The 144179-nt window shown below is 38.3% G+C and overlaps 1 protein-coding gene across 4 annotated transcripts; it reads right to left on the bottom strand.

Moving 5' to 3' along the window:
- Nucleotides 1-33694: 33694 nt before the first annotated feature.
- CPNE8 (copine 8) lies at nucleotides 33695-108742 on the bottom strand. Of its 4 annotated transcripts, none has more exons than XM_088141627.1 (21): nucleotides 108457-108742; nucleotides 90343-90383; nucleotides 87771-87817; nucleotides 83775-83878; nucleotides 80451-80490; nucleotides 79438-79514; nucleotides 78327-78395; nucleotides 76119-76182; nucleotides 74317-74420; nucleotides 73678-73782; nucleotides 70135-70176; nucleotides 69009-69084; nucleotides 63867-63920; nucleotides 62476-62537; nucleotides 60454-60500; nucleotides 58271-58452; nucleotides 47741-47868; nucleotides 42467-42569; nucleotides 40082-40139; nucleotides 36578-36651; nucleotides 33695-36055 (listed from the first exon to the last, which is right to left on the bottom strand). In XM_088141627.1, exons 1-21 carry the CDS (start codon nucleotides 108588-108590, stop codon nucleotides 35867-35869), a joined length of 1800 nt encoding a protein of 599 aa, XP_087997753.1. In that variant the 5' UTR covers nucleotides 108591-108742; the 3' UTR covers nucleotides 33695-35866. The 4 variants fall into 4 exon arrangements, with proteins under 4 accessions (XP_087997753.1, XP_087997754.1, XP_087997755.1 ...); XM_088141628.1 differs by having other exon boundaries at nucleotides 33696-36055; nucleotides 78327-78392; XM_088141629.1 differs by lacking the exon at nucleotides 78327-78395 and having other exon boundaries at nucleotides 33700-36055.
- Between the last annotated feature and the right edge of the window lie 35437 nt (nucleotides 108743-144179).

Raw genomic sequence — 144179 nt, 5'->3', positions numbered from 1 at the left:
TCCTTTTGCCTTCAATCTTTCCCAGCATCAGGGTCTTTTCCAAAGAGTCCTCTCTTTGCATTAGGTGACCAAAGTATCTGAGCTTGAGCTTAATTATCAATCCTTCCAATGAGCAATCAGGGTTGATTTCCTTTAAGATTGAGTGGTTTGACCTCCTAGCAGTCCAGGGGACTCTTAAGAGTCTTCTCCAGCACTACAGTTCAAAGGCATCAATTCTTCGGTGCTCAGCCTTCTTTATGGTCCAGCTCTCACAGCCATACATTACTACTGGAAAAACCATAGCTTTGACTATGCGGATCTTTGTCGGCAAGGTGATGTCTCTGCTTTTTAATATGCTATCTAGGTTTGCCATAGCTTTCCTCCCAAGGACCAAGCGTCTTTTAATTTCATGGCTGCAGTCTCCATCTGCGGTGATCTTGGAGCCCAAATAAATGAAGTCTGTTACTGGTTCCATTTCTACCCCTTCTATTTGCCAGGAATTGATGAGTCCAGATGCCATGATCTTAGTTTTTTTAATGTTGAGTTTCAAGCCAGCTTTCGCACTCTCCTCTTTCACCCTCATCAAAAGGTTCTTTAGTTCTTCTTCACTTTCTGCCATTAGGGTGGTATTGTCTGCATATCTGAGGTTATTGATGATTCTCCTTACAATCTTAATTCCGGCTTGTGATTCTTCCAGCCTGGCATTTCTCATGATGTACTCTGCATATAGATTAAATAAGCAGGGTGACAGTATACAACCTTGTTGTACTCCTTTCCCTATTTTGAACCAATCGGTTGTTCCGTGACCAGTTCTAACTGTTGCTTCTTGGCCCACATACAGATTTCTCAGGAGACAGGTAAGGTGGTCTGGTACTCCCATCTCTTTAAGAATTTGCCAGAGTTTGTTGTGATCCACACAATCAAAGGCTTTTGCATAGTCAATGAAGCAGAAGTAGATGTTTTTCTGGAACTCTCGTGCTTTCTCCATGATCCAGCGAATGTTGGCGATTTGATCTCTAGTTCCTCTGCCTCTTCGAAACCCAGCTTGTACATCCGGTAGTTCTCGGTTCACGTACTGCTGAAGCCTAGCTTGTAGGATTTTGAGCATAACCTTGCTAGCATGTGAAATGAGTGCAATTGTGTGATAGTTTGAGCATTCTTTGGCATTGCCCTTCTTTGGAATTGGAACATAAACTGACCTTTTCCAATCCTGTGGCCACTGTTGCGTTTTCCAAACTTGCTGGCATATTGAGTGCCGCACTTTAACAGCATCGTCTTTTAGTATTTTAAGTAACTCAGCTGGAATACTGTCATCGACACTAGCTTTGTTGTTAGCAATGCTTCCTAAGGCCCACTTGACTTCACTCTCTAGGATGTCTGGCTCAAGGTCAGTGACCACACCAGCATGGACATCAGGGATATTAAGATCTTTCTTGTATAGTTCTTCTGTGTATTCTTGCCACCTCTTCTTAATCTCTTCTGCTTCTGTTAGGTCCCTGCCTTTTTTGTCCTTTATCATGCCCATCTTTGCACTAAACATTCCTTTGATATCTCCAATTTTCTTGAAGAGATCTCTAGTCTTCCCCATTCTATTGTTTTCCTCGATTTCTTTGCATTGTTCATTTAAGAAGGCCTTCTTATCTCTCCTTGCTATTCTCTGGAAATCTGCATTCAGTTGCTTATATCTTTCCCTTTCACCCTTGCTTTTCACATTCCTTCTTTCCACAGCTATTTGTAAAGCCTCATCAGACAGCCATTTTGCTTTCTTGCATTTCTTTTTCTTTGGGATGGTTTTAGTTGCTGCCTCCTGTACAATGTTACAGACGTCCGTCCATAGTTCTCCAGGTGCTCTGTCTACCAAATCTAATCCTCTAAATCTATTCATCACCTTCACTGTGTACTCACATGGAATATGATCTAAGTCATACCTGAGTGGTCTAGTGGTTTTCCCTACATTCTTCAATTTAAGCCTAAATTTTGCAGTAAGAAGCTCATGATCTGAGCCACAGTCAGCTCCTGGTCTTGTTTTTGCTGTCTGTATAGAGCTTCTCCATCTTTGGCTGCAAAGTATGTAATCAATCTGGTTTTGGTATTGACCATCGGGTGACGTCCATGTGTAGAGTTGTCTCTTGTGTTGTTGGAAAAGAGTGTTTGCTATGACTAGCTTGTTCTCTTGACAGAACTCTATTAGCCTTTGCCCTGCTTCATTTTGTACTCCAAGGCCAAACTTGCCTGGTATTCCGATTACTCCTTGACTTCCTACTTTAGCATTCCAATCCCCTATGATGAAAAGGACATCTTTTTTTGGTGCTAGTTCTAGAAGGTGTTGTAGGTCTTCATAGAACCGGTCAACTTCAGCTTCTTCAGCATCAGTGGTTGGGGCATAGACTTGGATTACTGTGATGTTGAATGGTTTGCCTTGGATACGCACTGAGATCATTCTGTCGTTTTTGAGGTTGTACCCCATTACTGCCTTTCCCACTCTCTTATTGACTATGAGTGCAACTCCATTTCTTCTAAGGGTTTCTTGGCCACAGTAGTAGATATAATGGTCACCTGAATTAAATTCACCCATTCCCGTCCATTTCAATTCGCTGATTCCCAAGATGTCGACGTTCAATCTTGTCATCTCATGTTTGACCACATCCAGCTTGCCTTGGTTCATAGATCTTACATTCCAGGTACCTATACAATATTGTTCTTTACAGCATCGGACCTTCTTTTCGCTTCCAGATAACATCCACAGCTGAACGTCCTTTCGGCTTTGGCCCAGCCGCTTCACTCTTTCTGGAGCTACTTGGAATTGCCCTCCGCTCTTCCCCAGTAGCATATTGGACACCTTCCGACCTGAGGGGCTCATCTTCCGGCGTCATATCTTTTAGCCTTTTAACATTGTCCATGGGGTTTTCTTGGCAAGGATACTGGAGTGGGTTGCCATTTCCTTCTCCAGTGGACCACATTTTGTCAGAACTCTCTGTCATGACCTGTCCGTCTTGGGTGGCCCTGCACGGTATAGCTCATGGCTTCACTGAGTTACGCAAGCCCCTTCACCATGACAAGGCAGTGATCCATGAAGGGGTTCCTGACCCTTAGCTCATTGTAATAGTAAGTTTCCTTCCCCTAGTGAGGTAATTCCACACCCTGGGTGGAGACCTTGATAAGATAAGGAAGTAATGAGGGGTTGTTATGTAACAGGTGGTTCTTGTGACTGCCGGTGTTTCGACTGACAGAAAGTTTGTAATTTTGTTACTTTTAGCAGTAAATAAAAGACTTTGCTGTTCGAGGCGCAAGGCTCTTGCTCCTTTAGAGGCAGGAGTCCTTTTTGCTGAAGTACTTCAATAAAAAGTTTTCTTTCGCTCCAACCTGTGTGTTCATTGGGCTCACCCATCGGGAATAATGCCACCTTTTGGCCAACAGTTTCAGTGACTGCTGGGTGATGCTCTGAAGTTGTTATAAATGATAAGCAGGGCTCTGATAACAAACAAAATAACTTATCACTGGGCATATATTTATTTATTATATTCATATCTTGCTGCAACCCAGTTAAGGATTTTCAGTGGTTCACAGATATAGACATATGCTACTAAAAAATCCATGGTAAAAAATTGAAAATAAAATAGAAATACAACTAGAAAAATAACAATAAACAGGGTTGGTCCCCAAACATGCTATGAAAGAGCTCTGTTTTAAGCTGTTTGCAGAAGGCAGTTAGGGAGGGAGTCAATCAAATTTCAACTGGGAGACTGTTTCACACCAAGAAGCAGCACCTCCTGGCCTCAGCCTCCCTTACTTCCCCAAAGTGGTGGACCATAAGCTGCTTCTCTTTGGAAGATCATATAGGTTGGACCAATTCTAGCTGGAAAACTGCCAGCCCTTTGAGGTGGGCCCACAAGAAACACTAGAACTCTACTTGACTACAATAACAGAATCTTGAAAGCCTAGTAGCATTTCCCCTGCCCTCCCACTTATACCAAAGATAATCAAGGCGGGGCAATCTTTAGTTTCTTTCTCACACTTGTTTTCCTGTCATGTTTTTTCGTCATTTTTTAAATTTATTTTTTTATTAAGGAGAAGGAAAAAAAACACATAGAAAGTGCTTTAACAAAAAAGTGAAAGAAATGCAACAAAGGAAAAAAACATGTTAATATATCATTATAACAGTAAACAATTACAATTCTATATATACTTATCTAATGCAAATATTATTTAAGTATGTATTTGCTTCTAATACATTTATATGGCTATCATTTTTTAACCTACTGTATTTTGTATAAATGAGAGTCCCTTATTTCATTATACTTGTCCATACAAGTCTATGTCTATAGGCAATCTTCACATAAGTGGCAAGTGCAATCAGGTCTTCAATCCATTGACTAAATGGAGTCATACATTTATTTTCCAATGCTGCAATATGAGTCTTTTGGCCATAGTAAGGGCACGGAAAATCCATTTACATTGTCCAGTTGTCAAGTTCCATGTCCTAGGTATATAGTCCAAAAGAATATTATCCTCTGAAAATGTTAGCTTTTGTTGCACAATCATATTTATATAGCCAGTACTTTCTCCCAAAACTTGGTAACATAGGACATTGTAAAAATATGCTTTAAAGAGGCATTGTTCTTATTATATCTCCAACAAAATGCTGTTTTTGACAGTCCTTTTCTATACAAATGTAATGGAGTCCAATAAATTCTAAATATTATTTTTTGTTGTAATTTGAGGTTTATTGACCCACTTGCTATAGAAGTTAAAACACTCTCTCATTGTCTAGGCAATGTAGGAACCTCTAATTCTTTATTCCAGTCATTTCTTAACATCTGCATATCAAATTGATTTACTGATAACAAATATCTATAAAAACCAATAGTAGATGTTTTAGTGTTAAAGGATTTAACAAGTTGTTCTAATATCTCAGGTGTCTCAGAAGCTGAAAATGCTGCTGGTCCAAACAATGTTGTTAACTAATGTTGTAACTGTAAATATTGCCATTGGATTACATCTGATAGATGATATTTAACATAGAATATGTTAAAAATTCATCTTATCATCTATCAGTTGGTCCAAAGTCATTTTTGCTTCCATCCAATTTTGCCATATCACCATCTCTTCACCAATTGTTAAATTTGGGTTTCCCTATAAAGTCAGTTCGGCATGGGAAAAAAGGTTAAATCATTTTTTAAATTAGACATTCCATTCCATAGCTTTCTAACTGACGAAATTGTTTCCAGAGATATTAAAGTTTTAGTTTATTTAGATCCTAATGCTGTCCATCCAACCAAAGGTGCTATATATGTATATTCCAAAGTTGCCAGAATCAGAAAATTAACACTAATTGTTGGTTTCCAGTATTTAATACTTGACAATAGGTAAGCATGATGATATAGCTCCAGATTCAAAAAACAGAATCCTCCCTCATTAATTGGTAATTGTATTTTCTGTAAAGATATTCTTAGAATTGAAGAACTCCATAGAAATTTTCTAAACAAGGAATTTATTTTCTGAAAATATTTTCCAGATATAAAAACTGGAATCCCTCTCAGAATATAAATTAATCTGGGAATAATATTCATTTTGAGAGCATTTATCTTTCCCCAAAAGGTAAGGTTTAATGACTCCCATCTATCAATATCTGAAGAAACCTCTCTCTATATTTTATTTATTTTACATGTTACTTTGGAATACACAGACCTACATATTTAAAGGATTTGGTACAAATACGGAATTGATATTAAATTAATGGGTAATCAAATTTTCGCCTATTGGCATCAATTCTGATTTGGACCAGTTAAGAGAGTATCCTGCTATTTTACTAAAGGCATCTATCTTTTGCATCAATACTAGTAGTATATGAAGTTTAAAAATAAACAAAAGAATATTGTCTGCAAATAAAAGTAATTTGTGTTCAACTGAGTTATGTACTACTCTGTAGATCTCTCTATGTTGTCTAATAGCACAAGCCAAGGGTTCCATATAGATATTAAAAAGCAAGGGTGAAAGTGGACATCCTTGTCTAGTTCCTCTAAATCAGTGTTTCTCAACCTCAGCAACTTGTGGAATCATGCTGGCTGGGGAATTCTGGGAATTGAAGTCCACATGTCTTAAAGTTGCTAAGGTTGAGAAACACTGCTCTAAATAGTGGAAAAGTAGGAGAAAACATACCATTAGCCTTTACTTTAGATATGGGCGACTCATATAATATCTTAATCCATTTTATAAATTCCAAAGGAAATCTAAATCTATTTAGTACAGCAAAGATACACTGTTTATGTATTTTATCAAAGGCTTTTTCAGCATCTAATGATAAAATTACAAATTAATCTTTATTCAAGTCTATTAGATCTACAACTAACCCAATGTTGTCTGCTGCTTGTCTAGTTTTTATAAACTTTTCCGGTCATGTTTTACCAACCATCACCACATAACTTCTCCAAGGTCATCTCTGTACAAGATCATAGTCCTGAAGGTAACCTGGTGCCATGCCATAGAGGGATTTATATCTTAAAACCAGCATTTAGAATTGCACCCGGAAGCTGACTGCAAGCTGGTGAAGGCACATATGCACATAAGCTGCCTTTTCTGAGGAATTAACCACATTTCTAACATGCTGTGTATAAAATAGGGTTTTAAACTGCATTTGGCAGTTGCTGCATCAGGGAGTGCCAATGCAAACTAAAGCAGGCCGTGAATGCAAAGCCTTCCTGAACATGGACCTCTGCAATTACCAGTAGTTGCTCTTGAACTGCAATTGGAAACCCAGATCTACATTTTGAGGGGAGCAAGGTATTTGTTTGGAAAGGAAGCGCCAAGTCATGTTCAGCAAAATTACTATAACAAAAGAGGAATAGGTGAAATAATAGGTAGGAGAAAAACATTGGAATACACACTCATTCATTAAGAACAAACTCCAACTTCCTTTCTGATCTCCTTGCTTTTTGAGCTCCCTCCTTTTCTCCCTGCTCCAGTCTTTAAGCATGAAGTCTGCATTTTGCACACATGCATTATAGGTATTAGTAGGTTATGATGTTTAAAGTGCAACTTTCCCCATCTGGGCATTCTGGATTTTAATTCCCAGACTCCCCTACCCAGTATTGCAATTGTTGAGAATTCTGGGAGTATATAATTCATTGTATTAATTAACAGAAGAAGAAACATACATGCTACAGTATTAAACATATAATACAACCTGAATTTCAACCTTGACAGTGAAAAAAAGTCTGGAAAAGCGAACAAGTCCCCCAAATGATTGAACATATTGTTTGACAGTCTTCTTCCTTGCCAACAAGGTGTATTTGACAACAACACATATCAACAATCCATTGTTGCACACCAGCTGTTGATTTCTCCTTCTCATATTATATAATAATTCTTTTGACCGGCCCACAACTCTTGGTATCTTGACAAATTCCAAATATGGAATAAGAAGAATATGGGCATCTTTTACACACAGTCCTTAATCCAGAGTAGAAATCCACACATCTGGAGGGACCCAGGTTAGGGAAGACTGTTCTAATGGATAGTCTCATTCTGAAACCTTTCAGAAGTATGTTAGCTTAATTTTCTTGAATGTAAATGATCAGATCTCAGTACTTTGCCAGTTGGATTGTGGCCAATAATGCCCTGAGGGTGTGACTTTAGAGCAAATAACTAGGCCCTATTAGCAGAATATCAGGTGGGCTTCCAAATGAACATGAAGTGGTATCTCACCAATTTTGCAGCCAGAGAGAAATGCACAGTTCCAGCTCTGGAGGTGGTCAGCCCTAGCAATTTGATCATTATGCCTCAGCTAGGGACATCTGCAAGGAGAAGTCAAAATCTGTAGAACAGGGGCAGTGCTATGATCAAACTGTTCCTTTTGTACGTGCATGATGCCTGTTCAAAAGAAGTAGGGCTTTGATCATGATGCTGTACCCATCATCTTGCAGACTTTGAACAACCTCCCCCCCCCCCGGGATTTCTCTACCTCCATCTGCAAATGACCCCTGAGTGCATCTCTGTGCCAAGAAAGCGGAACACTGCTCAATTCAGCAAATCCTAGGAATTCGGCACAATCAGTACAATCCAAATACTAACATATGCTATATGGAAGAAACATGGATGCAGCCAAAAAGCGGGGGGAGGGGGGAGTGTGAGTTATTTCCAAGTTTTGCATTATGTATGATGACAAATTCAAGTTTGAATGCATTTTCCTAATTACATTAGGAGTTGGCAGTTATTCAGCTGAGAGATGCTTTGCTGGATTGGAAGGAAGGAGATGAGATGCTTCATCAAATATTCTCCCTTGTAAAAACCAGGAGCTTTGTGGGTAGGAGGAGGTAATGGGTCAGAAAAAATACGGTGTTTGCTAAGTGTTCAGATGGAGACTGAAGACCCTGAGGCTAGAATCAACCACCAGATGGGTGACATGTTAGAAATTTTCCTAGGCAGATTTGTCCTCCCATCCCTTGGAGTTTTTTGTGTCCAGTCTGGAGAGAGATGGGACCCTGAGTGCTCTCTTCAGCCAGTTGGTCTCATTATGTCAGATGCAGGGCAAGGAATGCTTCCGGCCCAGGGCAGGGCAAAGCCAGGAAGATCCCTGCTCTTTGTAGCTGGGGCCACCTTCTCCCACATAACTAAATCATTCCTCCTCTGGCTGTTACCCCTCAAGCCTGTCTAAAATCAAGACAAGAAGTACATCCAGGAGTCCTAGCTCTAACTTTATAGTAAGGTTACCTTTACAGAATCTTGCAAGTCTGAAAATACCCCTCCCATCCCTCAATTTACTCTTCCAAAAACTAGGGAGGGTCCCTTCTGAGATGCTTTCACCACCCCTCCTCTTCTGGAATCAGATTTTGTTTATGAGACCGTTGTCTAGGCTGCGGCTCTTCCTCCTGTCTCCCAAGGTCATCCCCACAGACCATCACACTTCAACTCCTGAGTCTCTTCTAATAAATCCATACTGGTTGGGTGCCCATATGATGCTGAGCCAGAGAGAGTGGTAGTCAGTAGCCCCAGATTCCCCCCACCCCTCACTCGAGAAGGACTTCCCTCTGACTAGACGACTAGTGAAAAACACTGGTACATTTTCATGCCCTTTTAAGGTAGAAGATACATACAATGTAAAGTATATAAGCCCTAAGAAAATGTTATCATAGTTTTAAAAGACCACTAAACTGTCCCCCCCCCCCAGATCTGAAAAACCTGAGCCCTTCATACATGAAGCCCCTGGCCTTGCCCACTGGGCCTACTGTAAACGTTAAGCATGGCCCTTGATCACCAAAAGTCACCCAAACCAAACCATCTTCATGCCTTAGTGTAGCACAGTGTTTCTCAACCTTGGCTACTTTAAAATGTCTGGACTTCAGCTCCCAGAAGTCCCCAGCCAGCATGGCTGGTTGGGGAATTCTGGGACTTGAAGTCCAGGCATCTTAAAGTAGCCAAGGCTGAGAAACACTAGTGTAACCTGTTACATTCATCATTTCTAGTGTGTAGCTCTTTCTCACCAAGTTTTTGCAGGGCCTTTATCATCTCCACCTTAGCCTGGTATTCTTTCAATACCAGTCTTCTTCCACCAGTGCTGTCTCAACTGAGCCCTCCCTGAGACAGAAGGGAGCAGATGCCATTAGCAAATACAACCTCTTTCCACCCTAGATCCTGTCCTCGCATCAAGGCCGCAAGGTTACAAATGTCTGTCTCTGAATTCCTGCTTGGTGGCTCAATTTCTGTATATTTTGCCATATTTTCCCCATGAAGCATGAAGCTCAAAGCAAGGAAGTTGTTGTTGTTATGATTATTACTATGATTAGAGAGGGCCAGTGAGTTTGCTAATGTTAAGAAAGAAGGTTATGTGATTTAGTTGTGTACTTCCCTCCCCAGACTCAAAAGGGGACAGCTTCTAATACCACTAATGTTCAAGGGAGGGGGGGAAATCCTTTGCTTTTATTATGGCTATCAGGATAATAGTTACACTGCAGGATTAGATCTTCTTTCATCTAGTTCAGTGCCAATTATTAAAGGATCAGATTAGACAGAGTAGAACCTTTTATTGTTATTGTATTTTTAAAAATGTATTTATTGTCACTTGCACAAGTGATCAGTAAGATTGCTCAGTAAGCAATTAACTTAATAGTCTATCTTTTCTTTGCATTTCGGCAGTGATTTTCCTTTTCATGGTGTCCAGGGCTGGGGGCTCAATTGCCCACAGAAACAATTTCTCCTTAAGAATGGCTCCTGAGCCATTCACATCACGATCAAAGAGCTGGCAGATCCCAGTTGAGCTTCATCAACATCCTTTAGAAGCCTCAGCCTCAAGATAGAGACGTTTATTTATTTATTAATCCGGAACAGTGAAGTAGCAAGAATGTGGTGGCTCTCAGAAAACTGCTTTCAATACCTGCCCAATCTTAAAAGACAGAATACTTTGCCCCTTTTTAAAAATAGTAATTGACCCAAAAGAAGCCTATATTACCGGATGTTTCTGATATTTTGTTTATTATTTGTGGCTTTCCCTTCTCTCCCCTCTGCTTGCTTTATGTTTCATACAGCAGTCCTCACTTAACGAAGGGAGTTGGGACCAGCAACTCCATCGGTAAGTGACATGATCATAAAGCGCGATGTCATGCGACCGTGCTGACTTACAATGGCAGTTCTGGCAGTTTCTGTTGCTGTTGTTAAGTGAATCCTGCGTAGTTGTTAAGCACGATGTCATATGACCATAACTTGTGACTTCCTGCCAGCTTCCCCGCTGAGTTTGCTTGTTGGAAGCCAGCAGTGAAAGTCACAAATGGTGATCATGAGAGCACAGGATGCTGTGATGTCGTAATTGTGAGGTGGTTGCCAAGTGCCCAAATCACGATCACATGATTGCAGGGATGCTGTGATGGCCACAGCTATGAGGACCAGCCATAAGTCTCCTTGTTCAGCACTGTCGTGACTTTGAACGGTCATTGAACAAGTGGTCATTAAGCAAGGACTAACGGTATTTAAAAAGAAAAAAAGCCTGCACAGAAGCAACCATTCCTTAGGTAGCTTAACAGGATAAACCCAGATGGATCTATTTAGTGTGAGCTTCAAGAAAGAAATAATAGAGTGCCCCCTTCATCTCAATCTGGTTATTTTATATATGAAAACAAATGAGTTGGCAAAGAAGTGTTTCCACCCATTTGTTTTCCTGTTGCTATTCCATTTTTAAAGGCCATTTTTGAAGCTATGATTTTGAAGCTCTCGCTGCTTTTTAATACCCTTTATTGTACTTAAGAACTTACTGTAGTGATCCTAAAAGCTACTTACCCACTTATCTGATATCGGTAGACTTATTATAAAGAAATTGCTTCTGTAGTACTTCTCATTACCGGCCACCCATGTTTATCTCCTTGCAATCCAAACGGTTGTATCTGGACTTGTATTTGTGTAGACGGCACATGAAAATATAAGTGCAAGGTACATTTAAAAAGAATGGAGCTTCAACTGCATGATTGGACACTATCCTGGTTTTTCAGACACCTCTGTCCACCCCACCCCACCCCCGCCCTATGGGCAACCCTGATGTTTCATTTTGGGGGAAAGGACACCTGATATTTGTTTGCTGTTGAGGTAATCCATGGAGTATGGCTGAATTCTCTTTCTCCCAACAGCTTTTGAAAGAGGAAAAAAAAAGATGTTCTCAAGGATTTTTCATCTGAGAATGTTGTGATTAAATTTGAATAGCCAGAAGACCTCAGGACACCTTGAACACAATCTTTACAGGAATTCAGAAAAGCGCTGGATTGTGCAATCTCAAAATGATAGGTGTTTCACCCCCACTCCTCAACCCCAGTCTTGATGCCACTTAATCTGAGGCTGGAATAAAGTTCATCTTGTCTTTGGTAATGTTGCAGCTCTGTGGAACTTCTGGGTGATTTGTTCACCTGTTAGTGAGAGGTCTTACTCATCTTGTCTTTTGGAAATTGACCTTCAGCCACATGCTATTATTTAACAAGCCTTTTAAGGAGAAAGGTGGTTTGACAGTTTTGTAGTTCCCCGCATAGCAATCTAATTTGTTAGTTTGCATGCAATCAGACTCATACATGCAACCTAAGCTAAGAACTTAGCTATGTATGTGTGGGTGCTAGCAACTAATTTTCTTCCCTTTGTTTGTGGAGGGGGTGAGTGAGGAGCCTTTAAGCATGCACAAACACACACACACACACACACACACACAGAGGCTGCTCAAACTGGTGCCTTCACTCCCATAATTCATAGCAAGCTCAGCTAGCCAAGAATTAGAGGGTGCCAGGTCGGAGGAGGCTGGAGAATGGGAAGAGGCCTTTTGAAAGAAACACTGGTTGCAAGATTATTTTTAATCATGCTACGCAACTGAATTTTAGTTGTATCATGCCTGTGGGTGGCATTTTCATGTAAATCTTGAGCAGCAGCCGTACAATTAACTTGTGTGATTCCGCTGGTATAAGAGAGAGGCTAATAGCTGCATTATTAGCTACTTGAAGAGCTGAAGGGAGAGAAGGGGGGAAAACCCCCCCCTGAAGCTGCACTGAAGTGCACAAGTAGAGAGGAAAACGTTCTTTGCTGTGGAATTGTAAAGATCCCCTTTTTCACAGGAAAAACACATGTGTTTTTTTGACCGAAGCAAGAAGACAGCTTTATAAGGCTGTTGTGTTCCCCCCATGATGTTTATCCAAATATCTAATCCAAATGGAACCTCATTTCCATTTATAATGCATTGAGTGCTGTTACTGAAAGAAACACCTTTGTTTTACACAACAGACACAACTGTCAGATGAATTGAAAAGGAAAACAGTATCATGGATCTGGACCGAATCATGATGTGGGCCACAACCATATGATCAAACCCCCCTGCCCTTTCTTGTGTGTTGCATGCAAAAAAGGGCGATGCTTCGATCACATGGTTGTGGCTACCATCTTGACTTCTTTGACACTCCCCCCACCCTGTAGACACCCATCTGCTTATATCATTGATGGGCTTAGCAGGTCCTTCCTTCCAGTAAATCGATATGTTGTTACATTTTGCTCTTTGGAAGGGTGTGTGTGAGAAGTTCTAGTGGAAAAGTATTACTCACACAAAATCTATCCCATCTGGAGATATGGGCAAAGATCTTCCACAGCACCTTTTACTCTTATTAAAAGAAACCAAACAAGAAGAAAAGAGGAGGCATCAGGGAATGAACTACCACCTTCCACGTAGAAAGCATGTCATCAACCACTAAGCTGTCCTCTTCCCTTTTTGTTGGAAATCCCTCCTCCCTGAGCTTGATGTCATTTCTTCCCCATGAGAATGATGATTAGGAAACAAGTTACGTTACTTAAGATGCAAATATTGGGAGGGGGGATCTAGGTTGACATCCATACAGCTCCATTAGCCAAGATTAGGGTTTGGGCAAGACTAGGTTCTTGTTTTCATATATCCTTCCTCTTTTTCCATTCTCCATTACAAATTGCCTGTACAGAGGCATGGAGATGCCTTGTGGGAAATATTCAGAAACCATTACAGAAACAAAAAGGGCAGAAGCATTCCTTGAACCCTGGGAAAGGAGATAGTATTAGGAAGAGACTCAGGCTGGCTCCTCCCTGACTCCCTGGAGTGTAAGAGGATGGGGAGGAAAAATACAGTCAGGCTTGCAAGATTCTGTTAGTATAGCCTTGTCTCAGTAAAGCTTAGTTGACTAGAACTAGACTAGTTGTGGAGTCAGTTTCCTGGTCTGGACACCCTCAAAGAAGTGATATTGTTTTTGAAAGCAAGAAAAGGTAAAGATGTCCCCTGATTAAGTTCAACTAGTAATTTACCCATGAAGTAAGTGTCATGTCTTAGCTGAACTACAAAAATACTTTGTTGTGTCCTCCTTAAAGATGTTGCTGTCATTTCCCAGTCTAGCCAGCTGCCCTGCAATTCCTAGATGGCCTGCCATCCAGTTAGTAACCAAGGCCAAGCTTTCTTAGCTTTTAAGATCAGCCAAGATTGGGGAGGTGCTGATACCTGTTGACCCTTGAAACTCCATTTTGGTTCACATCATAGTGAATGATTAGAGCAGTGTTTCTCAACCCTGACAACTTTAAGATGGACGGACTTCAACTCCCAGAATTCTGGAAGTTGAAGTCCACCCATCTTAAAGTTGCTAAAGTTGAGAAATTCTGGATTAGAGAATGAAAACAGTCTCAATCTCAAATCCCCATTCAGACATGAAGCTCTCTGAGTGATTTTGGGTCAGTCACTGTACTGTTTAGCCTAACATTGCCCCATGGGTATCTGCAGGGGTCAAAAAAGTCAAGATGGCAGCCACAACCATACAATAAAAGCCCCACCCCTTTTTATGTAAGGGGCTTCCATCACATGGTTGTGGCTGCCATCTTGACCTTTTTGACCCCCTCCCTGTGGACACCCCTGCCTTGCTCACAGGGCTGTTGTGGGGATAAAATTGGGGAAAGGAGGACCCTCTGCCCAAATCAATGTTTCCCATTCTGCCCTCCTCCAAGAAATACACTGATTTATGGGATTATGAGCTGACATCTGTAGGGAACACCAACAGGCTTGTTAATCTGAGGGAGTTTCAAGTTGCTAAAATAACATTTAGATGGAAGCGTGAATGGAGAAAAGTCACTGTCATGTTCTCATTAGGAGCAGCTGGATAGTAGCTACTTCACAGCCTCTTCCATTTCTATTTCTTTTTTTGGCTTCTGGTGACAAGAAGCTGCACTAGCTTCTTTTCTTTCTCAGTCAGAAGCTATTGACACTTTCTGTTGCCTCTGCTGTCTTGTTCAGCCTGCAGAGGTGCAGCCATTCAGGGTCTTCTTCTCCCATAAAAGGAGAGCATTCTGGCTCAACAGCTGCATTGAAGCAGGTCAGACAATTTATGAATTCAGCCTAGACCTGTCTCCATGAACAGATGTTCTGATCAGAATCAGAGTAGGGCCTCTCACATTAAAATATGTACATTATCCCATTCTGGTTTAGCACTGGGATCGACAAACTTGGGTTGAAAACTAAATCTCAACAGTTTTTCATGGTTTAAGAAACCTAGCTTAACATTGGCTATGAATGCAACTATCGATTTAGGGTCCCTGCCCTATATTGCACCAATGCTGGCCATGCATCCTATACTGAGAACAGTGCTTGGTTTGAAGAATTATTTGGACCAAGTTAAAGTTACAGACCTCTAAAAGGAGAGAGTGGGAGGACCTTATATAGTAATTGCCATCAAGTATATCTAGGTAATAAACCAGTCACAGTCTTCTCCACCTTGATGAAATGTACTGAAGTCCTATTTATAGGCATCCTAACTTCTCTCTCTCTCTCTCTCTCACCTATCATCTCTCTCTAGTCTATCTATCTAAACATGTACCAATTTTGTTTTTTAAAAAAAGACAGAGAACGAGAAAGAGACCTGTATTCTCTTTTGGGAAGCTCCACCTCCATTTTCTTGATGATAGGCAAGTGGTTTCAGCTAGTGGCACCACTTTAAGCACTGATATCATGTTAGGTCATACAGTGGGGGCAAAAAAGTATTTAGTCAGCCACCAATTGTGCAAGTTCTCCCACTTAAAAAGATGAGAGAGGCCTGTAATTTTCAACATAGGTATACCTCAACTATGAGAGACAAAATGGGGGGAAAAATCCAGAAAATCACATTGTCTGATTTTTAAAGAATTTATTTGCAAATCATGGTGGAAAATAAGTATTTGGTCACCTACAAACAAGCAAGATGTCTGGCTCTCACAGACCTGTAACTACTTCTTTAAGAGGCTCCTCTGTCCTCCACTTGTTATCTGTAGTAATGGCACCTGTTTGACCTTGTTATCAGTATAAAAGACACCTGTCCACAACCTCAAACAGTCACACTCCAAACTCCACTATGGCCAAGACCAAAGAGCTGTCGAAGGACACCAGAAACAAAATTGTAGACCTGCACCAGGCTGGGAAGGCTGAATCTGTAATAGGCAAGCAGCTTGGTGTGAAGAAATCAACTGTGGGAGCAATAATTAGAAAATGGAAGACATACAAGACCACTGATAATCTCCCTCGATCTGGGGCTCCATGCAAGATCTCACCCCGTGGGGTCAAAATGATCACAAGAACGGTGAACAAAAATCCCAGAACCACACGGGGGGGGACCTAGTGAATGACCTGCAGAGAGCTGGGACCAAAGTAACAAAGGCTACCATCAGTAACACACTATGCTGCCAGGGACTCAAATCCTGCAGTGCCAGATGTGTCCCCCGCTTAAGCCAGTACATGTCCGGGCCCTTCTGAAGTTTGCTAGAGAGCATTTGGATGATCCAGAAGAGGATTGGGAGAATGTCATATGGTCAGATGAAACCAAAGTAGAATGTTTTGGTCTAAACTCAACTCGTCGTGTTTGGAGGAGAGAGAATGCTGAGTTGCATCCAAAGAACACCATACCTACTGTGAAGCATGGGGATGGAAACATCATGCTTTGGGGCTGTTTTTCTGCAAAGGGACCAGGATGACTGATCTGTGTAAAGGAAAGAATGAATGGGGCCATGTATCGTGAGATTTTGAGTGAACACCTCCTTCCATCAGCAAGGGCATTGAAGATGAAACGTGGCTGGGTCTTTCAGCATGACAATGATCCCAAACACACCACCCGGGCAATGAAGGAGTGGCTTCGTAAGAAGCATTTCAAGGTCCTGGAGTGGCCTAGCCAGTCTCCAGATCTCAACCCCATGGAAAACCTTTGGAGGGAGTTGAAAGTCTGTGTTGCCCAGCGACAGCCCCAAAACATCACTGCTCTAGAGGAGATCTGCATGGAGGAATGGGCCAAAATACCAGCAACAGTGTGTGAAAACCTTGTGAAGACTTACAGAAAACGTTTGACCTCTGTCATTGCCAACAAAGGATATATAACAAAGTATTGAGATGAACTTTTGATATTGACCAAATACTTATTTTCCACCATGATTTGCAAATAAATTCTTTAAAAATCAGACAATGTGATTTTCTGGATTTTTTTCCCATTTTGTCTCTCATAGTTGAGGTATACCTATGATGAAAATTACAGGCCTCTCTCATCTTTTTAAGTGGGAGAACTTGCACAATTGGTGGCTGACTAAATACTTTTTTGCCCCACTGTAATTGCCCTTCAGATTGTATTGAGCAACTGTATCCACTACTGTCAACCAGGATGACAGTAGCTCAGGATGACTGACCTTGTAGTCTTAATGCATCCAACACTGTGGAGTCTGGTGGAGAGCTCAGAGGACACCGATTAGATCTGCTAGAAAATAATATCACACAACTGTGCAGAAAAGAAAAATACTTTCTTAACTGTGGTTGCTGCCTAACCAAATATAGCGATGACGTGGACAGCTCTTCAGCAGCTAACAGTCCTAGTAGAAAAAGTTCTTAATGGGATAAAATATACCTTCTGAGGTCCTGCAACCAGTCTCTGAGATCCTGGCTAACACAACAATGAAAAGAAGAATCAGATCAGGTTGCATAGTTTTCTCTGGCAAGAGCAAAATGATGGGATATATCTTTGCTGAACTTGATTTATTACCCAGACTGTATTTTTCATCCAGGAGAGGGGGACTGAGATACTGATTTGTAATTTTGCAACCTCTGGGGTGCAGTCTCATAATGCAGACATAAAGGGACAGTGTAACAATCTGCCACTCACAACTCCCAACTTCAGTAACTCTCCTTGCAACCAGTAATGGTTCAAAAAAAAGTTCATTTATTGAGAACAAGTGTACAGTTCCAAGGGATTGCTAAGACTGAGCCCGCACGTGCCAAAAGTTGCTTTTACCTTTTTTCCCTTTCCTCCCTGCACCCCCCTAACCTCCCAGTCTTCTCACACCTGCTCATTGGTACGACCTTGAGCATTCCTCAGTCTTTGATAACAGCCCATCTGTGTCTAAAGGTCATTTATTCCATCCATCTTTCCAGATCCTTCCAGCACCCCCCCGCACCATGTCTCTTAATGGCAGAACTGAAGCAAGCAAGCAAGCTGGCAAATAATGTGGTTAATTGATTGAGATGATTCTGACAGACAGCCTTTGAAAATCAGTTAAGACAGAATGCTCATTTTCTCTGCCTTCCCCATAGGCCTAATTAACTTCTAGGTCCAGTTAAAAGCATCAGCTCTGACAGTTAAGGCCTTCATGCTGGGATTCCATAACACCAAGATTATGGGTCATCCTCTGAAATTTCAAACAGCTTGATTCTTCCACTTAGAAAATCTTGCCAGCTCTCAAGGAACCTTTCTGGTCCAGTAAAAAATAAGTTGTTTCAGAACACACTGAAAGTATGTCCACTGAAGGAAATCCAATAATAGGATAATCATACAGGGTGGGATCACAAGTCTTTCGGACTCAATGCCCAGGAGAAAAAAATTAGGTCTTCAGGGTCTTACAAAATGCAGGTCATTCTCTAAACTTTAATCTGCTTTAATAAAGACATAAAGGAACAACAGTAATCATTCCTTTGTCTTTCTGGTTGTCTTAACTTTCTAGACATCATGGAAACTCATGAACCAGGATACCAAAGGACTTGCCTCTAGGATGGATGTTGATGATGCTATTAAAGAAATGCTTAATGAGCAACATTTCACAATTTGGCAAACATAGAGACCATCTGCCTTGAGAATTTTCCTGCTGTCTATGAAAGGAAGTAAATCTCTTGCAGTGGTTGATGTACTTCAGGAGCAACCTTGGCATTTGATCAAACTGGATTATTTAGATTACAGGAAGAAAGAATCTTTTTGTTGTTAAATTGTTTTTCTAAATAGCAGCAAGAACCCTGTTTCTACTGCAGAATTTTCTTCTACTCTTTCTCAGTTCTGATTCTGGTTAGTTTGGGGAATCTCTCCTCTCCCTTCTAGAGGCTCCACAACCACAGCTGCCAACACCAACATCAACACCATGAGGAGGCAGGAGTGAGCCCAAAGTCAGTCAACTACAGTAAGGGTTCAGTTCAGTGATCACCTGAGACTCTCTTCCATTAGAGTTATAAAAAGATGGTCTCTCTGAAGCCGTCTACAGTATGATCAAGGCATTATAACTTGTATGGTAGCAAACTTCACCCTCTCTAGAGGAGTTGTAGTCTTAAAAGGCGCCATCTTATTTTGCTGTCTTAGTTTCTGCTAAGCTGTGGAGATGGAGATTTTGAGTTCATCAGTGAATGATGGTTGAGCAGATTCTGAATAGTGGATTGACTATTGTGCTCTCAGGGATATCTAATCAGAGTCTTTTGTGGGGTGCAGAACATTCTAAATGCTAGGCGTTGTGACACTTAGGAGGTGGAGAGCCTTGAATCACTTGGATTCTCTCACCTGAAACTTAGAGGTCTTTAAACAGGGGAGCTGAGATGGAATCAGAGGTGTAGTGTGGCTCTAAATCAGTGCTTCTTAACCTTGGCAACTTTAAGATATGTGGACTTCAACTCAGAATTACCCAGTCAGCCATGCTATAACAATGCCATCTTACAATGCTGAAAAGACACAAATTGAGTTATAAGAGTTCTTAGGCCTCAATCAATGTTTTGGAGTCTCTGTGAAAAATAAATATTTTATCAGCCATTTTCCAACCCTGTGCTACAAAAACTAATCTTTTAAAGAAAACTATAATTTTATGTTAACTGACAGCAACTTTCCTTTGTTCTCTGAAAACAGTTAGGATGATACTCCCCAATCCCAATTATGTGTCACTTCAAAAAGGTTTAGAAAAGAAAAAGCTAGGGCCACATCACCCCTGGATGACATCTATGTGTCCCACATATAATAATTTAGTAGCATTCCTTCATGAGGATCATAAAATCTTAGATTTGCTGGTTGAGATCCTACGAGGGTTGAAAGCTCACAAAGCATGGCCATTCTCACAGGTTCTCACCACCCTGGGAATTTTTTAAAGATGGAGGGAAGAGGTAGCCCAACATTTGAAAAGATCTCCTCTGCTCTTCTCTCTTTTTGCATATCACATCTTTTGACCCGGAGTCCATTTTGTTACAGTACTGCTAATAAACCCTATGCTAGCTAATAAACAAAAGATATGACAACATTGTGATTTGTCACTTACAAATCACAAGGTAATGATGTTGATAAGCAATAATGAAATTAATAATCAATAGAAAAAGACATGCATTAAAAGACAGCTCAAAAGAACTCGAGGCCAAATCCCGCTGCCAAGCCACCAGTCTCCTAGCTTTTTTCCTCTCAAAAACTGGAAAAGTTCAACCTGCAAACTCAAGTTCAAGAGGAATCTTTTGCTTGCTTCTGTCACTTAGTGGCCTGAACTTTGGCCTTCCATTTGAATTAGCCACTTTTTTATCCATTATCATTAGCTATTCTTTGAACCTGACTGCAAATATAATTGAGCCATGATATTTATATGTCTGGAGTACATTAGATTTCCCTCCTCTTGTCTAGGCAGCTGACCTTTTCTTCATAGAAACAACTTCATTTCCATCATGTTAGCCTCTGTGTCATTATGATGGTTTACAATAGGAAACTAGGTAGAAGAAGTAAATAAATAAGTGGCAAAGGTTGCCAAAAAGTTCAAGGAGCATTTTTCAAAAATTAACATTTTTGAGTTGAGCTCAGTTTCTGGGAATTTGATAGAAAGGTCTATGTATTTTTCTTGGCAAGAATATAAAGGTTGTTTGCTACTATAACCTGGGATTTCCAGGAGGATTCTCATCCTAGTATTAACAAGGCCCATCCTTGATTAGCTTCTCAGCCCAGGAAAGATCAACCTGGTGCTACTCAATTCAAATCAGCTCCAGCCATCTTCTGTGAACTAGAGTACAAAAGCAAAACTTTCCTACCCTCAGGTGATGTTTCATAGTTTCAGTTGCTGAAGGAAGAAGGAACATGGAGATCCTTCATAGAGAATTATTACTAGAAGAAAATACTTAATTGTTGGCCATGACCTATTTGGCCAGCCTATTTATTTTAAATCAGTGGCTGAGGAGGCAATTGTATTTGATCTGTCCCATTCTGAAATTGCTCAGATTGTAGTTAATTGAGGTGGTGGTGGTGGTGGGTTTTTTTGCTCATCACTTTTTGACAAAAGAGGAAAACAGTAAGGATTCTGATTCTGTTGTCTTAAATTAACCTAAATTAGATTAACATGCCTATTCCAATGAGGAGAGAGACAGTTTAGTTAGTGGTTAAGGCATGAGGCTAGAAACCAGGAGACCCCGAGTTCTAGTCCCACCTGGACTACAAAGCCAGCTGTGTGACCTTGGGCCAGTCCCTCTCTCTCAGCCCTAGGAAGAAGGAGGCAATGGCAAATCACTTCTGAAATCTTGCCAAGAAAACTGCAGCGACTTGTCCAAGCAGTCGCCAGGAGTCAAGGCTCATATACATTCCAATAAGGAGAGCCAAAGGCTGGAAGAGAATTTCCCATTGGCACGAGTGCAGTGGAGTGTGGAAGATCTATGGCCCTCCAGATTATGCCATTCTTCCTTCTCACAATACTTCCCAACATTAGGAATGGTAAGGGGTGCTTGAAAGGCCAGAGGCTCTGACTCCCCATTAGTACTACAAACACCTTGGGGAAAAGCTATAAATCAGAGGAAGGGCAACTACTTTTCATGGCTTTATTCCTGTAGGACATGGCAACAGTTCCAGAGGCATTATACTGGTCTCAAACTAGCCAGCATCCCTTAAATGATGCTGCCCTCGGTAACATATTACACTTTTTTCTCAACAGCTCAGTGGGGCTGAGAGTATGACTGACCCTAGTGAGCTTCTATAGCTGACAGTAAACTTAAAAGCTGGGTCTCCCTGGTGTCAGTCCAATACCTTAGCTACTAGTCCACTGTTTGCCTGTGGATTGGAGGACGTTGTGCTTTCTTTACATTGAGATCTTTGAAATTTGACTATGCCCACATCTCACTCCTGGTCAAGATTGTCATAACCACCAGGTCACACATATAGTGCTTCTATAACAACTTAGGTTTCTGATTATCCTAAATGGTGCCACAAGCTTCTCCCATTCATATTAAGCACATGTGATTCAATCTTTCATTAATTCAGCAAAAGTTATTAAGTGGATGGCAAAATCCCCAAAGAAGCAGATCACGGGGACAGGGATAGCCTAGATATTTGGCTGCCTGAGGCAGAACACTAAGATCCTGCTCCCTGAAGCCAGCTGGAGTCTAGAGGCAGAAAAAAAAAAATCACATATACCTAGAGTAACAATAATGGTAAGAAGCATTTGCAACCAAACATTTGTTACCCCTTCCTAATGCCCAGAATTGACTGGCTGAGGCAATTGCCTTACTCCACCTAATGGTAGGGCCAGTCACATTGGGGGTCTCCTTGTTGTGAATTCCCAGATTTGTCCTCTTGGCCACTGTCGGAAACAGACTTTTGAATGAAATGGACCTTTGGTCAAATTGCGCATGCAAGACACTCTGCAAATTAAAAGTTCTGGGTGAGTCTTGAGCAGCAGCTACAGCTAAAGAAAGGAGTTAAACATGGGAGCAAACATCTCAGGGCATTCTCCTGCAGGTAGACTGTTCTGTGTTATTGGCATGTTAGTTATCCAGGCTGGCTTATTGATGAGCAAAACAGCAAGAAACCAAGTCATCTTGATTTGCTGATGGGGTTTTCTGAAGAGTGGTAGAGCTAAAACTGGACCAAACTGCAGGCTTCCATCTCACCTAGTTGTTCTCTTCTGTACCAGATGGAAATAATGGAGAAAATACCAAAAATAATGCTTTCCACTATGGATTTCAATAGCAGCTTGTTCATTGTCCTGCTGTGGCTGCCTTGAAGTACTGTCAACTGCACTAAGGAATAAATTTTTAAAAAAGAGTGAGAGGTGTTTATGTGTGCGTGTGAAAGAAGGATAGAGGGAGGGAGTTATTATTTTTCCTGTATTTCTTAGAACAGATTGTCCATAGGATGAATAGGTTGTTTACATAATGATTCGAGCACTGTGGGGGGGAAATTAGAATGCTAAGACCGAAAGAAAAGAAAGAAACATACCCCAGTGCCATTGTTTGGCACTCACAGCCCACACAGACAGTCCGTGACATGCAGCCCTGCTAGATTTCTTTTCAGAGGAATGACTAAAGGCCTCCAAGGCTGACCCAACCTCCAGAGCAGCAGGGGGTGCCCGGATCACAGTGATGGAAGCAGCAACCGTGTCACTGTAATAAGAGTGCAGTGCAGCAAAAGAAGTGGCAAGACAGAACATTTCCTTTTCGGTCTTCAATGAGAGATTGTGGAGGAGAAGGTTCATATGGTATGACTCACCTTGCTTGATCTATTTCCTCTTCCTTCTCTTTAAAACCCACTTCAGTGATGGCAAAGAAACCCACAAAACCAGCTTTTCCAGAGTATGGGTCAATTCTTCTGGTACTACATTCTTGATTCTTTAGCATCAGGCATTTGGGACTTCTGCCACTCCATGGAATTGTCCCCTCCCATCTCTAAGCATGGCAGGTAGCCTAGTCCGAATTTCAACCATGAACAAGTCCCAATCTGGTCACATTGGATGTTTGGTTTTGAATAAATACATTGTCAATTTATTTGCTGATTTATTTCACAGTTTTCATAGCCCACCCAAATGAAAAGACTCTGGGCAGGTTGCAACGCATAAAAAAAATTTAAAACATTAACCACAAATCAACCCATCCCCAAGTTGGAGGCCAGTAACATTAAACTAGGATTGAAGGCTTGGTGAAATTGAACTCTCTCCAATGATCTTCTAAAGGCCACGAGGGAGAAATGTACTTATTATCTGATGTCTTCAAATGCCAAGGGAAAACAGGAAAAAGGAGCCTTCTCAAATGTCAGCACTGGAGACTTAAACCTGAACCTCCTCAAAGTTCAACTCCTTAACCACTGTGGTATATTGGCTAACCAACTATAAGCAATGAATTTTGGCTTATGCTGATGGCCAGCCATCCTTCTTAGTAGAATAGCCTTTTATTTTTATGTGATATTCTTCAGAGGTATTAGATTACATTTCCCAGAATTCCCAGATGAAAGTTTAGCATCAACATACCAAAACACAGGGAAGCAGAAAAAGATTAATCTCAGAAGATCCTTGCTGGATCCAACAGCATAATTTTGCAACATTTTGCTTCTCACCGGGGTTATCTGGAAGCTTCCGGTAAAAGAAGTATGGAGCATGTAATGGTCTTCATGGCTAATCACCATCAGATGACTTCTGAACTATGAAGGTATCTTATCTTGTTAAAAAAAAATCCAAACTTTTGTGGTAGCAATTCCCATAAGTGATGCTTGCCCTGTGCTAAGAAGGCAGTGAAATGCTATGAAGGACATATCAAGAGAAGCAGCATGGCTGGCTGGGGAAGTATGGGAGTTGAAGTCCACAGGTCTTAAAATTGCCAAGGTTGAAAAACGCTGATCTAGAGAAGTTGTTGATTTCAGACCTCAACTAGAGTGGGCAGCCTGACTCTCTAAGGTTGTTTGAAGATCCTAAGCTCCCTCTAAGCACATTTGCACCAAATCGGTAGTGTTTGCTGCCAGTTTGAGATGGAAAATATGTGAACCCTGTAGCTTAAATCCTACAATGGACTTAGCATAGTTGAGAAACAAAATTTCTCTCCCAAAGCACAGGAAAAAAGAGCCCCCCCCCCAGTGTGAGAAACAGCCATGCTCACTTTGCATCATCACCTACTCATCTTTCCTCCTTCCCAAATGTTAAATGGAACATCTGGCTTCCCAAAAACTACCTTTCCTTGATTTCAACTATTGGCATTTGTCCTTGGAGCCAAGAACCATTATGTGGTTGACAGCATGCCTCTACATGGCAGGCCAGTATTAAGCATGCACTCTTAGAGGACTCATCTTGATTCAAGATATGTGAATTATTATCTGTCTATTTCAGGTGAGAATATCCATTCAGGTTGCCCAGAGCTGTGTGCATAACTCACAATTTACCATTCCTATTTATTGTGACACAACTGTCACAACAGAAGTTTTATATCTTTGGGAAGTTTTCTCTCTGGAAAACACTCAGGCCTGCTATAAAAGCCAATTTTGCTCAAGCATTCATGGAGTTGGGGAAGGGAGGTAGCTGAACCTTTCTTTTGTGATTAACATTGAAGGAATATGCCAATGGTTTTTTAATATTAATCCATGTCCTGTAAGCCATCAAGCTCTTCTCTCAAATAAATTAATTGCCATTGTCAGTGACAGACTTTCTATTTTTATGTTTTTAGGATTCTGAAGAGGTTTCTTATCTTGTTCTTAAAATAACCCTTAAAAAAAGAAAGGAGAGGCGGCTTTATTATTTTTCTATCAGACTGGAAAAGTGACTCAGCTCTCTGAACTCCTGAAAATTGTGTCTAGCTGGGGAATTTCTTCTCATCAGCTAGTGTCATCTGCCATGACATTAAGCCCAGCAAATTGCTGCCAGAGATGGGAGTGTGCCTTACACTTGTTACCTGGTGTAGAGTTTCCTCGGAAATCTAAGACAGTTTTCCTTGAATTCCATTTTCCTTTGCACAAGCAAAAATATTTGGGGAAATATATATGCATTGCCTTTCAATAATGTGTTGCCTATAATTCTGGTATACTTCATAAATCTTGGATTAAGACCATGGGCGAATCTAAATTAAGCAAATTTAAAAATAATGCATTATTTAATAATTCTCTGAAATTAGCAGGATCACTGTTTCTCATGGAATAGACAGGCATAAATATCAGATTAGGGGTCCCCAATATTTTAGATTGGTAGTTAAATCTGGACCACTTTGTGGGTATGCACTCTCACAAGATGGATGCCACAGTTTCAAAACACCCATTTGCCAGGAAGCAAATTTCCTCTAGCTTTCCAGTGTGCTCCCTCCCACCCAATAACTCGGAGCAGGAAATCTATTGGATACTAACGTAGGTATCTATGAATACACTGATATCCATCAGCACAACTTTGGAGATCCCAGTGTTACAGTGTTTGCAATACTTTACCCTATTTGGATTGTGTGATATCATTTTAACTGGTTTTCCACATCACTGAATCAGTTTAAGTTTTCTACTTTTGTCAAAGTAATTTTCCTTTTATAAACTGAATGACCAAACTTGAAGGCTGCACGGTTACCTATACATTTTCAAAGTGAAGAATTTCTGTCCATCTATCCATATTTTGACACTCCCAAACCTGTTTTATGCCCTTTGGGCAGGACTCCAGGGCTGTGTGAAGATAGGTGCTTTGTGTTGCACTGTTGCTTTTCTATTTTTTGTTCCTTCTGGAATTGCAATATAGATTCCATGCACACTACAAAAGGCACAGCTAGTAGCATACTCTCACTACAAAAGTGGTAAATTCCTGTGGATGCTGCTGGGTAGCATTTAGAAGTAGTGGTGGCTCCTCCCTTTCACACAGCTCCTCCAGCACAACTTTTCAGTTTTCCTCCTCTCCTCTCTCCCCTTCCCCTCTCCTTCTTTCTTGTTCCTATTTGTATACCCTGTGTGCCTGGAACAATGAAAAGACAGGATCCTAATAGTTAAACAAATAACTAAATCTGGCAACTATGTTCTATTAAAAAACAATCATTTTCCCTAAGAGGTAACTGATGTCCTCCAGATATTTTCAATGACAAGAATTTGTGGAATTCCTGTTGGCTCTGAAATAGCATCTGTGTGCATGTATCTTTATGTGTACACTTCCAAATTATGCTTTCCCCAAACCTACACAAGATACATTCATATTTCCAAAGTCTGTGCATGAAGAAGAATGGCCAGGAAGGAAGAGGAGACAAGAACTTGAATGACTTCTTTCTACAGCTCTTCCCAGCCTGGAAGACAGAACGTGGACTTCCTGAGAGGTAGCAAACTGGACTGATGAAGCACACTTAGAGTTCCTCCACAAATTGTAAGCTAAAGGCTATAACATGAAGACATGTCCTTAAACAACAGCTAGTGAAGCAACTTCCTACCATAATGGCAGGAAGTTGCTTCACTAGCTGTTATTTAAGGACACGTCTTCAAATTATAGCCTTTATCTTATTCCCGCACCTTAGCTGAGGCCACCTCACTTCCTCTTTTTCTGAACTGACATTGAAGTGTTGCCTTCCATCTTCTCCCAACACAAGCCTTGATATATTCATGATTTGTGGTGCTTTAATGTGACCATCCTAATGGATACTTTCAGCTGCTGCTGGCATGATCCTCCCCTCTATTCACTGGTGACATCCCTCTGTAGCCAGCAGGAGCTATTAAGCACTGGGCATCTGATGCAACATACCAGTCAAGCATTATACAATCTATCATCTATCAATATCTACAGTACTGTGCAAAAGTTTTAGGCAGGCGTGAAACAATGCTGTAAAGTAAGAATGGTTTCAAAAATATATATTGTAACTGTTTATGTTTATCAATTTACAAAATGCAGAGTGAGCAAACAGAAGAAAAACCCAAATCAAATCAATATTTGGTGTGACCACCCTTTGCCTTCAAAACAGCATCTATTCTTCTAGGTACACTTGCACACAATTTTTGAAGGAACTCGGCAGGTAGGTTGTTCCAAACATCTTGGAGAACCACAGATCTCCTGTGGATGTAGGCTGCCTCAAAGCCTTCTGTCTCTTCATGTAATCCCAGACAGACTTGATGATGTTGAGATCAGGGCTCTGTGGGGGCCAAACCATCACTTCCAGGACTCCTTGTTCTTCTTCACGCTGAAGATAGTTCTTAACAACATTGGCTGTATGTTTGGGTCATTGTCCTGCCACAGAATAAATTTGGGGCCAATCACACGCCTCCCTGATGGTATGGCATGATGGATAAATATCTGCCTGTATTTCTCAGCATTGAAGACACCATTGATCCTGACCAAATCTGCAACTCTATTTGCAGAAATGCAGCCCCAAACTTGCAAGGAACCTCCACCATGCTTCACTGTTGCCTGTAGACACTCATTCTTGTACCGCTCTCCAGCCCTTCGGTAAACAAACTGCCTCCTGCTACAGCCAAATATTTCAAATTTGGACTCATCAGTCCAGAGCACCTGCTGCCATTTTTCTGCACCCCAGTTCCTATGTTTTCATGCATAGTTGAGTCACTTAGCCTTGTTTCCATGTCAGAGGTATGGCTTTTTGGCCGCAATTCTTCCATGAAGACCACTTCTGGCCACACTTCTAATCATGAAGACAGTAGATGGGTGTACCTAGGTCCCACTGGTTTCCGCCAGTTCTGTGCTGATGGCACTGCTGGACATCTTCCGATGTTGAAGGGAAGTAAGCATGATGTGTCTTTCATTCACTGCATTGTTACCTTGGCTGACCACCGCATTTACAGTCCTCAATATTGCCCATTTCTTTGTGCTTCTTCAAAAGAGCTTGAACAACACATCTTGAAACCCCAGTTTGCTTTGAAATTTTTGCCTGGGAGAGACCTTGCTGATGCAGTAGAACTACCTTGTGTCTTGTTGCTATGCATAGTCTTGCCATGGTGTATCACCTACAACATGAAACTGTCTTCCACAACCTCACCTTAGTAGCAGAGTTTGGCTGTTCCTCATTCAGTTTTAAGCCTCCTACACAGCTGTTTCTGTTTCAGTTAATGACTGTGTTTCAACCTACATATGAAATTGATGATCATTAGCACCTGCGTGGTATAATTGGTTAATCATACACCTGACTCTAATCCTACAAGATCCCTGACTTTGTGCAAGTGTACAAAGTGTGCAAGTGTAAGAATTGACACTGGTTTGAAGCCAAAGGGTAGTCACACCAAATATTGATTTGATTTAGATTTTTCTTCTGTTCACTCACTTTGCATTTTGTAAATTGATAAACATAAACAATTACAATATATATTTTTGAAAGCATTCTTAATTTACAGCATTTTTCACACCTGCCTAAAACTTTTGCACAGTACTGTATATCTATATATCTATCTGTAGATAAATGATTTGGAGGCAGCTTGTATAGTGGAGCAGTGCTGACTGAAAGAGGAGAGTCCACCCATTACAGCCTGTCAACAGCTCTCCCAAAGCTATTTATAGATAGTGAAAGTGAGCAAGTAAGAGATCAACAGAGACAGATTAGTGATACAACAAGAGAGCCAAACAAGCCAGAGCAATGGAATGAGAGGGATGGAGCATGAAACAGTATAAGCAAGAGACAGCAATGATGTTGGCAATGGAATGAGTGATAGAGAGGGCAATGCAGTGGACAATGGAGAAAGAGGAAAAACAAGGAATAAAGACAAGCAAGTAAGAGTACAAGAGAAAGACGAGTAAGCAAGAAAGACTGAGTGTGATAGGTGAGTGATCATCCATGGAATATCTGTGGGATGGGGGCAGGATTACTGGTAAAGAAATAGTGGAAAGCCTTGTGGATCCACTGATCAAAACTTGTCTTCTCCCCAGCCCTACTATATTCATTTAGCTTTCACTGGCATCATCATCCTTCCAGCACTCCCTTACATTATCTAAGGTGGTTTAGTTACATATCTAAAATGCTGGTGTTTCCTGTCAAGGAAGTTATAACACAATAGCCGTGCTCAATTCAGAGAACTTAATAGGAATCCAGAAACTGCCAAGAAAATCAGCCATTAAAAGTCCATTTCAAAAGGTGTATCTGAGCCTTCTTAAAAGCCGACAAAGTGGTTAGGAACATCATTCAGTAGTGAGTGTACTCTAAGAATTGGGGCAGTTAAGAGAGGGCTCTGTCCAGAAACAAACCCGGACATTTGTAGGTAAACTTCTTAAATCACTTAGACACATTCGCTCAAGCTGCTTATGGAAATGAAATAGGGATTGAAAAGGATCCCACGACCACTCAATTCACTTACCTGGATGAGATTAAAGAACCATGAAAGTCCTTAAGAGAAATTAGACCAAATCAAGAGTCTTGATGCAAATCTGCTTCTCTTCCCAAAACGTGGGCATCAGAAACATTGAAAGCTATCATTGTGTTATTTCATACTGAAATGTGTGGAATGATGTAAAAAGCTATAGTTATCACATTCTCCAGCTCTTCTAAAAGGGAGCCATTTTCTTTGCTTCCATGTTCTGTGCACCAAGTGTCCCATGTGTTCCAATTATAATGCTCCCAAAGATTCTGAGTGGCTGACTTCTTATTGTTTCCAGTGGCAATGTCCCATTGCTACTTTATCTCAGTAGCCCTTGATACAATCTCAAATCTCTTGAGCATCAAGCAGAATCTAAGCCACTTAGCTTGCAAACCTTTGCAGGTTTACTTCAAATTAAGTCCTACTGTGTTCAATGGAATATACAGTGGGGCAAAAAAGTATTTAGTCAGCCACCAATTGTGCAAGTTCTCCCACTTAAAAAGATGAGAGAGGCCTGTAATTTTCATCATAGGTATACCTCAACTATGAGAGACAAAATGGGGGGAAAAATCCAGAAAATTTAAAAACTGTCTGATTTTTAAAGAATTTATTTGCAAATCATGGTGGAAAATAAGTATTTGGTCATCTACAAACAAGCAAGATGTCTGGCTCTCACAGACCTGTAACTACTTCTTTAAGAGGCTCCTCTGTCCTCCACTCGTTATCTGTAGTAATGGCACCTGTTTGACCTTGTTATCAGTATAAAAGACACCTGTCCACAACCTCAAACAGTCACACTCCAAACTCCACTATGGCCAAGACCAAAGAGCTGTCGAAGGACACCAGAAACAAAATTGTAGACCTGCACCAGGCTGGGAAGGCTGAATCTGTAATAGGCAAGCAGCTTGGTGTGAAGAAATCAACTGTGGGAGCAATAATTAGAAAATGGAAGACATACAAGACCACTGATAATCTCCCTCGATCTGGGGCTCCATGCAAGATCTCACCCCGTGGGGTCAAAATGATCACAAGAATGGTGAGCAAAAATCCCAGAACCACACGGGGGACCTAGTGAATGACCTGCAGAGAGCTGGGACCAAAGTAACAAAGGCTACCATCAGTAACACACTATGCTGCTAGGGACTCAAATCCTGCAGTGCCAGACGTGTCCCCCTGCTTAAGCCAGTACATGTCCGGGCCCGTCTGAAGTTTGCTAGAGAGCATTTGGATGATCCAGAAGAGGATTGGGAGAATGTCATATGGTCAGATGAAACCAAAGTAGAATGTTTTGGTCTAAACTCAACTCGTCGTGTTTGGAGGAGAGAGTGTCAGAACCTGCATCACCCAACTGTTGTTGTTTTTCATTGTATTGCATTTGTTGGGAGTTGGATGGATTTGTTTCTGCCACTTGTACTTTGGGGGGGGTGGCTGTTAATGGTTGTAATGGGAGTTGGGAAGCAGCTTAACCATATATGGGCAATTTAGACTGGCTTGATTGCCGGCAAGGCAGCTGGGGCCCAAAGAGCCCAGAAGAAGCTCAGGGAGGAAGGAGAGAGGTCAATAACAGGTGAAGAGGAGTCACGATGCCAGGCAATAAGGGGAGGGGGGATAAATAGAGGGAGGTTTACCCAAGGTGTTAGTTTTAGCAATGTTCTGTTTACAAGCTACATGTTTTTTTTTTTCTTTATCTGCACTCAGTTGTTACCGACTCTGCAGTGACTGCTTTTTTTGTACGAGTCCTTTGCAGCTTTCAAGGCAAAGTGTTTCGGAACTGACCCAAGCCTGGTTGTGTGAGAATGCTTCAGAACTGAGAGTTGAACATCGTGGACTTGACAGAGAGAATGCTGAGTTGCATCCAAAGAACACCATACCTACTGTGAAGCATGGGGGTGGAAACATCATGCTTTGGGGCTGTTTTTCTGCAAAGGGACCAGGACGACTGATCCGTGTAAAGGAAAGAATGAATGGGGCCATGTATCGTGAGATTTTGAGTGAACACCTCCTTCCATCAGCAAGGGCATTGAAGATGAAACGTGGCTGGGTCTTTCAGCATGACAATGATCCCAAACACACTGCCTGGGCAACGAAGGAGTGGCTTCGTAAGAAGCATTTCAAGGTCCTGGAGTGGCCTAGCCAGTCTCCGGATCTCAACCCCATGGAAAACCTTTGGAGGGAGTTGAAAGTCCGTGTTGCCCAGCGACAGCCCCAAAACATCACTGCTCTAGAGGAGATCTGCATGGAGGAATGGGCCAAAATACCAGCAACAGTGTGTGAAAACCTTGTGAAGACTTACAGAAAACGTTTGACCTCTGTCATTGCCAACAAAGGATATATAACAAAGTATTGAGATGAACTTTTGATATTGACCAAATACTTATTTTCCACCATGATTTGCAAATAAATTCTTTAAAAATCAGACAATGTGATTTTCTGGATTTTTTTTCCCATTTTGTCTCTCATAGTTGAGGTATACCTATGATGAAAATTACAGGCCTCTCTCATCTTTTTAAGTGGGAGAACTTGCACAATTGGTGGCTGACTAAATACTTTTTTGCCCCACTGTATTTCTGTGCCTTCAAGCTGCAAAAAATGAAATGAAAAATGAAGCAAGTACGCAGCCTCTGAACCTTGTTTAGCACTTAAATGCTTTTTTTCATCCTGCCTTCTTATATTTGGAATTTTCTGCCTAGAGAAATCACACTACTGTGGACTTTTCCCTCATTTTGTATAAAAAGATTGCAGAACAAATTGCAGAACAAAATATCAAGGCAATTAGTTCTCTCCTATGTAGGTCCTATGTAAGAAGTATTCAGATGAAAAATTAAGAGGCAATCAATCAATCAATCAATCAGGAAAGCCAGGTTGGCAATCAATCAATAAATGCCTCATTTCTTCAGCCAAAGTCAGTTATTAGCCCTTGGTGCACGTGAATAAAGAGATGGTGCAGCACTCATAGAGTCAAAGCAAATGGGGCTGTTTGCATTTGAACATTCCTGGTCAAATGCTGCAACACCCTTAACATCCTGTTTAACGACTGAGATCATTTCATCCTTAACACACATTATTATGATGCATATGGAGACTTCAGTGCCTTGATAAAATCTATTGTTTACAATCTAGACAGAGATGTGCAGCCCCATGGGCTGTATAATCCAAGGCAGGGTAATTCAAATATTGCTGTGCCTAAACAGATCTCCAATGCACTGGTTTAATTCTCTCAAATAGAATGTCATACAAGCCTGAACTTGAGCCCCTGAAGTTAACCTGTTATCCCACCTACATTTGCCAGACTCTAAAGCACCCCCAAACTGCCAAGCCCACATTTTGGCAGTGTCTTTTTTGGGTTCCCAAAAGGTGCAAATAAATGCTTATATGAAACTTAACACATTTGTTTACACTTTTGACCTTCAAATCTGAATAAAAGCCCTTAAAAGTTTCAACTGTCTGTCCTCCCCATCCTGGGATGGTATTGCATCTTCAGATTATAGCATCCCCTTGCAGCCCTGAGAAGCCCTTTAAAAAGTTGCCCAAGCTTGGTTCATAATCATCTTGATCTCTTAAACTTACAGTACATGGCTAAGTCTTCTTTAATCATTGCTAACTCTCATAAGGATGATTGCTCATAGAACCAACCAAGGATTTAGTTGTTTAGTACTCCTGCCTACACTTTGGATTGTCATCCCTTTCATTTCAAATTCTATGGTAGGATTTTCTGTTTGGGATCAGACACACTCACCACCAGGAGTCTTTTAAATAAAGACAATTAAAGAGCATTTCATTCACCAGTTATATCTCTTATAATCAACTGATCAGAGAAGGCATCTTATGACAAATCTAAAATTTGACCAAGAAGTGATATAAATTAACAACATTTTAAATCAGTGTTTTTCAAACTTGGCAACTTTAAGATATGTGGACTTCAACTCCCAGAACCCCCCAGCCAGCATACTATACTGCATACAGTATACAGATGATACAGATAATGCATACTGGCTGGGGAATTCTGGGAGTTGGAAGTCCGCACATCTTATAGTTGCCAACTTTGAAAAACACTATTTTAGATTAATTGAACTTAAGTCACATGGAATTATATGCATCTTAAAACAAGAAAGCCTTAGTTATCAGGTCAACTTATGAAATAATCAACTATTCAAAATGTAAGGAATATCTGAATCAGATATTTTGCAGATTTCAGCTTATATTAAAATAAAGCTCATCAGAGAAAAAATTCTAATGCCCACATTCAGAAATTGCCTTTTTTATTTCAGTAGTAACACAACTGTAAAACAGAAAAACTTGGAATCGAAAGACACTCTTGGGAAATTTCCGAAGAATGAGTAATAAGGAAATGTTACTGCATTAGCTGCTAGTGTAAATAAGAGAAATGTTTAGTACTTAGTGTTTGGCAACTTTCTGCTTTTTTTTTTAGAACAGGGTTTTTACTGTCTGGTTTATTCAAGGAAGTTATATGGTGTTTCAGAATTCTGAATATTTTACAATTCCTGTCTAAATAAAATCAAATTGTCTTTATGTTGGCAATTTCAATATTTGAAGAAGTTATTATTTATGATATTTAGCTATTCTGAATAATTTGATTAATACTCATATTATTCAGAGAAGCACTTTCCAATATGATATTTTAATGACCTTTAATATATTTTTAAATGGAAAATTCTCTATTACATAGGATTAAATGCTGTTGATGCTATATGTATTTGCTTTTCCAGAAGAAATCCCTTTCATGCTTTAAAAATGCACCTTAATTTAATATTATTCAGTATAACATATATAATAGTAAAGAAAGTACCAAACAGGTTATGTGCCAAAAAAGAGCGCTACACATTACAAGGCAATTACAATTTTGACAGAAAACAGGTCATTTGAAGGCAATTCACAATCATTTCCAGGATATCTGTGAGATTTAAGGCCATTTGTTCTACTTTAAAATTTTGACACAAATACTCAGAAAAATGTGAATTTCTTGTAAAAACTGTACATGCAAAAACATTGGATAATTGGGATAAGAACAGGCATATCATAAAATATTTGTGTAGTTCTATACACAAAGTTGTGCACAAAGCAATACAGTTGTGCAGTTTTAATCAAGTTAAATAAGATTCACCACTTATGTGCCCTCCATGGTAATGTGACTGTGTCTCAGCCAACTCAAATGAGCCAGTCCCCTTTTGAACAGACAATCTAGACAAACCGCACAGCAACTGGCTATATATATATCTATATATATCTATATATATAACAGCTGTCAATCATAGTAAGATATTCACTTGTAGAAAGCAATATAATGCCAAAGGTGTACTATTATTCAATGCAAGATACTTTACAGATTTCACACCTTACATGAGCTAAACACAGGGCTCCAAAGTTATTAGAAGTGCATGATACTGTTGTTATCATTTATTATGCCAGCATAATCAATCTTAAAAAATGTAAACACAAGTTCTTTCAGGACTGAAGTATCTTGCAAAAATACATATTCTTACATTATTCACATCTTGGAAGCTTATTCTCGAATATATCAGGTTGATACTTTACTGAGCATCTGAGTGAGGTGTTTCCATTATTGAGACCTATGAATGTATTTGTCCCCACTTTCTATTCTTAGCTTGCATTTGTCTGGACAATCATTCAAAGAGATATTGCTTCTCTTGTGGATTTTTACTATTGCAAGATAGAAGACAATACACTATTCCAAATGTTTAAGAATAAGTATAAAAAATTAGTTACATTTCAAAAGTAGTAACATGTAAACTGTGATACAGAGGAATTGCATTCACATTATATATACATATTAAGTCAGAAAGACAAGGACTTTTGAATAGAACCCGTGGTCTTGTGCTTTCTCCAAAAACCCCACATAATATAATAATTATAATAATAATCGGCTTTTCTGTTAGAAGCAGAGTAACACTCAGAAACAAAGTTCACCATTTTGCTTCTTGTAAATAAAAAGCTGTTCAGTTGCGCATGCAACCAGATTGAACATTTTGGTGTATGAAGTTAATCTCTCCCCCACCCCAAAGCCCACTAGAAGATTCTACTTACTGCATACAAAGAGCTCACTGGCTCTTAAAGTGCATCACTGAACTGGAACTCTTTCTTGGCAGCACTGTATGATTTTGAAAAGCCTTCAGTATTTGAAGTGCTCATATCTGAGTCTGCACCACGTGAATAGGTGGTGTGTAGGGAGGTGGTGCAGGAGATGGCTTGATTCCTCTGACCCTCATATAGGAAAGGAACTGGTCTGGGATCTCAGCTAAGACATCTCTTGCAAGTCGGGCCATACTTAGTATGTGGTTTCCAGTTCTGTCAATGTAATCCCGAAATGGTACAAACTGAAATGAAACAGGGAGAAAAGGTTTAGCATTGCTATTGTGGTATCACATAGAATGAAATCAAAAGCAGGAAATAAAACACTTTTAGACAAATGCAGGAAAAAGGCAGCACGAAAAGAAACCCAAAAAATCAAAACCTCAGTCATAATATATTTAAACGACAATTTTTCTAAATTACTCCTCACCAAAGATCTGATCAAATACACACACAAAAACACCACCAGCAGCAAAATAATGTGGGCCACAGATTTCAAGTTTTATCATAAAATAACCTGGGCTTGTTTCTCCACTTATCATGCCCCTGATTATGGAGCCCAATAAAGTTCTTTGTGGATGTGTAGAGATGTGTTGTGGTTGGTGGTGCTGGGAGTTTCTGTGTTGGTTTCTATTTTTTTTTTTTTACTGCTTTTATTGTTTTTACTGTCCGTTGTGAGACACCCAGGGTGATGTTGCGTAAGATGGGCAGCTATAGAAATCTTTTAAATCAATCAATCAGTCAATCAATCAATATTTTTGTCTCACCTGTACTATATCCCTTTCTGCGTAAACTCCTCTTGATGAAACCCTTACTTCATCACCATCCAGTTCTTCCATGGCTTAAAAGATAAAACACGCCCATTACTTTGCTGTCTGAAATTAATGCGGCCAAACTGATATGAAAAGTGTGGTTTTCTTTTATAATAATCTATATAATACAGCTTAGACATAAGTCACAGTATTTGATGAAACTATCAGTAAGCAGTTGATTGTGAACTACTGAAAAACACTATCTTTCCTGCACAATTACAAGGTTAAAGAACAAGACATAATAACAAGAAATGATATTCTCATTTTACATACTGGTTTTATTCACATTCTGCTTAACCCAATTTGTTTAATCATGATTTACTATATAAACCACAACTGGCTGGGTTCATATTTATTTTATTTTATTTAATAGACTTGTCCACAATGGGGGACTCTGGGCGGCTTACAACAAACTAAAATCAGAAATACATAATTAAAAGTTATAAAAACCAAACTTACAAAGATAAAAAGGCTAAAAAATCCAAGAGGCTGGTAGAGGCCACACCAGGCTGCTAAGGGGCCAGCCAACCCCATTTCTGATATCCTCCCTCCCCGCCCCAGGCCAGATGGCAGAGCCAGGTCTTCAAATCCCTCCGAAAGGCCTGGAGTGAGGGGGCCTGTCTCACCTCCAGGGGCAAGATGTTCCAAAGGGCGGGGGCTACAGCAGAGAAGGCCCGCCTTCTGGACCCCACTAATCGAAGTTCTTTTACCGCGGGGATCCGGAACATGCCCTCTCTGTGAGATCGGGTGGGACGGGTTGAAATCGTGGGGGCGAGGCGGTCCTTCAGGTAACCTGACCCCATGCGATGTAGGGCTTTAAAAGTGATAACCAACACCTTGAATTGGACCCGGAAGCAAACTGGCACCCAATGCAGCTCACGGAGCAAAGGTGTTATATGGGTCCTTCTTCGGGCCCCAAAAATTGCTCACGCGGCCGCATTCTGGACCAGCTGAAGCTTCTGGATACTCTTCAAGGGTAGCCCCACGTAGAGCGCATTGCAGTAGTCTATCTGGGAGACAACAAGGGCATGAGTGACTGTTCGCAGGGCATCCCAATCCAGGAAAGGGCGTAACTGGTGCACAACCCGAAGCTGTGCAAAAGCCCTCCTGGCCACGGCTGCCACCTGCTCTTTGAGCAGGAGCCATGAGTCCAGGAGGACCTCCAAATTACGCACTGGGTCTGTCTGGGGCAGTGCCACCCCATCCAAGACCAACAATGACAACGTCCCGGATACAGAGGAGCCATTAACCCACAGCCACTCCCTCTTGCCAGGGTTCAGCTGGAGCCTGTTGTTCCCCATCCAGACCCTCACAGCCTCCAGGCACCGCGAGAGGGCGGTCACGGCATCACTTACCTCACCAGGGATGGAGATATATAATTGAGTATCTTCAGCATACTGATGATACCTCATCCCATGATGACAGATGATCTCACCCAGCGGTTTCATATAGATGTTGAAAAGGAGTGGAGAGAGAACTGAACCCTGCGGCACCCTACAAAGGAGGGGCTGAGGATGGAACCTCTCGCTCCCTATCACCACCGATTGGGATCGGCCCTGGAGAAAGGAGGTGAACCAGCACAAAACTGTGCAGCCCACCCCCATATCCCTGAGCCATCCCAATAGGATACCATGGTCGACGGTATCAAACGCTGCTGAGAGATCAAGGAGAGCAAGGATGGTCGCACTACCACCATCCCGCTCCTGCCAGAGATCATCCATAAGTGCGACCAATGCCGTTTCCATTCCATAGCCGGGCCTGAAACCTGACTGATAAGGGTCCAGATAATCCGTTTCCTCCAGGACCCTTTGGAGCTGCGAAGCCACCACTTTCTCAACCACCTTCCCCAAAAAGGGGAGGTGGGAGACTGGACGAAAGTTGTCCAGTACAGTAGGATCCAGGGAGGGCTTCTTGAGGAGAGGGTGCACCAACGCCTTTATAAAGGGCGCTGGAAACACTCCCTCCTGCAAGGATCCATTAACCATCGCCTGGATCCAACCACATGTCACCTCCTGAGCTGCTTTCACCAGCCAGGAGGGGCATGGGTCCAGATGACAAGTGGTGGCCCTCAAGTCCGGAGGATCCTGTCCACTTCCTCAGGAACGACAGGATCAAATCGTTCCCAGATAACTAGGCAAGAATGATCCCCTGGTATCTCCCCAGACCCTGCACCACACTCGGAGTCCAACTTGGAATGAATCCAAGCGATTTTATCCTGCAGGTGCTCTGCAAATTCCTCCATGCGGCCCTGCAAATGAACCACCACATCACCCTTACCAAGGAGGGACCTGGTGATCCCAAACAGGACCGCCGGGCGGCACTCTGCAGACGCAATAAGGGCAGAGAAGTATTGACGCTTCGCTGCCCTTATTGCCACGATGTAGGCCTTAATAGCGGCTCTAACATGTGTTCGGTCGGATTCAGTCCGTGTCTTCCTCCAGCGGCGCTCTAGACGTCTCTTAACCCTCTTCAGCACCCTCAACTCCTCCGTAAACCACGGAGAGTGTCGGGGCCGACGTGGCAAGAGAGGCTACAAAGGCGCGATCCTGTCCAAGGCCCCGGCCACTTCTCTATTCCAGGCAGCAGCCAGGGCCTCTGCTGGACCATGCAGCAGGTCCATGGGAATATCCCCCAGCTCCCTCTGAAACCCTGACGGGTCCATCAGGCGCTGGGGGCGGACCAATTGCATGTAGAATGCTAATCCATAAACCCTGGTAACCATGGTGCATGGGAATCATGACGTATTGCTAATCTAATACTAATTAGCCACATTTAAAGCTTAGGGCAAATTTGAGAACTAAGACACTGGATGTTCTGGTTGAAATATTCTTGCTCAGTTTTTTTGCAGAAAAAGGTGGGAGGAGAGACAAAATGTAAAGAATAAAGATTATTAATAGCTTAGCAGTAGCATGAATAAGAAACAAGTGTATTACTGATGTTTAATATCAACATATGGAGATAAATAAAGTATCAATTAGATCAACATAGTTTTCAGACCTATTAATAGGAATACTACAATTGTTTAGTCATTTTTTAAAAAGCAAATGGATTAATTTGTATTTTTATTCTAATATACAGTACATAATGTAGAATAGTTAGGATTTGCTTTCTTCTGATCTTCACACTGCTGTTTTTGGCTCAAAAACCATGGGCATGTCAAGAAAACACTTATACAATCTTATGCATGTCAGGGAAGAAAAGGTCAATTTTTTATTTCAGAAAAATGTTATCATTTGAAAAAGGTAACTCTTTAGAAACCTTCATAAAGAGCTATGTACTAGCTAAATATCAGAGGGCATTTTCAAAAGTGTCATGCACTGCTTTATTATTCTATTACACTGCATTTTATTAGATGAAAGATACAACAAACTATTAAATAAAAAAATACAGAATTGCTCCCACTGATTTGTGTAAGACCTCCCTTTACATAATAGGAGCTACATTAACTGAGGTACTCACCGTCAAATTCTGCTGGTCCAACGCCCACTATTATTACTGACATTGGAAGCTTTGCAGCCTTCAAAAGAAGAAAAACACATGAAAACAGTTACATTTCAGATATTACACGAAAAATATTTAAAATTTTTATCCCTGAATATTAAAAAGTCATACTTTACTGAAATAGCTAAAATAAGATATCTGTTTTATTTTCAACAATCATTGTTTAATTTTAAATCAATTAGCCAACATGGAAGGTATTTTTAAGTGTTCATCAGAAAATGAAATAATAGTTTTAGACATAAAGGAAAACTAAATTGATTATTTCAAGCTACCGAGGAAAATTAGTTAATTTCAGGCCTTCTGTTACTTTTTTCCATTATGTGCTTGCTTTAACTTCTTTCTACTGAGATTCCTTTAATGTCTTCTGTGTCTTGAAATACATAAGGTTACAACTACTGGTGATTTGAATATCGAAATACGTCTCTGGCAATAAGCTACAATTTATATTTTAGTGAGGTCTAACCACTGTGATTTCAGTTGATATGTTTTTAATACTTCCTAAACAATTAACCTCTCCTCTTATTCCTTTGATTCTAGATTGTCTGGCTCTCTGACCTTAGGTAACAATATCATCCCTGATTAGGTATACTTGTGAAGCCCAGGAATGGGTCCAGGGTAATTTCTTTTTCTACTATGCATATCACCCATTATCTGCTTTCCTTTTTCAACTGCATGTGTAGTTTAAAGTACTTTATAAAAATTGGTAATGGAAGGAATGAGCTTTCTTTCATAAACAGATGACTGGGGTTCCCACCTCCCCTTTCAGCCTCCATTTGCTAAGAGTACACAAGAGATGGCCTGTTGGTGGGCAAGGTCTTTCTCTCATCTACAATAACATCTGACAGAATGAAATAAGCAGTGTATGCCTGCATGCCTTTATGAGTGCATGTGCATGGAGCTGCTGCCTAGGAAGCAGCTTGTTCACGTCACAGCAGGAGCCTCCTAATGAGAATGCTAGAAAGCTGTAGGCTCACCCTTCTATCACTGCTTCTTATCACCAAAGGTAACGTTTTCTGGTAAGTTCAAAGAAACAAAAAGGTGGATGACACTGGGGAAAGCAATGCCTTGAAAATGTGCAATGCTTAATAGAAACTGGCAACTCCTTCATGATGGAAATAAAGGTGAGGGGATATTCTTTTACTACCTTCTAGTTTGACTAGATTAGCTAAAATGTCAGCAATCTGTGGCAAGTAGCCCCAAGCTGGAAAAAAATGATCAACCTAATGAAATTCAGAATAATTCTCTTCTTTTGGTCTTCTGGAAAAAATATAAGAACTCATATATTCCAAAGGCCATTTAGTTCTTGAAACATAGTAAAATGTAGTTGCTACTATGACATTTATGAGTTTTCTGTTGTCTCAGAGTATTCAAATATGAACGTTGGCCTCTGATATTTTAAAGATTCAGTCTACAACATTTAATAACTGTATCTTACAAATTCATTAATTTAAGTTTCAATATGTGGAAGAGAGTCTCACAGCGGTCTGTGAGAGCACTTCTTCCCTTTTTCTTTTCTTTTCCTCAGGGACTTGGAGGCAGCCAAACTGGCTAAACCATGCCTGCGCTCCAGCTCAAAGCATAGGAAAGGTTGGGTTGATGTGCACTGGAGCCAGGGAATGTGGAGCTGAGCAAACCAAACGATGCCCAGAACAAAGCCAGCATCCAGAGGGTGAGCTGGAGGCATGAGGAGGTGGGAGCTTTTTCCGAGGGCCTGCAGTCAAGAGGGGCAGGAGCAACTGTGAAGCCAAGCAGTCACACCAACTACGTGTACAGCAGCCAGCTACTGCTGGTAGCAAACTTCCTCTCCCAGTCGGGAACTGAGAGACGCCAAAGTCCTAGCAGCGGCTCAGGCCAGAGGCAAAGGATAACAGGCCAAAAGGCCCAGAAAACGCCAGCCAGCCAAGCCACCAAGCCTGGGGTGACTAAAGAGGGACTAGATATAAGGCCAAGGAGGGAAGAAAGTATCTCCACACTGCACAGCTGGGAGAGAGGCTAAAAACAGGGCTACTTAAGCCCTAATAAATAACACAGGCGTAGGCAATTCAAGCCTGCCTGTAAAAGAGGGAAGAGGAGAAAAAGAACTTTATGGAAATTCACTGAAACGATAAATACAGCAGAGTAATGCACTCAAAGAATTAGAAACACAGTAAATAAGATTTAGAAATTGACATACAGAGACATAAGATTTAGAAAACAGGAGGATATCCTCCATTTTGTTTAAAAAGAAATGGTTATTTTTATACCATAAATTCTTCCCTGCCACAAAGGGAGACAAAATTTTGCTTCTTGTCTGTGGTCTGTACCATTTCCGCAAAAAAGATCCTGTCTCAAAACATAACTTACGTTCACTATGGATTCCTTTGTCTGAGCCATATCAGAAATGACTCCATCTGTAATAATGAGAAGAACAAAATACTGGGACCCATCTTTTATTGAGGCAGCATATCTAAAAAACAAAAAAGAACCCCTCACATTTTAATATTAAAAAAACTATTTAGAATGCTTTTAAATCTTAATCTAATTAATACTGAAAAAAAACTAGAAACACCCAACGTTTTTAAAAGCAAAAATCAGGTGGTTCTTTGAACATTCATCTGTACATTTGCACAACTAGGAGTCTGTGCCTTCATAAATCATTATTTGGATTTTGCCAGCTTCTTCTTTTCAGGTGAACAGTATAACCTGTCCTACTTTCACAGTTGTCTTCTCCTTAATTCCTTGAACAGATAGAAATAAAACAACTGCCAACCCTCCTTACCTTACCTGTATGGGCATGGAAAGTGGGATACAGTATATGAATGCAAAGCAACCTGTTCTTCATTATCATCTGTGCACATGACACAAATAAGTAAGTACCCCAAGCAATATTTATACCTAGAAGGGCAGACACTCACTGAAGCATCAAGAAAAGAGCCACCCTGCCAAAGCTAGCATCCATATGTGCAGAAATGTCTGGCTTGCAGTGCTGTATAAAGATTGAAATCTGATAACAGACAGCTGATCTGCAAATATTTGATAGTGGTGCTCCTTTGAAGAAAACAGCAGATGTTTTAACAGCATGGGTGGAACGCACACCATCTACTTGCGGTGTGGGAGGCAGTTAAAAGCCCAGCAAGATCATAGGCCAAATAGATGGTGTCAGTAATTCAGGATATATATTGCAGCAATATATTGAGATGACATTGGGGAGCTCTGCTTCAGCACTCCCAATAAACAATAGATGGAATATAAATGGGAATGGAAATAAAACATGTAGACATCCATTTCTGGATGAGGTGAAAGAATTTCCACCTCTGGCAGGAAAGTGACATCAGGACTAAGAACATCCTTGTCTTTGTGAAAAAAATATATGGTTGATCTACTTAGAAAGTGGCCTAGCTGGCTAGCCACCAGGGCAGATGTGACCATTTCACAGAGAGAAGCTTGTGGTCCAAACCAAAAGCTTGAAATATTTCTGGGTTAAGCCATTGGAATAGATAAACAATACATGGGCTTTTAGGAAAGAATTCATTAATACCCTCAGAAACTTCTTAATCAATAGATGAGAAAAGCCATAAAAATTGTACTTGTATATTATTCATAGAAGGCTGCAAGGGCAGTTAGATAAATTTTTAAAGACAAAATATTTAACCCATTAAAGCGAAGAGAGAACAAGAATTAGAAAACAGACTGCTAAAATGGATAATAAATAATACATAATAGTTATAATAGATCCATTTATCACTGATGTCCAAAAAGAAAAAAAATATTCTGGTTCACTACCCATGGTGGGCTTTTTGGCCAATTCCAATATAGTTCAAATATCCAATCTTATACTTGGGAGGGAGAGACCCTCTGTGCTGGGAGACAGAGGGGGTAAATGTAAAGGTATCTTAACAGATTGTTTGTACTGGAGGAAGTTCAGATTTGAAGAGAGGCTTTGCTATAACCTCTAGGACATATCAAGAATAGGGAGTAGAGCCAGTAATTGGGGTGATCAGTATGATGGACATGCCATCTCTGGATGCCCTCTTCCTTGTTCAAACATTGTAGTGCATCACTGCTTGTACAACCTGGTCTGTGAGGAGCCCCTCAGATATGCTGAGAGCTTTTTGAAGTTTATACATGAATTGTGGCGGCATCCAAATGGGCAATAGTGTGGGAAGGACAAGAAGTCAATCTTCTATATAGAAAAAGATACTTCTGTTAGAATTTTATACTGACAGACCTGATAGTAACCATTTGCCTAATATACCATTACTAAAAGCTTTGGACCACTAGAAATTAACTTTACACTAAATGAAGATATACATAGATAGAAGGCTAATTGCATGAAGTGGACAGCACAGTACAGGTAGTCCTCACCTAATAACAATTTGTTTAGTGACCGTTTGAACTTACGACAACACTAAAAAGAGTGACTTATAGCCAGTGCCTGAAGTTATGACCGTTGCAGCACCCCTGCAGTCATGTGATCTGGGCACTTGGATGCTACGACGGTTGTAGCATCCTGGGGTCATGTGATCACCATTTGGACCTTCCCAGCCAGCTTCCGGCAAGCAAAGTCAATGGGGAACTGTGTGATTCACTTAATAACTGGGTAATTTGCTTAACAACCATGTGATTCACTTAATGACTGGTTTGCTTAATGACAGCCACAAAAAAGGTGGTAAAATTGGGTCTGGTCACATGATGATTTGCTTAACTGCATTGCTTAGCGACCTAAATTCCGGTGCCAATTGTGGTTGTTAAGCAAGGACTACCTGTAGAAACAGTTCCTTAAACACTTATGTCTAAGGCAAATGGGAGCTCTTTAGTCCTATTATGAACATCTTTACATAGGCCCAATGAATGAAACCAAGAATGTTAGGTTATCCCTCTCTGCCAGAATTTTAGGTGTGCAATCAACAAGATACTTGGCAAATAAAGCTAGCCTCAAAGCCTTATTTTGAAAGTCAGTGGCTAATACCTGGGTGTCAGGTAAGTATGCCAGAAATGCAGTCAATTTGGGCTTAACTTTGGAAAAGGCATAGGAAATGTTGGTCCAAAAATCAAATGTTTGCACTATTGGTTGTAAAAAATGAAGTCCCTTCATACTAAGTCTGTCAGAATCAAATTTTTAATCATCTCAAAGCTAAAACGGAGGTTATGATTTGTGATCTTCAATGTTGGGATGAAGGGATCTGTTTCCTAAGTTAATGGATAAATTGAGGACATGGTGTTGATGATCACTGGGCTGGTGTTTTACTGGTACTTGATTACTCTGCATTTTTAAAGACTTGTTCCAAAGTACTGTCAGAAGGAGAGATAAATGATTACTATTTGGTTTTCTAAAGGTTGGCCATAGGTTCAATAATCATCACTTTGCCCTTCCATCAAAAAGGCATATGCAGGAGGGACCCAATTTACAGCCTCACTTTATATATTACCAAAAAGTATACTTAAGAAAAATTTGCAAAGGCTTGGAGGACATTCTGGCAGATGCAGCTGCCACAGCAGAAAGGAACTGAGAAGATGATAGCAAGAGCCCCTTGGTCATATGCAGAGGGAGGAGAGTCTATATTTGTTATGTGTGTGTGCGCGTTTAGGTAGAAAATAACTATTGTCTGCTTATTCACTATGACATCTTAAGATGCTCTAATGGGTATTTATCAAATTCATCTTGAGCTGACAATTATATAAGTATTTATATAGTTAGAGCACTAATTATTACAGGATAAACTGATTTGTAGCATGGCATCAGAAGATAGCTCTAAGTTGGAAAGACTGCAAGGACAATATAGAAAGATTAAACATGTTTGATTATACTATGGAATATTTAAAAAATAGATTGACTCATTCTTCTTGAGTTAGTATAATTTGTCAATTACATTTATCGAGAGCTGCTTCTAATAGTACATACAGTATGTGAGAACTAAGACGTAAGAAATAAGAGAGCCAGCAATTCTCAAGCCAGAGTTGGCAGTTATGTAACACTCAACAATGGCTCACGGTCAAGGCCACCAAGTGCTATGCAGAGAGTCTGTTAATTTGTGGGAAGTGTGGGAAGAAAAAGCTATGGGTCTGAACCACTGTGGCTTTATGAGTTGCTTATATCCCACACTGGCAGTGAGCAATCAACTGCTGCATTTGGCTTCATTCTTGTTTCTTAATTGAATTGAACTGTGTCTGAGAGACTTCTGCTAGAGTCTTAGCCTAGGAACCAAGCTTAACTCTGTAAAGACAGGAGATCTGTGATTTACATTGATAATAGCATATAATATGATGGATGGAGAGCAAATCATCATCATCATCATCATCTGCAAATATTTATTACACATCTTTGCCAAGATGTGGTACAAAATAAAATTTCCACAACACAATAATTACAAATCAATCCAATAAAATTAGCTCAGAACTCAGAAAACAAATATTATCATTAAAACAGCCAATACAACATCAATACATTTGAAACAATGCCCTAGGATAGGAGTGAGTGTATACATATCCATCATAGTTAAAAGCTGGTGGGTCATGTATTATTTTGTTAGCTATCACATGTTGTTTTGATTTTGATTTTTCCATCCAATCTTGTATTCAGCTCTTCAGAAAATCCACACATCTGTATAATGGTTTGATTTCCACCCTAAGATTACATTATGGTTAAACTTCAGTATGAAAACTTGGAAGTATTTCTCAGAATTCCCAATGGGCAAAATTTGATTCCTAAGAATGGAGAAAACAGGTCTCACATTCCTGAAAATAAACTTCAGTTTGGGGATGACTATCAGTGCTTAGAGGGTAAAAATACTATTTTTTTTTTCAAATATGAACTCTTGCTTCATTCAGTTTGTACTGTGAAAATAAGCTAATAGTGGTTGAAATGCTAGCAAATGATTCTATGGATCCACAAAACAGTTCATGTATGAATCATTCTGTGCACAGCACTGCTCTAGATGTTTTGAACAGAAGTGTTTTGTTTCTATGTTTGGAGGTAAAAACAGCAAAAAACCAAGAACATTGGCATTGGCAGCTAAGGGGAGGGAGCAGAGGGAAAACACTTGGATGATTGAAGGGATAGACGGCTGATAGAATGTGAGAGAAGAAAAGGGAGAGCATACCCCTTTACTGGTCACCCATAAAACCACTCTGTAATCCCTGATTTTTGTTTAGGCCAAAATCCAGAATAACTAAAAATTCCAAGATTTTATTTCTGTTTAACCACAGCTGATTTGGAAGGCAGAATGTCTGATGTGTTTATTTTGTGTTAAAAAAAACCAGACCCCCCAAAAACACAGTTTCTGCTTCATGTGCAATTAGTTCCTGGCAGAAACATTCATGAACAGGAAAATAAGAGGAGGAAGGAGTATTATGTATGTTCACTGCTTTGAGTTATTTATAAAAATAATAAAGGCAGGATAAAAAAAATCTAAAAAACAACAACAACCCTAAAAACACAAATGGATCTTCACATTAAAAGAGTCAAGAGGGATAAACAAAGTCTAAAGAAAGTGCAGTATGTAATAATGGCAGAATATTTATTCTGAACGCAAAAAAAAAAATGATGTAGTTCTTTCCACATCAAAGAAGACTACATTAAAAAAACCTTGAATATTATTATATAAGGTTTCAGTACTGTATATTAAACATAATCATTACCTTGCTACATGATTAATAACTGGAGCAAAGTTTGTTGGTCCATAAAGCTGTACAGATTTTAAACTCATATAATATGCTTCCATTACGCCATCAATTCCACTGCAATAAGGATTTTGTGGGTTTCCATTCTATAAGTTAAAACCAGGATAACATATTAATGACTGAGAATGTTACTTATGAAATGGTATTATGACTGACAAAGGCTACACCAAAGCATTGCATGGCATGTCTAGGACCTCCCTTCAGAAAGTGGGCAAACTGTATTTTAAGAAAGGCTTTAGGAATTTTAAGAGATGAAGTGGGTGTCTTAATCAACCACAAGGCTTAAGTCACTCATTTTTGCTCAAAATCTCCAAATCGGGATAAGGTGAGGTGAGGCCACAAGATTCTGGAATCTATAATAGGAACGCTGACAGGCCACATGTGCCTCCTTGATCATATATCCTGGCCTTTTTCTTTTAAAACTCTAGAAGTTTTGAATGGGTGAGCACTTAGTTATCCCAACACCATGACTATTGCCACAGGAAATCTGTAAAATTTCTTCTTTTCTACTCATCTTGCCATAAAAAATGTGAAATAAATTTTCAACAATTCTTCCTTATTGTGAGAAATCTTATGTAGAATCACATGCAATGTCTTAAAATGTCATGAAATCGTTTGGATAAGATGGTCTATAGAAGTGAAGCCAAAAGCAAATGAGAAGGTTGAGCTAATTCACCAAGAAAGAATCTATTTCGTTTTTGTTAGTTTGGTACTTTTTCTCACCCATGACAGAAAAAAAATTGTTTCCACCCTAAACTGGGAATCTACTGGACCAAACTGAGGATTTATCTATGCCAACATTTTTCTTTTCAACAGTTACTAGTGAGATACTTCTCAGAAACCCATAAATAAGAAAAAGAAAGCTACTCTTCCTGAAGGTTGCTTAGATGTTTGGCAGGTATATATTCCACCTGACTTACCAATCTGAAGGCCTATGGTCAACCTAAAAGTTCATTCCCACCCCCAATTTTGTTAAGATAACCTGCAATTACAAGCCTGGCAATCATGTTTTCCCTATCTCACCAAAGTGTTTATTTTAGTAATTTGTGATGTATTTCATTTCGCTGTGATGTGGGAAAAGTAAGAAAAACATAATTCAGCATCTTCTTCTATTAAAGGGACCAAATAATTTTGTCTCTGGAAGGAACTACTATTTTAAGTTAGGATGGATGTTTGCTTTTAAGTTATGATAATGATAATGGTACTGGTGAACCAGAAATATGCATTTAGCAACCAAAGTAGATGTTGAATTCCAAAAGTTAAAAACTGAATTTCTACCAGACGTTCAGTGTAATAATTTAATATATTTTGGGGGGGGGGCAACATGGCCACAGAATGACAGTATTTTTAGTGAGCTCTTAACTCTATTTTAGTTATTCTTTTATTTAGTTTTATATATATAAATACTTAGTGGTTTTATTTAATATAAATTAGTAATTTTAATTCCCTGTATAAGCATTAGTAATTTTAGAACTTTAGAATTATGATTAGTTGGTATTTTAGAGTCTGGAACCCAGCACTTTTGGACACTTGCCAATGATGCAAGGCAGCAATGGCTACAAGACAGGAACAAAAAAGAGAGACTTCTGGCAAGCACCATGGCAAACTGACATCCCTAAATAGAGGGACAACTTTATGGCTGAAAACAGTGTCCAAATGCTAGATCCAGACCACCAAAATCTCTCCAGAAAAAGGAGAGATGTCAAGATTATCCATACGTACTCTGGACAGCTGTTTTTTGTGAGCAGACGGTATGAAGTGACATTTTTGTGGTCAGCTTGCGATTGGCTGGGAGTTGCGGGATTCCATTGAGCTTACAGCCATTAATGTAGCCTATATGGACTCTAGGTTCAACTGAGGCTCACCTCTTAATCACTTTGGATTTATTTTTTTTTACTGCTTCTTAAAGATTAAGAACCTTCAGAACTGCACGTTTTATTGAATTCACTGGATGAGTTTTCTTTAATCCTTTAAGAAAGAAATTCTAACAATGAGTTTAAAGATTTGTAAAAAAAAATTTTTTTTTTGAATAATACACAAAAGGATGATTAGGGTTGGTTTTAGAAAGTTTTAAATGGATTCAAGGCTCAGATTGATTTAAGACTTTGAAGTTAATTAAAAGAATCCTTCCTGTGGGAAATTGTCTATGTTTATATTTGGAGACAACTGATGAGATGACTTTGAAGGTTAGACACTAGAGGGCACTAGAAGGAAATAAATGCATCAATGGCTTCTTTAAGAGAGATCTATGATGAATGGGCTCAGGAATTGATTATAAAGTTATCTGCTATTACAGAAAAATTAGAAGGTGTTACTGAAGAGGAACAAGTTCATTGAATAAAATTGAAATCAATTTGAATGTGGATTTAAAAATGATGCCCTGTAAGAAAGAGATGGAAATAATAGATTTACTAATGAAACTGGCTGATGATTTAATAATTAAAAAAGACACACAAATCTTTCGGAAGAGTGATGTGAATAACTTCTCTACATTGGATTTACAAAAAGAACTTGTTGAAGGTGTCAAAGATTTCATGAGAAGGGACAGTGATAATATGGATAGTGACATGGATGACTTTTTCATACTGGAATTACAAAAGGGGCTTGTTAAAGAAGCCAACGATTCTGAGAGAAGAGACAAAGAGAGTATGAGAAAGCAGATGTTAGGACTTCGTTTGAGAGAACTAAAGATTGCTGGGAGAAAGAAAAAGAATACAAAATTGGTTTATTTGATCAAGGTTCAAATAAAGTGGTTGCTATTTTTGGTAATGTTTAATGGATTTTTACTGATCAGGACTGGATGATGATGTTTTAAAGATTTTATTTGAAGAGAGGAAATGGGGGGGGGATATGTTTAAATAGAAAAGAAGATATAAATATAAAAGGAAGGATTCAAATTGGGTTTAGTAGATATAGTTTGTAATAGTTATGTTGTTATTTCTGATAACCCTTAATGGACTTTTGCTGATTAAGATGGAGAGATGAGGTTTTAAAGATTGGTTTATAGAGAATGGGGTGAGATACAGGATGAAGTGATGGTTGTTTTTATTTTAAGAGATAGTGATAAATTGTTAATGTTGATTATACTTGCAGGGGATAAAGGGGGGTTCCTTTTTCTTTTTTCTTTTTCTGTACTTTTTCATTTTTTTCATTTTCTATTTTTTCTATATTTTTATATTATGTAGATTGTATTAGTTTTATCTGTATAATATAATCTTCAATAAAATTATTGCAAAAAAAGAGACAGGAACGAAAAAGAATTCAAAGGGAAAGATCAAAGAGAAGAACAAGCCTGAGACATGGCAAAGAGAAAATTCCAAACATTCTGAACACTCTAAGGCTGTGGCAATCTCCAGACAGCTAAAACTGAATGATATATTCTAGCATAAGGACACAGCGTATAAGTCCTCTTCTTCTTCTTTTTCCCTTGCAATCTCCGCTAATAAATCCTATGACCTATGTGATTGGGAAGTAGATGATTTCCCTTCCTCTGATGATGAGGCTTTTGTAGGAGATAGAGGGGAGGACACTTTTAAAACCACAAGTAATTTCAACGTAGATCTGGACTTGGTTGCTAAGAATTGCCTTTTAACTGATAAAACAGTTATTGCAATTTTCGATCAGCTACTAGATGCTAATCAGAAGACAGATGAACTTAAGGCTAAAATGGAAAAGCATATAACTAAACCTGTTATGGAGTCAGCCACCAACTCAGTTTCTCCAAAACTTACTCAAAATCCATCTGATGCACAAGACCCCACATGTATGGAAAATATCATGGATGAACTACTCTTGCAGCAGCACAGATTCTGCTCCAGATTGCAATTAATCTTCTTAATGAGGACAGGTGGCACAACAGACAAGCAGTATTATACTCCCTCTCACAACTTCTCCACAACTTCTTCATGATAGAGTATATTCCAGCAAGCTTACAGAAATCTCTTGGCTTCCCAGATGGCATGGACTCGAAAAAATAATATTGACTTTTAAGCATTTTGCACTCCCTTCAATGGTTTTTAAACTTAAACATTTTCTAAGGAGATTTCAAATCACGCCATTCATATGTGTCTTTCACAATAGCAGTGTATGGCCTCTGCTAAATTCTGGGAGGAGAGCCAACCCTGTGAGGGAGGATGGCATAACCCCCAAAGTTCATAATCTCAACCAGCAATTACATATACAGCAGAGTGCTCCACCAACTCCAAGGTTAGGAGCAGATAAGCACAGGAGGCACAACACCCTTGATTTAATTAAAGGGAAGATACAGACATCAGTCGACCCTATGGAGGATGAGAAAAAACTAGCTCAGTTATTTGACATTCTTTCTACAGAAAAACAACAATTATACACAAACTTGAGGCAGTTAAATCAATGCTTCAGTCAGTGACTGCTGCAACTAAGTCCCTCAACACTTTATTGCCCTCCAGCTGTCCTCCTATGCAATCCTTCTATAACCTCCCAGATGATCAGCCCACAGGTGATAATCCCTTAGAAACTGGACTCTAAAGAACAAACTAGTCAAACTACAGCTCCATCCTCATTGGCTCCCCCTTGCATGGATCCTGATTTTATTCATCCAATGGCTGCTCCATCTACAACTTGCTATTCCTCCTTGTAAGTGAATTCTTTATGTAGAATTTCTGAACATGGTCAATCCTTTGACTCTGACCCCCCCAATCTGGCCTTATTTGCTCTGCCCATGAAACATCTCCTGTAGAACTACCCCACACTCAGGACACCATCCACCCTAACTGGCAACAGGAAGTCTACTCTCTATCTTCTCCCCCAATCTCCAATTTGTTCAACCCAAGTGTTGCTCCTCCTGAACAATTATGCAGAGAGAGCACCCTGAGAGAACCAGCAAATTGACAACTACATTCTGCTAACAATATCTCCATCCTCTCTTGGAACATAGCTGGAGGGTCCCCAAAGCAAGGAAACCCTGATTTTCTTGGATTTCTGTCCCAATTTGATATACTTTTTTTGCAGGAGACATGGATGTTGGGGAATTTTCAATCCCCAATTACTTTTCTCAGCTGGCCCTTATGCTGCCTAGCCTCAGAGGTGGCAGACCCAAGGGGAGGCTTAATCTATTTATAGCTTCCAACTTACATGTTCAAATTGTAAAACCACTACCTCAGTTTGAGAATGTTGCATCAGCTATGTTAGTCTTTGACCAATTTTCCTTACTGTATATTAATATCTATCTTCCTCCTCAGCAGTTCCATTCACAGGTCACCCAACCTAGAACCAGGTTGATTCTTTTCTCATTCTTTGCCTGAATAAATTCCCCAGTGCATATATCCTAATAAGTGGGGATTTCCTGGTTGTAATGATGAAGCTCTCTATGCATGTTTCAATGCTTGTCCTCCCATACAAATAATTGAACCGCCATTTATGCCCAGATCCTTCAAAGATTCAAAATATAACCTATGTGGCTTTAGGTTGCTACATCTCATAAATAGACTTAACCTACAAATGTTAAATGGCCCTGTCCAAAATTATTTCCCTGGGCAATATACATTTTGGTCAGCTCACAACTTATCCACCATAGATTATTTAATAATTTCTAGAGACCTGGCCCCTTACCTTAAGCACTTTGGCATAGTCCCTAAGTCTGAAAGCATACCTTCCCCTAACTTTCACTTGCAAATTTAGACAAGGCCCAATTAGGAACCAAGTTAAGGGCCATTTATAATGCCTGATGGGAAGCAGCTCTTACAGGGTCAGATGGAATGGCTCCCTTGAAGATAGGATAGCCCAGTAGTTTCACTCAGAGGAAGTGCATACCCTCTGTAACTTTGGGGCACACTCAGACTCAACTGTCCCACAAGAAAGCAGAATACTTAATGTATATCATGATCTCATAGCTAATATCTAACCTTTTATAACAAAGGTGAATACCAACCGATTAGGAGGGGATGCCATTCTAAGAGTTGGTTTGACAAATCTTACATCGCTGCCAGAGCAGCATTATTGGAATCCTATGCTACCTCACTGAAGGCCAATTCACAGATTCCACCCAAATTTTAAAGGAGCAAGAAAGACAATATAAGGCTCTGCTCAGAAAGGAAAAACCCCAAGATCAGAAGAAGAAACGGTCACAGCTAATCAAAGCTAATCGAAGCTACAAAATCCTTCCCTATTCTGGCATACTGCAACAAATTGTTCCCACAATGGCATTACATAATTGCATTGTAACATCCCCTCAAGTACATGGATACATCACTTCCAAGCCCTTTATTGTGATCCACATGCTGACACCTATGTGATAGATGTACCTTTATCCTTACTATTGCAGTGGCCCCAGTCACATGCAAGGAAGTTAAAAATCTCATTAACCAGCTTAATTGTGGTATAGCCCCTGGGAGCGACTGTATCCCCCCTGAGCTAATTAAATCCAATTCAAATCGGTGGGATCCTGTATTGGCCTCTTTCTTTTCATACATTAACCACACAGCTAAGATTCCAGAGGAATGGGGGGAAGCTATAATTATTCCCTTATATAAAAGTTTGATAGGAATGACCCAGCTAATTATAGGCCAATTAGTTTATTGAACATCATTAGCAAACTATATGTTAGGTACCTAATCACCAAACTCCAAACCTGGATTATAGATGAGGGAATAATCAACCTTGAGCAAGCAGGGTTTCAACCAAGATGATCCACTATAGACCACTGCCTGGTGCTTCAACATCTGGCAGACAAATATACAAACCACTCTGACTTGAATCTATATGAATCTTCATTGATTACAAGGCAGCATTTGATAGTATCTAATGGACATTTTGCTCTGGGACATTTTGAGCAGATCCTCTATTGGCAAAAAACTCTTGCTCCTAATTTATAAGTTATACATTAAAACTGGCATTAGAGTAAGATGTAGCTGGGGAGGGGGACGGTTCTGACTTTATCCAGAATGTTAAGGGAATGAAACAAGGATGTGTTTTAGCACGATTGCTTTTCAACATATATATCAACTCTGATTAAAACCCTTCAGAGAGTTGATATCCATGCACCTAAATTATCTGATAGACTTCTCCCAATTCTACTCTATGCTGACGATGCAGTTCTTCTCCCCTTATCTTCTGTAGGCATGAAGCAGGCACTAAGAACCCTGGCATCCCACTGTAATAAGGAACAATTAGGTATCAACTATGACAAATGTAAAGTTTTAGTTTTTTCCAACAAAAGATAAAGGCACAAGTGGACAATTGATTCCCATGAATTAGAGCAAGTCAAATGTTTTGAATACTTGGGCATGGTATTTTAGGCCTCTAGGAAATTAACAGCCCAGATAAATTATGCCACTTTTACTGCCGAAAAGAGTTCACTAGCAATAACTAAATTTTATAGGCGACAGGGAGCAAATTACATTCCAGCAGCAAACTGTTTATGGCTAAAACAGTTGCCCGACTATTATATGGGATGCAACTTGACCCATATACAAACCTAAGGGCTTATGAAACCATTCAATTGAATTTCTTTAGGACTTTGTTCAGTACCTCAAAATGTACCCCTAATGTAGTGTTGAGGCTTGAAGCTAATGTGCCAAGGTACTGTGCCAAGTATTAAGGCCCAGGCCTGGACCAGGATTCAAAATCATGTTTGACCCTACAGGCCTGTTGCCTCTGCTGTTGTCAGACAGCACCGATCTCATTGGCATTGCACCTGTATAGAACAACTTTGTAGTCTTGGCCTCTCTCCTGATATTTAGGCCAATTAAGGGTTAAGAAAGCCAAATCAATAGTAAAAGAAAGAATTATGGACATTGATCACCAAAATGATACCACCACTGCTCCTGAATTCTATTGCCAAAGATAGCCACAAGACCTCTACTGCAAGGTATCTATATAATCTAACCTTAAGCAAATATAGACGAGCCTTTTCCAGACCCCTCTTTGATGCTCTCTCTTCAGCACTATTGATGGGAAGATTTCATGGGACTCCTTATTTACAGAGACTTTGCCCTTGTGGATCCAGGGAGGTAGAAACTCTTGCCCATGGCCTCCTATAGTGTCCTTTTTGTGATACCCCAAGATGCACTTTTAGAAACTCAACATTAAAAAAACTAAGATCATGGCATCTGGACCCATTAATTCCTGGCAAATAGAACGGGTAGAAATGGAAGCAGTAACTGACTTCATTTATTTGGGCTCCAAGATCACCGCAGACATAAACTGCAGCCATGAAATTAAAAGACGCTTGGTCCTTGGGAGGAAAGCTATGGCAAACCTAGACAGCATATTAAAAAGCAGAGACATCACCTTGCCGACAAAGATCCGCATAATCAAAGCTAAGGTTTTTCCAGCAGTAATGTATGGCTGTGAGAGCTGGACCATAAAGAAGCCTGAGCGCCAAAGAATTGATGCCTTTGAACTGTGGTGCTGGAGAAGACTCTTAAGAGTCCCCTGGACTGCTAGGAGGTCAAGCCAGTCAATCTTAAAGGAAATCAACCCTGACTGCTCATTGGAAGGATTGATAATGAAGCTCAAGCTCAGATACTTTGGCCACCTAATGCGAAGAGAGGATTCTTTGGAAAAGACCCTGATGCTGCAAAAGATTGAAGGCAGAAGGAGAAGGGGACGGCAGAGAATGAGATGGTTAGATAGCATTACTGAAGCAATGAACATGAAACTGAGCAAACTCAGGGAGGCAGTGAAGGACAGGAAGGCCTGGCGCGATATGGTTCATGGGGTCACGAAGAGTCGGACATGACTTAACGATTGAACAACAACAAAGATGTGCTTTGATCTCAATCTTCTCTAAATTTGAGGGTTATACTGATAAATTTTATGTTTATTACTTTTTAAGGGATGCTAACTACACTCACATACCAGGTGGCCAAATATCTTCATCAAGTCATACAGTTGCACAAAACTTTTAATTAGATATGTTGTTTTCTTTTTTTCTCTGATAATGAATTGCTGTACCAAACGATTTCTCTTTTCCTACTGTAAAGGCTAGTCAAAGACTGTAATAAAGATATTTGATTTGACTTGAATGCATTCAGGAACAAAAGAGTTGAATCAAAAGTGCAGTAGTCCAGAGTTATTTTATTATTCTGTCAACAGTTGGGCCTGCATAGCATAAATATTATATTAGAATTTTTCCCCAACAGATACTTGGTCTAGAAACAATCCCTAGAAGGCCTCATGAGACTTCTTTATTTCTGGAGTCTAGTGAGGTGTTTCACCAGACTCCATAGATATGCCTCCAACCTCATTACAATCCTTTTTATTTTAAGCCTCTCCTTCTCTTTTTCTCCTTTCCATCCTTTTTTAAGCAATACATCCATCTTCTAGATAACAGTCAGGGATAATAGCAGGGACTGCTGGAAAAAGTAAGCCAAGGCTCACCGTCTAATAACATTACATCATGGGTATTGTCCTAGCAATCCTAAGTGCCAGCAATATAAATTTAAGATAGGAGTACAATTCTATTAATTTTATTTTATTTGTAGTGAATAATTCTGCTGTATGCCACTCAATGTCCATCAGGACCGAAGCAGGTTAGAAATTTTATTAAAAATAAATAAATATAAAATAAAATCCTAAAGAAGCCCCACTGTTCCTGTGTATTTTCCTACTTAAGAAATCAATCAAGATTTCTTTTTTCCTTCCAATACCTTTTTCCAACAACATCTTTGTCTTGTATTTTTTTAAAAATTATTATTAACATCTAATGACTTGTAAAAAATTTGGGAGGGTGCAGGGCTGCCATTCTCTTTTTGGTTACAGGTTTATCAGTTCCAAACATATACCATGGTTACAAAGTCCCAAAATTATAATTTAGTATGCTGCCCCAAGTTGACATGAAGGAATAGAGACATACAGATTTGGAGGATTTCTGAATTTTGTTCACCAGTTGATAAGGAGAAAACAATTTATTAAACTGAAATCTTATATTGGGCCTCTGTGCTTTTATTCATGTTTGTTTTAAGGACATACTATTACAATCTTTTGTGACTGTACTGCAATCTGTGAAGGATTCAAGGTAATTGTCCAATACAATGTGGCTTAGGGTGCCTGGGCAATGTTTACAGGTAGCTCCCAAGCCACTCCAAGACTATGTTGCCAAAATTCAGCAGCAAACCACCACTGAATAAAAATGGTGTGACTTCTCACCAATTTCTGACAGGAAATAAAATCAATAGGTGCATTATACCTCCAGTAAACCTAATGCTCTTACAAGTTTAATAAATAAATAAAACTCAAAGAAAAAAAGAGTGGCCTGAACATTCAGTTCAGTGAGACAACAACATCCTTTCAATCATGTCATTATGTCACTCCCTCATTTCTAGCAATACAAACAAAGAGCATCAGGTTTATCATCAAGACTGATTTATAATAAATATATTTGTTACACTTAAGAGTCTGTTCTTTTGTTTGTAACAGCCACACTTCTAAAAAAAACAAAGATAAACAAGCAATCATTGAACATGTACTTTTTTAAAAAAACACCAACCACATAAATCAATTTCTTACCAAGGCAAACTCATGAGATATTCTTCCATCCGGAGGCAGTTTTGCACCAAAACCTAGAGCTGGAAACATTTTGTCACTATCATAGTCTTGAATGATTTCACCTACTGCTTTTAATGCCATGCCATATGCATTCAGTTGGTATGGATTCATGTAGTGAAGTGAGGTTGGATGTGCAGGGTTACCTGTTTTAAAATATATTTAGAGGATGTTCAGTAGATGAGACTTTTAATAGGTTTACTATATGAGCAAAAATGTCTCTAACTGCTACTTTCTTAACAGATGTTATCTGTACTGTCAATAGATATTTCTCATTATCTATGACCTCAACTTTACTATCCTCCTCCCCCTGCACCTGAATTCCCCAGTGTTCCATCAAAGGCTGGATTCTTCTCCATGTGAATTAACAAAGGCTTAGACAATAAATTTGTTAGTGGTGAAAGAGCCACAGAACCTTTTCAAAATTTGAACAGGAAAGTTCATGTGAGATGGGCGGCTATATGATACGATAAATAAATTAAAATAAATTTCTTCAAGTAAGTTTTTTAATATCATTTAATTTAAGTATATAATGACCTAAATGGGCACAAAGGTACACTGCTTTGGTCATTTTTAAATATATATATATTTTTTATTAACTTCATGACAACTCTTATTTCACCGAATTTGCAAACTGTGCAGCAAAAGTTTAAGAGAAATGTATAGTCAGCAAAATAAATAGAGTGAAATGAAAATTGAGAGATTAGCTTATCCCTAAATCAAAGGCTACAGATAATTCAGGTTTTAAAAGTTACAGATCCCTTTAAAAATGTCTTTATTTAATAAAATAAAACAAAGGGAAAAGAAAATAATGAAAATATAAAATTTTACATAATCATTTCAGTAACAGATGTCCATATTTCATTGTAAGCACTAGATCCTGTGGATGACTTTGAACCCCCTAAGATTATGTGAAGAAATTCAACACTTCATGTCTTTAGTTTTCTGCTAGGCTTCATGAGCCCATTTTACTTTTAACAAAAATAAGCAACAAAAGCTGCCTTCCAATTAATTAAAATTAAAGTAATTAAAATTAAGCACAATTTATATTTCATAATATATGGAAATGTAACTAATAAAAACTATTCCTTCTAGCCATATACTGTAGATAGACAGAAAGAAGGGAAGGAAGCATCATGTGATTCCAAATTCTAGATTCATTCACATCTTGTTTAAACACATCAAACTATGGTTATTTGGTTCTATAAAACAAGCCTAAATGGATATGTGTGTATGTGTATTTGTAACTATAAATTCTTACCATAATTTGCACACAAATACAACCATATTTTATAGATATGTGCAAACCTAGATTTAGACTTGATTTTTATTGTAAATAAAAATAAATATGAGCATATAAATAACATTTTAATAGTCCCTCATGTGGAAGATAGTTAAAATCTTTCAGAAAGATAAAGGCTTCCCATCTTTTTCTAATAATATATCAGAAAGGAATATGATTGGTCTTAGGCAGTGAATGCTAGATTACTGGAATACTGAACAGCATTTTTCACAGCAAACACAGACAAAGAACTCTCTCTAGAGTGCTTAATAATGCATTCTCAGTTTGAATGTACTGGCTTAGATCCACATTTCTATGGACAGAAATATCTTCAATAAAAAGGACTTTATTTCGTCCCTTCTTGCTTCATCCTTCAGTGCCTCCTGAAGACATGCTTATTAAGACTGAGGAATCCTTAGCATATAGTGGGAATATGTAGAATGAAGCCATTAGCACTTTTCTATTTAGAGAGGGAACTTTTGTTTCCAAACCACTGTAATTTACTTGCATTAAGCTTTTAGAGTATGTTAAGCCAAAATGAAAGTTGTTGTTGTTCAGTCGTTAAGTTGTGTCCGACTCTTCGTGACCCCATGAACCATATTGCGCCAGGCCTTCCTGTCCTTCACTGCCTCCCTGAGTTTGCTCAGTTTCATGCTCATTGCTTCAGTGATGCTATCTAACCATCTCATCCTCTACCGTCCTCTTCTCCTTTTGCCTTCAATCTTTCCCAGCATCAGGGTCTTCTCCAAAGACTCCTCTCTTCGTAAAATGAAAGTATATAATGTCAAAATAATTCCCACAACTGAAATGTTTAGAAAACTATACGGTATGCCCAACTAAAGTTAATAAACTGTACAACTCTTACCATTTGAAGCTGTAAAATCAATAGCCACAGTGAAATTGATTTGAGTCCTATTAAAAAAAAAAGCATAAACAATCCAAATTATTTAAGAGTGAGGTTTACTATGTGAGGAATATATTAAGAAAAAAATCAATAAAATGTCTTCTAGTAAATAATTACAAATGTTCCAATACATAAATTTCAAGCTGCATTCATCAAAAATTTAAGGTTGTACTTAACATGTTATCTTTTAGAAAGCAGATCCAAACATTCATTATGAAACTGGCATTTAAAAGAGTAAGATACTCAAATATTTGGAGTATTGTTTAATTTTAAACATATATAAAAATTTAGGCAGATTATCACAATTAAAAGTATAATCCATTTACAGAGGATTAAACCATATGATGACTTTTTCTTAAGGCATAAATATTGAAACTTTAATACAACCATTAAAAATTAATTTATAAATGAAAAGTACATCCATTTCACTGAAAAAAATGGTCTATTACAGATAAATCCTCAACTGGATAATACATATATTAAGACTAACCATATACTAGATGTTTAATAGCTTTAATTTAAAATGTCAGAAAGCAAAAACTGGCTTCCAGGTTTCAAAAGCCTTGTTTAAGTTGAGTGCTAAACAAATCTAGCAAAAAACAAAACAACTTGGTGTGAAAATCCTAGTAGTCTGCAGTTTCTGAAAAATTTAAGATGGAGTACTGAAAAATTATATATAGGCTATTGCGCTTTGTTAAGTCTTTTCTGAAAATACATTCTATAAAGTACAGGTGTATGGAATTTCTTTGATAATTACACCCAAGAATAAGAGAATCCAAACAAAAGGATATAACAGCACATCCTCAGAATAGTAAGCTATACTTTACTGTTACTTATTATAAGTCAAGTTTGAGACCTTGGCTTTTTAAATTTTTTTGTTACATATTTTTATTTGTTTGGATATTTTAAAATTTATATCTATCAGGTAGTTGATAAATTTAATGATTTAACTGCATTTATAAACCACATTCTCTCACATTAATATAACTTATGGCATTATTCCATCAATTTGGGAAAAATTGAATTAAAAAGCTCTAGAGCAATGCCAAATCCAATCAGGTGCATCAACAATTTTGTGTGTGTGTGTGTGTGTGTGAGAGAGAGAGAGAGAGAGAGAGAGAGAGAGACTGAAAACTCATGATGGGGTCATGACTTCATGATCAAACTCTGTTTTTTTATACAGTATATGTACTGCAAGTATGATCATCTCCCTTTTTCATAATCTCATCTCCAGGACTTCATATACAATTCCACATGCTGCTTACATGTTGAAAACACTGTTTCATAAAGGACTGAAAAGGTAGATAAATTTCACTGCTTATGGCTCAGGTGGTTTGCTTTAACTGGGGTGTCTCCTTAAAAATAGTTGAGTCTCTTAATGCTTACATTTAATACATCTTATCTATTCTATACCCTGCCTTTTATCCAACAAGATACTCAAGACTGCTAAGAGAGAAAAAGTATATATTATTTATTTAGTATTCATAATAACAAAATTATAAAACATTTATAATGAAAATACAAACTCCTAAGTTGTGATACGCTTTTATGCTGTTGTGAAAGTTAGTTCTCACATGATCTGAAGTAAAAACCTAAATCAGGCTGGTACCACAACAAGGAATTGTTTTTAGCTTTTATGTAAAGAGCAGCAGGAGAAAGAGGCACAAGAAATCTGAACACTCATTGTAATATAAATACAGGTTGCATTTGATACAGAAGTCACTGAAATTCTTTATAATGGCTTCATCGTTTTGCTGCAATAAAACTATTGTTTCTGAGTTTTCATGTCCTAGGAAACATATTTTAGCAGTATTTTGCCTTGACAATATCTGACAACTATACCTAAAATAATGTTTTTGCAAAGAACTAGTACAAAGAATAGCTATTTATACTGCTATTGTTATTTCTAATGCAAGTGACAATCAGCAATAGGTATCTATTTAAAATTTTGTTTTTAATCAGCTTTCTGGAGTATTTACTTACCCTCCTTTAATATAGTCGAGAAATGAAACTTCTGTTTCCACTAGGAAGGAAAGTAATGTTACCTGAGAGCAAATGATACATAAGAAGTAATGAACATTAATCTTCAAAACAGCCATATACATAAAGAACATCCATGTGTTAGAATATTGAGACAATATTTAAAATTGGAAAAGTTTATATTTATTTAAAAACCTTTCCAGTATACAGTAGAGAAAAACATTTTGTGTGATCCTGGTATATATCAGTAAGCAACCCTTTTCTCAACTCTACAAAATCCACAACTATTGAGGTGAGTCCTGTCTTTTTCTATTGGCTGTTCTGTTTGGAGGATCCTTCCTACCAGTTCCCAAAATGCAAGCAAATGGGTGCAGACTGTGTGCATGCATTTTTGTTGTACTGCTTGGTCTAGCACTAATGATTGCCAGCTATGTACAGGTAGTCCTCAACTTATGACCACAATTGGGACTGGAACTTCTGTCGCTAAGCTATGTGGTCATTAGGTGAAACATCACATGACCGCACTGCTTAGCGCTGGCAATTCCAGTAGTCTCAGTTGCAGTCGTTAGGCCAGGACAGTGCCATTGTTAGGTGAGTACCTCATGCTTTTCCTGCCCTGCTGCACTCGCCTTCACTTCAACTTCCCCCACCCACCTATCTCCCCCCCATCTCTGCCCTTTTTGCCACCCTATACAGCAGCATTCCTTGGCAGGGGCAGCAGCACTGGGGCTGAATTAGATGCCCAGGGCCTTCAGTAGTCTCAGCCGGTTGCCACAATCCCCAGGCCTCTACTTCAGTCCCAGCACAGCTGACACCATTGCTGAGTGCTGCCTCAAGCCCCACGCCACGGCCAGCCACCCCAGCACCCCAGTGCAAAATCCCAGTCGCCTTGCTGCCCTGAGCTCAGTAGGCCCTGTCACACCCAGCTGCCTTTCACCGTTTTCCTCCAGCTGCTGACGAGGGAAGCCCAACCTGCCTTATGCAAGGCAGCTGCTGGCTGAGCCAGCCCTTCTTCCCAAGGCCACTCGCACCATTCTCCAAATAGCGCGCCCCATTCCCGCACTGCTTCAGAAAGCCTTTGAAAAGATTCTGAGGTCTTCCAAGACATCGCGAGAACAGGGCGGGCTATTTGGAGAACAGTTTCATCAGGCTTTACATTTATCTCAGAGGATTTTAACCAGATTATGTTAGCCCTTAAGTAAAATCCCAAAACTGTATTAGACAATACCTTAAACAAATCTTGCTCAATATTTTTTAATATTTTGGGTAAACCTAAAATGGTATTCAGCTACCATAAATTTTGGAGGCTCTTTATGCAAATTCTTCCAGAATTTAACTTACTTCAAGATACATACAAAGGATGGAAATATATTAATAAAAATCATGCACTTAACTGTTCCTGAATTAACGTATTTTTTCTTTTTTGCTTTTTTCTTTGGATTGATTACCTAGAAAGATAAGTAAATAAAATATGTTCAATATTAATGCAAAAAACCCCAGTTTTTTCCTTAAAATATCTTTTTCATACACCTTTAGAATTCAACTGTACCCCTTTAACATCCAGTTTACACACTTCCCCAAACAACTAACTTTTAAAAAGCAAATATGAATCTTGCAAGGGCCCCTTGGCTGCTGCTAGACACATTCTTTCTTTGGAGTTAATTATAGGAAGGACAGGAAAGTAAGAATTGTAGGTTTCTCTAAGTTTCTAAAGAAGTAAGGAAGAATTCTGTTGTCTGTCAGGGTTGATAGTCAATGAGGCAAAGTAACATGAATGAAGCTTGCAATAAAGTTGGCATTAATGGAGCTAAATTTGGACTCACCCTAGTTGTGGGGGAATGGGAATCAAGTTAATTAAATAGCATTGATGGTATAGAAAAGTGTTAACTCCTGTCATTCATCTGGATGATTTACTGCATAAAAGTTTAGAATGTGAAGAAACAGAGGGGAGAGAGGGGATGAGAAATACAATTAAGTCTGTCCGATTGATCTTAATATTGTTCCAATTATTAAAAGTTGGGTAGAAAGGATTCACATACTCAGGAGACAATGACCCATCTATTCTTATTCTGCCGGCAGCAATAAAATATCTGTTGTTCTGTTCCTAAAAACCTTCTGCTTGAAGATCCCTATGTTAAGTTTGAGGACACATATTTTAAGTTATAAACCTACATACCTTTGAAACTAAGACAACAATTCATATATAATATTAATATTTCACCTGTGTGTTACAATGTAGCTGGGGCAGAAATAATCAAAGAATAAAGGAATTATAAAATATGAGGACCAATGTGTAGCCATAATCCATCTGATGTTTTTTTTTTTTTTTAATCTGCGCTCAGTCGTTACCAACTCTGCAGTGACTGCTTGGACGAGTCCTTTTGCAGTTTTCAAGGCAAGGTGTTTCAGAAGTGGTTTGCCAGAGCCTCCTTCCTAGAGCAGAACCCAGCTGGCGAGCGCAGGAGGCGGGGTTTCCATTGCTTCGCGCCCTTTTCGGGCGCGCGTGGTTTTTCGCGCTTACCGGCAACTGCTCCCGACTCCTTTTTTGCAAGGCGCTGCCAGCATTTTTCCTCCCACCGGAGTGAGAGTCCCCATTTATCTACTCACGTGAGTTTTCGAACTGTTGAGTTTACAGGAACTGGGGAGGAAACAGGAGCTCACCCTGCTAACACGAAGGCTGGACTCGAACCGCTGAAGCGTTGACCATTTCTGGCCGGCAACTTTCAGCGTCATTAAGCCGCTGCGCCACCGCGTCCCCCCATCTGATGTTAGTTACACTTTAGTCCCACTGAACAAAATTAAGCAAGTTAGCTTCAACTGCCTTAATCTATATTAATTCTAATTAAAATGAGGTACTTGTGTTTGTGTACTTGTGTCTGCTTCTTCTTGTGTTTTGATAAGTTTCTATTCATGAGCAAGATTCTCAACAGCATATGATCAGCCACATGCATGTCTGACCCACACAATTTCTGCCTGATTAAGGCAATCAGGGGAACCCTGGTCATGTGGGTACAGGTCATAACAGGCTATTATGAAACTTCAAGTGAAAAAAATCCTGCCTGTATGCTCTTTACTTCTCTCTCTATCCAATGAGACCAATTTCTTATTGGTTCTCAATATGGCATTCCTAGCCAAGTCTCTTAAGCATGTGGTGACATTTTGCTTTTGGGTTCTTAGACCAGAAATATTATCCAACCCCATTTCAACCTGGTTTAGGATTCAGATTGTTTTGGTCATCATAGATTTGGGACTGAGACAATGTTGGCTACCTGGGAACTAGAAAAGAAAAGTATGTCCCTAGGTGTCCTACTGGACCTCTCACGGGCATTTAATACTATTGTCCATGGTGTCCTTCTGGACTTACTGGTAAGAATTGGCTTGGGAGGTACTATTTAATCATTCTTTCAGTCTTTCCTCAGAGTTAGTTTCAGAAGGTAATATTGGAGTACTCATATTCAGTCACATGGACAAAAGCATATGGTGCTTCACTGTGTTATTTAACATTTTGTGTAAAATCCTTTGGAGGGATCATTTGCAATAATTAATGATTACACAATGAAATTAGTTACTCGTACTATGAAAACAAGCAATTGTAGAGAATCTCTTCTGGGTAGAAAGGTGAAATAAAAAGGGTTAATAATATTATTAATAAGAATAATCATATAAAGACATCATTATTCAGCAATTTCTATACTTCAGTTTTGAATCCTCATAACAGAAGTAAAAACAAGAACATCTATTTAGCTAACTGTAAGTATTTCAACAATGTGAGGAAGAGAATCTGACAAAAATTAGCATCAGCAGAGAATTGTGGCTTATAAAGATATCAATCTTAAATCTGTAAATGAAGGAAAACAATATAGAATGTGATAATATGTAATCATGTCTGATTGTTTTAGATATATTTCTTTGGGTGGGGGGAATTCAGTTTTAGGCATAAAATATATTTTCTTGAACAAAATCACCTTTTTTTCCAGTGCAGGAATGGATTATAATTATTGGCCATTTATACCTATAGTCACATATAATACAAAGCCTCAGTCATCTAATAAGAATTAAAAATGATACTGAAAGGTTTCTTCTAACCACAAAGAAAACTATACAGTGATTAAACATGGTTCATATGGAGTTTTGTAACTACATAATGGATCTACATAATTTCTGGGGGTTAATGTAATGTAAAGGTAAGTAACTTAAATAACAAAGGAAAGCTAGATTACATTTTTCCAGTCTTCAGGACCCAGTGCAGTAATTATATCAATTCAACATGCATCTCTAGAACACTTTTTAAACCAAATGAAAACAATTACTTTAACATGTAAAGGAAATGTTCATCAAGCCTGAACAATATTTTTAAGGCACACTATTAGGATACGATATTGATAGCTTTTCAGTTAATAAGAAAAAAAAATAAAACTATATAAAATTAAAATACATACTTCCATAGCTCTTTATATTGTGTCTTTTTTTGCTGCAGCATCTTTCTGACCTATAGGTCACTGAAACATTCAAAACATGTTCATTCAAAACCTTCGTTCATTCTTTTATCCAGGTGTGATAGCTCCTGTTCATCTTCTTTTATCCATTTAAGATTTCTAGTATCTCATTTTCACTATTTTATTATTTTTACCTATAAATATGGCCATGTTTCTTTTCTCTTTCCATTAACTTCTTTTTGACTGTAATATTAAAATTACATTTTTGTATTACTCCTAATTTTTTCTTTATACCCTTGCAAAGAACAGTGTTGCCTTGATATTAGTTTTTCATTAGAGAAGTGTGTTTTTATTCATAGGCTATGTTACTGAAGCAAAGATATTGTTGTTGTTTCTTTGCTGGGCTCAGTTTATTGCTATTTATATAGGCAAGCCACCTGCAAAAAGCAGTTTAGTGTTCCCTCCATTTTTTATTACAAGAATCTTCTTGTTGTACCACTATGAATACCACTACTATTCAACCTACTTTTATAGCTCTAGGATTAAAAAAAGGAGGTAGCACAGACTTATTTAGAGATCCATTATTCCTTATAGCAGGCAGGATTTCCTATGATTTTTTTTTCAATAGGACACAACCCACAACTTGAAACATTACAAGCAGGACTGTTTTGTTTCAGTGTTGAACAAGAGTTGTTTTTGCCCTTTTGTACACAATTATATATTTGGGATTTGATTTAATGAACATTATTCTGTTAAAAGTGAGCAAAGACTGAATGAAAAATATGTTCACTGTTCATTAAACTAAGATTGTACTGTAATATAATTTTAGAGGAGTGCCACCTGTGGATTTTCTCCATGGTCAGTTCTTGATTATTATTGAGACAGATGTAAGAGCAATTCCAAGGCACAAAGGGGTTCATTATTAACATCCCAAATATTTATTTCAAATGTTTAGAACAGGGGTCCCCAAATTCTTCAGCTCACTGACCCTTTCATGAAGTTTCAGATTGTTCATTGACCCCCAAACATTTATTATATGAAAATAATTTAATAAACACTATTTTAACTAATAGTACTACGAATATCAATAATAATAACAACAAAAATAATGGATAGTTCCATTGATCCTTGGGGACTGATATTGACCACTTTGGTCAATATCAATCCCCAATTGATATTGATCACTTCATACTTTAAATATTATAGAATATTTTTAATTCTATAAAATCCTGATCCTTGTATTGAACACATTTATCCTTGTACTTAAATGAATACGCTTGATTAATGGGAGAAGAGGAGAGTGGTGAGGTTCTGAAGACTGTTTTTACTTTTTCCCAATTTCTAAAATGAACTTTAAGTATGGATTTGAGATAATAAATATTAATGTCTTAATGTAAGGGAAGATGGTATCACCTAACAGATAAGAAATCCAATGCTAACTCAATTTTAGGTTCAATCTGGATTCTCTTCTTCCAATAACTAGAATAGAAATAATTTAAAGTTATAGTACTGATTGCTGGAACTCATTAGAAAGGACACTTACAGTATTTTTCCGACTATAAGACGATACTTTTTCTAAAATCCTTACCCTAAAAACTGAAGGGCGTCTTATTCAAGGAAGTCAGCCGAGAATCGTGGTTGCAAAACTGCCAAACTTTGTTTCTGCAGAGAGGCTTCTTCCTATTGCTAGCCTCCAATCACGAGTGAAATAGCTTGTCTCCCAAACAGACTTCCTCCAATCATGAGCCTGATGTAACTGATGTCAGCTGATGCTGAACAAACCAATTAGAGGAAGGCTGTTTGCAGAGACAAGTTATCGGCAGTTTCACTCGTGCTTGAATGTAATCAGTTATGCAAAAGAGCCTGGAAATAGAGCTGCAGAGAGACGGTTTGGACCTCCTCCCACCGAGTGTATCAGGTAAATGTTAACTAATTACTGAATAAAAATGTGTTCTGCACTATCTTTAAAATACTGGTTTTTAAATTTTGGGCTAGAAAAGTGGGGGGGGTCTTGTACATGGGGGCGTCTTATTGTCGGAAAAATACGGTATATGCTCTAAGAGAGAGATACATATATAAAGAAACAATTTAACTCTTTACCTCATATACATTAAACTGTGACTGTCCTCTGGACAATTCCCTATAGCTGGTTGTGAATTCTCCAATAAAATCATGACTAGAGACACAAACAAATATTCACATTAGTAGAATCAAGCATTACAATGGCATATGTTAATATGTTTGCCTAGGCTTTTTTTTTTTTTTTAAAAATTGTACACAATTAATTTTGGAGAGTTATAGATTTCAGCATTTCAAATCTCTATAAAATAAGTAATAAAAGCACAGCTCTGTGCCATGTTCCTCAATGGTTTGCACTTGGCCACTAGCTGACCTTCTGTAATATCATGCTGTTATCACCAGAAATTAAAGTTTCTGTTCAGAAGTGCAGTGCTAATGTCTTCAGTAGCAAATTTTAGGGGCCTGGTGGCAAAGAGACAATTAAGGCAGGCATCATAAAATGCAGTTTCTTAGCTTGTGGGATAGCCAACTAATTGGATAGGGAAGCACATGAATGAATGAATGAATGAATGAATGAATGAATGAATGAATGAATGATCCAAACGTTTAGGTTTAAGTCACTATTTCATCTTTAAAGAAGTGTCAAATGCAACAAAGAAATGCAAGTTTGATGATAAAAATATCATCACTCCAAGCATATTTTCAAAAATTAACTTTTCTTTGTTTGCTAAAGGAAACAAAAATCCAAAGCACATTTCTCAAAAGTGAAGGGGCAAATGAACTGGTAAAATTAAACTGTTGAATGCTGAGTTCTCAGTGTTCTAACAAGATGCCCAGTTTCTTTTGAGTGCTACATATTTTATATGAAAATGCAATTTATTAGAATTATATTTACACATACCAGCATACCCATTGTAGACATGATCTCTATCTATCTATCTATCTATCTATCTATCTATCTATCTATCTATCTATCTATCTATCTACGCATATATATATGAATGATAGCAAAAGTAAGGAAATGTGCAAGCAGTAAGAGTTGCTAAGAAGATCCATGTCTTTCCTATTAATACACATATTTCCATCTTAAAGATTTCAGTCAAATTAATTAGTAAAAATACCTTCATAATACCCCAAACATAGCCAGTATTAAAAATAAGTAATGTTATGCCTTCTGTACATTTAGTGAAGTGTATATAATAATTACCTTCCATCTCTATCCCAGTCATACACTTCTACCTTAATTGTTCTGTAAAGAAACAAAGAAAATATTCTAGACTAAAAAATACATTATTTGAATTGCCCTATCACTGCCAATCACTTTGCTCATAAGGACAATATAATTCATTTATAAAATTCTCAAAATGCCTTTTCAAGAGGCAAGTGTTAAGAGGATGTATAATTGAATCTAAAATCATTATAAAAATCCATTAAAGACAAATCAGTATACTCAAAGGTCTAGCCAATTTTTTTTTATTTGAGAAAAGTATATGTCTTATCTAACCTATCTGATATTCCAGAAGTGGGTATTCAAACATAAAGTGCCACAGGAGAAATGACTCTACCCACCCATAGATACAGTAAAACCTCAGTTTTACAGACCCCTCTTCAGTAGACTTTGGAAACAACAGGCAGATGTAGCAAATCTCAGATGAGATTTAATTTCCAAATAATAATATCCATTGTTTTCAAAGCAGCCCAGGCAACTGCTATAATTTATGTCATTTGATCTATTTATATCATTTATGTAATTACGTAGTTCACACAATTTATATCATTTACATAAAATTATGTACATTATACAAATGTCAAAAAATGAATGATGTAAGCTGATGCAAATGACAAAAATTACATCAGCTGTCTGGACTGATATAAATACAACTTGAACAGACATTTGGCTTTGACAGAACCCTTTTCCCCAAACTGGTCTATATAACTTAGATTTTATTGCAATGAAAGAATGAGGAACAAATATTTCATCTTTTTTTTTAGAAAACTGAAATAATAAACATTCTTTTAAACAAAAAAATTAATATATGGATAAGAAACAACCAAATCTTTGGGCATTAGCACAAAGTTTTCAATATCTGTTCTTATTTATTTGGGAATTTTTAGCAGTCATTCTAAGTTTTTTATGGTTTAGGAAGAAATAAGCATGGGTAGAATGTAGAAGGATCTACAGGTATATGTGATAATTTCCAGTTGTAAAGAAATGGTAGACGAACAAAACTACACTCTATAACATAAAAGTAATGAAATAAAATACTTTTAATCAAATTGTGTAAGTGAAAAAATACTTAAGATTTTTCCCTACCTGAAAAACACATTTCTGTGAGGGTAGGTCCAGTTATCCAAACTTACTTCTCATTCCATAGATGACTGACAGGCAGATGTAGCAATGAGACACAAGTACTGCTGCTAGAGTACATAAAATTATCCATATGATATTTTAGAATATACTAAAAGAACACTGAATAGGAAATATGTGGACTGTTGGATCTACTCTCAGAGAAATACTTTGCAGGAGGAGCAAATTCTTCATGATAGCTATCATTCACTAGAATATTATACAACATTAACCATCTTGCTTAATGTGAATCAACAATTAAAAAATTACATTCATCTTGTAATACTAATAAAGAACTCAGTCTCAGCTTTGCAGATCTCTTCAGAAGAGGCCACAGCCTATACTATTCCTTTGATGAGATGAAGGAATGTTTCTCTGAGGGAATATTTCATTGAATTTCCTGTCATCAACATGGACTTCAGTGTTTCTGAAAACTGCTTTCACCTCTTCCTCATTTCCAAGTCAGATGAAGACTATCATCTTGTCCAGATAGATTTCTTAATGGATCATTGGATCATTTGGAGTAACAATCGCTGTTTTCCTCAGAATTTACTGAGGAAGGCAACTCAGGTATACAATGAAGCTGCTTCTGAGGAATTATGTCTAGCTATTTTAATTGCTAATATTAGATGTTGTCTATATATGGTCAACCATATTGGATCATAAAAAGTTTAAGGAAACAAAGAATTGAAGGTGCAGAAAACTATGTATTTCAAACCACATAGCGTATTAGCATTGTGGATAAGAATAATCTTTCTGGTCCATGTCAATTCCAATCATAGTTTTCATTTAATTGCTTGCTTTCAAAATGAACTATTTTTATTGCTTATTTCATGGCAAATTAAATTATATTTCTCAATTTTCTTCAAGATATTTTTAAAAATAGAATAAGTCTATTCAATATTAAGAATTATGTCTATCGGTTCTCCAAGATCAAAGGTTTTATACTATAGACATGCCCATAATGTATCCCCCCCCCCTTTTTTAAAGTATTTTTCAAGTCAGTCTCAGCTGAGAACTGGTTGGGGTCAACAACTAATTTCCATTTAAAAACAGAACTATTTAAATAATCATGATCTATAATTACAAACATTTGTACTTGTCTAGATAAACATAAATATAGATATAAGTATTACCTCATAAACTGCACACAAATAACTCATAGGATACTTTTGAATTAGTGATTATTTATGTCCTAGATTAATACTTTGCATTTCCATCAATGGATGGCACTCAATTCTCAGGAGAAACATAAAAAGCAAAGAAAACTAGCTAAACTGAAAATGCCCAATTGTGTCTTTTGAGGAAGCAGAGCTCTGGGATATTAAGTGAAAATGCCAAGTGTCATACCCCAACAATTTCCAGAGACGTGTACTTTAAGCAAAATATATGAGTCTGAACAAGTCTCCTAAATATTTGTTTTTTAAAAAATATTAAGGTTACTCTATATAATTCAGCATTTCTACATTGAAAATACATTATTATAATTAATTTATCTCTCTGATTTGGAAAAAAATCTTTGTTCTGACAATGAAATGAAGAAAAGGAAAGCCATTAGATTTTCTACCATGCAAGCACGTAACTCATTTTGTCAAGTGCAAATACTACTTTTTCTTCACTTTGTTTAATTTAGAATACCTTGACAGACTGCTCTGAAACTTTTCTCCTCCATTCTGTTGCTTATAATGTAGCCTGAAGTTTCACACTGAGGTGGCAAAGGGGGAAGAGAAGATAGATCAGTTGAAGTAGCTACTGTATCAATAATGTCGGCAATCACCTAAATCGATTTACTTTACTTATCAGGAGCACTGAACGTAGTACCCAAGATTCATATCTCTTTCACTAGATGTTCATGTGATAGATATTATGAAATGGATGAAAGTACCATATATTCTGTTGATGCTTCTTAGTCTTATTTTTATCCAATCAATTTTAAGCAAGAGGACATTTCCACAAAACTTTAATAAAAAGAGACTTGCTTGAGGAAAGCATCATCATCAATGTTTGCTTTTCAATAACACAGAGCAGTAACTAATTTCTTAGTGCACTAGCAGCAGCGACTTCTTGTTTCCTGAGATTTTGCTTTTTATCTGCTTGTCAATCATCTGTGGAAAGAGCGGCACCTATTATTACACTGAAAATGTTCTCTATTTCCTGTATCTCTTAGGCTGCAGTCCTATGAACACTTACTTAAGAACATTATTTGGAACTATTGGGTTTTCCATCTAAGTAAACATATATTTCAGACTGTGTTGTCAGGTATTCACATTTAATTTAACAAGTAATTTAACAAGTAATATTTATTATGAATTCCAAATTTATATTATGGCTTCTAAAAGGATTCAACTAAAATGAAGGATCTTATAAACATTTTGCCACAGTTAAATAAAAATATTGGCTTACCTGTCATAATCTCCATTACAAAGTGCTCTGATCGATATCTTGAATGCCTGCCATACTGGATTTAATGTGTTCTTTATAACTTCTGTCTTGTGGCAGATTGTGAAACTAAAACACAAAGCCTATTTTTTTAATTTATCTGCCATCTGAGAACAAACTCTGAAAGATGTGATGTGTCATAGTTTAAATGAACATTTCTATTTTTAATCCTGAGAAACCCTCATCTGCACAGTCTTAAAAAACCATGATCAGTGGTAGTAACTAATAGAAAAGATAAATATAACAGAAGTCAAAGCAAGCAAAGCAAGCAAAGCAGTGGACTGTGGTAGCTTTTGAAATGTTTATAGCTTTGGAGGTGATATCTAGTAACAACTGTTCCCTCTACTTAGCATCCCAACCTATCACTGGGGAAATACATATTCTTTCATAATCATAATTATTGGTTCATAATTGAGAACCAATGAGAAATTCATAACAGTGACGTACATTTTTAAATTACAGGGATACTGGTCCATAAAGAAAAGCTGATAACACTATGAAGGTAAAGAGAAACTTTTCACAGACTACAGAGAGAATCCAGTAATCACTGTCAAGTCTCTAAAACTTCACTGAATACTTAGCAGAACAAATGAGACCATTTACCTGCCATCTTCATTGCTACGAAAAAATACCAAGAAGGGATCCGATTTCCCAAAGAAATCTTTCTTGTCTAATTTGTTTGCACAAAATTGCATCAGAATGGCTTCCTAAAAAAATAAAAGGATAATAGAAAGATTAATTCAAAAATAATATGGAGGATTCCATTTATGTAAATAATAATATGCATGATACTAGGCATTTTAATTTTTAATATTCTAATAACTTTAAGGGAAAAATGCCCGTTAAAACATTTATTAGTTTCCTTCTTTTTTATTACTAAGCTGGAACACTATCATAAATTTTAAGCCCAGTCTCACTATTTTCACTACCAAACTGAGAAATAGGAGAAAGGATTTCTTTCCCTCCTGCTTCAGTTACATATATACAATATATAATATTGTATTTTATAATACCAGAGAGCATCATTTTATTTTTTTATTTTTTTACTTTGCTCTCCTGTGGTATCATCTAAGAGTAGAAATAGGTTTTAAGTGCATATACTAATTAAAATAAAAATGGTACCAGAAAAATCACAAAAAGGTAGCAGCAAGGAGAAAAAGTTATAAGTCTATAAAATTCAGCATCTAGATAATTCAGACAAAGAGGGTCTTAAACGGATACTGAAAAATACCAGACTTAGAACTAGACATATGAGATAAAGTGCTTTGGGCTACTCCAACTGAGAAGATACTAACTTGAGTGCCCAAAAACAAAAAACAAAGACCCACAAAAAAACAGATTTATGAGATGGAAAGATAAAGACATATATCAGAATCAGTTGTTACTCCAGGAGCTATGGCAGCTCAGGGGGAAAAACATTAAGTGCATTTCTGAACTCTACTTTTGATTAGCTGGGCAGATAACAAACTGAATCATGATATTCCCTGCTCATTCTCAGTGTTTTGAATTTGGCAGAAATAAAGATTGTTGAAGGAAAACTTCAAAGTGGTTTGGTACTGGAAATGGAGTAAAAATATTGCTATGTGCCCTAAGAAAATTCCAAATTGAGAAAAGCATTCTGTAATCCAGAGGTTGGCTACCTTCTTCACTGTAGAGGCCAGGGGCCATGCCGCCACCACTGCCGCCATTGTTAGGGGATCTGTTGCTCCACCCACACTGAGGCATCTGGAGAAACCATCGCCAAAATGGCCACCCAAAGAGGTAGTGAGTACTCTCTCCCTCTCTCGTGTGAGCTGGGTAAATACAGTATATTTCTTTTTGGAACCACTGGCTGGATAATTTCAGGTGGTAACAGGTTGCTGACCTCTGCGTTTTGAATCATCATGCCTTCTACTAGCAATATTGTAGCTTTGAAGTAGCTCATATTGCAATGAAATAGGACTGTAATTCAGTGGTCATCTAGAAAATAATCCTGATATTCAGAAAAAACATCTTTTGGTTTGTGGATACTTTCAATGTAAAGATTAAGAGTGAAAAATGCTACACAGTATCCCTAGGCTTCTATGGAATCCTAGCAAGATGAGGCCAAGGATCTGTATCTGACCTCTTTTATTTTCTGATGCCAGTGATCATCCTCTCTAGAATCTTTTCAACTTTAGGGAGCCAACATCTTTTCAAGATATTGGTTGCTAGTGAATATAATCTAAGGGGAAAATGCTTGTTCTGACTCCAGTTAACTATTAGAGAACACCCCCCCTTCTTCCTTCCCACTGATCCATTAGTTCAAGGCACTGTACACTGCTCTCCTTCCTTCCATTTTTCCCCACAACAATCCTATGATATAAGATTGGGCTGAAAGAGAATGACTGATGAAGCCACCTAGTGAACTGAAATTTTTAATTTACCCGGCAACAGTTGAGTTCCTCTGCTGTCAGTATTATTGTGCCACATTTCTTCCCAGGAATTCCTCTGTAAAAAAAGAGTATTGAGAGAGAATCATATAGGTAACTGAAACATAAACGAAAATAAGTTTCCAAACAAATAGAACATCCAGGTGATTTTTATCAAACTTGTTTGCTCCTTCATATATAGCTCACCAGTACTAACATATGCTAACATATGTTAAAATGAAAGCATACAGAAGAAACAGAGGGACAATGTACCAGTGACCTGCAGTTCCTTAAATTTTAATTTTTTCCAGCCTTCAAAAAGTGATTATTTTTTCCCAGCCTTCAACAAGTGATGATTGGAGCTAATTGACCAAGATAGGCTCACAGAGAAACTGAAAGCAAATGTAATAGAATAGGTCCTCTCCCTATTTGGTACAGAAGTTAAAGTGGATGTTAATTAACCATTTTTCTGTTTTCTGGGGCACAAAGTGCCTTTTTTCTCAAAATGAAGGGGTATTTTTTAATTTCTTTTTTTAAAAAACAAAACACAATGAATTAAAAGATGGTAGGTTGAATACTGTTCACAATTCCCAGCATTCTGCTTAATGTACCAGAAGTGCTTTGTTTACTTATTACATTTGGAAACATACTCTGCCTACCAATACAAAAAAATATATTAAAATTACTATTGAAAGGAAATTTTAAAATTGTGAAGTTAAAAAAAACCTATAGCAAGATTACACAGAAGAGTTTTTCCTGCTCACACAAAGCAGAGTAAGGGAGAATGTTCTTCAGTTAGGGAAGACTGTGAATATATATATATTTAAATCAGAGTAGATTTGAGAACCATAACTACAACAAGGTATCCTTGCTGTAGAGCAGATTCACAACACATCTTTAATACAATAGCTACTTGGAACACTTCTGTGCAGAGTGACAGAAAAATCATATTCAGAATCCATGACTGAAGTACTAATGTTACTAACTTAGCATTCAACAAAACAACCTACAACAATGCAGGGAAATCTATTAGACCTTAGAACTACAGGGAAGGAAGAACAGTATCTATCAACATCTGTTACTTTCCAAATAAATCCTATTGCCTAATATTTCTCTTCTATATTACCCAACTTCTTAGTAGTGTAAGTTTTTTTTAAATCTTTGACTATTTATATTTGTATTATATCCATAATTTGTCCAATAGCAAATTATGCAAGACCTCTTTTTTGTTTGTTTCAATGAGGAGAAGCTGAGGCTGAGAAGAGATTTTTAATAACTCTGCCATGTAATCTATTATTATAAAGGCTATAAGTCAACTGAATGTAGCAGAGATCTCAGAAGAGATGTAAGCAGCACAAAGCGGGCCAAGCCAAAAACTGAAAATTACACAAAGTCAGACTGCTCAGTCCAACCACTCTCTCAGACACACCCAAAAGCATGCAACAAGCAAATGTATTCAACAGCTTGTCATATGTTCAGGAGCATACAGCAAGCAAGCATGAACAACAATAATAAAACAGAGAAGTGTATCCTATGAAAATATACAAAGCAACACTTAGGAGCATGCCCCAGTCAATTAAGGACCAGAATATGAAGCAGTAGTAAGCAAGGGGAAATGGCATGGAGACATGCATTATTACATATACTGTATATAAATTGTATATACAAATATTGCAACATATGAGAACATACTACATAAAAACAGAACTATAGCGTAGTAGATGTAAATGTGCAAGAATGCAGCAAATGTAAATACAGATAACCAGCAAAGACTTGCCACATGTTGACAACATGCAAGAGCCCAGCACATATAAGCATTAAGCTTAGCATAACAGTACAGGTAGTCCTCGTTTATCAACCACAATTGGGACCTGCAACTTGGTCTTTAAGGGAAGCGATTGCTAAGTGACTGTGTTTATGATCTTACTTCAGCTTTCCTTCGCTTTACAGACCTGCAAAGGTCATAAATGCAAGAACAGTTGCAAAGTTACTTTTTCATCACCTTGTAATGGTCACTAAATGAGTCAGTCACCAAACAAGGATTACCTGTACAGCACTTAGAAAGATATCCAGCCACAATAAAAGAAATACACCATAAGCAGCAATATGTACCCTACATACTCCCACAGCAACATATATCACACCAAAGGATATGCATGCAGCAATACATAGTCACACCAAATGAAGGCAGCAGCTACTCTCCCTCCATCAACAAATACACACTTCTGCAGCCTACTCGTGTTGGCCATTTTTGCTTTGGCAACCAGGTTCCACCAAGGAAGTTTCAATCTGCTGAACAGATATGTTACATTTATAATTCATGGACTTATTTAAAACAAAGTCTTCTTCATAGCAATAGGCACGTATTTTTATCTAGGGAGATATACTCTTGTAGTTTTTGATTTTTTGACATTATATACATTTATATAATATTATATGACAAAAAGAAAATATTTTGAAGTGTTTAATTTTATTAAATATATTTATATTCAACCCTTCATATAAGTCTATTTCAGGCAGCTCTAATTTACAATAAATACAATTTTAAAAATCAATACAAAGGTATCATACATTCAAAATCAATTCAACAATTACATTTAATTGGACAGGGATCAATATATGTGCTGGAAGGAAATTTCACAGCTACAGGGTCACAGATGAAAAAGCCCCTTCTCTTTTGGGTGGGAAAACAACTATATCAAACAATGACCTTGCTGGGGTATAATAATTATCTGTAGTTTCAGATAAACATTATGAGAACCAATAAGCATTATGAAAATATTATGAGAACAAAATTGGGCTTACATATTCTTCCTTCTCTTAGCCTTGTGTCTGAATGTACACAAAGTGAAGTGAAAGTGAAAAACTTCGATAATCTGTACTGCTGATATTTTAATATACAGTCTCTCTCAAAAACATCTACTGTCTCACATGTATATGGATATAGTGGTGATCTTTACATTATTAGGATGCTGAAAAACCTATTCACTTTAGATTGCTCTATATACACTACTCTAATACAGAATAAGCATAAATTAATAGAATAATGTTACCTCTTCTGATTCTTTTTCTACAATTCCTATTTGTCAAACACTAGAGATCATCTGCCTGACCCAAACAATATTAACCATTATTAGGAAGCTCTTCAAAAACAAAGAACATTTAGCATCAATCATACACACTATAATGAAGTATGTTTTTCCTTTATGAGTTTGCTGGCAGATATTAACTTTTAATATTATTACAAATCTTACAAACATTTAGGCACTTTTTGTATGCTAAAATAAATATAACAATAGTGCTACTAAATTTATATCTTTAAAATTGTGCTTACATAACTGGTTTTTCTAATCTGCTTCCTTGTGACCCAACGATCTCTCCTAATGTACAGAACACTTGTCCCAAGAAATCCTAAAAATCAAACAAGGTTATGGAGCTTAGACATTGTTCCATCTTCACTAGTCCATCCATATTCAGTTTAATTAAGTTTATGAGCACAAGAAATGCAATGCTTATGAACAATTAAGTTATACAAATTATGTCTGGATACAATAATAACTATGGTTTATGAGTACAGAATGAGCATAAGCAACTCAAGGGCTCAATGCACATACTCACTGCTCTCAATCATTTCCAAATATTTATATGAAATTTGCTACAGATATTCCTCATTTGCACTGAATGTATTACCACATTTTATCTCAAAACAAAAAAGCTGCAGGTACTTTTTAAAAAGACATTTTTTTAAAAAATCATGTTTTAAATGGCAAGCTTAAAAACACTGTTCCAATATCTCACATTTGGCAAACTTCACCCCCAGATCATGATCTTTCTTGTTAATTTCATCCCATTTTGATAGACAATAAAAACATTTTGTTTCCCAAGTGGATCTTAATTTTACTTAGTTATTTCCAGAGCCCCAGATCCAGCCCTTGAAGCAGATTTAGAAATACAAAACCCTAAATTTATGTAAATCAATAAAATAATCCCATGTGATGACCAGATTTCCCCACCCCATCCCCCTTTGTGTTTTGTTTTGTTGTGTCCCTTTGAGTCAGTGTTGACTCCTGGAGACTGCCTGGACAAGTCCATACAGTTTTCTTGGCAACATTCTTGGAAGTAGTTTGCCATTGCCGTCTTCCTACAGCTAAGAAAGCATGACTGGCCCAAAATCACCCAGCTGGCTTTGTGCCCAAGATGGTACTAGAACTCATAGTCTCCCAGTTTCTAGTCTGGTCCCTTAATCACTACACCAAACTGGCTCTCAGATTCCCAATTAAAAGAAAAATATTATATGGATAAATTTATAAATATAAATTTATAAATATAAATTTATAAAGCACTTACATGCTTTGAAAGGTTTGGACTCTTGGAATCAACATCATACCTATAAAGAAAAAATAGATTTATTTGCTCCAATATTTTCATGCAAAAATATTCAAGAACATATTGGGGTTTTGGAGTTCTTGCTTTATAAAGCTAGTATAGTAAGAGAAACAATAAACAAGATAACTTTCTGTGCAAGAAACGTATTTCCAGTTTTAACTTAACCTTGCAATCAAGTGCAAAATCAATTACATATCTCCAAAATGGAAAACCAGCCAACAAACAAAAAAATGGTAAACAACATGCATAGCACAAATAAGAAGTAATTGGAAATCTCTGATTCTAACTAGCATTCCAGCGCATTTGATAGAACATACATGGTATCACTGCTACAAAATTGTGTTTGTTTTCTGACTGTACACTGTTATAATACCTATTTAAGCACTGCTGCACAACTTTAGTACAAGGCCCACATTGGAAGCACATTAAAAAATTGGGTGGGGTTAGGGCCTCAAGTTTTGAGATGTTTTAGCATTTATAAGGGATAAAATGTTGCCTTATAAATTTGTCTCTGCAAATTGTATGCCACCCATTTTGCTCCACCTCCCCGAAAAATGTCAAAACACAACAATAAAAACTCTACTGAGTTGGGAGAAATGGCTGTGATGCCCATGTGCAAGAGCTTCACTGGCCATATGGAGCCCATGGGTGGTGTTTATTGCACCTCTATATTGAAGAATCCTTATATACATTTACAACAAAAATGCGTATCTCTTTGAAGGGTTTACTGCATATGTCCATTGCACACATTGTTTATTTATAAATCACATTTACAAGCCACCCATCTCTTTGTGACTCTAGACAGTGTACAAGTTAAAAACTGCACTCAGTACAGTAAAAACCAAAAGACAATAAAAACCCAGGGACTAAAACACTAATGCACAGATAAAATTCTGACCCTTTTTCCCTCCCTGGGCATATACCACAGGAAACAGTCAGGTTTTCAAAGCTTGTTTAAAGGACAGGATGCTTGGAGCAACTTGAAACTCTGGGGGAATGCTGTTCCAGAGGGAAAGCACCATTAAAAAGACAGCAACTATACGAGTCCCCTCAAATAATACTTTTTAAAGTTGGTAAACAGTACAGCTGCTCACTCATTTCTGTTTGCTTTTTTCCAAGCAATCAAGCAAGACAAATGATAAATTATTGTCAGGTGACATCAAACTTATATTCCTGGCTTCCCAAATAAACCAAGATACATGTCAGCAAAACCTAGTTTATGCCCCCATATTCAAACTTACTGCTAGTTATACTTACTCAAATGAAGTAAAAATGAACATGCTGTAGGCAGCATGAACTAGTAGAAAACCACAGAAAATCATAATAAATCAGGAACTGTGACAGATCTTTATATGAGAATGCAGACATTGAGAGAAGTCGCTGCTATAAGTCACATAGTAGCTTGAATTACCAATATGAACTATTGTTGTTATTATTATTCACTTTGGAAGATTTGTGATTGAGAATGTCTCATTGACAACAACTAATTCATGTTTTGTTCATTATTTTAGGTTAGAGGCAGAGCTGAAACTACTTTGGATGCCAACAAAAAACTGCTGGGATGAAAAGAGCTTTCAGGTCCGAGCAAAAATCAATATGTTTAAACTGCCTTCTTAAGTTAAAGTAAAAATCCAGTAAATTGTCTGCAGGCAGAATGTGCTTTTGAACATTTAAAACTGAGCTTCTCATACAAAATTAGAGTTAGAAATTCCAAGTCTTATTTATAACTTATTTAGCAAGAAAATATATTTAAAAGTTTTCTATTTTTCAATTTGAGACATTTACTCTTCCAAAAATTGGCCTAATAAAAAAAGATATTGGCAATGTTTCTGTGTTTAATTCTGCAAAGCTATGCAAACATTGGCCAATAAGAAGATCATAGAGTTCATTTCTGACTCTCGCCACTTAAATTATATGTCTGCGCTTTATCTTCTGGCAGGAGAAACAACAGATTGCGGTAATATTTACTGTTTCCTCTCCCTCAACTATCTGGTTTCTAAAAAAGTAATTCATTTTATTGGAAATTTGTTTATTATTTCATTTATTTAAAATATTTCTTGGCTATATGGAAGAACCAAAGCCCCTTTCCTGATGTCTTATGGAATATAATTATGTACAACAGCAAAACAGAAGTTAATGCAAGCAACAAGTTAATGCAAGAAGTGAATGCAAGTAACAAACTTCCAGCCCAATGAGTTTTAAAATGTAGCATATAATAAAACAAAATCAAGAAAAAGTGAAAAAGGGCAGATGGCTCTTGAACTTTCCTAAAACCTTATTATTGTATCTGACAGACATCAGGCCCTCTTGTGAATTTCCAAGTTAGTTCACTCTACCAGCAGCAACCTGAGCTTCTTTGGTTATAAAAGCAGCAGTAGCAGAATACAATGAATATGAAAACATAAACAGGTAGTCCTCATTTAGCAACTGCCTTGTTTAGCAACCATTCACAGTTTCAATGGCGCTGAAAAAGTTACTTTACCACCAAACCTTGCATTTATGACCTTTGCAGGTCTGTAAAGCAAAAGAAAGCTGAAGTAAGATCATAAGCAAGTCGTGGTTTCACTTAGCAACCGCTTCACTTAACAACTGAGTTGCCAGTCCCAATTGTGATCGCTAAATGAGGACTATCTGTATTTACAACTTATTATAAGAAACCCATTTACAAATTGCTGATTTTGCACAGCTACCTTTGATTATACTAAGCTTTCTCCAGAATATTAGATTGTTCTTTACAAGTTTAAACAAAGTGATAAAAGATATCCATAAACCATAAATGTCTTACTGGAAAAATATAGATATTATGTATTTAGAAAAATATAAGTACAATACACTGGATATAGTCAACATTAGATAACCCATGGTGAGTACTTTAGGCATCTTTATGGAGAGCATATGATTTCATTAAGTGTGTATTTTATCTGCTACATTTTTATGAGATACATGAGAACTAACTTCTGCTGTGGTTTAAGTTAATTTCTGATAAATTGATACATCCTGCCCTGCCTGTGGCACAGAACAGTTTTTACACTTATATTAACCTGGAAGTATACAATAAAATAGTGATAACTGGGATTTTAGAACACAATTTTTCACATAAGATTTCTACTGCAGTCTAAATTTTTAAAAAATGAATTCAGAACTTCATTACAGTTTAAACTGCTATAATAAAATATGACTTCTCTAATAGTTACCTGAAAAACTCTGTACTATAGTTATTTGTACTATTCTGATAAATCAATACACTATTATATTATCAAAATCCAAGTGTGTAAGTAAACTCACAAGTCAAATCGCAGGTTCTGTCTTTCCTCAAAAAAGTAATCCATTATAAATTTTCTTACAAAATCTGGGTTCAAAGTATTATCAATTACTTCCGTTCTTCCAAACTATAAAAGAATAATATTTTAAAGTAAGTGCATCAGTATATAAATATCTTTCTGTACATGTACAGCTCACACACAAACGCAGAATCAGCAACAGATATGAACATATGTGAACAAATTAGGGGCAGGTGGAGAAGAGACCAAAGAGGAAATTAGAGACTTTAATTAAAATCAGCTACTGGTACAGAAACATTCAGTCCTTACTGAAATAAATCTTCATCAGAACCTATTCCCAAATATTTATTTCATCTATGTAAATTGATGACAAAGGGGTCTAATAATAAAAAGTTGTGGCCCAATATGCTTCAAATTATTATGTCTTTGTTAAATCCTCAGATTTCATTAAGAAGTCATTTATTCTAATCTGTCACCTTTTTATTATATAAGCCATGGGTATGTAAGCTCTGCAGTCACATCAGATGTTTGGATGGAACAAGTATACAAACAAAATCACTTCCTACACTCTTATGGATAACAACACTTCCATAAAAATCCTGCCCTTCTGCTGGGAGAGGAAAAATTCCTCTTTCAGTGTCAGCAAAAATGGAAATTCAGCCCATTTCCAGCCCAGTTTGTTAGAATAAAACAGGAAAGCAAAAGGCTTCCTTCTTTTTCTCCCAGTGAAGTAGGTGAAAATCAGTGCATTTCTATTGCTAATGGCAACAGAAGCACCAATTTCCAGCCCTTCTACTTCCCATTTCTTTCCAGTGAAAAAAACAGTTCCTCTTGGCCTGCTCACCTGACTGAAGGCAGCCTGGGACTGTATGGAGCTGCTGTATACAGCCCTTAGGCTGCTCACTTGTGGCATATGTCCTGATTATTTTCTATTTTTTCTCTGTGTTGTAAATCAAAAAAGAATTGGTCCTAATATATAAAAAGGCAAGGTGACGCACCAAGAACTGTACCTTAAATATACCTGAAGGATGATATACAAGTAGTCCTTGCTTAACAACCATTTGTTCAGCGACCGTTTGAAGTTATGAATGTGCTGAAAAAAGTGACCTACCTGGTGCCCGAAGTTATAGCCGTTGCAGTGCCCACGCAGTCACGTGATCAAAATTTGGGTGCTTGGCTGCCTGCCCGCACTTACGACTACAGGGGTTTTTCAACTCCCCCCACCTGCCTATCTCCCCCATGCCCTCTTGGCCCTCTGCTGCCCTGCGCTCTGCCACCCCAGCTGACGTTCGCCATCCTTTGCTCCAAAAAGCTCCTTTGCAAAAATCACCTTTGCAAAAAGCTCCTGGGTGGGGTTGGACTGGGCTTTTGCTTCACACTGCAGAAAATAAAAAAGCAGCACCCCGCTATTCCCTCTCTCTTTTGTTCCCTTCCCCTGTGGGTAGACTGGCCTGCTTCCAGGAACTTTGATCCTCTGGCTGTGATAGGTGGGTAGACCAGGCCTGCACAACCCCCTTTGGCTTGTTTTCTGCAGGTAGACTGATCCTCTTTCTTGGGAAGGCAGGTAGACCAGTCCTGCCTTTGGCCGCCAGGTAGACTGAACCAGCTATAGCTCTCTGGCAGGGCTGGACTGGACTTTTGGCTTTTTTTTGCAGTGCAAAGCAAAAGCCCAGCCCAGCCCTGCCCAGAAGCTTTTTGCAAAGGTGTGTTTTGGTGCACTGTGCTCCAGGAGCTTTTTGCAAAGTACTTTTTGGAGAAAGAAGACAGTGAAAGTCAGAGCAGGGCGGCAGGGGGCTCAGAGTGCAGGGTGGTGAGGGCAACTGTGGCTGGACTGATTGCAGCTTCCCAGGGGTGGGCCAAACAGCCCCAGAGCTGCACAATTCTGGGGCTGCTTGCCTCCCTGCAAGGCAGGGTGCAAGGATCCAGAAGGGCAGGGATGGTGGTGAGATAGGTAGGTAGTGGGAGTTGGAGGTAGTCCCTTACTTTACTGAGGCTCAGGGCTGGGAAGGACCAAGCCCGGAATGGCTTGGATTGGGGTGGGTACTCGCTTAACGAACCATGATTCTCAGTTAACAACAGCAACTGGGAGTGCCAGGATTGTGGTCATTAAGCAATGCGGTCATGTGACATCTCGCTTTATGACCACACTGCTTAGCAATGGAAATTCTGGTCCCAACTGTGGTCGTTAGCAAGGACTACCTGTATGCATGCTTGTTTCCCATCTTAACTTTTCAAAGGCTTTCTATAAAAATCATAACCAATATCATTATTTGATTATATTTTTCTTTAATACTGAACTGATTAATAAGAGGTAACGAACATAACTAAGGAAGCATCAGAACAAGTGCTTGTACCTGAAAAATAATATTCAATGAGTATGGGAAAAGAAGGAAGTTTCTGCATTACTTGGTTTCAGAAAAAAAATTCTGGAATTGGCAGTAACCAAATCAATGAATTGCAGATGTATCACTTTCTTTGGTCCATTGAGGAAGATATTATTTAATAACATTTGTATTATTTCTTTTTTAATAAATCACAAAGCAAATCTCTGTTTTTCCAGAACTCTATAGATTCTAGAGTTCTAAGAGTACAGACAAGCTATACAAAATTGAGCTTCTTAAACTAAGAAATGATTGTAATACAAGTAATGAATTTGAAGTTTTTAAAGAACAACCACCTTCAAAAACAATTGAAGCATCACAGTAAGAAAAAGGAGAAAAATGGCTTTGTAATCTTCTGGAGCTATTTAAAGCTCCAAAACAAGGACACAAATTTATAAAAGATGTGTAAGCCCTGAAAAGTAATAGTGATGCCTGTGTCTGAAACTTTGCCTGAGACAAAACTATGATGAGAAATTACTCCAAACAGAAGTACCATGTCAGTTATCACTTCTCTACAGATGTGCTTAATCAGGATAGTACTTATCAACAGGATTGGCTTCAGCACTAAAAATATTACTGAAATAAATATAAGAGATGCTGCAAAATCTGTCATCTTAAGACATATAACAGCCATGTTAAAGCCAGTTATGGTTCTGGTCTAGATACCAGGAGACTGAGTTCCAGGCCTTCCTGAGGCATGAAAACTGGCTGGGTGACTTTGAGCCAGTCTTTCTCTCTCAGCCCAACCCATCTCACAGGGATTGTTGCTGTGGGAAAAACAGGAGGCAGGAGTATTAAATATGTTTGCTATCTTGAGTTCTCCAGTTTGCTGCTGGGTCCAATTCAAGGTGCTGAGGGAGCTCCACTCCCTGATTACATCTGCCCGTCCCATCAGGTCTGGCAGAGAAGGCATGCTGCAGGTCCCACCTGCCAGGGCATTCCATTTGCCAGGTCCCAGGAGGCAGGCTTCTCTGTCATGGCCCCTGCCTTGTGGAATCTTCTCCCCCCAGAAGTGAGATTAGCCCCATCCCTCTTAACATTCCGCAAGTCCTTCAAGACCTGGCTATGTGATCAGGCCCTGGAGGTTCCAGAGGACTGGGGAGATTTTGCAAAGGCTCCCTTACTACAGTTATCATCTTCCTCTCCTGTTGTGTGTGTTTTATAGTTTTTATGGTTTTAATGATCATCTTATATGTATTTATGGGTTTTTTAATTGAGTGTTATATACCGCCCAGAGTCACTTTTTTGATCAATCAATTAATCAATAAAAATAAAATAAAAATATATAAAAAGTGGGATAAAAATCTTTCCATTTCCATACCACCTGTGCCAGATACTATTTTTTTTGGAACTTTAAATAAGAGCAGTTGACCTATCTTAAAACTTACACATTTAACAATGTAGGCTTCAGTTTGACAGATTATTTAACTGACTGACTATTCTAGGGATGTCTCCCTATACCTACCAATTTAAAAATAATCAAATGGGGGTTTACTTCTGGTTAAACATTGGTACAGAAAAGCAAATTGCTATTATGCAAATTAACAAACAACAAGCTAAGATAAAAGGATTGGGGTAGATGGCTGCATTCAATAAGCAACTGCTATATATAACATTACCTCTCTCCATTCTTTATTTCCCATCCCTTGTGTATACAAAACACAAACTGCAGAAGAGAAAAGAAACGGGTAATCAGTTTCAAAGATGTATGTAACATTTCCATTATAGACTAATATTTAAGCTATAATATTAAACAGACCTTAAAATTATATAACACAAGTATGTCTATTTAAGAGTTAATGAACTAAAATTGGTATCTGGAATTTTCAATATTTATATGTGGTGTAAAGTTTATTTGTAAAAATATATACAGATAATAATCGTATTTTTAAAAAGAGGCATCTGAGTCAGATTAATGTATAGTGAAAACACACACATTTACCAGAAATGGCAATTCCTGTTAACTTACACTGGAGTAGACAACCCACAGGCTGTATGTTTCCCCAAGGAGGAGCCCACAGAGAGACCAAAGAGCCCCTCTGCAGGTCTCACTGCAAATAGGCAACACATTTTATGTTAGAAATTTTAAACTTCAACATTTGTCTATTGCACTGGGGAAGGAGGGGGGTTGTATCCTGGCTTAGTTCACTTTTTTTTATTTTGTCCCTTACATGCCACATATGGCCAACTGTAGCTGTCAGCCAAAAAAATATTGCCTATCCCAACTTACATCACTGTTTTCAAAGTATCAGTTTAACTATTAAAAATGCAATATATTTTATGTACAACAGAAAAGGAAAGGGACTTAATAGTAAAACAGTGACTATATTAATTTTTAAGGCTGAATGTTGTATAGAATTCATGCTTCTATTGATACTATATATTTATCATTTCATCACGTACTTGGACTTCTGAAACTAAAGATTTGTCATTTGACAAGTTTCTCTATTTTTTAGCATCTTAATGATGTTATATATTAAAAATAAAAATAAGTTTCATAGTCTACTTTACCATTTTTTGAAAACAAAAGACAACATAGGCCTTGAAAAAACAGGGAAAAAAAATTCCGCATTTTTTTTTCAGGCTTTCATATCTCTAAGCTACTGACCTCATTTTTTTTTTTTTAACCCGCACTCAATCGTACTGATTCTGCGGCGACTGCCTGGACGAGTCCCTGCAGTTTTCAAGGCAAGGTGTTTCGGAAGTGGTTTGCCAGTGCCTCCTTCCTAGAGCAGAGCCCAACTCGTGAGCGCAGGAGGTGGGGTTGCCGTTGCTTCGCGCCTTTTTCAGGCGTGCATGGTTTCTGCTACCGGCAACTGCTCCCGTCTCCTTTTGCAAGGCACCGCCAGCATTTTTCCTCCCACTGAAGTGAGAGTACCCATTTATCTACTCATGTAAGTTTTCGAGCTGCTGGGTATAACTGCATTCAAATAGGTCCTGGTGTTCAATCAGCCAAGCAATGTCTGGCTTTTAAATTCATACAGTAAAATCTGAATTCAACAGTACATTTTGGGGAAGGGGTATCTGAAATTATATCAATGTAATGTACATTATTTGCATAATTATGCAATTGATTTTTAATGTAATTTATGTCAATTTGTTATTTGCACAGCTACATAATTATGCAAACAACATACACTGAAGCAAATGACATAAATTATGTCAATTGTCTGAACTGCTTTAGAAACAATAGACTTCGCCCACTATTTGGGGTGAAGTTTGAGATAAAATTCTGCCCATTACCTTTGAAGTCTGCTAAGTGGAGCTCTAAAGAACCTAAGTTTTACAATATGAAAGGCTAGCAAAGGAAGAACAAATTGCTCTGTCAATAACCAGGTTTGTATCTATCCAATTCTACTTAAAGTTATTCTGAATATTTCCCAAATTTTCCTTGGTACATCAAGCTCAAAAAATATTTAAAAACAGAATATTTTTATGCTGTTCTGTTTTTTCCTACAGATTTATAGAGCCTTCACTGAATTGAAGACACAGATGATGCCTTCAGGATGTATAGGGGAAATGTTGGGGAAGGTCAGTATTGGACTAAATATATAAGGATTTGTCCAGGATAAAGATCTGGTGTCCTGTTTGTTGTTTTACCTGCTTTATGAAGGCATTAAATAAAGATTTTTGTATTCTGTTTCTAATCACAGAAAAGCTTTGCAAGATGCTACTGTATTATTATTATACAATGAACAACCTTATGCTTATTATTTGGAAGTACAGTTGCATTACCTGCTGAGAAAACTCATACTTTATGCAGATAGTTTAAATTTTTACATTTTAATCTTTGTATTTTATTTGGGCCATAGGCTATACAAAACAAAATTGGAATTGGAGTTTGATTACTTTGTCTTCTGCCAACCCTTCTTGTGAGTTTAAAAATAAGGACACAAATATTTGTTGTATAGTATAATAAGTTTTGGGGACATTTTTTTTAACAGTACTAGGATATGGAGAAACTTACATAAGAAGTAGTATATGTCATTTTCACAATTCTGGAGTACTATAATATACATAAGAAATTATTGTTAGCTTTTCCAGCCAGTTCCCTGAATAACTCAAACTAAACAAAGATTAGCTAAACTAATCTTAGCAATACAGTCAGAACGATAAGAAAGAGACAGTAAATTCACAGCTTCATTTCTTCACTGCCTTATTCCAAAAGGGGAATATCAAAATAATACTTACTTGGATCAGATTTTGAAAATGTATCTCTATCCAAAAGGTTCCTATTAATAAAAATAAAATAAAATAAAATGATGTCTGTTAAAACATTTTCTCAATCAGTCACTAAATCAGTGCATAAAATTTAGACAGAGTCAGATAGTCAGGCATTGCAGATTTGATGTTAATCATATTGCAATCTGATTAAGCAGAGGCACTTTAACCAAATGGCACCTTCTCTACAACTGAACTCAGTTTGGCTCAAGGAAATAGGATATTCAAAGATAATTCTGAACTTGCAGAAGTTAGCACTAAGTGATCATTTATATCGGTTATTGGAAGGCTCACAGTATCTGCTTTCTAAACTGTGAGTTCAGTTTCATTGATATGTCTCAGTGTTTTACAGCCGGACCAAGGAACTGGGATGCATAGGCTCAGAGATGAGCTTTCCATCCAGATACGGATATGTCACTAGTGAGAATATGCACTGAAGAGAAACTTTCAGTAAGATTGCATGGAATTAGCCACCAGTGCAAGAGGGTTTTTGACACTGGATGGAACACAATGAAGGAGCTGTTTTACATCCATGTCCAGAGAAGCAGAATGGAAGTACCATGCCTATAAGGGCCAGAATAAAGGCAAAACACTTAAATTGCAGCTGTCATATGGCCCAGTAGTTGGAGAATGATGTGGACTCTTACTTTTGTTAATTTATATGCCTGAAGCATGTAACAATGGTAGGAAAGTGGGTACTCCTCTATTGCTGCTCCTATGAATTAGATAATGTGCAAGGGAAGAATAGAAGAACTCTGACCCAGACACTGAGGCATTGTAGGAGCTGAAGAACTTGAAATGTGTAGTGAGATCACTCAGCCCACGTACAAAATACTAAGAGCCAGTAACTTAGAAGAGAGGCCAAAATGGTGCTTGGAGGTAGAGGAATACAACAACAGGCGCCATACATTTATTTTAAAAATCTCTGAAGAGACACATGGTAAGGCACTAAACTGGTAAATGTATTTATAATGAGGGAAAAGATGCCAATAAAAGCGAATATGTGTAGCTCAGAGTTGAACTGTGGAGTCTCTGGGGTTCTCTGAGCTTGATTGTTTTGTGGAGTCCTTGGGGTTCTCTGAGCTTGGTTCTTTTCTTGCAAATGTTTCATTACCTGGCTAGGTAACATCTTCAGTGCTAAAATGGATGGGGTTTGCTCTCTATTTATATACTGTGGCATGCCTTGCCAGTGCTGGGGTGGGTGAGTTTTGTTTTGCTCCTCTGGTAGTTCCTTGATTAGCATATGTTTACTGCTTGATTGTTTGCCTAGTGGTATCTGGGTGATGATTGCTAGTGAGCTACACATATTTGCCTTTCTTGGTTGTTTTCTTGAAAATGTTTCGTTACCTGGCTAGGTAACATCTTCAGTGCTAGAATGGAATGGGGTTTGCTCTCTGTTTATATACTGTGGCATGCCCTGCCAGTGTTGGTGGGGATGGGGGTTTTGTTTTGTTTTTTTCTCTGGTAGTTCCTTGATTAGGGTATTGTTTACTGCTTGATTGTATGTCTGCTGGTGATCTTGGTGTTAATCTCTGCTTATCTGTGTGATGATTGCTGGTTCTGGTCTTTTGCTTTCCTTTCTATTGTCTCTTTTGAATAATGTGTAGATGTTGTTTATCTCTATGTGCCTGTTGATGGCTGCCTTATCTGAATAGCCCTCAGGGTCGAACCAGCCCCTCCTCTGAGGTCCTTCAGTTCTGAGGTAACCTGTGCCTGTGGGTGTACAGCGACTGACAAGATAAGTCTCCTTGCTGCCACCCGCCCCCCTTGCTATAAATCTGCTTCCCCCTTCCCCACCAGCCCTCTGGGGAACCAGGGGAAGATTGAAAGGGAAAACCTCTCCCCACCTGGGTCTGGCTAAATACAAAAAGGGAAACCAAAACAAGAACTCTGGAAGTTTGTAGCTGAGCCAGGTGACAGATATCAAGCAGGTGATAGAAGGCAAGCAGTCAGTTCCAGGACTGAGACAAAAATCAACTTTATTAAAGGTACCAAAAGAAAATAGGTTTATACACACACAACACTCAGTTTAAATATAAAAGAAAAAAAAAACCTAACACAATTCTAAGTATAGTTAAATACCTTTCAACTTTGCCTAATCCCATCATCCAGGATTCCAGCCAACTCCCTCACAAAAGACACCCAAGACTCTTCCTGCCAAAACCTGACAGAACCTCCCTTCTTTTTTTTCACTGGCCCTAGGGGGTCAGGTGACTCCCTCTGGGCACATGAGTCTGGCTTTTGATTTAAAGGGCCAACTGCTCCCGACTACAGCATCCATCTACTAAAAAGTGATAGGATGAACAATTAAGCTTTCTGTGAAAGTATGCATCCTGCAAATCCATAGACATGAGCTACATTTTTATTTTATTTACATTTATTGGCTGCCAGTGGACTCTGGGTGGCATATAAAACTAAAAAACACAAAAGCAGCGAGAAACATTAAATCAACAGGCAGCCCAGACTAAAATGCTCTGCTAACAAAACCCACAAAACAAAACAGGCCTGGGACCAAAGCCAGGTTTTCAAGGCTTTCCAAACCCCGGGAGAGAGGGTGTCATTCTTATCTCTGGGGGGATGCTGTTCTAGAGGACAGGGGCCACAACAGAGAAGCACGCTTCCTAGGTCCCACAAGATGGCAATGTTTAATGGAGGGGACCTTGAATACACCCAGTCTTCTGGAACACACTGGGCATGCAGAAACGACTGGAGATAAACAGTCTCTCAGGTATCCACACCCTATGCCATACATCCCATTTTGCAAGATGGGAAGTACAGAAGCAATCAGTATATTCCAGAAATGAGAACATCTCAAAAAATAGCAGCAAAGATCCAATATAAGCCTAAGCCTGCCATTGTTCTTGAATGGTAAAGTACTTAAAAAAGAAGGCAGGAGCACAATCCTCAGAAATGATGTTCTCAGTAACCCCTTTTTACAGAAAGAGAGAGATTTGCTGACATAACTCTAGAGATATAGTAGAAGTAACAGAATGATTTGATGTGAGATTAGTTCCAGAACTCAGTATGGTTTCCCTGCAGAAGAATCAGCAGAATCCAATGTCATTACATCATGGAAGTCAACGTCCTTGAAAACAAGCCAGGTAGAAGGTCTACAACTTTACTGTGCTAGCCATGTAGGCAGAGCAACCCCTCAGCTACAGAATGGTATAGTCTTTCCATTTAAGGTTGGTGGACTTTAGTCAAGATGAGTGGGACTCCAGGTAGGAGTTAAGACCACAATTGGGACCAGAATGTTGGTCACTAAGCGATGGGGTCATTAAGTGAGGCATCACATGACTGCACCCAATTTTACCTTTTTTGCCACAGTCATTAAGCAAATCATGTAATTGTTAAGCAAATCACATGCTTGTTAAGCGAATCTGGCTTCCCCCATTGATTTTGCTTGTCAGAAGCCAGCTGGGAAGGTCACAAATGGCAATCATGTGACCCTGGGATGCTGCAACCATCGTAAATATATGCCAGTTGCCAAGAGCCTGAAATTTGATCACATGACCACAAGGATGCTGCGATGGTCATAAGTGCAAGGACTGGTTGTAAGTCACTTTTTTCAGTTATGTTGTAACTTCAAACAGTCACTAAACAAATTGTTGTAAATCAGGGACTACCTATATAGACTGTTGTGAAGTTGTGAAATGAAGTTGTGAAATGAAACAGCTACTGCAGCTCATATGCATGCTATGCATGAAGCTTCAGAACCCCACCCTGGGTATCACCAGTCTTACTGTGAATTAATCTGTCCTTTCTGAAAAGAAGTTCTTCAATTCTGGCTGTAACCTCCAGTGTCAGTTCAATGTAGGCATAATAGCTCACGGCAATGGAAGACAACGTAACCTTGACCGTCAAGTCAGCAGCATGATGAGTCTTAAAATTCCTAAGCATATTCTGGCAAGTAAATATCACTGAACTTGCTGTCATGTTTAAATCTAAAGGCTGGGCTCAGCATATATGTATATGAGCATATAAACACTCGCGCCATACTTTTCATGGTTCCATAAAATTATTTTTAATCTCCCATCTTTTCGACTTCTTAGGGTATCTTTTCATTCTTGTAGAATTATTTTTGCATATTTCATTTTTTATCCCATAAGTCTTCCAGTAAATTTATGGTAGGTTTTATGGATAGTACCATTCTATTTTTTTCTTACAGCAGCATTATAAGATATGCAAGGTTAAGATTTCGTTCATCAAGCTTCATGGCTCAGTGGAGTAAAAACTATTATTTCACTCTGACTTATGATCAAATTTCAGTTTAAGAGAGTAAGATGGTAATAATTAATTAATTAACTAGCTTTGTATACCATCTCAAACCTAAACTTTAGGTGGTTTATGATTCTGGAAGAGTAAACTCACTACCTGCATTTTTTCCTTCCTGGGATCCAGAGTTTTGGTCCTACCTGGGAAGGAGGGTTAAAACAGCCCTGCCTCTCCTTAATTGGAGAGTTTGTTTTATAAAAAGGGAACTGAAATCCAGCATGTATGTGGGTGTGTCAAGAAAGGAGTTAAGCCAGGAAGACAGCAGAGACTTGGGAAATAGAAACCAACCTAAAGCTGAGCACCTAAAAGGAAAGATTTAAAGAGCTAAGAAATAGTTAAGATAAGAAAACATAGTGCTACAGACATAGGAATAGGAACATAGAAATAGAACATATAGAAATAGTTGTAAACTTATAGTAATATGAAGATAGTAGAATAAGATAGTTTAATTTTGTACAATAAAACAGTTTTATGTGGGAAAAACAAATCCAGCCTTTGTGTCTGTGTTCTGTACCATATTAAGAAAAGCCCTAACAAATGGTGTCAGGAGTGGGATATGGTACAGTATCCAGACATAGAGAATAAAAGGCTTGCATTAAAAAGAGAAAGGGTGATCTTGCTCCTGAGGGAAGAGACTGGGAGACAAAGGGTTAGAGCTTTAGAGGCAAGTAGAGGTATACTGGCACATGACTCATCCACGTACTAGAGCTTACATAAGACAGCTTGAAATGGAGAAAGAGGGTGAACCGGAATCTGTGGAGGGAGAGGCCAACCCTGAAAGTAAACCAGACCCATCTGAAGCCCTGATAGGTATTATGAGTGAGATCTTTGAGGCAACAAGGAGAGAAAAATGATGGCTAAAAGAAAGGAGGAAGGGCGAAGGAAAGCTCTCAGAAAAGAGGAGGAAGATAGTTTATGGAGGGAAACCGAGCAAAGAAACCGCTTAGAGAAAGAAAGACTGGAAAGGGAGATCTGAAGAGAGGAGTTCAAGGAGCTTATATTGCTTCTTAAAGGAACATAGTCACGTGGTAGAGAAACACCAGTATCTCCAAATCCATTTTCTGGGGTAGCAAGGGAGGGACCCCATGAGATACGCATTCCAAAACTCACAGATATTGAATCATTTTTTGTTATGTTTGAGAGAGTTACTATAGCTTGTAAATGGCCAGAGGAAGAGCATCTTGCCTGACTGGAAAAGCACTTAGGACTTATACCAATTTACCAGCACAGGAAGTAACAGACTACAAGAGTAAAAAGTTATTTTGTATATTGTATTTTGAAGTGACACAATATAAAAAAACAGCAAAGATTTTGTGAATATCTTTACAATTCTCAGGAAGGAGTAAGGGAATTGTGGGCTTATCTAGCTGGTCTAGGAAGAAAGTGGCTTAGGCTGATGAATTAATTGAGAAGGAAATCTTGGATAAAGTCCTTGAGAATTCTTCTAGGTGTTACCCCCTGCTGTACATTTTGGGGTAAAAAAAACATCACCCAGAGACAGGAGCAAATGCTGTGTCCTTAGCAGAAAATTAGTTAGTAGCCCAAAAAGCAGAGGACATTAGAAAGGGTAAAAGAGACAATGAGAAAGGCCTTAAGAAAAGTGGACCTGTAAACATTTCCATTATGAGAGAAAAGAATGGAGTAGCTAAGGAGAGAAATCACATGGCTCTACCCAGATTAAAGGACAAAGTTGGGCTGACAGAGTCAAAACGGTGTTATAAATGTGGTTAAACCTGGATACTTACCAGGGACTGTAAGACACAATCTCTACAAAGTTCCAGCTCAGATGCTTTGCAAGAACCTCTACGAAAGGAGATGATAGTTCCAGCAAAAATAAATGGGAGAAGAGTGATTGGTCTTATAAATACAGGCAGTAGGCAGACCTTAGTGCACCTTTATTTGGTAAAGGGAGACCCTAGCATAGGTAAAGAGAGGCTGACAAGTGTGTATGGGAGAACTCAAAAAGTGCCCATAGTGAAAGCCCAAATACAAGTAAAAGGAATTAAAAAGACACTCTTGGTAGGGATTGTACCAAAACTCCCCTTTCATCTTCTCACTGGGATTGATTTTCCTAGGTATTGGGAGTTAATTAAAGAACCAGAGGATAAGATGCAGGAGGTGGTTAGAATCACTACAAAAGCCCAAGCCAAGAGACAGGCAAAGGTAGTAGAGGAAGAGGTACTTCCTTCACATCCCGATTTAATAGGAAGCCCTGGATTTCCTCGAAAAGAAAGGAAACTGCGTAAGGCAGATACACATAGAGGTCAATTAATAGGGAATTTATCTCTCCCTTGGGAAATAGATATTAGCCCAATACAAAAAGAGGACCCTGCATTGAAAGGCTGTTGGAAAAGAACTAAGGAGAAAGGAAAGGATTGGGAGAAACAACCCATATTTGAAGAAAGAAATGTAATATTATATCGGGTTAGAGCATATCCATTATCTAAAGAAAAATTTGAACAAATAGTGATGCCTTAAAAGTACAGAGAACAAATTATTTAATTAGCTCATGAGAATCTCTGATCAGGACATTTAGGCAGGGGTAGGACATTATATAGGATCCCAGAGAAGTTCTACTGGCCAGGCATAGCTAGAGATAGCAATTATCACTGTAAATCATGTCCAGAGTGCCACAGGATAGAGCACCATCAGTGAGAATCCCTGTAGTACAAAAGTAGTACATTTACAAAAGTTGCAATGGATATTGTGGGGCGACTCTCCAAGACAAGCCAAGGACATCAATATATTCTTGTCCTATATGATTATGCAATCCGATACCCTGAAGCAGAACCTCTTAGGACAACCACAGCCAGAAGGATTGCAGAAGAGTTAGTTAAAATCTTTAGAAGGATAGGAATACCCCAAACTATTTTAACAGATCAGAGTACAAACTTCCAATCAGCTTTCTTAAAACAACTTTATGAGAATCTGGGGATAAAGGGGGTACAAACTACCCCATATCATCCTCAAGCTAATGGATTAGTGGAGAAAATTAATAAAACCCTTAAAACCATGTTAAGTATGCTAGTGAAGATCCAAGGCATTGGGATACATGATTGTCCTATCTGGTGTTTGCCTATATGGAGGTACCTCAAGCATCAACAGGGTTTAGCCAATTTGACCTGGTATATGGCAGACAACCTAGAGGGATATTGGATATAATTACAGAAGGCTGGAGTAAAGAAGTAAAAGGCCCAAAGAACATAGTGGAATATATTTTGGAACAAAGGAAGAAATTGCAGAAACTAGCTTACTTAGCTCAAGACAATACAGCTTTAGCACAGATAACCCAGAAAACATGGTAAGGTAAAAGAGCAAGGATAAACATTGTAAAAGAGAGAGACTAAATTTTACTTCTGCCAAGCACAGAATGTAAACTGCAAGCGAAATGGCAGGGACCCTACAGAATAGTAAAAAAAAACAGGACCTGTAGATTATCAAGTGGATCTAGGTGGAGGAAAGAAAGAAATATACCATGTAAACATTTTATGAAAATTGGATAGAGTACCCAATCCTACCTTGGTGGTTTCAACAGAACCCAACCAAGAAAGCCTAGACCAAGAATATAAGAAAGGAGAAGTGGATGCAAATCCTGAGTTAACTTTCACTCCAGAAGGAAGATTTAAAGGAGTTTCTAGAATTTTTTCAGGAAGTGTTTACTAACAGACCTGATACAATTAACCTGATGGAGCACAGGATAGATACAGGATATTCTTGTCCCATTAGGCAAAGACCCTATACAGAATGTTTGAGATCCATCATAAAGGGGGAGATAGATTACAGTACAAAACACACTATACAATCCACTTAGTTCTACTCAGCTTTTTGCAGTTTGGTGGCCCATTCCTTACTTGGTAAACATTTATTTCTACTGTTGGGCTTTTAAATAGTGATAATTTTAATAATGTATTACAAATAAGTCACCTCCAAGATATCCATAACATAGTCTGAAAGCTACACAACTTTTGGTCATTTAAATAAAGTGTAAGATTTACACTTTATTTAACGTAAGTGTAAGATTTAATCTTCACAAATCTATGATATAAACTTTGGGGGGGGGAACCCTAATATTTAAAGCTTTCCTGCCTAAGCATTAGAAGAATAATCTTATTCTCTACAGACCCTAATGTGACAATTTATATGCAGCTGCATTCAACATGCAGCAATCAATACATTCTTCTCTTTCTTCAAATACACAGTTACACTGGATGAAAAATGCTCATGTTCTAATACCACAAAATTTGCTCTGGCTATGTCTACTTAGCAGAGACTTGTTTTCTAGATAACTATCCCAAATGTATCACTGAGATTTAGCAATTTAAAAAAAATTGTTAGTATTCTCCCCCTTTTTAGTAGAACCAATAAATGTTGCTGAATATATCAGTGTTGCAGTTACTGAAGATCCACTATGAGATTACCATAATAATTCCATTACCTGTACACTTAAAATGTGTAATGTTTCATCCCATTCAATCACATTATAGCTTTCTCTATGGCTGGATCATATTATTTTCTTTCTGTTCAAAGAAAAAGGACAATCTTCTCAAAGGGATAAAGCTTTAGGAATGGGAAAGGATTGCATCTCTTGATGAAGAGATGAGACTTAATAAGATGGATTTGGTCTGTGAAGGGGTGTTTCCCATCCCAGTTGTAAAGCTAATAACATTTGCTGATTTATTTTCCTTTTTAAAATCAGTCTGCTGTCCTTTATAATCAGGGTTTCCCAAGTTAAAATACATCAACAAGTATTGCTAAGTACTGATGATGACAAATAGGAAAAAAAAATAGAAGGAACATAATGGTAGGTGGAAGAGTTATGAAGACAGTGAACTTTGTTGTAAGGGCATTACAAAAATTACTCAAGAAAAAAAGAGCTAATCTGGAGTCCCATAAAAGGTATAATCTTCATTCTATTGCATCCATACACTGATTGTTACCTTCCTGCCTTCCAATCAGTCATATTTATTTCAGTTTTTTAGTTACATCAAATTTTAGTACTAGAGCTAAGCTATTTAATCAGTATGTTTATTTAATGTTTTCAAATAATCACTTTCATGAATGGGTAGAAATTATTAGACACTTTGAACAATGGTTCTTTCACTTGCTAGTCAACACTTCACTGTAGGAGCTTGTTCGGAGTAGTAAGCTTCCTCTGATGAAATATTTTCATTGTTACTAAAAAATGAAGTTGAAAAAGCAATAAATAAACAAACAAATAAATAAAATATATTTAAGTTTCATTCTACAGGAGTATAGACCATAAGAACCTAGAACTATTTTAAATATTACCTGTTTATTTTCATATACAATGCAGACTTTGTGCCTGTGTGTTCTATTCAGAAACCTTCTATGGCTGAGAATAACATTTGTGGGAAGCCTTCCTCTACTATCTGTATGTTTCCAGATCATGGCTCTTGCTTTTTCTCTCAGTTCCCTGAGGCTGCTATTACAGCTTAAGAAACAAAGAATACCACCAGGGAAAGGCTGTTGCATGAGGGGTGTTATATGAATACATCTCATAAAACATTGGCCTATGCATGGAAATCCATATATTTTATTATACAAAAACAATAGCCTAAGATCATGTAAATGCTTTATAGCTACTTGGGGATGAAGGTAAGTAAGGTTCCCACTGGGCAGAAATGATGGTCATTAGGAAGGCTACTTTGAAAGTGTCTAAGAGATTAGAACTTGTAAAAGGCGGAAAGGATTTAGATTAAAAGGATAACAGATTAAATTCCCCAAAAGGGGTGGTAGCTTCTCTAAAGGATAGCTTTTCACAGATATCTTAAAAACTCTTCACAAGAAGTGAGAAAAAATGTATATTCAACAGCTATTCAACTCAAAGAGAGAGCTGCCAAATTTATTCCTGAGTGATAAAGTGAAACTTTGCAACTTCACTGAAAGAGGACAAACTGATAAACAATATGCAACAGATATACAATCTAATGCATATAAACTGCAAGAAAGAAAAATAAGAAAAATAAGACCATTCAATATAATAAAGACAAGATAAAATCCATGCCAGGGATTTCTCAGTGTCAGTTTGTGACTTCATGGCTTTTATGTGAACCTAGTACATTATTCACAAGTCACATTCTTAATGAATTATTTATTATTTATTTATTTATTTATTTATTTATTATTTATTTATTATTAAACTTATGGCATTTATACAATAATTTGCTATGTCAAAAGTATACAGAAATATGGATATCTCTAGATCTAATTTCAGCCTCTCTGACACATCTCTAAAAGTTAAATCTGAACAGGGCTGAATGCATTATACATACACATATACATCAGTGAGTATACATGAGCAGTAAGGCAGGGTAAAATACACATGTACAGCTTGCCATTTTACTTAAGAATTATTATTTTTTCTATTAACATTTCATTCATGAACTGAATTTTCAGTGGGGGAACAAATTCAGTGAGTTTGTCATAGTCCCTTAGTGGTCAGGATGCTTTCCCTCTACTGAAATAATGAATTCTCACATCTTTTTTTCAAATGTACAAAGCATTCTAGAGCAGAGAGCTCAATATAATTTACACAAAACCTGAGCTGTGACAGACTGATTTGATTTTCAACTGAAAATGAGAATACAAAACTGAAAGTCACAAATATTATGTGAAGTCATACAATAGTCATAAATATACTTGATAGATTAAGGGCTGGCACTGAAACCTAGCATGTTGAGCCTAGCACCAGGCAAAGCATATTAGTGTTGCCTCAGGCAGCCTTCAGCTTTGTAGTGTGTAACTGATTATTTCAATAGAGCACATAAAGACATTATAATGGCCAGCCTGCATACTGAATAAGCAATAAAAAGAATTCAACAAGGAAGTCTTCCAAATTATTGTGAGAAGGACACATGTTAAAAGAATGTTAACTTATAACACAACAGTGAATGAATGAATGAATGAATGAATGTGAATGAAATGGAGTCAAACTATTTATGATACAGAATTATACACATATAAATAAATATCAATCACATTAAACAATTAAAAACAGCAATTTAACTGCAAAAGAGAGCATAATAGGTTAAACAGTCTAGCCATCTCATCTGAGAGCAAGTCTTAGTCTTTCATTATAAAATGTTATCTATATTTGATGTTAAGGTGAAATCTTAATGTATTTTAGGACTGCACAAGCCACCTAAACTTTAGATGTTTACATGGACATTTTCATCTAGTATTCTTGGCAACAATAAAGAAGTGGTTTGTCATTGACTTTTCTTTTTTTTACTTCCCAGTCTAATCTACAGTTCTGGGGACTAAGAACTGTTTGCAAACAAAGGTACAGCTGCTCCTACAAAGAGAGTATTAGTAAATGACAAATAAACCGCTGGACAAAGTTGAATATTTAACAATAAGTAGAGAATCATGCACAGGCATAGTGCACCAATAAACATAACTTGATTTCTGCAATCATACAGAAAACTACTCTGGAAATTTCCTCCTCTACTTTCGCCCTTGAAACTTGATTCAACTACAGTACATGAAAAACCAAGAAATGGTCATTGTCCAACATTCCATACAATCTTTTGACTTTACTTCACTGTGGTATCATTCTGCCTCCTGTGTTCTAAACGTTTAGGCAAAACATTTCCTCCCAGGAAATCAAGATATGGGTACAACAGTGTTTATCTTTCTACCTAATGCAAAAATGCTTTAACGCTCCTGGAGCATATTTCACATCTCCTTTTTTGAGAGAGACTTGCTAAAAATCCTGATAGACACTTTGCTAATAAGGTGCATTAGTGAAAACTAAAAAGATCTAAACGTCAGAGTGTGTATAAAACACTCTGAATGGTTGAAACATGTAATAAGCATGCAAATTATTGTTTCCACCATGTATGTTTATGCATCACACAACTTACAAATCTGAAAGAAAAGTTTCCAATAATTTTTCTAATAAAAACCTTATGCAGTGATAATGAGAGGGCCAGTGTGGCATAGTAGTTAAGATGAATGAACTGCCATTGGGAAGACCTAAGTCAAGCACATTCTCAGCGATAAAAGCTCAACGGGAGATTTCGGGCCAGTCACTTTCTCTCAGCCCAAATCTTCACAGGGCTGTTGTATGGAAAAATGGGAGGAAGGAGCACTATGTATACCAACTTGAGCTCCTGAATGAAAAACAGGATATAAATCTGTTAAGTAAATAAATACACACGCTGGTCTTGAATGTACACAGAATGTATGATTAGAAACTTGAGGACAGAAAAAAAAATATTGAGAAAGAAACCCTCATTTTTCTACAAGGACTTTCTTTTTCTGAAAATTGAAAAAAATATTGAGACATTTCCTAAAGTTTTAAGTTATGCATAATGTGACAAAACTATTCACATATTACTACCCAGCCTGTATTCCAAAAATAATTTCTAAACTCTTTATTATCAGAGGACTTGTATATAAGATTTTTTTCTTCAGAGTTTCAGTGTCATTATGAGTTTATAAACAAATATTATATATTGCAAGCTGCATAGTAGTACTCTCAAATGCAAAGACAAGAATGTATTTCTTCCTCCAGGAGGCACTGACGTTCAAGGTCTTCTGATCTAAGGCAGAGTGAGCAACACATGGCCTCCATGTACCCTGTACATCAGCACCTAAAGATGAGCACCAAATTTAGTAAGAAATTACTTAATTTATCTTGTATGCCACACAGAATTGCTTTGAGTTGGACAGCCTATAAATTTGATTTATAAATAAATATATTTTGGTGCTGCAATATTTGGGGATTTATTCAAAATTTAAGATGGTAATGGAAACAGGAGGCCATGGCCTCCTATTCTCACCATTAACAGTCATTTTTCAATCAATTTTTGCCTGGCGGGGTTACTGGTGGGAATGAAGCAAAGAGTCTCTATGTATCAAACTTGATTAATCCCTTCACCTAATTAACCCCTTCCAAACCTTAAAGCAATCCCTACCAAAAGGTAATTAAGGGCTGTTTTTCAGATTTAGGGACATTATGCAGGAGTTTGTCTTTCAGGTTTCCTGCACTAATTCCCACCATGTCTCCAAATATCTCCAAAATAGAAAAGGTCAAAAATATTCAGCTATATTCTTTCCAATGATGCTGCCACATCACCAGATTACTTCCAGTCATCCTTTAGAAGTTTAGGAGGTTGAATTGAGGTTCCTGTTCCCTTAAAAGCTGCCCACTCTAATGTAGAGTTTGGTGGATGTTTCCTGTTGTATGGTACCCTTTAAGCCAGTGATTCTCAACCTTTTTGAAGCTGCCGCCCCCCTAAGGAGTGGGAAATTTTTCAACGCCCCCCTTTGTGAAAATCCTGTAATTTAGGGTATGGGGGGGGAGTTACTGAATTATAAAAGGCAAAAATTTTAAGTAATTTTTTTCAGTAGACTTACACACCAAATTTGTTCGATTTAACTCAATACTTTTGCCCTGGAAGGTAATTGCATTCCTTTTATTAAAATTAAAATGACTAATGCAAAAAAAATGCTTAAATGCTCTTTTATGTAAATACGTTTATTTCAAAATGCTGTAAATATGTTTAATTTTTTTATGCTTGTTTTTTTAATTTTTTAAATTTAAAATTTTATTTTTTTTATTTTTTTTGCAAATGCTTTTTTAATGTTTAAAAATTCTTTATTCTTAATTAGATAATTAAAAAAACAGCAAAAAAATACGCTAAAATTTTTTTTGATGATAGTCCACAGTCCTGGGTAGAGGCAATTGATGTTACTTTGAAGCCAAAATTCTGTGAGACTATCACCATTCTGGAAGCTGGCTTTCAAAGTTTCATTAGTTTCTCAAAATTAATAATTCACGACCACGATAAAGAACTAATAAGCGCACTTACCTAGCCGACTGGCCAAATAAACAATGAAAGTAAATCGAAACTGAGGGGAAAAAACAGAAATGAAGCGAACGAAAAGCAACTCAAGAAACACGGGTCAAATCAAACATTCATATTGAAAGGACGCTCAACGCACGCACTGCGATTAATCGCACGGGAAGACAGCTGACGCACGCGCTGTGCTGGTTGGGATCGGAGAAGAATCGTAGTGTCGAGTTCTTCAAGGTCAGCCTACCTAGAATACAAATTTGTCTCACCATTCTTAGAAGTGCGTGAGGGCAGCCGTCACGTAAGTTCGTTTTATTGCTGGTACAAATGGTGTAAACCGGATAATCGATTTAATACATTTTTTTGGGAGTTTTAAAATTAAGTTCAAATGCCAAAACATGCTCATCGCCCCTCTACCGCCCAAAACATGCCCACCGCCCCCCTACCGCCCAAAACAAGTTCACCGCCCCTCAGCATCCTCCCACCGCCCCCCGGGGGGCGGTACCGCCCCCGTTGAGAACCAATGCTTTAAGCACTATGAAGGTAGACATTGGCCATAGCGCTCATTCATTATAGTGAAATATATCTCAATAAACAAACTAAGTTATATATAATAAATTTTATAAAGTAAGAGACTTATGTTAATTTTTTAGAAGAGGCTAAAAGAGAATGTGCATATATTTTATTTCTCTCAATATTTCAGAGGCTTTTTTGTTGTTGTTCAAAAAGTTCCACAAATTTTACATCTCTATTTCCAGGCTATTTTTAATTTTATGTAAGGTTCTGATTAGCTTCCAGACACTATTCTCCCCTCCTGTTTCCAAGGCTAACTGCCAAGTACAGTATCATGCACTGTTCTGTGTGTGTATGCATATATCTACAATAATCCTTGTGAAGCAGTAAGGTTTTGTCCTAAACAATTACTGTACTTCATGATATCTCTGAGTGTGTGCAAAATGCTTGATATACCAGCAAACCAATCTTGCTTATCAAAGGAGACTTTTCCAAGCTTATTTGCCATACAGAGGGGGAAGGAATGGGGTATTACAACATGTATGAAAGATTGATTAGTCACTTAGTAACTCTTTGGAACCCCCTCACCCACATGCACACACCCAATGCACAGCAATGGGTCAAAAACTGTCTTTGGCACCAGTGGAAAAAATATTATAAACTGAATGGTCATGGTGGGGTATTTAAGAAGGATTACTGTCACACGAAGGATAGCATTAGCCCTGACATCACATCTACACTCTCTGAATATACCCATTCACAACAAGCTTAAAAAACAGTTTTCTAACATACTTTTTCTACTTAAACTTAATTGCCACACAGGTGGATTCTGAAAGTTCTACCATGCAGAGAAAGAAGGGTTCTTTTCCACCTTCTAAAAACCACCTCCTTCATAGTAACAATCTTTTAGGCACAACCAAAATCTGCTTTGGAGGATCCCACAATCTTTCAAAGCAGATTTGGAAACCATGGAAGCCTGGGATGCGGGGGGGGGGGGGGAATAACTGACTTACAGTTTTTGATGTAACTCAAGTGCTAATAGATCAAACAGATTAAATATTTCCCAAAGTATACACGTCATCACCTTCAGTATCCCTAACAATGGATTCCATACACAAAAAGCACAAAAGCAAAGAAAGTGCAGTACTATATATGTACAGCCTTTTCTTGGAGGAAGAACAGGAATAAGAAATCTAAGCCAGACAATAAAAATAAACAAATGATAGATGCTTTTAAAGGGCATCACATTTTGATCTGAGAAGGCTGCCATGAAAAGTATCACATAATTTTTCTGCATCCTCCAAACTGGTGCTGGTTTGCTACATCAGTCTGTTTCTAATATTCTATATTAGCATGTGTTCCATCATATTTTAAGTATATGTAAACAACATTTACTAGAACGTTTGTTACTGGAACGTTTATTATAGCCATTAAGAGTGAAATATCCATTCAAATTCTTCTAGACCAGTTTTTATGCATTAAAGGAAATTGTCTCCAATGTGGAAATACCTTCATAGTGAACAGCTTAATCAATATCACATAGGCTTGAATATAAAATTTCTGTATCAGTGTACTCTGTTCAACAGTATTCTTCCATTTGTAGCTACCACAAATTCCTCCAATTTCCCCAAACATTTGGAGGAAGTTATATATCTACAATGAAAGAATGGCAGGAAATTAACTGCTATGACAATAAAATCTGATTTCAGACCTTTACCAAAATCTGGATTGAGTCACAATTTCCTAACATCACTAACTGGTTGCTGCATTTCCTTGCATATGCAAAAGAACCCCACCTGACTATTGATGTTGCAAACAGCAGAGAATTGTTATTCTATGTGTCTACTCCAAAATTAAACTGTACAAAAAGCAATATTACAAAGTATTCTGGAATGAGGAAAGACAATTCCATTCCCATCTAATTTTATTCATAATGAAGGCCTCTGAAAATGAGGTAACCCTCCCAGCATAACATTTCAAAAGAATGGGACAAGCCAAGCCAGTCTTAAGACAAAAATAATTCTGAAGGTCTTTTCTCTAAATTTTACAGCATCAGTACTGTAGTTACAACCTAATTTTCTTCCTTTGGCTGCTAGCTGTAACAGACATATGTTATAATTTTTATTAGAACTCCGGGACATGGAAATCTTAAATTTCCTAATGAAATATGAAAAGAAACTATATTAAAAAAATGGATGCTATTTTCATAATGCACAATATCAATTTTAATTTTCTCTTCTCCATTAATCACCAAGATAAAAACAGTATTTTGAAAAGCCCAGTACTGGATTGCAGGAAGAAACAGAGTGGAATTGAAACAAATCAGGTTGAATTACCCATTTCCTAATAACAGAATTTCAAACAATTATCTTGAGGATAAATCTAAGAAGAAGAAAAATGTTTCCACAGGAAAATCTGAATACACAATATTGTATTATTTGTATGTTTGCCCAGAGGTAACGGTCAACATTTTCCATTCATTTGCTTCCTGTAACAATAATAATATGGGGTTTATAATAAAAGGGGCTTTTATACCCACTGCATGTTTTAAAGAATACAAGGCAGCATACTATACCAGAAAAACACCCATACAGGTGGAAGTTACAGGTACCAACAAATCTGGTCAAGAGAGTGAGAGGGGGGAAGAAAATGTGCATTTGCATCAGCATTGTAGAGCTGAAGAAATTTAACAACTTTTCAGCATGGAGGAAATCAAACCCTTGCTGGATGTCGAAGAAGGAATCCTAAGCAGAGTCTGATGCCAGAAACATTTCCTACCTCCAATACCAGAATCAAGTCAAAGAGTTTTTTTACATTGTTGCTCTCAAGACCATTTTTTTTCCTCCACCCTCCCGTTCTTTTTTCCTCCTATCTCTCCACTGGGTGTTTTAATGGTCTTGATAATTCATGTGGTCGTTTGAGAGACCTGAAGCACAGGCAACCTAATCCACAAGTTCCTGCTGTGAGCTGCCTGGCGGGTGTGCGTCACAGCACCCACCCTCTTCCCCGGATTGTACAACCCGGGCATTTCACACCCCACGAACTTTCACCAGATGTGGGGGAGGGAGGGACCAGAGCCAGCCCCGAGCGCTCTCGGCGGGTCACAAAACCACTCACACACAGAAAAGCCTGTGACGACGATCTCCCTCACCCAACCCACCAGGGAGGATGGGGTGGCCCACGTCCGGCTGTTCACCCGTGGGGTTTAGGAGATCCCACATCCAGCAGGAACTGGGCGGGAAGAAATACGCCCCGATTCCGATGGCTGCGACCCTCCCAAGCGGGCAGCCACGCGGAGCAGGTTTTCAGTTCACACGTTCGCTCGCCCGCCCACAGCCCTCCAAAAGGTTTGGTTGGTCCGCTGCCGCCACCCTCTTCCGACCCTTCTGCCCCGTCCAGGAGCGGGAAGCGCCTTCGCCACAAATCAGAGAAAGCCGCCGCGCGGCACCGCCTTTCCTCTCCCCAGCCTCACCTGCAAGACACGGAGATCTCCACCCGAGTGGCCGGGACGTTGGCGCTGACCGGGTTAAAATCCCCCACGGACGCCATATTCCCGTATCGCTCCAGCTTGGGCAGCTGCCCCAACAGTTTTTCCGGACCGAACATGTGGGGCCAAAGGCGGGGCGAGGCAGAGGGGGAAGAGGTGGCGCTAACGGAATTTAGCGGGCAGGCACGGAGCGCGCGAGGGGCGGGGGCACAGAGCGGGCGAGCGGAGCGGCTGCCGAGTCGCGCGGGCTACAAATACCGAACGCGGACTGCCTGGAAGGGGCGGCGGGCGCGAGGGACGGGATGGGTTCTGACGTCACCGCCTTCGGGAGGCGCGCGTGACGCCCCCCTCCCTTGGGTAGCCGGGCGGAGGGGTCTCTCATTTGGCGCCCAGGATGTGGCGCGAAGACAGTTCTGCTTCTTTTTCCTCACGGAGGCGGGGGAGGACGGGGGAGGGAATCTCCAGATGAGCGGGGACGCGCGTTTCCCGTAAAGTTCATGTGTATTTCTAGTACGTGGCAGACGAGAACCAGCGGAGGGACTTGACACTTAGGGAAAGTTTTTTAAAGAGACCAGGAAACCAGCGGCGCATTAACAAGCCTGTCAACCCATCCCCACGTTGCTGCTTTCATTAAGGCTACTGGACACGGTCCCCTGGAAGAGAACATTCACGAGACCCCCCTCCCCCACCTCGGATTAGCCAGACCCGTTGTGGTTCAGGGTGTGCCGCGAAGCCAGAAAATTGAGGTCCACCCTGGTTGCGGCGATTAACCCAAGGTTCCGGGTTGGCAGCAAATTCCCAGGGCTGGCGGATTGGGAGCTGTCACCCGAGGCAGCCCTGACGAAGATCCCTGGCGGCTGCCCGCTTCTGGTGCCCTCCCCTCCGCAAGTTCCTCGGGAAACATCCGTGTCTTCTGCAGCATGCAGCACTGGGGAGGCAAGTGAACTTGGGGTCCTACCCGACGGCGCCACCGACAATAATAGACCCCTTCCAACGCCCTGCTCAAAAGGGGCAATCAGTCCTTCTCCAGGTCAGCAGAGTTGTGGGGAAAGTTCCGCTAAGGGGTCTTTTCTCTTTCGAAGAAAAGGAGGTGGCATTCCCTGGTGACACTCACATGAGGAGGTCTATCATGAAAAAAGGAAATATCCTCGCTTCCACGCCTTCCCATGTATGAATCAGCTTATGCTTGCTAAATGGGGGTAAAGCATATAAATAGTACATGAAATGTTATAAGTACAGATACCCAAACGTCATCGGGATTCTTATTGCTGTTTTCTTTTTTAGGATCACAGTTTGACTCAGTTTCTTAATAAGAAAGGGAGAGGAAAGAAGAAAATTGTGTTCAAATCATTAAAGAGAAGAAACCCACATCCTTGGCCCTGGATGGCAGGGCAACTCGGGTACATCTGAAGCAAGGTCACACAAAAACTCTAATGTGCTGAGTGAGATGCCCAGGCAGGAGTGCAGTGTAACTTGTTCATGGCTGAGCAGACGGACTGAACACGAATTCTTCTATTTCTTCCTAAAGATGGAAAGTGCTTGGGATTTCCCAAATGCATTGAAATAGAGTCACATGCTGTACTTAAGCAGCTGATATGCCTTCAGAGTGCTTGGAAGTCCCCTCTGGGAATGCCATTAAGTGCTCCAGGTTCACAGGGTGGCTTTTCTCTGCTTTCTGAAAAAAATCTCTCCACTCCTCAAACACCAAAGGTGTCAGCTTCACATGATCTCACATAATGCTCCAAAGTTTGGGAAGGGCCAGCTGCTTGCAGTGGAGATCACAAAAAGTGGTACCCACTTGTAGAGACTAAAATTTAGTGTAGCTTTAGGTTTTGTGGACTACAGTTTATTTCATCAGAGACACTGAGTGTTATTCTGAGAGAGAGCAGTGGAAAATATAAAAGGAGCCATGGAGAAAGATGAAATGTGGGAAATAGGTATTATTTACAAATCACTAGATGCACACAGATATTCTTGCATTATTGAATTTACTCCACATAATGTGATAAGAAACCTTGAAAAAAATTTATTCCCTGAGAAATAGTGTTAAGTCTAATAAACTTCAATCCAGCTATTTCTCAAAGAAATTAGCCTTTATAATTCCTTTGCAATTTTTAGATGAGTGATGAGTTTCCTAGGTGATTAAGTACTTTCCTACTGATTTTTGAATATTAATGACAAATAAGGGTCCATTTCTTTTTCTTTTTTCTTTTCTTTTTTTGTGTATTGGGCTGAGATAGCAGCATATATCTCATTGGCAAATGAACAAGTTTATGAATATCTAATATTACAACTGATATTTACTCCTTTAACAGTGTTGCTGAAGTAGGTATATGGACAGGATAATGCTGCTGCTCCTTGTGTACAGCAAAAATATAACTAACATTTCTGTGCATTCTTACTTAGAAATAAGCTGAGTTCAATGTAGTTTACTCCCCAGGAGGTATGCATATGATTGCTGCTTCAGTTCTCATCACTGTGGAGTGAAGCATGTCCTCGTTCTTTCTGGAGTTCAGACTGAGTGTGGCTCTTTATGTAGCCAAAATAGCACTATCCACATAAAAAAGATTTGTAGAAGTTTATATTTTTTTATTTGGTGCTTTCAAATCAGTGTTGACTCCTGGTGGCTGCCTGGACAAGCCCCTGCATTTTTCTTGGCAAGATTTCAGAGGTGGTTTGCCATTGCCTGCTTCCTAGGACTGATAGAATGGCCCAAGGTCACCCACGTGGCTTTGTGCGTAAGGTGGGACCAGAACTCATGGTCTCCCAGTTTCTAGCCTGGTGCCTTAACCACTACACCAAACTGGCTCTCCATGAAAACATTAAGGTGGGGAAGGGGGGGAGAGGATACTTCCTCCTCCAGCATTTCAGTAGGGATTTTTTTTAGATTTTTTTTTTATCCTGCCTTTATTATTTTTATAAATAACTCAAGGTGGCAAACATACCTAATATTCCTTCCTCCTGTTTTCCCCACAGCAGCAACCCTGTGAGGTGAGTTGGGCTGAGAGAGAGTGACTGGCCCAAGGTCACCCAGACGGCTTTCATGCCCAAGGTGAGACTAGAACTCAGTCTCCTGGTTTCTAGCCTGGTGCCTTAACCACTAGACCAAACTGGCTCTTTTAGTGTTTATGCAGCCATAAAATGCATGTTGTTGTGGGGAAGGGGGAGAGGGGATGAAGAGGGAAACAGAATACAGAATCTAACTTTCTGTCTACTATTTCATTTCACAACAAGACCTTGCAAGGTTGTAAAACAAAATAGGAGCTAAAATCTTTCTTGGGCAGCTCTTTAGAATAAACAATCTCATGTGAAATCCATTATGTTAAATGGCATAATGGGGAATTATAGGACTCCCATTTATTCAAAAGTCACTTTAAGGCTCTTAACACACATAGAAGCCAAATACTATAGCTGCGCTAGTTGACAGAACTACTAGCAGAATTCAGGGTTTAGTTACAGCACATTGTAATCTTATTCTTTCTCTTACACACATGAATGCAGTCACAACTGCAGTATTTTTGGAGTAAAAGCTAAAATAGTCTTATCCAGAGAACATACAGTGGGCCAAATCAATATATTCTCCAATGTCCAGTGAGATCATAACACCTCCAGCTGCTATTCCAAATTCATTCCAAAGTTAGCTCTTCTCCAGCTCTTTCCCGTAATAGCAACCACTGCATTTGATTGCTGTATATTTCTTGGGGTTGGCAAGCCAGACAGGGTTGGAATTGCTCCTGATAATTGATGGGTTTCAGCTTGCAGGAGACAGTAGTTCTCTCTAATCATCAAGGATGGGAATTTGTCTGCAAAGATTTAATTTAAAAATGCTGAAATAAGATCAGTTCTAACATGCGATCCATACCATTTGTTAATACTGTACTGGACACAGAAATAAATTCTAGTTTCAACTGTATTGTATCCAAATTGTCTAAATCAATGCTTCCAGGAAACGTTTTTCATCATTACATATTTCAGATATCAGTTAATATTAAAAAAAATAATAAGTGTTCATAGCCATCAGAATTTTTAATCCTTTAGTTTTGGTTTGTTGTTAACAATGTAATATGCAATAGGAAATTGAAAATGCATCTGGTTTATTATTTAGATGCTTTTTACTATTGAACCTGACCCTATTTAATGATGAATATTTTAAATACAGGTGGGGAAAAACTGAGTTGGTCAATATAATTTCATGAATATTTGATAAAAATGTAGTTATGGAATGGAAAGCCTTATGATTTTCTATTATGCTCTGAAGGTATATTTTATTATTATGTTTGTATATTATCAAATAAGTTCAGTAATAAAAATGTAAATGTAATCAATTTGTGGAAAAAAATAAATCTAAATTTAAACTAAAGCAACAGAGAATGCAGAATATAATTCATCACTTATTTAAATAGGTTTTAATAATTATTAGGTATATGTTCCTGCTTGTAAGCATTTTTCCTAATCTTACAAATGAAAAAATCTGGAAGGATTTTAGATTTACCACAATAAAAATAACATGCTCATATAACTCTGCCGCCCAGAGTCACCCATTGGGGGAGATGGGCGGCATACAAATTTGAAAAATAAATAAAATAAATAAATAAACTTAGATTGTTACAACAATTAATGATAGAAAAAGAAAATTTAAACAAGCAATTTTTTTTTCCTGAGAGTGTAAGCAGGTGCCATATATACTAGAATAAGGCTTCATATTCCCGAAGGAATAAGTAAAGTATAGTAGTAGTAGTCTGACCCTATTCCCATTGTGTATGGGGTTGATCAAATTTTTATATAACTTCACATACTATTCTAGTCAGGGTGATCTTTGTTTTTGTTTCTTTTGTTTACACATCCATTTAAAATCTGAATAAAAACCTTCATATTCAAAGTACATGGTTTTCCTACCCAGAGGCATCCCTATGTAGTGAAAATGCGAGATAAAAAAATATACCAGAGAATGACTAATATCAGGTAGCCAAAAATCAGGTCTGATAGCAACTTTTCAACTAGCATATTTTATTAAAAGTCATGAGCTAGTGTGAATTACCGCCCACTTCATCAGATGCATGGAATGGCTAAACTGATGTAGGATTTAAACTGGAATGGGGTGGAGAGGGAGACAGGATGATTTTGTGTAGATGCAGGATACATGTGAGATTTGCATGTAGCATTTGTGGTGGATATCATATAGTGTGTGTTGAACTACAGGTAGTCCTGTTTAGTGATTGCCTCATCTAGCAACCATTTGCAGTTGCAATGGCGATGAAAAAGTAACTTTGTGACCAATCCTCACATTTATGACCTCCATAGTTTTGTAAAGCAAAGGAAAGCTGAAGTAAGATCATAAGCACAGTTGCGATTTCATTTAGTGACCACTTAACGACCAACGTGCTGGTCCCAATTGTGGTTGCTAGATGAGAACTACCTGTATGTAATAAAAAGCATTATAAAGCATTATAAAACCTGCCATCATGGAATACTGAATTTTATTATTCAAATGTGTAATTCATTAATGATAAGAACATAAATAAGGTTTAATTTTAAAAATCCGCATCCTATAAACACTGGACTACAATAGTGAAAGATGATACTAACTGCTTGTTTTGATGCACTACTGCTGTTGCAAAAGCTTGAGGCTTCTTACACTATTAAATGAGAAATGGAAACTATGTAGGAGCAGTCTGTACTGCAGCTCCTCCCCATTATAACATGAAGTCATTCTACAGAATCCCACGCTGGTTTAGGGAGGAGAGCTCTGAATTGCAACAACAAGTAATGCCAGTGGCACAACATAAGGAAAGGGCTTCTAGCCAGAACTGAAATGGAAAAGGCAGCAGAGATATTTAATCTTTTATTGTAACTTAAAGCATTCTTACCTGATATTACTAATTATCTGGAACTTGCAAGTTTAAGAAAAGGAAATAGATCAATATAAATCAGAAGTAGCCCATTCAGTGTAGAAGAAATGGAATGTGCAGCACTAAATAAATTACAATCAAACATTGCGCCATCGAAGATTCAGGGTATAATTGAACCTGACTGCCACAGGATGCAAACATTGCTTATTCTCTCTTTTACCACCTCTGTTTTCTTCCTGCTAGATCATTAATTAGTACATTTCATGAAAAAGAAAATTTTCATGACTCAGTCTTTGCATTCCAAATAATAAATAAATAAATAAAATCTCCAAACCACTTATTTAATGAGAAGAGACATGGTATTAAAGAGAAAGTTGTAATGCTATTTGGGGAACGTGTTTTCCATTATTTGTTAAAGCTATTGCTCAGAACCTGCTGTGCCTATTTCAAGTTTCTATCTCTATTTAAAAAAAAACTAATTTATTTGTGGTAGCTGATCTCCAACAGATACTAACAAATGGTCCCATTTTGAATTTCAGAAAATGTGGGTACTCTTACAAAACAGCTGTTACAATAAAGGTGCTTGTTCATAAAGTGGGTGCTGTGATGGAAATAACTGGTTCCAAACTCTTGATTTCACAGAGATACATAGTAATAATCCTGAATGATAACTTGCCCAAGGACTTGAATACAAGGAAGGCCTAAAACATAAAATTGTTCCTTTGGACTGAAAATTGTGTTCCATTTCACAAACAAATCAACTGGTGAAACTAAAAAGCAAATAAATGATCCAATATCCTAATTACATGGCAGAGATGAGGTCTGATTCCCCAATCATCATTCATAATCTAGGAATTTTGGGCTCAATTTAAGAAGGAAGTTTAAGAGATTCATTCATTCATTCATTCATTCATTCATTCATTCATTCATTCATTCAATTTATATGGCCACCCAGCTCAATAAATGACTCTGGGCAACCATATAAGGAGTGAAATAGATGGCTTAAGAATTTACAAACCTTCAGGATTCCACTCCTTCCCTTAAAATCTCCCCAACCCCCCAAATGCAAAAAAGAACCTATATCTTTCACCCTTCCCAATCTGGAAATGACAAAAGGGATGCTGGCAGACTGCATACACCTTTATGTATGCATTCACTAGTTGATAAACCATAATATCTGGTTCACATAATGGGCTAAGTCAAAGCCAAACATACTCAACTATATAAATTCTCACACAAGCCTCTTCCTCATGTTTTTTCCACTCTCTCCCCATAAATATCTTCAGCCACCTTTGGTGCTCTAATTACCCCATCAGCTCCCCAGTTTGCTCCCTTCAGCCCCTTCCCACTTTCCAAAGCTTCCCTGAAGGAGGTTTTTGCTTTTCATCCTTCCTCCCTTTTTCAAACAGAGTGTTGGCTGTGGGTGCAAAATAGCAGAGACGGGCACACACAAAGAAGCAGGTCAAAAAAGTTGAGATGGCAGCTATGGCTGCAAGTCAAAATCCTTTGTTAATGTAGTGCACGTAAAAAGGGGCAGGGCTTCGATCACGTGGTCACAGCTGTCATCTTGACTTTTTTCACACCCTCCCCCTTGACACCCCTAAGCAGAGTTCTTATTTCTTGTGTTTTTATTTAAAGAAAAACTCTGAGCCTTAGCAGGTCATGCAGCAGTCAAGAGAAGAATGAAGCCAGGATTACTGCTTCATGTACTCTAAGTTTTAAATTAAACAGGGGTCACTAAAGTGTATGGGCACAGGGCTGCCAACTTCAGCCTGAAATAATGTCGTATCTCTCTGGATCAAAGATAATAATTTATTAAGCTTCTATGCTGCCTGACTCTCAACAACTCTGACAACAATCAAAGAAATTACAATCAAATCAATAAAAGATAAAAGTTGGCAAGTACGATGAAGTGAGGGTTTCACTCTTCCTTGCCAAAGGCTTGGGTGAAGATCCTGACATAAGTTGGAGCAAGAAGGTAGAATCATTTGAATCAGATGACCAACACCTAAAAACTAAAGAGAAAGAGTTGAAATAATTGATAAATCTTTATTAATCCAAAACATTTCCAGAGGTCTATTATTCAGTAGTTTAATTCCACAAATAATTGGCATTTTTATAATCTCTTATTGTTATCACTCTATAACCCCAATTATAGGAATTGTGTCAAACCAAGGGCATCTTGGATTAAATCCATCCATGCCCTAAATCCATGAAGGAGCATGGTATTTATTTCAGCTTATTAAATTATTATTAAATGGGGTTGAATGTTTTCATATTTCTTATTGCTCAGTTCTCAGAGTGAATTATAGAGAACATATTATTAAGGAAAATGTCAAATTACTTTATGTCCTCTATTCAGCTTTTCCCCCAATGGTTTCATTTTGTTTATTTTTTCTAAAAGATATATTACATATTTTTAGTATAGCAGCTTTCAAAACATAATGATATAGAAGTAATGAAAAGGGGAAAATTCAGTTAGTTCAGTTACCTTTACAGAATATAAAGTTAATTGTGTTCTGATTTAAAAAAGAAAAAAAATCCAAGTGAATATTTAAGTTTTGTAATTTACTCACCAACAATAATCCGGTAAAGTGATATATCCACAGGGGAAAAAGTCTTATAAATCTAGACATTACAAATCAAGAACAATTAATAATGCTACTAATACTAACATTCTGTATAGCATATTAAGTGTTCAAAAAGTTTCTTAGTAAATCTGCTAAAGGCCTGACTAAAAAAAGCATTGCCATAATCATTTCTGCATTGTAAAGGCTGAGCAGGTATTTTAAGATCTGTACCAAAAAACTGTATGTATCTCACCAACTATAGTTCACAGAATTATTTGTAAGAGGCTGATAGAATTGAATGAGTATAACACGTGAACAAAATTGTAAAATAGTTTGGGGTTTCAAATGAAAACCAACAATAATTAATATACGCTTGATGTAACATCTTATCCTGTCTTATATACATGGCATTCAAATAAAGATTTCTCTCCATTTGTTCCCAGGTTCAGTTAATGAAATAAGCAATTAGACATGCACTTACTATTGAGGTTAACTTTATTGTCATTTGGAGGAAAGCAATGAAATAAATCCAGATGTTTTGGATTACTTCCATTAGTCCCAGCTAAGATGGCCAATAGCAAAGGACTGTAGAAGCTGTAAACAAAACATCTGGAGGGCAGGAATTTGCCTTTTTCTGTAGTAGTGCACTGCTATGTTGCTTCTTTAAAAGTCAGTATTTAACTATTGTCTGTTTCCTCGGAGGTAAAAAAGGATAGGGGGAAAAAATAGTGCAGTCATGACTGACATCTTGATTTTTTTGACCCACCCCTGCTCCAGATATCTCTACTAGTAGACCATTACTCCCAACTCCTCCTCTAACTCAACTTGGAGTGTAATATCCCCAAACTGAGGTTTTCTCCTCACTCCCTGCCATGCCATTGGTTCACAATATGCACTTTTTCCTGCCAATTACGTTTATTCCTGTTTGCACATTGTTGAAAGCAAAGGACCTTCCAGAAAACCCCAGGAAAAAAATGCATCTCCCAGCTCCAAGTGCGCAGCCTTCAAAGCCCACCAACCTGATGCTGCTGAAATGTAGTGATGTGGCTTTTTCCCATGCTTTTGGAGACCATAAGGATGAAAGTAGGCCTGCTAAGGCTTCTGCTGGACTTCACAGGCCTATTTTGCAATTAGAGAACTCCATATGCACACACCCCAAAATACCTCACCCTTACCCATAAAGATCCTTGAAAAATACAGCCTTGTCCCATTGGGGAATGTCATTATCTCCCCACGATGCCACTTGCAGCCTTTTCTTTTTCAGGGCAATTCCCACATGCAGCCCCACAGAACACTCGGCTCACGTTCAGGATTCCAGCTGTCAAACTATGATCACAATACTATAAATTATTAAGGATTCAAGCATGCCCTTTGTCACATCCTTCTGCCCTGCTGCTTTTTTTCCTTCTCCCCTGACATTCAACATGCAAGACTCCTGGAAACCTGAACTTATTCAGTTCCCACTAAAGTTTTCTTTCTTTTTTTTTTTGGAAGGGGGGTGGTCTTCCTCTCCTTTATTTTCACCGCATGAGTTTGTTTAAACTTACACATTTAAGAAAGAGCAATGGATAAGTCAGAAAAAGCAGTTGTATCTGGCCGCAAGCAACCCCTTGCCTTGTTCTAGAGGGGAGAAATTCTTCCCTAACATTCTGGTTATGGAGGTGGAGTGGGGAATGCCTCTCTTATGTATGTGGGGCATAGCTCCCATTGTTGGGAGCCTTCCTTTTGCATCATTCTGAAACCATTCCCTGAAGAGATGAATCATTTTGTGAGAAAAGGAAAGAGATAGTGATGATGAGGCAACCTCCTAGAACCTGATACCCTTCTCTAAGATGTTCTAAAGTGTTCAAGATTAATGGAAGCCCATTCCTTCACTCTTCTTTTTTTCCTTTAGTGGGAAGGATGAAGAAAGGTTTGCCCCAATCATCCCTTATTGACCCTGTGAAGATTGCCTTTCCCCCATGTCACCTCACTGATCCTCACCTCCAAATACCATCAATATGGTGGCATGATCTCTCCTCCTCATGGAGTTCCACCTGCGCTAGAGGACCAGGGAACTTCCTCTATTTTTTGGAGAGGTTAGAGTGTCCACCTCCTTCCTAATTTCTTTCCTCATATCTGAGATGGAAAAAGCAATCTAGGCATACCACACTTGTAATTGATTGCTTGATTTTTATTTTGCTGTCCATCAAGTGGTGCTTTGCAGCCATTGCTGTACAATCAAAATTAGGGGTGTATGTCAACCTCCAGAAGTAGGATAAGCCCTGTGTGGTAGACTCAGTAAGGAAACACAACACAGGAGAAGATTAAAAAACACAAGACAGGAGAAGATAGCAGTAGCGGGCTTGTCCCATCAAGTTATTGTTCCATAGTCAGAAGTGACAGAAATGGAGGCTTTCACACAGGACTATAGAAGCAGAGACTGGTTTTTATTGACGCTAAACTTCAGTGGTTGTGAACTTTCCATTTGACAGAGGGGTGAGATATAAATTGAGTCAATAAATAAATAGATCATCTAATTATTGGGCTTTATAACCTCTCCCTTGCTATATTGTTATCTAAATACCCTAACCCTAACCTTGGCCTGACTGTTGCTTGTGTTTCCTTTTTTCACATCCCCTCCCTGTTAAATAAATTAATTTTCTATCTTAAGAAATTGCTTTCTGATTTTTAAAAACTTTCTCTCTTTCAGGAAACAGACAGCTTGGTAGTCTGGAAGCAGAGCATCTTATTTAGGATGCTATTTTCTGCTTCACTCATCTTATTTTTGTGAGTGTAATGGTTAAAATGTCACCACAGAGCTCATTAGGTGACTGGGCCAATCGTTTGTTCTCAGCAAAACCTACCTCACAAGCTTGCTCTTATGGTTATAAAATGAAGAGGAAGACCTGTGTATGCCATGGTGGTAATGGTGGTAGTTATATCTGTGTATTACAAGTACCCAAGGCACCTTCTGTAGAACCCTTTGACTCTGCAGAAAAGGCCATCCTATTTTTGAGGTGCCTTATTTCACTTCCCAGCTGTTAGGCATGATTCCGCCTTACCTCAATAACAGTGGAAATGGTATAGAGATGATCATGATAGACAACAATAGAAAGGGAATATAGTTTTACCCTAGTGGGACTGTTGGAAGACTCAGCTGTGAAGGTCCAGTTGTCAGCATTAAACTTTACCACTGAAATTTGCATGCGATAATTGCAACTAAAATGAATTTGTTAAGAATGAAAATGGACACATGAATATGTCTATAATCCAGTTCCACATGAAAGTAAGCTGTTAGCTAAGTGGATGTTTCTATGGAAATATTATCCTTCTCTGCTAAGTAGATCTTGTATTTAAATGTTACCCCTGGAATCATATATTTGGTTCAGCATGTTTAAGCACACATGTAATGTATGACATTGATGGATTTGCACACACACAACAAATTTGCAGCCCACGTTCTTTAACTAGACAAAATAGCCACAATCCCACCCAGATGCATTAAATCCATTCATTTTGGTGGGTTTAAGTATGTTAAAAGAATTACTTTTTGAGTGCTTAATATGTTTTACTGGAATCTGGTCTATAAAGAGTGTTCAATTAGATTTAACTGTATTGGCTTACTGTGAACAGAATATTTCATTGTGTTTGGGTGACTGATGGAATGAGAATGTATGACTAAAACACCTATCATCATTTTTTTAAAACAGTAATATTTTAGCTTGTGATAAAAATTAAAAATAGGAAAACATGTCTATTTTTAGTGCTTCACTGTGTGTGTGGTTTTTTTTTTACTTAATTCCTTTCTTAGTCACAAGCTTCTCACTACGTATGCCATAAGTTCAAAATCCCTGTAACAAAAAGGTCCCCCTTTCACAGCTGCAAAATTGTTCTAAATTGGCTTTAATTGTCTCCTGATTGCTTAATGTCTCTTCTGGCTTGATGTGGGGAATGTGCTTGCTAAATCTGCACACAAACACACACACACACACTCCCTCTATGGAAGTAGAAGTAATGTTCTGTATTATTTATTCTTTTCAAAGAAATTAATTGAAAGATGGATGATCACTGAATAGTGGAAAGTAAAATATTGTTATTTTTATTGTTATTGATAAATAATTTTGATAATTAAGAAAAATAAATTATTAATAAATGTCCGTAATCTATTACAATACAATTTTCTCAAGAGTGAAATATAGAGCATCTCACTCCATTCAAGATACTTCAGATATGACTACAGTAAGGCAAATCTCTCCTGGGGCTAGTGGCTCTCATTCTTTGGGGTTGGTGTGATCTGTCTGTTTTTTATGTGCATAGCACATGTGACACATATAAAAAATTGGCAAAGCTTTGATCTCACTGTCAGTGACCATCTTGACTTTTTTGACCATACACCATGGACACCCCTGGTGGAATCACTCCAATATAAAAGATCAAGACCATAGTTCATATATGTAAAGTTCGCTGCATTTGCCGCTGAACAGGAACCTTGTGAGGCACAGGCTCGGATGAAAGCTAGTTTATTCAGGCGTAATGCATAGCGGTTATAGACAAAGCCAGGATTGGCCTGGCGCGGTTTCTTACAGCAGTTTTATAGGGTTCTCCCCTTGACCCGTAGTTACCCCTCGGTTCCGCCCCTTGCCCTTGCCCTGGGCTACCCATCTGTCCGTTGAGATCTTCCTTCCCCTCGCCTTGATGGCAGATTCAGCCGGTTTCTGTGGTGTTGTAATCTTCTTCCTTTGTCTGCCTTGCCCTTGCATTCCTGGAGCTTTTCTTATGGTGAGTTGGAGAGGCTGTTTTAATCTGGTTTCGAATTGCCCGCCGATTGCCTCTGGATTGCCTCTGGACTGCTGCGCTCCCGGTGTATCGTAAGCCGGAGTCGCCTGGGGAGCCGGCTGCGCTCCAGTGTTGCCACTTCTAATTGGCTCCCTGCTGCGTGTTAACTGCCCGCCCCTGTCGGTGGTTTACCTGCGGTTGCCTTGTTTCCTTGCCCTGATCACCTGTTGCCTGAGGCGGTGAAACTGACCAACGGCTCTGCGCTAGCAGTGTGTGCTTCCTAGGCTGAATCTGACAATATGGGCCACTATCACTGAATGTATTTTTTTTTTATGAGGATAGCCTGCTTATACATAGCCTTTTCTGATGCAGAACACCATGCGAATGTGTGGATATTTGCAAGTCAGGTCAGGCTGATAAGAAATATCCAAAACCAAATAGAAAAGAGTTTGGCACCAATGTAGCAAGGGGGGAGGGGGGGGGAATAAGTAGAAGGAAATTTACACAGGCTTGAGTTTTAGCAAAAATGTCAGGTCCACAAAGTCCAAACCCCAATTTAGAAGAATTCTCGTGAAACCAAGCCTGGTTCAGATAAAGGCTCCTTTATTGGTTGGTACATGCAGCTTGAAGCAAAGCATTGCTAAAACTAAAGCCTGTGTAAATTTCTCTCTACTTATTCCCCCCCGCTACATTGGCGCCAAACTCCTTTCTCACAGAATGGTGGCCTTGTGCATTCCTCCTATTGATAACACAGTTCTTCCCAGCCTTCAGACTATCACTGGTTTTGTCTGCATTCAGGTCTTGCTGTAAATTCCCATATCAGTGTGAGCGCCTCTCCATCTCATAGCACAACTATAAGCACAACTATAAACTATCAATCCCTGCCCCCCAGGTACAAATGGCAGAATCAAATCAAGCAAACACCCATTGACTGCTACAGCTTTTTAAATTGACATTTGATTGATGCAGGTTCTGACACTTGCATAATATCTTCTGATTTTTCATAGCCACTCTTTGTGGAAGCATTTCAATTGTATTTATTGGGAGAAAAAATGTGGTGTGATAGCATGCATCCTCCAACATAAGTCATATATTATCTTCCCTAAACCCCAAATAGAAAGTGTTAGCACTGAGACTCTTGACCTGTCTAGGCCATGGCAGGCAGTTGAGGAAAGACTCATTACAAAGTCCTGAGTTATACCTGGAGACTCATAAAACCAAAAGAGTTGAAGTAGTTTCAGGAGCACAATCCAAAATCAATCTAATAGTAAAAATTAGGGTCTCAAAAAAGAGAGAATAAATCAAGTGGACTATATATAATAGGGTGGATTCAGTGTCAGTCCAATGGCCAGTTCTAGAAATCCAGGCAGGAAGATTCAGACAGGGCCGCATTATCCACTGAGCACAAAAGGGACCGTGACCGGACCCAGAAATATCCCAAGAGCCTACAAAAAAAATTAGGCCCTCTCTAAAATCTTGGATGACTCAAAGATGAGGAGAAAATGGCCAAATCCAGTGTCATTGTTTTGTATTATAATACATCTACAAACATCGAAGGCCTATGATTATGAAAGTGCCCAAAGTCCATGAGTAAGAAAGAGGCATTACTTCCTATAGAGAGAAGTAGTCTCCTTAGAACTGGTCTGAACCCCAAACTGAAACCCAGTGAGGTTTTGTCTTATCTGTGAAGCCTTTGGTCTCATAGAAAGTTGAGCTTTCAAAGCTTCCTTGAGCTTCCACTTTCAACTCTGAGCACTGATGGACACTGTAGGTAAGAGTGCATAGAAATCAATGGAAAAAAACAACTGATAATGGTTATTGCTCATTAATATTGTTACACCTATAGGAACTACACCATAGAATTTAGTCACAGAAATCTTTCAACTCGAAAGAAACTTTTGGAGTTTTTTTTTTTTTTAATGGAAGAATCAACTCCCACATGATCAAAATTATAAGGCAGAAGAATCTCTCCAGGATCTTTTAATGGTTCAGTAAGGTCCAGTGGCAATGATGAAGTGACCAGCACTCCTAATCACTTCCATGCTGGGGCTGAGGCAGCACTGATTTGATGCTCCCTAATAACTCTTGTCTATCCTAAAAGGACTACAATTGTCAAATCAGGAAGGTTCTGGGGAACTTTAAATGGATTTGGAGAATCAAAGTGAGAATTTCCCCCACCTTTGAAGCTACTTTTAGATCTTTGTTGTAACAGTCTAGCCAAAACCACAACTTTGTCCAGATCAAAGCACAGTTCCTTTCTAGCTTCCAAAATTGGAATAGTCTTCTTCAAAAAAACATCTAGAGATTATCAACCTTTCAGAAGAAGGACCAATTAGACTATTATCATAAAACAGAACTACAAGAGAACGCTATTATTTCTTTGTTTTTAAAAAATGTGTATCTTTCTTATATCTTGGTTATTGTCTGAAAGAGGAACTGTAAAATATTCAGACCAACAAAAAACATGTTTGACCTGCTTTAAAATGTCTTGCAAGGTGAGATGTTCATATAAACCTGAGACAGGCAGAAGTTAAATTGTGGAATATCATCTCTTTCCCAGTGGCCCACCTGGCTGCAACAAGCTTTTTCAGAGGCCTATCAAATGGCTGAGTAACCCGTAGCCCCATGCTCTTCCATGAAATTCATGAAATCCTTTTCCTGCAACCATGGAACCTCCTTTGATCAGTTATTTTGAGGAAGGACATGCTCACCAACAGTGGTGTAAATACAGTAAAACAAACAAAAACAACAAAACATAGGGAAAAACTCAAATTTGGAGGGGGGAATTCCAATTCCACTGCTTCGTTGCTGGCTCATGTAGCCTTCTGTTCCCCAAAAACACTTCTGGCCCCCAGACACCAAAGGCTGGTCCATTCCCATTGTACAGGATAGCAGAGTAATCATTCTTGGCCCCATCTTTTGTTCTTGAGCAAGACTGCAGCTTTCAGGTCACTTAGCACCGCTGAGTTATTGGGGCTATGCAAAATTCTGAAGAGGTGCTTTGCTTCGGTGATCTTTGAAATGAAGGACTCCTTTGAAGGCAATTCAATATGGCTCCCACTTCCCAACAGTGAAATGGCCAAGTTGCTTTGTGTCTTTGCGTCCCTGCAGTTTTGGGCCAGAGAAGGTTGCCAGAGGAACACAGAGCACCTCAACAAGGCAAATCACATTGCCTCCGTAGCCAGAGCAAATTGTGAAGCAAATTGTGGCAGCTTTGCAGTGGCCTGTTAGTTATGCTTTAACTGGGAATAGAGTCTATGTATTCTATAAATGTGTGAATGTATATTTATTGTCAATTATAAGAAATCTAATTTGACAAGGTGACAAGAGAAAACTATCAGAAATCAAGTCAGCTTATACAAAGCAGAGCATGCAATACATTTGAACCATTACAAGACCCCCCAAAAGCAAAATCATATATATTTCCACCTAAGAAGTTAATGTATCAATACATTTTAAGAAATACATTCTCCAGGAATAAATGCAAGGTATTCTGCTGCAGACTTCATCTGCTTCTATGAGATCTGTTCAAAAGAAATTTCCAGCTGATTGTGCTCTAAATGAACATTACATGTATAACATCACATTTCTCAACTTACTGAGAAAATACAGCTTCCCTTGGGTACATTTAAGGCAAGAAATATTCTGAGTAACATGTTTTTGTCTCAAAATCAACACATTCAAAGCCAAACATGGACGATTCTAAGTCGAACAATCATTTCTCTGAACCAGAGCATCTACATGCAGATGTCTTTGCTCTGTGGCTCTCAAGCAAGAGAGATCAGACAGATGCTGATATATGACATTTCAAGGAAGCTAAAATTTGATAGTGGCACAAAATCCACCCCTCTGTTTATTATCAGACAGGGCCAGGCAGCCACTCAGACAAGATGATAAACAAGCACTGAACGCAGCAGCCAAAGGACAGAGGCAAAACATTTGGAGCCATGCTTTCGTACAATGCAGTGAGTTTTAAGAGCTCCTAAAAATGGGAGAATCAGGATGTGGTATAATTATTATGAAACTGATAAAAGACACACTTTGGCCACATTATTGCAACGATGTATATTGCAGGTCAGTAATGACAAACAGTGAATTTGCAGTAGCGTACGCTTACCTATGAATCTCATTAACAAAATATTTGTTCTAGGTGGTTTGCCAAGCCACTAGAGTAGAAGTCAAGTTATATTAACCATTATTAGTTATATTAACCATTATTTCATGCTGCACTGAAAGGAGTGATGGAAGACAGCAGTACCAGCACCAGTTTGAACTGACAAGCACATCTCCTTTTTTTTTAATAAAACCTTTATTATATTATATTAAAAGCACAGTTAAAATACAAAACAGAGTACAGCAAAGAAAGAGGATAGAACTAAAAGAAAAAAGACAAGAACTAAAATAGTGAAAGTAGATAGAAGAATGAAATAGAAAGTGACTTCCGACTATCCCCAATACAGATATAGATACAAATTGAAAGAAAGTTAATATCTTACCACTGATTAATCCAAGTTCGCATTATTTCTATCAACACATATCATCTGATCATTAAAACCCACAATCAAAGCCTCATTTTTTTCCCACACAAGCACGTAATCTAAGAAGGGTTGTCATGAGGAGATGACAAGCACATCCTAATGTTTACTGACCTCTGCGGCAGTCATTCTATCTGGCTGCAGTTGAGAGAGAGAAACTTGAGTGGTTCTATTGAGAGAAGACTAACAGGGGCTTCGTTGACCTTGAACTTCTGCCTCCTCTTCCAGGAGAAGGGGAAATCTCTCTTTCTCCCACTTCTACAGTCTTTTTGATTGCAATTCTCAGGGTAGGTACTGTCATTACTGATGTATAAGCTTCATTAGAGCCTTTTTGGCTTAAAAAAGTAAATATTATTCTTTGCATTCTTGCTGAGAAAGGAATTGTCCCTGAATCCCACAGGCCTGTTCTTAGAGGACATTGCTGAAGACGGACACTTCTTAAAGAACTTTGATAATGGTATGATAGATCTTCTATAGTCCAGGTTGTAACACTAATTTCTTTTGTTGTGCTACCCCTCTGATCTTTTTTGATAGTAATTTTATTAAAGATTATAATTACAACAGTAAAAATACAAACAAAAAGAAGAAGAAAAATAAAGAGTAGAAGGTGCAGAAAAGAAAGAAAAGTAAGAATATAGTAAAGAAAAAGAAAAGAAATGTATAAAGAAGTGACTTCCCACCTTCATCACAAGTATAAACAATTTTAGTAACTTATCACCTCCTCTTAAAATGCAATAAATGGTCTCTTTTTCCCATAATCCATCTTATCTATAAACAAATCCATAAAGCATCATCGTTTCAGTCCTGGTCTCAGCAAAAGTCCATTAAGGGTTACCAAAAATAACAACATATCTATTTTAACCTTGATCAAATAAACCAACTTTATATTCCTTCCTTTTACTTCCAACAATCTTAATCTTTAGAATTTGATTTCTTTTCATTTTTTCTTTGTCCCTTCTCACAAGATTCTTCAAAATTTTAACAAGCCTCTTTTGTAAATCCAATATAGGAAAATTATCCAGGTCACTCTCTTGATTTGTTGTTTGTATATCCCTTCTAATTATTAAAACATCAGCTGGTTCCTTTTGTATGTACAGTGTAGTAGGATCTTTTTCTATGCCATTTTTGTAGCCTGTCATTTGTAAACCCACTTTCAACTCAGTCTCTGTCAGCCTTACCAGGTAGACCAGACAGGAAACACAACCAGCTAAACTAATTCTACTTTATTGAAAACTACTTTACAGAACCTTGCAAGTCTGAAAGTACAATTCTCCCGCCTTCACCTTTATAGCCCAAGAACTTAGGGAGGTTCTATTCTGAGCCTTTTGCTACTCTCACTATGCAGCTGTGGGCTATGCTGTCTCTTATCTGACCACTCCCTAGGCAGCATCTCTTCACCCAAGGTCTTTCCCACCTACCACTACATAGCATTGAGAATCTTGTCAGGTAAAATTGGTTCCTCTTCCACAATATCTTTTAGACACAGTCTCTCCCTAGAGGCAGATGTCTCTGTTGACACTAATAATATTAATTTCTAAGTCCATTTTTCAAAAATATCCAAAATGTCCAATGTTAGAATATTTTGCTTCATTCAGTAATTGCAATTTGAGTTTATGTGTTCTCCTTTCATTGTAATCTTTAGTTCTCTCTAGTGTCCAATTTTTAAAATCTTACCTTATACTTAAAAAAATAAATAAAAACAAAAGCATTTTCCCACAGGAAGGATTCTTTATAATTCATTCCAAAATCTTATTTCAAATTTATCTGCACCCCTAGTCCATTTGTAACTTTCTAAAATCAAAGTTTTAATCACCCTTTTGCTGTTTATTCAAAAAAAAAATTTTTTAAGTTCCAAAATTTGTAGTTAAATCTTTCTTTCGCTAAGGATTGAAGGAAACTCACCCAGTACTGTCAAACATGTTGATCCAAAGATTTCTAATAGCTGAAAAGCAGTTAACAAGCAATTTCCAAAAGTGATTAGAAAAGGAAGTATGCAAATTTAATGTCCTTTCAATGGCGGCGACTGTGGTTTCAGCAAGATGGCTATTCCCTCATCTCCCAGAGCTCTAAACCTGCTGAAGATTACTATCTTGTGGTCTCCTCATGAGGAGCAGCTGTCTGGAACACTTGTGGGTGCTCTCAAGTCCTTTCTTTGTCCAGAGAGGTTATGAAGAGCCAGTTTACTTGCTGGTTCTTCATTCTGCCACAGTTATCAGCTTCGCAGTCTGGCATTTCTTCCTCCGGAAATTGGAACTGATCAGATGGATCAGGATTAATTAAGGATGTGATTTGATTTTTTTAAGCACTAGAAATCTTGCAAAATAAGTGTATAATTCAACATTCAGCTCCTAGGAGAAGTGAAACCAAATCTTACCCATCTCCAGTGTGAAAGATTGAGAAACATGCAGCCCTTAAAAAGTGAGCTCTACCCAAATATATCTGCCCAGAAATCCTAAATGTATCTACCCATAGTTTGTTTCTGTGAACTACCTTAAAATAAACCATTTGTAACCCTTGCAGCAATAATTTAATACTAAAGTGCTATTATCTAGCTGTTAAACATAAAACTATGGAAATCCGAGTCTTAACTGAATTTGGAGTTCTAGCTAAATCCTCTGATAGACTGTGGATGACTTTTTTTCTGGACATGTTGCCAAAGAATTTTAAAAAATGAAACCAGAATATCTTCAGCAAGGTTGAGGGGCGGAATTCTTTCTGAATCTAGTTTTCTCCAGAGACAACAAGATGTAATTCCTCATAGTTATACTCTTTCAGTGATGGTCCTCTCATGAGACAGAATATAGCCTGAGGCATAGGATCAAGGTTGTTAGGAGGGTAAAAGTGGGGCAAATAGGACTCTTGCCCCAAGAAAAAAAAGGCAGGGTATAAATGCAATATATGAAATAAATCAAGAATGATGGCATTGGAAGAGTGGATGGTAGCGATAAAAGGAGGCAGCAAAGGAAAAGTAGTGGTGCTACATCCTCAAGCATTGTAGGAGCGCAAATCATACAGCAAAATTTGCCATTTAGCAGGTTACCATATTTGAACTTTTGCAAAAGCAAATACTCTTGAGATTGGGTTCTTTTCTATGTGTAGATCATAGAGCCACTTGTAAACATTCTGTCTCTCTTTTTCTGAAAGGATAGATCCAACAAAACAAAGTATTAGTAACTCAGACTGAAGCATCATTTGTCATTGTGGGAACAATCTCGCTTAAGCCCAAACTGAAAAATTACCTCCAAATAATGAGTGATGTTGCTATAGACTATTTTATTTTGTTGTATGTTTTATGTTTGTTTCTAAACCAATTTATTCTTTGATTTATTCTAAATCATAGAATAAAGCCAAACAATGAAAATAGCTAAGACTAGCTTGCCTGAGTGCTTGCCACTCAGGAAACAGTACACACCTAATCCCTCACCAAAAATATATATCTAAATAATGAGCGAGATTTAATTAAGGCTAACAGGTTGGAGGCAGTGTATGTCATTGACCAGTCCACTCAAACACTGAAGAAGCTTCTTTCCTTGCCTGCAAGTTTCTATATGTAATAGATTTTGCTTTATGAATTAAATCAGTGACTAATGGTGATTAGTACTGCTATATTTCTTGAATGTGTTAATTTTGGTTGCCATCACTAAAGAAAAGCTGTTTCTAGTATCTGTGTATTCTGCATATGCACTGGCTACAACATGGCCTTTTGCAGAGTTCTTTGAGAAGCTTCCAATCTCAAATGTATGTTTTTCTAACTATGTTAAAATATCTTCACAGAAAGCATTACTGAATGGCATTAGTATCAGTCATTTAACTAAAGCATGGCTTCTCAGTACTGTAGCTGGATCTGGAAGTTTGGATAGCTGATGACAAAACTGACTAGTTATTAATTTTTCTTGGCACATGGGAGGTAGATTTGTGAGACTGTGGTGCCATGTTAACAAAGGCTTTTTTTTTTTTGCTCATATTTTGCTCTCTTTAGAAGAACTGCTGCCTTCAGATATTCTTAGAGTCCTTTTTGCTAGTTATGACATCTGTAAGACCAGGTTCTGGGAATTGTGTGTGCTACACTATGTGATAGGCATGGAGATTGCTTCATGACTCATGCTATTTCAACTGCTTTGGCTTGTCTAGTTTTCCTGTTGTTCAGCTTGTGGTGACAGAGAAAACGGGCATCTGTTGTCCTGTGTAGCAGAACAAAACATCAGTTACCTCTGATCGGTTGACAGGTAGTGTCCTCGCCACCATCTCCAAAATGCAACCTTTGGTTGATTGCAACCCCTATGTCCCCAGCCATTGGGTTTAAAGAAGCACAGGCATCTCTACATATTTAAGAGACTTTGCTGGAACTTTCAATCTCTAAAACCAGGCAACAAACAAACAAGTGGTAACTTTACTATTTAGGGTTGGCGCAACTTCTGCTTGAGATGCCTGGGGCTTCCTTGCTATCTACCACCAAGCTGCCCACTGTCTGCATTTCCGAATCTTGAGAAGCCCTCAGGGTGAGGCATCGGGTATGGATGGATGCTCTGGCCAGCCATACACAATCCACGCAACTCCTTAATTCAAGGAGTCCTCACAGTGAGAGATAAGACAAGTTGGCATTGCAGCGAGACACATTAGCCAGACAGCTCCCTGGAGAGCCTATGCGGGCCAACTTCCTTGCTTTGAGATAATCCCATCACTCCAAGAAGGACAAAGTGACCGTAGAGATCTCGTGGTACAGAAGCCTTTGGCACCTGGCCAACAACTCGAGGGAGCATCCCTCATGACAAGACATTGAGGAGGAATATCACAGAAGCAGAGGCAGCTCCTTGAACTGCCCCATACTCTATAATATTCTACACAATATAGAGTTATATATAAATCTACCTCATTTCATTAACAATAGCCATAAATGTATGAATATGCTATTTAGAGCCAAGGCTTGCAATGTAGCTTCTTATCGCAACTATTAATTGAGTTTCTCTTTCAAACTGTTTTTATATCACCTGCTGTTCAGCAGATTATCCTGTTCTAAATGCCTTTTAAGTAAAACAAGGAAGGTAAGCATTAAGTAAAATACTCTTTCAAGAGAGGTTTGTTTAGGATCATTTTTATAATCCTTCAGTGCCACCTTAAACTATCTATCTCAAATTAAGATGCATGTTTTTAATTATCTTTTATTTTCCTATCGTTTGCATGCCTTTACTGCATGTTAATGTTATATTTGTTTTGTGAACTGCCCAGATAATCTGTGTTGTGGAGCAGCTTCAGGAAAAAAAAATACAACTGGAATCTCTCTGTATGGGATATGGTGAACGATCTTAGAACATTTAAAATGTGATTAGTATGTATTCTTTATCAAGACTGCAATGTCGCAAAACATTCTGAGGTTTTCTGTCATGATGACCCTGACTGAGTTCGTGTGAAACTAGATTTAAGCTTTATGGCATCGAGGCAAAGCCATCATCTGCACTGAAATAAATAAGAGCTTTTGTCGTGGACACCGACTAGATATCTGTTGCTACAGGAATAATTTCAAAATTTTTTAGAATCTATTTTCTTCTGAAAATCCTGTTCCTGTGGAAAAAGGCAATAGATATGAAAGAGCTCCTCTTGCATTCATCTATGCCAAAACAACAATATGCTGAAGAGAATATCTGTTTTAATGGGAAATACATGCATAACGATTTCAAACGCCTCAAGTCATTTTTCTGTGTTGATTAAAAACACCCTGAGCACAAATTGACAAATCACATTTGTATGGTTTTAGGAAACCTATTTTCAATTTCTATTATGAGGTTCAAGATGATAGGGGTTTTTTTATAGGTCTATTTCCATTCATGTGAAACAAATTAATGCAGTTTAATCAAAAAAGAAAACAATACAAGATTGCTTAAGCAGGCTAAATTTGTTTTGATAGGCTCATTCCTTAAACATAATAATTTTTAGGTTTTGCAGTACTCATAGCCATTTTATTTAATACTTTTCAGATCTGGACACACACACCTCATATATTGCCTTTTTATTTGTTTTAATGGCTGAAGTTGCCAAAAAAAGTCTGATGCTTAAGGCGACCATCTGATTATGGGGAAAAACCTTTGACAAGATGCCACCAATACCTACATTCTGCCACCCAGAGAAGCTTCTCTCTGCCTAATGTTTGAATTTGTCCTCCTTACGAATGCAGTGCTACACCCATGAATAAGTCCCATTAAACTTTGTAGGACTTACTTCTGTGTACACTTATGAGACTGCACTGTAAGAGAACTATGGCTTTTTTATTACAATAGAAATCAAAGGCCAACTGAGAATCTTTTGGGCTGTCTGGAGACAACCTACTGAGTATAAATATCACAGAAATCACTGGCTGAAGCAGTGAAAACACTGATAATCTTTTTAGGCAAAGACTGGGAAAAACATATATTTATGCTTTGGCCACTTCCCCAGTGAGATGTAATATAGAAATAATTACGAAACCATGAAATGCTGATCTGATTTTAAGACAGGGGTGTTTGGGTTAGCCTTCTCCTCTACTGCTCTGAAGCCACTTGTAATGAATATAGAGGATGGCCTTGAAGGACAGAGGGAAGATCTGGTAACAGACTTCCTTGTGTCCTTCAAGGCCATCTTCTATATTCTGCATACCTTTTGGCCTGCACCAATGCTCCTGTTTTCATGGCAATTATGAAAGATAACTCTAATTTCTCTTGCCCACTACCCATCTTTCTTTTCAGCTGATGTACTTCTATCTTCCTTTAGCTCAGATCTTTCCTCTCAGCTCTTTCTAACTAAATCCATGCCACCCATGTGATACAACCTCCTGCACCCAGAGATTAGTAGTATCTTGAGGAAACTGTCTTTTGGCCCTCCTCTCCTGGAAGTGACTTCTTAGTTACCACTCTACTTGACCATATGCAGGTAGGCATATTGGTACCTATAGATAGAACGTTTGAGAGGGAAAGTCTGAGAGCAGACTGCATTGCATTCTCTTTTTACCTTTGCATAGCACCTAGAACACAGCACCCAGAATCATACCTACCACTGTCATCCTTAGCAGGTCATATCTATGAGTTTGATGGAGAGTCAGCCAAGCCAACTGAAGAACCAAAGGAAGGTAGACAAATGCACAATGCGTGCCTCTTGCAAGGCAGACCCGTGAGAAGAAGAAAGTCTCCTTCCCAGAAGTTTCTGATTATATCAATTATTTAGCAGCTTGCAAACCATTTCTCCCAGGTTGTAGTTGGCACTGTGTAACCCTGGAATGGGTCCCAAAGCAGAGATCAGGTTTTCCATGGTGTGGTAGAACATACACACACTCCTGTCTGATCATGCCTTAGGTTTCTGTTGATATGGTGTCTGTCCCACAGACATCTAGAAGAAGTCTTAAAAAGGATGCTAGCTCTTTCTACTCACATTGCCCAACTACGATTGAGATGCGTACTCCCTTCAGTTCTGAATGTAACATATAGCAATAGTAAGGAGTACCCCTTAATAGTCTTTTCCTCTACCAATTTCTCTAATTATCTCTTTAAATCATAATATAAGTAGAGCCCTGGATGTATTTAGTCCAGTTTACAACTTATAAACAAGATGAATGGATAGAGGTCTTTGTACGTGTTGCTCCTAGCACCTGAAATCTAAGACTTCATGCCTATGATTCAAAATGTACTAGTAATCATGGATATCAATTTTCTCCTTGAATTTGTCTAGTTCCTTTTTAAATCTACCCAAACTGATGCTTATCACCACATCTAACAGCAGCAGCAGATTACATAATTTAATTCTGTTCCATGTAAAGAAATATTCCCTTTTATGTGTCTTGAATTTCCCATCATTCGGCCTAATTCTATTATTATAGAGAGGCAGAAAATCTTTCCAAATTCACCTTCTATACAGCATGCAGAATCTTATATACGTCTATCATATTCTACTTACTTTTTTTTAAGCTAAAATTCTAACCTTTTCTCACAGGAGTTTTGTTAGATTAGCAGTCTCTTGATTATTTTATTTTTTGAACTCCAAAATATCTTTTTTAAGAACTGTACACTAAATTCCAAGTGTGGTTGTACCACTGGTGCTATAAAAGTATTGTGCTATTGGGAGTTCTATTCTCTATTCCTTTCCTAATGATTCCCAACATGGAATTTACCATTTTCAAAGCAACCATACATAACAAAGTTAATATTCAGTATGAACACATCTCTAGTTATAAAAACAGGAATAGATGCTTATTTTCTTCTAAAGTCAATTAACATTTCAGGAAGTGCACAAGCACATCTGTAGTTCCCTTAGATCAGTGTTTTCCAAACAGCAACTTTCAGGTGTGTAGCTTTCAACTCCCAGAATTCCCTGGGCAGCCATGCTGCTTTTGCCTAACATGGGGGAGGAGTAAGCACCACATCTCAGTGCAAACATGCTTCAAAAATGATTTGGAGGAAGAGGTTTAGATCTTGTGTGAGCGAGCGCAGCATCTGTACTATTCATTAGTCTGACTTTTTTCAAGCACCTGCATTCATTTTCATTAGGCGATTCCTTAAAGCAGCAGCATTTGTTTTTCAGGCTCACACGAACAAGCCATTTTAATGAATGGGAGAGAAGTGTTGCATTCACATTCACACAAAGTCCAAAATCATTTCAACATTTATTTTTTAAACACATGACTATCATATCTGGGCTGTAAAAATAAACAAGAGAAGCTTGAATTCTTAGACAACTAGGATTTAATAGATATAACAGAGGTCTTGTGGTTTGACTGTCACGACTGGAAAATAGCAAGGGAAGGATAGAATTTGGTTAAAAAGAAATCGAAGCAATAGAAAGAGAAAAGGAGCTATCCTATATCTTAAATGTATGTCCACCTGCTCAGAAATCCAAGCAAATGACTTTAGCAATAGTGTAAAGGAAATCTGGACTTAAAATAAGTAGAAAAACAAATGAAAGCAACACTACAGCTGCTGCTTATCATAGCCTGTCCAACCAAGAACAAGATATAGATGATACAAACTTAGGTTTTTCAACAGATATTTTGAAAAGGATCAAGTATGATCCTTGTGTTGAGCTGTGTGGCTCATAACTTCTTCACTTCAATCAGATATCATTGACTTGATACTCAACAATAGGGAAGACTGACTCAAGGAAGTGGAACATTACAGAACAGTGATTAAAACTGGAATTCTTGATGTTAAGGAAAACTGTGTGTAGTCAAATGTTAAGTGAAGGGCTACCAGATCTGGAATGCAAAAGTCCAAATGACTATTAGCTGGCAGCAAAGAGATGCAGAACTCTTTGTTGCAACTCAGTGATTGTTTCAGTTTTTACAGCCCATATATGGTTACTGTAGTATGAAGGCTTGCTGTAGGATCCTTGAAATGTATGGAATGTAAGATGGGCAACACTTGTTATTGCCATTCTTTCCAGATCTACAGCAAAATCACTTAATAATCTACCTGAATCTCCAGTTACTTTCAACCCACTTCACTTCACTTACCCATTGTCCTGTGGAATTTGTAATTGGTCTGGCTTTTAAAAAAACTGATTTGCAGTTATGGAGGAGTTGTCAAATGCTTTACAAAGTTAGTGGAGCAGAACTGGGAATGATAGTGCAATTTATTCTCATTCCCTGTATAAACCATTTCCTGATCAAATCACTCTGCCTGCTCCACACTTGCTATAGATTTTCAAAATCATTTTAATAGACCAATCTAGCTGCAAAACAAAAACAAAACCCCAACCCCTCTGTCAATCATTGTAAAGTGACTTCATGAATGATCTTGTTAAGTTTTTAGATTACAGTTCTTAAGTATTGGAGGCGGGTGAATCCTACAGGGTAGAACACTAGTGGTTTTGTAAAGTCCTTCTGTATATAGAGGAGCTAATGCTCTTGGTTGAAAGAACTGGAGTGGTCCTATAATGCCTTTGGCAGATTGTCAGTTGATACTGAAACACTCTACCCCTGGTTTTGTACTTCTACTACACTGAAAACTAGGGAGGGTCCCTTCTGAGATGCTTTCTCCATCCCCACCCCTCCTTTGGAATCAGATTTTATCAGACTGTTGTCTAGGTTGCAGCTCTTCCTCCTGTCTCCCAAGGTCATTCCCACATACCATTCCACCTTTCTTGAAAAAGACTTGGCTGGTTGACAGTGTTTCAGTGTTTGCCATGGTGGTTGAACACTATCATTTCATTGGTCTTAAATGCAACAGAGGGATGGTCCCTTGGCAGCTTTTCAGCTTCCCCTCATGGCAACTTCTCAGATTTATTTATTTATTTATTTTTGCAAATAGGGTTACATTTTTTGCATAACATACTTTTTTGCAAATCATACATTTTTTTGCAAATCATAAACAATATGATTGGGGTCTTTGCATTTATCCTATTGATCAGCTGGAGGGAGGTCTCACTGCAACCCAGAGCATATGCAGATGCCAAATTCAGCAGCAGTGAAGATGGTAGATTTCGAGACCTTGATGAGTGGAAATAGTGGTCACATGGACATGCCCTTGGCAGATTCATTGTCAGTTGATACTGAAACACTCTACTCATGGACGTACCCTGCATAAGATTAAACCAGAAACAGACAATATTTGGTGGCTAAGGCTACAATATATAATTACTTTTCAGCTGAGGGTCAGTGAGAAGGGACATGATACAAAGAGCTAGATTAAAAAAAAAAAAAAAAAACCCTCTCCAAACAAAAATAAAAAAAATAAAGTAAAACAGATTATGTTTACCTCGTAATAAACCAGATAGTAATTTTATAGTTTCTAAACAATGGTTTTTACAGCAGTATCATTTTCAGCAGAAAACTGTATCTCCAAACTTCGGTTGGAAGTTTTTTTGGGAGGGTGCAAAATGGGAGCTTGGAAATTGCATGCAACTTCTGAGCTGCAGATTGTACATCTCTAGATTAGAGTTTTAATCTAACATCAATAGGTTCCTAACTGAGAATTTTCCTATCTCATTTCCTCCTTCCATTCACTACATTTACTCTAGAAGATCCCCAAGTCTCTATAGTAAATTTTAGAGAATATGGAAAGGGGAAGAAAAGAAAGAAAGTAGGTATAACCACTATTACAGTTGGCTGTAATCATATACTGTATATATACTTAATTAAGAGTGAATCCTACTGGACTCAGTTGGACGTTAGTAATTCTCTAATAAGATTAATTGTAAATTCAATACCTAGGGACGTGGTGGCGCAGCAGCTTAATGATGCTGAAAGTTGCCGGCCAGAAATGGTCGACACTTCAGCGGTTCGAGCCCAGCTTTCGCGCAGCAGAGTGAGCTCCTGTTTCCTCCCCAGCTCCTGTCAACCCAACAGTTCGAAAACTCATGTGAGTAGATAAATGGGTACTCTCACTCTGGTGAGAGGAAAAATGCTGGCAGCGCCTTGCAGAAGGAGTTGGGAGCAGTTGCCTGTAGCGTGGAACCCGTGCATGCCCGAAAAAGGCACGAAGCAACAGAAACCTCGCCTCCTGCGCTCACCAGCTGGGCTCTGCTCTAGGAAGGAGGCACTGGCAAACCACTTCCGAAAAGACCTTGCCTTGAAAACTGCAAGGACTCGTCCAAGCAGTTACTGCAGAGTCGGTAACGACTAAGTGCGGATTAAAAAATAAATTCAATACCTAGAAATTATCTAATGATAGTTTGTTGCAGTGAACCTAAGCAAAAGAGCATGTCAAATAAATAAATAAATAAATAAATAAATAAATAAATAAATAAATAATCCTATGTTAACCCAATGCTTCCCAAACCGAGGTAAATTACCCAAAGTTGGATAAAAGTGGTTTTTCTTTGGGTAACAACACACGAACCCATTACCCATCACAACAGGGACATTTAAATAGACTTAAAAATTGCCATCTGTACTAAAATATATTTGAAAATCTCCCAGACTATTCCTATTAAGAAAAAAATGGATGAAATTACCAATGGTAATTTATTGAAATGACATAAAGATCATTCAATGATATTGTTTTTATAGAACAGGTAGTTCTCGAGTTACAACCATTTTTTTGGGTAATGAAGGAAAAGGTTTGGGAAGCAAAAGAGCATATGCTTATTGTATGCCACCTAGAGTCATATAAAAGTAAGATGGGCGGCTATATAAATCAAATGAATGAATGAATGAATGAATGAATGAATGAATGAATGAATGAATAAAAACATAGAAACTAACTTTTTTTAATGTACTTAAACTAATGAAACTGTATTTTTCTTTTAAATAAAGGATCCTTTCATGATTAAGTTCAGGTACATTGACCAAGTGAGTTAAAATGCACACATGCCATTCACAGTTGATGTGACCTAGATGTATTGTATACTTGATATCCATGTATCTGGCAAGAAAAAAAAATGTCATAAGGATGGCTTCTAAAGAGCAAAATAAAATGCTTAAATACATCAAGTGAGCATAATTTGGCCCAATCTCTTTTCTTTGTTCACTGAACTCTGAGCTTCCTTTAGGGGCTTTTAGCATAGGCGGCACAAAAGAGCGTGAGCGTTGTAGTGGGGCAAAGAAATAAAGAAGGAACATTTAATGTAACCGGTCTATCAAGGAGCCAAGTGAATCATTCACATTGTGCAATATAAATTAATCATTGCAAAATATATTGTACTGATTTTTTAAAAAAAGTTAGATATATTCCTTCCTCTTACAATTTTTCCAGGAACCAAGGCACAAAAGAGAACAGCTTTTAATGAATGTTTTAACTGGGTGGGGGGAAATGCTATCCTTCAGTGTAGATGACTTCAATATTTAAGCCTGATCTGCTCACCTAGTAACATCTACAGTTTCAAGGAATGAGTGCTGATATAAATGAACCATCATAAATCCTATCCTGTGTATAGTAATTATGAGATGAACTTCTGGTGGGTGCTTGCAGTCTTCCTTGCTTTATAGGGACTGGTTTAGGATATACTCAATGAGAGAAAAACTGATCAGAACAACCCTGGTTTGGGTAAATTTACCAGATTCCTCTTGCACAAAGCCAGATTACCACCAGGTGGCAGCAAAGAGAGACAGAAAACTATAATTCTTCATTGCCTTTTCATGGTAATCTGGATTTTTGCAATCCAGATTTGGCAGACCTAGTTTAAGAGGCCTGCAACAAAATGGCACAAAAATGACATTGTTCAGTGGCTTTTAAACGATGTGTAAGGCTGCCTGAAGGACAATAGCCATCCCACCCCACCTACCCTAGGTTTGCAGCTGATGCCAAACTGTGAACCCAGGAGTCACATCTCCCAAGGGGAAGGCCCCCCTCAAAGCCTACTCAGGTCATGGTGGATACATGCCAGATTGGCTGTCTCATTCATAATTAAATCTGGTGACAAGGGACACTGAGAATCCCGTGACCTGGCATTGGGGATGAATCCTGAAGGTCCTTCTTTTTAAGTCGATGTTTCACACATAAGCCAATGGGTGTGTGTGTGTGTTATATTTTGTGGTTGCTTTTATGCTGGGGTGGGTTGGTTTGATTTTTGCTGGAGGTTGAGGGCTGTTAGCTATGGCTTACATTTTATAGCAATGTTTTAGACTGTATATTGCCCAGAGTTGTCTGAATAAGCAGTGTAGAAATTTTGTAAAATAAAAATATATAAAGAAAAATGTTAAGACCCTGACATTTTAGTTTGTGACTTAGTAAATCATGAAGCCACACAAATTACAGCCCTGATCATACAAGGAATGATTTGATTGCTTTAGTCTCTTGAAGATTAATGTACAACTGTTCATCCAAAGATGCAGAAATGTGTGTAATGAGTTCCTTTGGGAAGATAAATTGAAATAAAACCAATTAATCTTACATTGACTGTTTAGAAAAATCACCTCCAAGTTAGTAATAGGGACTGATCATTATTCAGAAACAATCCACCAAAACTAAACTGTTTTAGAGACTAACTAAATCCAATGGGAAATCTGCATTGCAATTCCCCATTATCTTATTTGGAAATAAACCCAGATAATTAAATTAGACTTGCTTCTGACTAGACATGCATAAAGAAGTGCTATTAAACACCAGTTTTCTGATTAAAACACACAAAGTTTCACTCTGACTTAATAATAATACAATATTTTTATTGACCTTCCACCTAAAACTCTTTTAATTCAAAATAAAAGACTACATTGAAACTTATTCTGCCTCATCCAGCCATGCAAACTAGTCTCTTTTATATAGATCAATTTTTAGTTTACTTCCTGCTTATTGTTAATATGGCCTTCGCCAATTAAATCATTTTTATTCATTCTTCATTTCTATTAGAAGTAGGAATTGAGATTGTTTAACTTTACCATGTTTTCCTTCTCCCTTCTTTTTGTTGCTTTATTTATTATCATGCTTGACTTAAGCATTCCTCAGAACCTAAAGTCTTACAAACTATTTTTGTCATCTTGAACTGGCCTCATAAACTGATTGCTTTAATATGGATTTCTATTTAAGATGTAGCTTTAAAATGATTTTTTATCTTTCCTGAAACATTTTACTCTCATGTTTGTTATGATTACAGAAGATTAATAATTATACATGTAACTATTATTATTAGTCACTGGAATTTTATTTAAAATATTAGGAAGGTTATTGAGAAATTACTTTTTTTTTTCAAATTTACAACATACAATGCTATGAAATGCCAAATTAAAAAAAAAAACTGAAAATCCTTAAAAGACACAATATTAAGAATTTGAGATGTTAATAGTATTGTTCAAGTGTTACTTATCTGGCCAATCATGGATGGTCAGTAATAAATTTTATGGAGTACAAAAAATTTAGATTTGCATCATAGTTAGAAGACAGTATACTTTAAATCTGGATTGTAAATATATCAACTGGTACGTTATCCAAAGGAAATATATGTATGTTTGTGGTATGCCTAATTTCTTTCAAATATTAAATAACAATGAAGAGTGTGACCCTGATTTATACAGGAGCTGAATATTAATTTTGAGGTAAACATTACATAAAAATGCCCAAATATACTCCAATCTTTAGGGCATTAAAAAGTTCCTTATCATCTAGAGAAGAACCTGTGTTCAATTCAAGTTCCCAGCACGCAGAATGAACTTGGAGAAGACTTAAAAAAAAAAAAAAAGTTACGTTAACTAGTTAAAAAACAAAAAGTATACATATGGTCCCCTGAGGGACCGTCTCACCCTCATCACATCAACCCATCCCACTCAGTCAAGCAGAGAGGTCATGTTACGGACCCCATCAGCAAGAGAATATCAACTGGTGGGGCCCAGGAGGAGAGCCTTCTCTGCCGTTGCCCCTACCCTTTGGAATATTCTCCCCCCAGAATATTGGCAGGCCTCTACCCTCCCGGCTTTCCAGAAAGGACTAAAGACCTGGCTATGCCAGCCTGTGCGGAGCAACAAGAATCTTAATCCTGGGGGTGGCTGGCGCCCTGATGACGCTCCCTGAGCTACTTGCCATTTAACATCAATTCTCAGACTATATTTATTATTTATTATTTATTCAGGACTATTTTATATTGTATTTTAAATTGATTTTAGTGTCTCTTAAACTGCCCTGAGTTGTTTTTTAATGAGATGGGTGGTGACAAATTTTATCTATATGAAATGAAAACATGAAAAGCTGGACAGTATCTGGCCTGGACATGATCAACACCTGCTGGCTAAAGAAACTAACAGTAGTGCATGAACGCCTAGCAGCACAGATGAACCAACTGCTAGCAGCAGACTCCCACCCAGACTGGCTAACACAAGGAAGGACAGTGCTGATCATGAAAGACCCTCACAAGGGAACAGCACCATCCAACTACTGGCCAATAACCTTCCACAACATGGAAAGTTCTATCAGGCATCCTAGCTGCCAAGCTACAAGATCATATGGGCCAGTACATGAGCACAGCTCAGAAGGGCATTGGGAACAACACTAGAGGCTCAAAACATCAGTTACTCATAGATAGGGCAGTCGCCCGAGACTCAAGGTCTAGGCAGACCAATCTGAGCACAGTCTGGATTGACTACAGGAAAGCCACTCAATGCCACACACATGGATCTGTGAATGCCTGTCAACAAGGTCACTAAGGACCTTCCTCAAGAACTCAATGGGACTGTGGAAGACAACACTGGAAGTCAACTCAAGACAGCCCGCACAAGTGGCCATATACCAAGGTGATACACTGTCCCCACTGCTGCTCTGCATAGGCTTAAACCCCCTCAGCCAGATAATCACAAGGATTGGATATGGGTACAAGTTCAAGAGTGGAATCACCATCAGCCACCTCCTCTACATGGATGACATCAAGCTGTATGCTAAGAGTGAATGAGACATCGACTCACTGATCCACCTGTCGCGGATCTACAGCAAGGACATTGGGATGTCATTTGGACTGGAGAAGTGTGGCAGGATGATAGTAAAGAGAGGGAGGGTAGTTAAGATGGAGTGGAACTACCAGTGGTCCACATAGCAGACATAGAGACCAGCTATAAATACCTTGGTGTCCCACAGTCACATGGGAACCATGATGAGGCAAGGAAGACAGTAACATCCAAGTACCACCAAAGGATAAGACAGGTCCTGAAGAGCCAGCTCAATGGGAAGAACACTGAGTTGCCATCAACATTTACGCCCTGCCAGTCATCAGATACCCTGCCGATATAGTGAGCTGGCCAAAGGAAGACATGGAGGCTGCTGATGTGAAGACCCAGAAGCTCCTCACAATGTACAGAGGTTTCCACCCCAAGTCCAACACCCAGAGATTGTACACCAGCTGCAAAGAGGGTGGGAGAGGTCTGATGAGTGTCAAAGTCACTGTCCTGGATGAAACCCGGAGCATCCAGGAGTACATCAGTATGATGGCACCCAAAGATGAGCTGCTGAGAGAATGCCTGACGCAGCAGCAGACATGGGAGGAAGTTCAAGTGGAGGAAGTACCATGGCAAGACAAGCCCCTGCATGGGATGTACCATCGACAGATAGCTGAGGTGGCTGACACTGGGAAATCCTATCAGTGGCTGGAAAGAGCTGGACTAAAAGACAGCACTGAGGCACTGATCATAGCAGCACAAGAACAGGCACTAAGCACCAGATCTATAGAAGCAGGGGTCTACCACACTAGACAGGACCCAAGGTGCAGATTGTGCAAAGAGGCCTCAGAGACAGTCCAACACATAGTGGCAGGGTGAAAGATGCAGGCAGGACAGCATATACTGAACAACACAACCAAGTAGCTGGCATTGTGTACAGGAATATCTGCACAGTGTATGGGCTAGACCCCCCCGAAGTCCAGATGGGAGATTCCACAGAAGGTCGTGGAGAATAACAGGGCTAAGATCCTGTGGGACTTCCAGATCCAGACGGACAGGCAGGTACTGGCCAATCAACCAGACATCATGGTAGTAGACAAAGACCAGAAGACAGCGGTAGTAATAGATGTAGCAGTGCCAAGTGACAGCAACATCAGGAAGAAGGAGCATGAGAAGCTGGAGAAGTACCAGGGCCTGAAGGAGGAAATAGAGAGGATGTGGAAAGTAAAGGCCAAAGTGGTCCCAGTGGTGGTAGAAGCACTTGGGGCCGTGACTCCTAAGCTGGGAGAATGGCTCCAACAGATCCCAGGAACAACATCAGAGCTCTCTGTCCAGAAGAGTGCAGTGCTAGGAACAGCTAAGATACTGTCCAGAACCCTCAAACTCCCAGGCCTCTGGTAGAGGACCTGAGATTGAGGAAGACACGTACCACCCATAGGGGTGAGAGGGGAATTTTTTACATATATATATAATATATGCACAAATTACATAATTTGCACAATGTCATGACATGCATGACAGGAGGGGCTTTGGCAAATTTATCAACTGATTTATTATTATTTATTATTTATTATTATTGTTTTATTATTAGTTTTATACCCTGCCTTTCATTCAGGAGGTCAAGGCATTGCCCATAGCCCTCTACCTCCTATTTTTTCCCCATTGTACCACCTATTTTGCTTGCGTTGGCTTTCAAATATTTAAATGAATTATTATTTTAAAACACATTATGTCCCTGAACTTACAG

Source organism: Python bivittatus, unplaced genomic scaffold, assembly GCF_059951505.1.
Source record: "Python bivittatus isolate LINGU-HERP-01145 unplaced genomic scaffold, Pbiv_v1 ctg000330_np1212, whole genome shotgun sequence".
Taxonomy (NCBI): domain Eukaryota; kingdom Metazoa; phylum Chordata; class Lepidosauria; order Squamata; family Pythonidae; genus Python; species Python bivittatus.
This window is presented reverse-complemented; position numbering and strand designations above follow the sequence as displayed.

What these genes read in the sequence shown, in the direction of transcription:
- CPNE8 (XM_088141627.1), bottom strand. Translation starts at nt 108,590, where the DNA reads ATGTTCGGTCCGGAAAAACTGTTGGGGCAGCTGCCCAAGCTGGAGCGA. An exon ending in CACAGTTTAATGTATATGAG is followed by an intron (nt 63,921 to 69,008) that starts GTAAAGAGTTAA and finishes TTATCTTTCTAG; the next exon opens with GTAATCAATCCAAAGAAAAA. An exon ending in TGATTTTACAGCTTCAAATG is followed by an intron (nt 58,453 to 60,453) that starts GTAAGAGTTGTA and finishes ATTTTAAAACAG; the next exon opens with GTAACCCTGCACATCCAACC.